The 134,893-nt window shown below is 33.9% G+C and overlaps 14 protein-coding genes and 1 long non-coding RNA gene across 16 annotated transcripts; 8 read left to right on the plus strand and 7 right to left on the minus strand.

Annotated features, from left to right (window-relative positions):
- On the plus strand, positions 3,476-8,075 carry LOC18601051 (ABC transporter I family member 11, chloroplastic). The gene is made up of 11 exons (XM_007031858.2): positions 3,476-3,758; positions 3,849-3,906; positions 4,222-4,301; positions 4,576-4,627; positions 4,710-4,843; positions 6,093-6,207; positions 6,340-6,426; positions 6,588-6,636; positions 6,897-6,981; positions 7,320-7,439; positions 7,542-8,075. Exons 1-10 carry the CDS (start codon positions 3,670-3,672, stop codon positions 7,396-7,398), a joined length of 828 nt encoding a protein of 275 aa, XP_007031920.2. The 5' UTR covers positions 3,476-3,669; the 3' UTR covers positions 7,399-7,439; positions 7,542-8,075.
- LOC18601052 lies at positions 7,580-11,296 on the minus strand. 2 transcript variants are annotated; one of them, XM_018119629.1, is made up of 5 exons: positions 11,121-11,296; positions 10,969-11,035; positions 9,598-10,376; positions 8,285-8,441; positions 7,580-7,832 (listed from the first exon to the last, which is right to left on the minus strand). In XM_018119629.1, exons 1-5 carry the CDS (start codon positions 11,124-11,126, stop codon positions 7,813-7,815), a joined length of 1,029 nt encoding a protein of 342 aa, XP_017975118.1. In that variant the 5' UTR covers positions 11,127-11,296; the 3' UTR covers positions 7,580-7,812. The 2 variants fall into 2 exon arrangements, with proteins under 2 accessions (XP_017975118.1, XP_017975117.1); XM_018119628.1 differs by having other exon boundaries at positions 8,285-8,570.
- On the plus strand, positions 46,656-51,112 carry LOC18601053 (probable metal-nicotianamine transporter YSL6). The gene is made up of 7 exons (XM_007031860.2): positions 46,656-47,085; positions 47,443-47,615; positions 48,012-48,109; positions 48,427-48,564; positions 49,083-49,272; positions 49,482-49,614; positions 49,984-51,112. Exons 1-7 carry the CDS (start codon positions 46,740-46,742, stop codon positions 50,916-50,918), a joined length of 2,013 nt encoding a protein of 670 aa, XP_007031922.2. The 5' UTR covers positions 46,656-46,739; the 3' UTR covers positions 50,919-51,112.
- On the plus strand, positions 57,743-59,714 carry LOC18601054 (transcription factor TCP20). Its single transcript, XM_007031861.2, has 2 exons — positions 57,743-59,363; positions 59,467-59,714. Exon 1 carries the CDS (start codon positions 58,202-58,204, stop codon positions 59,144-59,146), a length of 945 nt encoding a protein of 314 aa, XP_007031923.2. The 5' UTR covers positions 57,743-58,201; the 3' UTR covers positions 59,147-59,363; positions 59,467-59,714.
- Positions 69,056-72,629, plus strand: LOC18601055 (ACT domain-containing protein ACR6). Its single transcript, XM_018119617.1, has 7 exons — positions 69,056-69,322; positions 69,860-69,905; positions 70,284-70,398; positions 70,507-70,574; positions 70,835-71,440; positions 71,749-71,853; positions 71,981-72,629. Exons 1-7 carry the CDS (start codon positions 69,276-69,278, stop codon positions 72,323-72,325), a joined length of 1,332 nt encoding a protein of 443 aa, XP_017975106.1. The 5' UTR covers positions 69,056-69,275; the 3' UTR covers positions 72,326-72,629.
- LOC18601056 (pentatricopeptide repeat-containing protein At5g14080) lies at positions 72,695-75,138 on the plus strand. Its single transcript, XM_007031863.2, has 2 exons — positions 72,695-74,486; positions 74,742-75,138. The coding sequence occupies exons 1-2, from the start codon at positions 72,833-72,835 to the stop codon at positions 75,038-75,040; spliced, it is 1,953 nt and encodes a 650-aa protein (XP_007031925.2). The 5' UTR covers positions 72,695-72,832; the 3' UTR covers positions 75,041-75,138.
- Positions 75,237-78,160, minus strand: LOC18601057 (cation/H(+) antiporter 15). The gene is made up of 3 exons (XM_007031864.2): positions 77,713-78,160; positions 76,585-77,583; positions 75,237-76,498 (listed from the first exon to the last, which is right to left on the minus strand). Exons 1-3 carry the CDS (start codon positions 77,950-77,952, stop codon positions 75,374-75,376), a joined length of 2,364 nt encoding a protein of 787 aa, XP_007031926.2. The 5' UTR covers positions 77,953-78,160; the 3' UTR covers positions 75,237-75,373.
- Positions 78,719-86,100, minus strand: LOC18601058. The gene is made up of 11 exons (XM_007031865.2): positions 85,883-86,100; positions 85,066-85,128; positions 84,877-84,971; positions 83,750-84,598; positions 83,558-83,657; positions 83,315-83,452; positions 82,447-83,232; positions 80,001-82,361; positions 79,840-79,912; positions 79,313-79,461; positions 78,719-79,187 (listed from the first exon to the last, which is right to left on the minus strand). Exons 1-11 carry the CDS (start codon positions 85,956-85,958, stop codon positions 78,850-78,852), a joined length of 5,028 nt encoding a protein of 1,675 aa, XP_007031927.2. The 5' UTR covers positions 85,959-86,100; the 3' UTR covers positions 78,719-78,849.
- On the minus strand, positions 87,383-89,559 carry LOC18601059 (60S ribosomal protein L7a-1). The gene is made up of 7 exons (XM_007031868.2): positions 89,484-89,559; positions 89,287-89,337; positions 88,998-89,199; positions 88,291-88,460; positions 88,056-88,184; positions 87,876-87,968; positions 87,383-87,782 (listed from the first exon to the last, which is right to left on the minus strand). The coding sequence occupies exons 1-7, from the start codon at positions 89,484-89,486 to the stop codon at positions 87,651-87,653; spliced, it is 780 nt and encodes a 259-aa protein (XP_007031930.1). The 5' UTR covers positions 89,487-89,559; the 3' UTR covers positions 87,383-87,650.
- Positions 89,819-94,203, plus strand: LOC18601060 (actin-related protein 2). Its single transcript, XM_007031869.2, has 15 exons — positions 89,819-89,932; positions 90,019-90,129; positions 90,227-90,361; positions 90,468-90,539; positions 90,637-90,715; positions 90,947-90,996; positions 91,124-91,227; positions 91,325-91,393; positions 91,477-91,540; positions 91,834-91,902; positions 92,212-92,295; positions 92,928-92,986; positions 93,152-93,218; positions 93,418-93,501; positions 93,676-94,203. The coding sequence occupies exons 1-15, from the start codon at positions 89,891-89,893 to the stop codon at positions 93,754-93,756; spliced, it is 1,170 nt and encodes a 389-aa protein (XP_007031931.2). The 5' UTR covers positions 89,819-89,890; the 3' UTR covers positions 93,757-94,203.
- On the plus strand, positions 95,565-97,820 carry LOC18601062 (omega-hydroxypalmitate O-feruloyl transferase). The gene is made up of 3 exons (XM_018119618.1): positions 95,565-95,716; positions 95,836-96,306; positions 96,617-97,820. Exons 1-3 carry the CDS (start codon positions 95,714-95,716, stop codon positions 97,472-97,474), a joined length of 1,332 nt encoding a protein of 443 aa, XP_017975107.1. The 5' UTR covers positions 95,565-95,713; the 3' UTR covers positions 97,475-97,820.
- LOC108661763 (major pollen allergen Ole e 1) lies at positions 100,285-102,542 on the minus strand. The gene is made up of 2 exons (XM_018119667.1): positions 101,214-102,542; positions 100,285-101,096 (listed from the first exon to the last, which is right to left on the minus strand). The coding sequence occupies exons 1-2, from the start codon at positions 101,413-101,415 to the stop codon at positions 100,762-100,764; spliced, it is 537 nt and encodes a 178-aa protein (XP_017975156.1). The 5' UTR covers positions 101,416-102,542; the 3' UTR covers positions 100,285-100,761.
- Positions 107,392-110,294, plus strand: LOC18601063 (scarecrow-like protein 23). Its single transcript, XM_018118962.1, has 3 exons — positions 107,392-107,439; positions 107,751-108,686; positions 108,893-110,294. The coding sequence occupies exons 1-3, from the start codon at positions 107,392-107,394 to the stop codon at positions 110,015-110,017; spliced, it is 2,109 nt and encodes a 702-aa protein (XP_017974451.1). The 3' UTR covers positions 110,018-110,294.
- On the minus strand, positions 110,514-111,451 carry LOC18601064. Its single transcript, XR_001927557.1, has 2 exons — positions 111,082-111,451; positions 110,514-110,957 (listed from the first exon to the last, which is right to left on the minus strand). It is a non-coding gene; the product is annotated as an uncharacterized LOC18601064 (long non-coding RNA).
- On the minus strand, positions 116,180-116,989 carry LOC18601065 (glutaredoxin-C5). Its single transcript, XM_007031874.2, has one exon. The coding sequence runs from the start codon at positions 116,885-116,887 to the stop codon at positions 116,510-116,512; it is 378 nt and encodes a 125-aa protein (XP_007031936.1). The 5' UTR covers positions 116,888-116,989; the 3' UTR covers positions 116,180-116,509.

The raw sequence follows: 134,893 nt of genomic DNA on the forward strand, positions 1-134,893 counted from the left end.
AAGCACTTGTGGTGTTTGTAGCATCAAGGTTGAAGGATCAATATAAGCTAATCATTGAAAGTGATTCTTGTAATGCTGTGAAGTGGGTTCAACATCCTGATACGGCACCTTGGAGACTACGAAAGTGGCTGCTGCATATTGAAAGGTTAAAAGAAAAGCTTAATGACTGAAAAATTCAACATGTCTTTAGGGAGGCAAATCAGAGGGCTAATGCACTAGCAAAAGATGGTGTTGATCGGCAGTCAGATTCTTTGCGTGTTTTCCTATAAGTGCTAGGTGTTAAAGTCCTTGTTTCTGTTGGGGTTGGCTTTCTGGGCGGATGCTGGGTTGATGATGTGAGTTAGTGAGACAGGGCCCGCTGGATTGCTGTGTTTTTTAATTGCTGGGAAGAGGGTGTGAGTGGTTGTTTGGTGGGATGACATCTGTTGTTTAGTTCTAGAAGGATCCTTGATGTATAAGGATAATGTTGGTTTCAAGAAATAGGTATTGGGTTTTTGGTTGCTGTAAATGATAGGTTAAGTGCTTTTGGCTCATTGCAAATAGGTGTAGAGCTGAATGGTGGAAAAGAGTTTTTGTTTCTGAGTTTTTGGGTCCTTGATGGGTTTGGCACCTTGTTTTTTGTGGTGCTTGAGTACAGATTTTCTGGGAAGGTCTGAGCTTTTTTTTACCTTCAGGGCCATGTTTTTGTGTCTAAGGGCCATGTTTTTGTATCTAAGGGCTGTCCATGCCCTCTGATTTAATGAAGCTTACTGCATTTCAAAAAAAAAAATATAAACATGAACTATCAAAATACGGTGGATCATATTATCAAAATCAAATTAATTATAAAACTGTAACTTTTATTTAAATTTACATATTATACCGTATATTTGCAAAGTAAGTCACTTTTTTTATTATAATTATAACTTTGATTTTTTCGATATTTTTTCATAATATAATCGAAGGGAGATTAGGACCTTAGTGAGGGCAATTGTTCCTGTTGCTATCAACCTGGATCCTTCCCTTGTAGAAATAACTAATGGAGAGTAACGCATTTGGGTCCTTGCTTCTAACCTGTAAATTATAATTATAATAATTATAAATTATAAATTTCAATTAAACAGTGTACCAAATTTATGAATATTATAAAAAGTTTCATACATCGACAATATAATTAATTTATTATTAGATTTGATTATTTTTAAAGTTTTAACAATTTGTTTGGTGTTGTACGTAGTTTTTTTTTCAAATATTCATTTATTATTTGTATTGGATATTTATATAACTCTTTCATTCAATGATCAATATTTTTTTCAAAAAATACATTATTTTTTGGATTCAAGCCTTACAATTTGTAAATATTTAACTTATTTCGTATATAGTGATCGTTTGTTTAGAATCAATTTATAAGTCCGACCCTTCAGTTTAGACAAGTTGGTAAGTGTCTAGAATTGTAAACCATCCAAAAAAAATTGGTTTTAAAAATTTTAGATCATAGATCACTCGTTAAGTTACATGATTAGTAACTACATTACAAGACTAACTTAAAATTGGTCAAAATCTATTAAGCTTCCAATCTCACGATATGAATTTATGAGGATCCGTTATGGTTAGAGGTGACAATTAAATGAGTTGGATCGAATTTGAGACGGGTCACTTTAGGTTTAGATGATTTTAAATTTAAATTATTAAATTTTTTCAAAATTAAATCAATTTGAATTTGAATGGATCATTTCGATTAAAATCATTTCTAGTCGTTCAGATTAAAATCATTTCAAATTAAGATTATTTTAAAGTCAAATTATTTTAACTTGAGGTTGTTTTCAGATCAAGACTTAAGTTCGATTTATTGACGTTCTCTAATCAAATTGACGTGAGTGAAGTTCAGATCCAAACGGAAATAGGTGGATGTATACAGTTGATAATAAAGCACTCACCAATCCAAAGTGTAGAGCTAAATTTTTCAGGTGGCTTGGGCCGTGGTCCCTGTGTAACTTTGATTGTCTTGAAGTTATGGTAGCCGTATGCCCGTATTTAGATTTTAGACCTACTGATAGCTATCTATATTTAGAACATCTGCCATTAGCTTAATGATCACCATCCGTTAAAAGCATTAATCATTTAATTGAGCCATAAAGAGGCTTAGGATCAACATTCATCCGTCACCATGTACCTTTGCATTACTCTCACGTGAAAACAAGAGGTGTAAAATGAGGAAAATTATCCTCAAACAGGATTTAGACGTCATTGATCTCATATCAATAAGAATTGGAGAGAGTCTTGATTTATAAATAAAATTTTCTTCTATCTAACATGTATGTTTTTTGGATTGAAAATGTAATCCTGTGACATGTGATAGTAGAATAAATTCAAATCTTTATTGATGTGGGACTCCATAAGAAATATCAAGGTTGATTGTCGAAGTAGACTTGAATCAAAGTGCAGTCTCTTTCCTCTATAAGGAAAAAAGCTACTGTAACAAGGGTGTTGTACCATTATATGGATTAAAATGTCACAAACTCCACGTCAATAGAAGATGAATGGGTCATGAGGTTATAAATAAAGATCACTCTCTACCTAACATACATGTGTTTTGGTTGAAAATATGACCCAATAACACCAGACATGTCTTTGATGCTATCCCTAAATTAGTTCTCAACTTATATGGAAAAACTTTTTTGACATTTCAATCAAGTTATTTTTAGAAATTATTAAATTTTAAGTTGTGATTTATTTAAAATTATTAAATTAATGGTCCCCTATGTTGAATGTCAAATCTAATCAAGAAGTTGAAAGGTAACAATTTTTTATTTTTGTATTGCTATCATCTTCAAATATTGTCCATGACACTTTGTTGAAAATGAGTTTATATTTATTTTTTTCATTGGAATTATTACTTAACTTTCGAGAGATCTTCATGTCCATGACAATTAATAAAGTATATATTATATAGTTTTATTAAATAATGTGTTAAAAGATAAGTTTGAATATTCAACTCAAATGGTAGATGCATATATGAAGTCTCTTTTTATTTAAAAAGTAAAAATCGAATATTTTTTAGGTAATTCAAAGTGACAAGTGTTGACAAGAAAAATCTTTGCATTATGAATTTTTTTTAAATAATGGAGGAAAATAAAATTTTTCCAAAAAGAGAAAATAAAAAATAAATAATTTGATTTTTTTAATCTAAATAAATTTAATATCTAAACAACTTTAAAGAATGAATTTGCACTCAAAGATTTAGCTCATTGATTAGTGTATGATCTCTTTGTTTTAAAAAGTAGAGTTCAAATCTCTTTTCTCCCAATTATTAAAAAAAAAACCTTAAAAGAATGAATTTTTTTAATTTAAAAAAATATTATAAATTTTCTTTTAGTCATGGATAAGAAATTACTATTGTTTTTTCTTTCCATTTATTTTCCGACTTGCCCTACAATGGGTTTTGGGCTTGCTACGGTGACCCAGGCCCAATTAACACCGGACTAAATCCACTAAAAATAATAAACAAACAGAAAGAAAAAATGAAAAAAAAAAAAAACCTCATCCTCTTCCCCTCCCGCCACCGCCTGTACGGCCACCAACCACTGTATTCCCCCTCTTTCTCCTCCGCGTCATCCTCCACCTCTCTCATTTCTATGATGTTGATATTGACTTTTAGCCTTAATTAGTCAAACCTCTCCACACCTAAACATGGCGGCTTCTGCTTTCTCAGCTTCCTCTTTGTTCGGTTCGAGAATTAACGAACCACTAACCTTAATCTCCTCGAAATCACGCTATAAGTAAGCTTCTTAATCAGCTTAATGAGACAAATCCCTTTTTTTTAAAAAAAGAAAAACAAAAGAATTTGATTGAAGTTCGATTTTTTGCAGGTTGAACTCCAAGAGAACTCCACCTGTTAAAATCTCATGTGATTACTCTTGCTTGGAAGTACGGGGTTTTTTATTCTTATTTTTAATTTATATTTATATTCAAATTATGATTTTGAGGAATTTACTTTTTTTTTTTGCTGTTTTAATTTGTCAGTTTTTATTAGAATAATATTGCTAATTACAGCTGTAGCTTACACATGTTTGGGGAATGAATTTAGTGAATACGACGATTAAATTTCTATTTATAGCTGTTGTAGTTTAGCAGATGGATGCATTTTTGTGTTATTATCAGTGGGATTCTGTGTTTTGATTGAATGGTGATATCGAAAGAGTGATGGAATTTGCTGAAACAGTACAATCTTGTCATTTCAAGGTTAAGGATGTTTATTATAGACCTCCAGGGACGCAGATTAACCTTTTGAATGGAGTTAGCTTTTCACTTCCTGAGAAAAGGTACATGCTTTAATTGTAAATAATGGAAAATTGACCATTTTTGTTGTTTGGGTTTTCCTCCAAATTAGTTTTGCATGGTTATTACTCTTAGGATTGCAAGCTCTGAAGAATCATATGAGAATAGAACATGAGACATTGAATATCTTGTCACACTTTCTAAGCGTATTTTACTAATTATACTGTGAGGAAGCAGGTGTAAAGTCTTGTCATTGATTGTTTGTGCATGCTTCAAAGCCGACTTTGAGGACTAAATGGTTTTTGTGCATTGCTGCAGTTTTGGCTTAATTTTTGGACAGAGTGGAAGTGGGAAAACTACTCTCTTGCAGGTCTACCATATATTGTGTTTTGGTGATATCTGTTTGTTATCATATACCTTGTACATCTACTTATTTTTCCTTCTCCTTTCAGCTTCTTGCAGGGCTTAGCAAACCAACATCAGGTTCTATTTATATCCAGAGATATACAAATGAAGGCAACCCAAATCAGTCTCCAAAATTATTAGTTCCAGAAAGAGTTGGTATTGTCTTCCAGTTCCCAGAGAGGTACCTGATATCAAATGAACAATTTTTCTTGTCTTTGTTTGCTTGATGGGATTTTCGATCTCTTGATAGCTGCATTCTTGTTACAATGTCACTTTCCTTTAGGCTCTCTAGGTCTGCTTTTGCATGTTTTTTCTGGACCTTTTAAGTATTATGAAGTCCTACATCGATATCTCACATGCATATATGTTTTTTTCTGGTTTTCTATCATGTTGATGGAAACACTTGCTTTTGTTATTATTGCAATTTTTTACTGCCAGTTAAGCAACATGGCTCTTTTTAGCCCTTTATATTTGCTTAGAGCCTGTTTGGCCAAGCTTTTTTTTTTTTTTTTTTAGCTTAAAAGCTATTATGAAGCTATTAAAATTAAGCTAAAGCTGTTTGGCAAGTTGTTTGGCAAAATAAATAATATAAGCTCTAATTTTGGTTAAAATTATCATAAAGAGTATTTATGCCATCTTCAATCACTTAATAAACCAAAGTGGAACAAGTCTGCTTCGAGTTTATATACGATTTCAAATGTTATAATCAAATAAATCCACAAAGCATTGAAACAATTCTCAAACTTGTATAGTAGTAATAGTATTATATTTTTTTGTGAAGAAGAGAGAAAACCTTTAAATAGTACCTGAATGTAGTTTTGAATTCTGGGTTTTCTTTTCTCTTAATTTTTGTAAGAAAAAAAAATTCTTAGATTTTGTTATTCTGTTGTTGGGTTTTTTATTTTTTTATTTATTTTTTAATAGTCTTTGTAGAGAGAGAGGGATATTGTGATTTTGTGTTGGAAAAGGATGATTTGCAAAGGGAGGGAGAGGAGAGGGAGAATGATTGAGAGAAAGGAGTATTTACTTCAAAGGTTAGTGTATTGTTAAAAGAAAAGAAGAGAAAGCTCCTTTTTGGAGCTTTTCTTTAAGGCTTTTTTTTTTTTTTTTAAATTTTGTTCTTTAAAAAGAACTGTTTTTTTTTAAAGAACTTCTCAAAAATCTTGTTTGGGTTGGCTTTTGCTTTAAGAGATAGATAAGGTAAAAAAAAGCCAACCCAAACAAGCACTTAGGCTTTAACTTGTTTAAGACCAAGTAGAATTTTGGATTCATCTATTTATATATCATGCAACTTGAATATAGCAAGTTGAGTTCTGTTGTAAGTCTAATTCTTGTGGTCTCTTGTTTGCATAACTCTAGTTTGGTTTGTGCTCATTTCGGTTAAAATCTGTTAAGTTCAAAACAATATTTTATGTTATGTTGCTGGCTAGGTATTTCGTGGCAGACAATGTGCTTGATGAAGTTACATTTGGCTGGCCAAGGCAAAGGAGTGGGCTTCAAGTGAAGGAGCATCTTGCATTAAATCTCCAAAGAGCTTTTAATTGGGTATGCATGATCAAAGCTTTTTTTATCTACTTGTGGCCCTTATATTTTCCCTCTTACCTATTGTGGGTATTGGTTCTAAAAGTATTCATCTCTGTGAATCCTTAGACAATTTCTTTAAATTGATGATCTTAGGTTGGATTGAATGGGATTTCCCTGGATAAAGATCCTCATTCATTGAGTGGTGGCTACAAACGCCGACTTGCTCTGGCAATTCAATTGGTTAGGACCTACACAGTAATTCGCAATCTGCAATATAATTTTTAAAAAAGATGATTTATGATGTCAATTCTTGTGTGATTATTTATATTATGACATGATTTTTTGCCCACTTAATGTTTCTTTTTTTCCCTTTGTTCTTTTTCATTGTGTGATGGCTGTAGGCACAAGTTCCTGACTTATTGATATTGGATGAGCCTCTCGCTGGTCTTGGTATGACATTGCTTTTCCTACTCTGTTTTTCTTACATTTCTGATTATCTTGTCTTTTACATTATAGTTTAGAAACTAGAGTTCCTAAATAGAGCTTGACTGATCGAGTGCTTTGAAATACATTTTGCTGTTGATAGCCAATAAGTATGAGTTGAAAGCAACTTTTGCTACTTGAGTTGGCTTTGACATGATTTGAATAGCTAATTTTCAGATATATTTACCTTCTAAATGTTATTATTGCTAATGCTACTGTAAAATCAGATTGGAAGGCGCGTGTTGATGTTGTGAAGCTTTTGCAGCATCTGAAGAAAGAATTAACTATACTTGTTGTCAGTCATGATCTCAAGTAAGTCTTATCTTTTCTTTTTTATTTCCATTAGGATGTTACATTCACTGTAAAATGTACAGGTTATGTTATCTTAATTGGGTAAAAAAGAATCAGGTAAACCTTCATGGCCTCGTTTTTCAATGTTGTCTTCTAACAGTTCTTTCATAATGATGGGTAGTGCGATGGCTTATACAACTCAGCCAAACCAAACTGATCTATGTTGAACCTAAACCCTTTCATGATCTCATTGATGAGATTTAAGACCCAATAAATTGAACTTTGTTGTTTCAAATTCTCCTTTGATTGCATGTGCTAATACTTTCCAGCTTATGGAAGCATTTTGGTTTGTCTTTCAGAGAGCTAGAAGATTTAGTTGATCGATCTTGGAGGATGGAAATGGGTGGAGTTTTAAGGGAAGAGCGCCTAATGGTTTAGTTTAGGACAATGCCTGCTTTGTCAACATTTCTTTCTTTGAGGTTTGATAATCCTTCTCTCGCTTTCCCAAGTCTTTATAGTGGATTCAGGTATTGTTGTAGCTCAATTCTGGACTTTTTTGAAGTGCTTTTCTTGTGGACCAGAATACTCTCAAGAACTCAAATGAGACGAGACTTACAAGTGATCATAAACAGATGTTCAGATTAGGAAGACTACAAGACAACTAGTGCACAACTTTATTATCACACGCAGGAGGATAAGATGGATTCCTCCTAATAGTCTTCTTTTTCTATTGAGTTCATCACCACTTACTAGCAAACACATTACAACACAGTTGATATTATGAAGCCACAAGATTGGAGTCTTACTGCGAAGGACAAAAGCTATTAATAAGCATTTCTTGCAGTTTCTTCACTACAGCTCCAACACCAAGTCTACAACCCAACAGCAGCAGCAAAAGAAGGTGGTCAGACATTTATACATTAGAAAAACTAATCACTGAACTAAATGATCGCAAAGCTCAATGCAGTTTGTATTGGTTTAGGAATATATTTCTGATTATGTCAAAATATCAAGTATTCATTTGCTAATTGTGAACGTCAATTCTGATGGTGTATCCAAGTTTAGCTGTATCATATTCAAGAAAAATACTTGTCCTGCATCATTTTTTATGATAATTCACTTAGTTTCTTTTACATTTCCTACGTAACATCATTACTATTTTTGGTTTAACTATTCATTGATTTTACGTTGGAATTGATAATTCAAACAATGCATGGTAACTAAATGCGAAGATAAGTATGTTGGGTGTTACTCATTTGAATGGACATGATGGTTGGAATTTATACCGAAAGTCTATCATTTTCAGGGGGTGCATATTACTTACAGTCTGCATCTGTCTTAATCCAGTGCTCCCCATTTGCACCTGCAGTAAAGCCAGTGAGTCCGTATTGAGGCAGTTTTGAGATAGTCTTGTAATTTTGTGTTCCTTCCTTTGACCATGATCCCTGAGGAAACCTCCTGTTGCCTTTACCTTGGTGCGTCTGCTGTACATCAGTATACTCACCATCATCATAAGGAGCATTATTCATCTTATCTGTATGTAAATTTTTAGACTCTCTTTCAGCTATAGAGCTTTCAGGATGGATTTTTCTGTGGAATAGTTTTATGACCTGCAAGCGACAGTGGTTGAAAATTAGAGCGCCTGTTTTCCTGCAGAAAACTTGTTACCCCATGCATTAGAATAATTAATATGAAGGGCCATGCAGTTTGATGTGCTAACTCACTATCTAAGAACGTTTATAAAGGTTTGCAAAAAGCTTAATGACCATCTAAAAATTCTAGATCTGCTGTCATCTAGGATACAAATGGAGAGATGGATGGAGACTTTGGAGAATCTAATAGAAAACCCTTTTTTTTGTTTGTTGGGTGCATTAATAAAGAGACCCTTGAAATCAAACAAAATAAAAAGAAAATGAAAACGGGCAAAGGAGAAACAGACTTATTTCTTGACCATGTTGATTACCATGAAAGAGATGAAGTGCTTAGAATGTTGAAATTATATAATAAGTAGTTTGAGTGGAATATATACCAAAATAAACGAATTTCGATATGTCATGTTAGTGTGGTTAATTTCTGTTTTTCAGTTTATTAAACTAGTTCAGTTTACATTTCCTTGGTGGTGTTTCTTATTTGATATTTATAGAAGTTTGAGATGTTGAATATTTTGGTCTTCTTTTATTTATTTATAGTGGAAGCTTACTGTATACAGAATGTGTTATTTAAAAAGGCAAAATCTAAATGTTCCCTGCCTGGTATATTATTGACAGTTTTGGTAAGAAATTTCATCTGATAGAGACTATCCTAGAAAACGTAATGACACCTGATCGTGTTGTTGACTTCTAGCCTGTAGGACTCGAAAGATCTGACTTGGCAATGTTTGACTCTTTGTTCAGTGAATGGTTTATAATCTCAGGCTTGAGAATGATGGCATAGATGATTTGCTCCTGGCACCCCTTTTAATTATTGTTGACTTTTTTGGACCAAATTCTATGCCAGAAATATTTGTGTTTTTCAGAAGGTGGGATACCACCATTAGATTCTGCATTTTTTAGCTCCTTATTCTTAAACAGGGAAAGGTATAAGATAGGCTGCACATACTTAAAAATTGTTAGAAAAATCTGGCCCCAGGAGACGCACCTTGTGGAGTTTTTTCTTGGTTGAAATAGAATTGGTTTCTTTAGGAGAAGAGGTAGGAGTAGAACTCCCTGAAGAAGCATGAAGCTTTTTCAGAATTTTCTTGATGAGATGTTTGACAGGTTTATTTGCTTGCTTGGTCTGCATCTCCTCTTTCCCACATTTTTCCGTAGGACTCTCTTCTGCTATTTTTGTCCTGTAGAACAGTTCTGCAAGTGATGCCTTTTCCTTCTTCACCTCAAATCTTGCTTCTGGAAGTTCAATTGAAGACCCAAACAGATATCCTTGGAGAGGACATACAATTGTTTTCCCATATTCTTTAGCATTGGCTTCCTGCATTGGTTTACCACTAAGTGTAATCGTGCTAACCTGACTGTTCCTTCCTGATGACTCATTGGACCCATGTTCTTCAGCTTCTGCCTCAAGGAACTTCTCCAGTTCATCATTGATGATCTTCAAATCATTTTCTGTGACCTCTGCCTTGTCCTCAGAATTCTCCAAAGACATGGCGAATGTTGGCGTTACGGGTTCGCTGATAATCAGTTCGGAGCCCAGAGTTCCAATGGTAAGAAAGCCATGGAATAGCCCCGAGATGACAGTAGATGCTTCATCTCCAAAGTTTTCTTCTACTCCCTTGGCTTCAAATTCTGTGAAGGAGTTCTCACTTTCCTGTTGGGACAGGGTTGAAAATCTGGATCCATGTCCGTGGCCAGAGGCTGATTTTGGATTGGAGTCTTGATCATTGAGGGATGAGTGAGCCGAAAGACAAGAACAGTAGTTCCCTGCAATCAGAGTTTAAAGATTACGACATCAGACACAGTTGCAAAGAAAGGACTTCATGTTGTGCTTAAGCAGTACGTATCAGTAAGCACTTCAAGGGTAATGTGGACCTAGCCAGCAGTTGCCTTCCCCTTAGTGGTGAACATGGTTGCATTGAGAGTGACTGATTCCCGTAGTAATTTTGATATAATTAGTTTAACTGTTGTGCTATGAAGAGAGATCAGATATTCCTGAGACCGTGAAGATGGGAGGCCCCAGCTCATAAGGTGGCTGCTGTATTAGAAAATATGAAAAGGCAAGATGATTCTGACCCTCAGCTACATGGCTGTGACCACATAGACCTAGTTTTGATAGTCTAAAGAACCTGAATTTTTAACCTCTGTTTAGGTTTATAATCTCCCTGTTCTGAACTTTAAATAACTCTGACGAGTTGAGTGCAATGTATTCTAATGGCTAATGCTTTATTTTGTGCTGAGCAGGTGAGTTGATTATGGTATTCAGCTGTGCTGATCCCATCTAATGGTGATTTTCCTGTGACTTATGACCTGGGGATTGTTTGTAGAAATTATTTGTGAATAAGAGAGGTTGGAATACCAATTGTGAAATCCTTGAAAGGTTCAATATTACTTTGCCGTAACTTATGCTGCATCCATCCTAGTAACTGCAATAACAACAGTAAGAGGTGAGCTTTAGCAGGATTCGAAACATTTATGCTATTGTAAGAATCTAATGGAGTAGAGACTTACCTTCATTTTGTTCTCGCTTTGAAGAGCTCGATGTCAAAATGCTTTGGTTTTCATAGGAGGAATGTATGGAGATGGATTTCGATGAACAAGGGGAATGGGACTTAAAGGATGAGATAGGATTGTTAAAGAGCAAAACATCCAGGATCTTTGCGTCATCACTACTAACAAGTAATAAGCCAGTGGTTGCTAGAAGGGTCTGTAACAGATGTAAGTAGAGAGAAACAAGTAGAAAGATACAAGATTTTGGTTGGGTATTCTCTGTCACGATCAAATCAAGTGGACAAATTGGAGAGTGGTTCATAGACCCTTGATTTCATGGTATTACCTCTGTCCTGCATTACACGCGTTGTTGGAGTAGGTGCATAGCAGCTTGAATCTGTGCAAGATTAAAGTATCCATTGATCAATGTCTGCTATTCATTGTTGAAGTGGATAAGTCTATCATATCTGTCCTAAATCTGATGATATTGTTTATTGAGAAGCATGCAAACATATTCATATGCAAATGGACACATATAATCACTCAGGCCAGACGTCTGAAGGTAATCAAATCCATGTACACGTTCACTTCTGTCTAGGTAGACTAATCCCATAGTGTACTATACATTACATGTACAATTATTTTATGAGGTATTTGGTGTGAGGGCGGTGCCACCATTACTGGCAGGACAAGAGAACATTTTGGTTGAATGCTGTCACTGTCAGGTGGAAATATACATCAAGGACTCCACGAGGACTGGATAATTTACTAAAGGTTGTGGTAGGTCATACTTCAGGTATCTACCTCGAAAAGGTCCTCATCTTTTGTACTAGTGTCACTGTGGTTTTCCCAGCTAAAATATCCAAGTAATCTACATGCTGCACATTGCAATTATTGGCTTCAGAGCTGAGTTCAGTTGTTGTACAGTGCATGACCCTCTCTATCTTTATCCGCATTTTCGGGTTTGATATACTTGTTTGCATTTTTTTTGGAGTGACCATTTCTCAGGAATGGTGTAGCATAATATATTTGTTTTCTACCAACATTCTAGTTCACCCCCCTCCCCCTTCCCCTCTTATTGCTGAGAGTCTTGCTGAAATCAGCAACACTGTTTGATCGAACTGCTAATATGTACCAGTTGTTCCTCTTTCTCTTATAAACACACCCACACATTCATATGGTCAATCATGCATTTGCAAAAATTTTGTTCATGTAAATTCTTTTAACACCATCTTCTTTCTTTTTCTTTTTTCTGCCTTCTTTCTAATTTGATACCTTCTGGATTAAAATGGAAACACAAACATCTCACACGGGACCTAGGACAGAGGCAAGTTTCTCTTTTAATTTGTATTTCCCCCTTTACTTATTGCGAATGATCCACTTAATACAGCTCTACTGCAGCTTCCATAAGTTAAAAATCTCTTCTCATAGTTGTTGTCGTACCCATGGTTGGTGATTCTTATCATGAAGTCGCACTTTATGCAGGCATGATAATGACATCCTTTTTAACAATGGAAGATTGCCTCTGAGATGCTTTCCTGCTGCATGTATGACTTTTGGATCAAGAAAGGTGCCAATCAGACAGTGTTGCTGGCCCTGATGCATCAACATACCCCACAAGCATCTTGGAAGTTAAGAGTGAGACGAGGAGGAAGATGTTATAAGCATAGAGACAAAAAAGCCACCCAAACTCCTTCAACTGGGAATCGCCCCATTTGGATGTGAAGTTCCCTTTTTTGTCATGTGTCTGCATATCATGGTCCATTGTGTTCAGCACGTAGCTTCAATCTAGTTCTGTAATTCGCTGACACTGGAAACTGCAGGGATGAAAGACTCACTTCTACATGCTTCAATCACATTCTGTACTCCCCAAACAGTGGAAACTGCAGGGATGAATAACTTACACGTATATATTGATGGCATCTAACACTGCTGCTAAGAGTCTTCAGATTCAGAAATCAAATTTGGAACACATGACATGTTGCTCTGATAGCTGGTTATGTCAGAAACTGCATTATTCCCACGGTTCTCTTTATTGATTATGGTTGCTAGTAATAATTCATTTGCATAGTTAAAACTTACATCAAGGAGGTACAGATATCAAAGTTGAGTAACGTGATCAGAATTATGTGAAAAGATGATACAGTTGGTAGACTGTTTCAACCACTTCCAGCAATTGGATGTCACATAAATGTACTCGACACTTGGTTGTTTAGTTATTGAAAATCACCCTTCATCTCCCTAAGTGCTTCTCTCTCTAGCTCCCCTCCCTTTTCTTCTGTTTCCTGGTATTCTTTCTCCTATTGTTTCTCTTTTCAACTGTGTTCTCGCCCCTGTGCTTCATCATTTCATGTTTGGAGTTTCACTTCTATCTTCTTCCTCTTTCAACCGTGTAAAACTTGCACAACTAGCTGATCTTTAACTTCCTTTGAATCATTATTACTATCTGGGGTCTTCTCTTTTTTTCTCCCATCATTTGAAAAGATTATTTTGCCACAAATTAGATTTGGGAAAGATTTCATTAGATGTGGGATTGAACATTTAAACTTGTTACTGGCAGACCAGTCAAGGACTTTGGTCCATCATTATTGAAATAATGATTGAGTGAGACAAGCCTGCCCACATTTGTCAAAACGCTACCCTGTTTAAGAGGTGAAGTAGGTTTTCGAGGGATGCTCATTTTCAGCTAACAAACAAGCAGAAAATACCACGAGTCAAGAAAAATAGGTCAGAAGAAAAACAAGCAGCTATGAACACATGTAATTGCTACTTTTGGAGGAAAGTGAGAATCAATTTGCCCCACTATGTGCAATCTCCAGTATAAACCAAGACAAGAGCAAAGCCTGCAATACACATAACTTTCTGTGGGGGATAAGCCATTAGCTGACTCTATGACTCAATGCCATGTTGCCAATTGCCATTCATCCCCCAGATTTGATGGTGGACATGTGAATCCCACCTGGAACTTTAGGATTTTGGTTTGGCTTTCCCATATCCCTTTTTCTTACAGAATCAATCCACTAGAAAGCAAAAGAAGGGGGGGTTTCATTTTCCTTCTTGTCTTGCCCCTTTTTGGCAGTAAGATTTTTAAATGAGGATGGCAAAAATGTCGATGAAGGATGATGATTATGAAGGCACATGGGCCATTAAAACACTGTTGAATTACTATGGTAGTTGATAGACAGAAAAGAAATTGTTTGTGCACATGTAGCAGTGAAGTTTGTTGGCAAAAGAAGAAAAAATAGCATCTTAAAACGTGCCAATGAATGATCATTGAATAGGCGTTGCATCCCTAGCACTATTCATAAATAGTTAAATGATCAATTTCATTCACTTTAAAATATATATATATATATATATATGATATAATATGTTATGGAGTTTTTCTTTTTTAATCAGCATATTATGAATAACATATTTTCTTAATAAGTATCGCACAAATAATATGTGTTTTCATAAAAAGTTAGGTTGTCTATCAAATTTATTTAAATACTCTTAATTCACAGTTAATGTTCACAAAATATTTTTATAAAGGTATAATATCTAAAATAGATCATTAAATTATTTTAAAAAATTAAAATAAATTTTTATACTTTTATTACGTTTAATCAAATTCTTATATTTTTATTTTTAATCAATTAAGCTCTTATACTTTTATTTTTAATCAAATAAGCCTTTATGACTAATGATTAACTTAGTTAAAATACTATTTATCATTCTATGTCACATAGTATTAACGTGGCATGTTAATATTTCATAATTGATAATGACGTGATATGCTGACATATTATAACTGATGATAATATGGTATGTTAATATGACATTATACTAATAGAAATATTAATTTTAGTAAATTCCCTGATTATCGTTCTTGATCATAGCATGACTTTAGGACTCACATGATTTTAGTATTTGTAAATACTAGCTATCCATTTTTCTATCCTTTCTTGTAGGAATTGGTCAACCCTATTGTTGTATAAATGTTACACTATCACATTAATGAAAAACAAATAAGAAAAATTTAATCTTTTCATGGTATCAGAGCAGGTTATAGTAACCAAGCAATTCAATTATCAAAATCATGGCTGGAGACAAAGACAAGACAAGTTAGAAAAATAAAGGATTGGTAACGAATATTGGTGCATCACAAAGTAAGGCAGTCAACACCAATTCTCCATGCTACTTACACCCCTCTGATCATTTAGGCCTTATTGTTATGGCTCATTTTTTGAGTGAGAATGGTGAAAATTGCTTTACATGGAGAAAAAATTTTCTGAATGCACTCCAATTCAAAAACAAAGTATGTTTTGTGGACGGATCAATCAAATGGTCGAACATCTCATCTCCAAAATTTCAATCGTGGGCTCAATGTAATGCAACAGTCCAATCATAGCTTGCAAGTGCATTGTGTAAGGAGCTTCAAAACTCTACTGCCCATGTTGGTATTGCAGAAAAATTATGGAACGATTTATAGGAATATCACATACAAGGGGTTACTCCTCGTGTACATGAGTTAAGGTGTGCAATTGCACTTCTATAATAGGACAAAAACTCTATCTATTCCTATTATGGGAAACCAAAATCAATATGGAAAGAGATCCAATCCTTTTGACTCATCCCAACTTGTAATTGTGGCTGCACTTGTGGAGCATTGAGAAAGGTGCAAGAGATGCAAAAAGAAGAGAAATTATTTGATTTCCTTATGGGATAAGGGAAAGAGTTTTCCATTGTTCATTCACAAGTTCTACGTACTGAACCATTACCAAGCATTAGGTAAGCATATGTTGTGGCGGCACAAAAGGAAAATTAAAAGCTTGTGACTACTACACAATTTGAGCACGGAGATGGCCAATTTTTTTTCGCTAATAGTGTTACAAGGATGTGTAGACACCCATTCAAAATCAATCAAAAATAAAAATAAAAAAAATAATAAATCATAAATCATAAAAAAAAAAGAAGAAAAGAAAACGGGGAGAGGATTGAGCGTGTGCTCAGCCCTCCTTTCCGGTCTATCATTACAGGGCACTTAATGCCCTTGGAAAGCAGTCAGATTTTGGGGAATAGTTACCTCCGGCATTTAGCCCCCATTTATGCTAGAGCCTTGTAAAATCATGCTCAGAAGAGCATGATTTCATTGTTGAATTATTGAAAATTTTGGACAATCCAGCTTTTAAAAGGGGGGCCTCGAACAGATTAAAAAAGGGAGAGATACAAAAAAGACAGAACCAAAAAAAAAAAACAAGACACTCAAAGAAAACCAAAAATGAAAAATGGGTTTTTTGGGTTTTGAGAGAAGGTAGGAGAAGGTGCAGTCGCTGGAGTAAAAGAGGAAGAGAAAGGAAGGAAAGAGAGAAGCGATGCCAGTAGAGAAAGAAAGAGGGAGACAGCACCGACAGTGGGGAGTGCTGTGGTTGGGAGAGAGAGGAAGAAGGAGAAGGAGAAAGAAAGAAAGAGTGAAGAAGAAGGGGGAGCGGCTGGGAGAGAGAAGAAGAAAGAAAAAAGAAAAAAGAAATAAAAAAAGAAAAAAAGAAAAGAAAAAGAGAAAAAAAAGAAACGAAAAAGGATTTGGGTCAAGGGTCCGGTGGGCTTGCAAAACAAGCTTGGTGTGGCAAGCTTGGGTCTTCTACGGGCTTGTGGAAACTGGGCCAACCTAGCCCAGCGAGGTAAAACTCTGTCCTTTTGTTTGTGGGCCTTTTAAGTTGGTTTTGGGTCTAGCTCATTTTGTGTAGATAAAATGTATTGTTGATTTAATGTTAATTATTTTAAGAAAAGTTATAAAAAAGTTTTAAAAATTTTATGTTGATTTTAGTGTTAGAAAATAAAAAATGAAAAGTAAAAATAAAAATAATAATAAATAAATAAATAAATGATAATATTAAAAAATCATAATACAAATATAAAAATTATAAAAAGTAAAAATAAATTATGAAGAAGAATAAAGAAATAAAAAATAAGAAAAAATATAATAATAAAAAGAAGTAGAAGTAATAAATAAATAATAAATATACATTTTTGAGTAATTTCACTTAAAAGGGGCAAAGAGTTGCCACTTTTAAGTGGGTCACTTAAATTTAGAGATCAAAATGAATTTTCATCGAAGCGTCGGGATAAATTTGAACTCTATACTCTAACACCCATTAATTCAAATAATTATTTAAAAAAATATAAAATGAAATAATAAATAAAAATAATATATAATAAATAACAAAATAACAAAATAACAAAAAAAATAAAAAAGGAAAATATTATGCATTAAAGAAAAAATTTTAATAATAAACACGTAAACAAGGTAATAAATTACTTTAAACTATTAAACACATAATTGGATGTATTATGAACCACCTAAATCTACAAACGCGTGCATGTAGATATCATCATTTTCTTCTATCATAGCATGCCACATTTATTGTGTAAATGGGGTAGGAATTCCGATGACGGGATTCCCTTAAAGAGCTTGTAGAGACGAGTTCTTTCGGAGATATCTCTAGGTGAGAAAAATTTCGAGACTTCACCAAAGCGTTGGGATGGTCTTCAAATAATTTTCCAATAGAAGATTGCCGACCCCATTATTTAAAATAAACAAGTCATGACATCATTTTACGCTTGCATCATGTGCATACGTAAAACCGAATAAAAGACTCAGTCAGCCAATTTAATAAAAAATTAGTTAATAAGCATGGATTAAATCAAAAGTAGGCTATAATAGGATAACTTAAGATTAAATGGTACCGTTCGTGGAACAGGCGCCACGGAGGTGTTAACTCTTCTTCGTGCGTAACCACACTCCCGAACCCATCTCTAAAAAATGTGGATTAGTTCTCGTTCTCTCGACGGACCTAAAATTAATTTAGGACTTCGTCGATTAGAATCGGGTTAATATGTGACCAATCACACCTAAATAAAAAAGATTGGTGGCGACTACCAAATAGTTTATTTTCGCCCGCGTCTAGCGATCGGGTTTTCAAACCTGGCACATTACGACAGATTGGCGACTCCATTGGGGACAATAGAGAGTCAAGCCATTAATTAATCATAAGTTATCCTAGGTCTTAAATAATTTAATGTTTTTCTTAACCTCGAACATTTACCTTTATTTGTTGCATTTGTTGTTTTGCTATTGTTGTTGCCATTTAATAATTGCGGGGAATTTAGGATAGAGGGATGTGAGATTATTGGTCCAAAATCGATATATTCCTTCACACACACGACACTTTTGCATTCATGCATAAGCTTTCTACCCGAGCTTTGTCCTTAATTAGGAAGGGGTTAAGTAGCTACGCTCTCGTGAGGTGATAACCTCCGCATGGGCTAATGAAAACTCCCACTCAAATCGAACCTAGTCCGTTTGAAGCTTGTAATGGGTGAGGACCGAGATGCCTTACTAATCCATATGGACGATAGTGAGGAACGATTTGAGAACCTTTAGCTCCCTTTTCGACCCAAATCCAGCATATAAAATGCCTTGAGTAGCCTTTACCTATGTAGAGCTTCACCCGTGAGAGAATACCCTTTGATTAGGCACACATGAAGGAATTTTCATAGTCCCCTTTATCCTAAATTCTTATCTGCAAAGTAATAAAGGTATCATGCTACTAATTATTTTCATCTTTTTAATCAAAATTACTTTTGGGATTTCTAATTACTGTACTAACTTGAACTTGCTATCCTTTTCATTTTGCATATGCATGTTTGCATCACAATTTTGCATATAGGAAAAGTATTTGTCACCTAACAGCCATTGACGGAGTAGATGTAAAAGATGACTCCTGAATTGCAACAAGAAACAATATGTAAAGCCCGACCTCATAAAATATTTGTCATGATATACATGTGATGGATAGCATGTTTATATACTAGGAGAGTCTCGAAAAATCGACAAAAGTCAATATTGTACCTAAAGGTACAATAAAGTTGATCTAAGCCTCGAACTATGTCAACTAGGGATTTTAAGGTGAAATTCAAAATTTTACAGTCAAGGAATGACTTAAAATGGTGATTCGAAGTTCGAGGATTAATTTGGAGTCAAATTGAAATTTTCACTATCTAGGGGTAAAATGGTAATTTTGCCACCTGAGGATAAAATTGGAATATTGGAAGAAGTTTTTGATCAAGATTGATCACATTTGACTCATTGGAGTATAATTTGAGGTTGATAAGTGAAAAAGTTGTAATTTCGATATTTTTAGAGTATAGGGGCAAAATGGTAATTTTGCCACCCTAGGGGCAAAATAGTAATTTTGCCACCCTAGGGGCAAAATAGTAATTTTTCACCACTAGGACACTTGTTCAGTAAATGGTCTTCCCTTATCCTCATTTTGACCTTTGACTAATCATGTGGTGGAGAATGGAAGCATAATTATTAAAGTATAAAAAAAAAATAGATTAATAAGCATGTGACAAGTGTCAAGCAAGGATATTTTATTATTTTCTATAAAAATCAGCCCATATTTATCTCATGCTTCTTCTCCATATTCGGTCAAGACAAAGGAAAGAAAGGAAAAACTAGAACAAACCTTAGATAAGAGAATTTCAAGAAAAATTATGAAAATTTCAAGGAATCAAGTAAGATAAGGTATGATTTTTCAATTTTTGCTTGAGATCTAGCATACCCATGCTTTATTTTCTTATTTCCATGGCTGAAAATTGAGTTGGCATGATGAAACCCATGAAGGCCGAATTCTAGAGAGAGAGAGTTTGGTGATGGTTTGGTTGGATTTTAAGTTATATGGATGTTTTCAATGATTTATGGTGTTTAGTGTAAGAATCAAGCTTGAAAATCACCCATTCCTTATGTGTTCTTCATTGGCCGAATTTTCTAGGGAGGATATTGTGGCTGAAATTGATGATATTTCATGATATTTTGGTGATATTTGATGTTTGGTGAGGCTAGAAATTAAATGGAAAATTTTGGTATGAAAATCTAAATTTTTTTGCTCAACGTATAGACATGTGTGATTATTGACCCGAGATTGATAAATTGAATCTCATTCACAGTCACTGAGGTAATTTAGGTATAATTGGAGTGTAGAAAGTGAGAAGAATTGATTTGGAGTTAAATTGGAGATTTTAGCCGATTAGATAGAGTATAGTATGACTTACGTCGAATATCACATTTAAGCGATTAATCGAATATTTTGCATCCCATGCATGCATTCATTTAGATTTAGAGAGCCTGAAATAGTTTATGACAAATTGACACAAATTATTGAATTTTGTGTCATGTGTGATGTATAGGTGGTGAGATATTTGATAAGGATAAAGAGATTACACCAAAGACCGGGACTATGAGTATTTTTACTCTTGATACTGTGAGTAACTTTAATATCGTCTTAATTATCTAGAGTGGTTTTTATTCGATTTTGTGGATTTTATGGAAAATGAGTTAAATGGTAAATCCTTGTGATTTGTAATTAAAATGTGATTTAATAAAATGATTTTGTAAATTGTCTTGAAATGAAATGACGGTTTGAAAATAGAGTAATTGTATACTGTTTTCATATGTTATTCATGGTTTGAATTGAATGGCTTATGACAATATTGGCATGAATGGCTGAATTGGTATTAGTGTTGAAATGTATAAACTGTTGTTTGCCTTGATAGGCTGGATAATGATAAAATTGACATATCATGTTATTGAATTTTATTGATTGGTGGGATAATGATAGCTTACTGCAGTGGGTGGGTTTTCGTGGACCAGCCTATTAGAGGGGTACGGTAAACCCCGTTATATCTTACCTCAGTATGAGAGGCGCGGGTGGATAACTCCTGAGGCTAACACTTTTAAAGTTCACTTCACGCCAAACCACCACGTAAGGGTGAACTCAGCCAATGCCAATGAACGGCTATGTTTTCAAAATAAAAACATAATTTATGCGTACATGACTTTTTAACAACCTTGGCGGACTCGGTTGGGATAGCCCTCGATCAAGGCATCCCTGATAACTAAGTATGAGAATGATTTTTGGCACGAGCCAAGCTTTTCAAGAAATCATAAGCCTAGTTGTTTATTTGGTTGAAATGAGTTGTAAGGTAATGAAATTATAGTATGATGACTTATTTTAATTGTCTCTATTTACTCGACTTTAGATGGTTTATATGGTATCTGTTTACTCACTAGGATTTTATAATCTCACCACCCTCAATTCCTCACATTTCAGGCTCGAGATAACTGGTAGATAGTCGATTACATCAAGGACTTCAGTTAGCCTTACATTGACAAAATTGTAGGTTCACAGACTCACACCTTATTGGTTAGTTGGGGGCCCACGTGTTACTGTAAAAAAAAATTTATACTTCAGTTATCTGCTTTAAAGTATGTATGAATATACTTAGCTTTTACACTACTGAAATTATTTACGGATTTCTCTATAAATATTTTTTTTAGAAAATATAATATTTTATTAAATATTATTATTTTATTCAAACAATTATAATTTCATTTTAAATAATTATTTTAGACATCTAAATTTACTTTTAATTATGAAACATGTGTTTTTCACCCACACACCATATTTTTGGCGGGTTTCGGTATTTTCGAAGAAAAATGACGAAAATGTCCATGTGAGTTAGAAAGTAATATTATATTGTTTTGATTTGGGAATGACTTGTGATTTCTTAAAATGCAAGATTTAATAATTGTCGCTCACCAGGGAGATGCGGAAGCTGATGCTAAGCCTTGTGGGGTTTTGATCGGCATTCTGGGTAATGAGTGCCTATCGGGACGTTGCGACGGTTGTCATGGGCCCGATGAGAGTTCCGGGTCGTGACACAATATCTTATGCACAGAATTACTTTGCTGATGGGTGTTATGTGACAAGTACTTTTAGTACATGATCATTCATTTATACATGCATAAACCCTCATTTCATGATAATAAGTGTTTTTGCCTATAAATAAAGATAATGAGTGCATTTTTTTCATCTTATTCATGCACTAAAAATGCATCTAATTCATGTTTATGATTTAAAAATAAGGATTCCAAGATAGACCGACAAGCTAAAATCATTGACCAACATGTTCATAATACGCGTCGACAAGTAAGAATCATGGAAGAAGAATAAAGAGAGCGAATGGATAGAATGGAAAAAGCTCAAGAAGAAATGAGAGAGCAATTAGCAAATATGATGGAATTGATGGTGGGCTTGAGTAAAGGAAAAAGAGTAGTAGAAGAGTCAGCTCCGCCAGAAAACCCACCGACACAAGACATTGAAAACTCAAGGGATGATCCACCTTATCCCCCGTGGTTCACTCCACCCCATGCCCAGACTTTTCCAAGAGTCCACCCTCAAGTGACGTCATCTGGTTATTACAATATGCTACCCTCGATGAGCCATCAACCAACTCATGGGCAATTTGGATTGAATTATGGGACAAATCCTACTAAACCAATACACGTCCCAGATTTAGACGATCCAAAAAAGCAAGAGAAATTAAGAAGGATTCATCACAAGTAGGAGAAAATGAAAAAGTGCGAAAAAAGTACGATCTATTGGAAGAGCGCCTTTGCGCTGTGGAAAGAGTGGATAAGTTAGGAACCATGGATGCAGTGGAGTTATGCTTGGTTCCCGATGTGGCAATCCCTCCCAAATTTAAGGTGCCAGAGTTTGAAAAATACAATTGGATAAAATGCCCAATGGTGCAAATTACCTTGTACTGTCGAAAGATGGCTGCACACTCACATGATGATAAGTTGTTAATTCATTTTTTCCAAGATAGCCTAACTGGATCGACAACTAAATGGTATGTGCAACTTGATCAGAGTCACATCAAAACTTGAAAGGATTTGGCTAGAGCCTTCATGGCACAATATAAACATGTTGCTGAATTAGCCCATGATCGCTTATCACTTTAGACCATGGAAAAGAAGGCTGGTGAGAGCCTCAAAGAATACGCCCAAAGATGGAGAGATGTAGTGGCACAAGTACAACTACCCTTGACATATAAGGAGATGACTGTATTATTTATAAATATGCTTAAAGCTCCTTTCTATGAACGGTTGATTGGCAACGCCACCAAAAATTTTACAGATCTAGTCCTCTCAAGGGAAATAATTGAATGGGCAATCAAGAATGGAAAAATAAAAGGGGACAAAACCGCTAGCTCCAAGAGAGGGACCACATTCAAGAAAAAGGAAGCAGACGTACAAGCAGTTGCTTATACCGACCCACAAACCCATAATTTCAACCCTTACCATCCATATCCTCCATATCCACATTTCTATCTAAGTATAAGCAACGTTGCCCAGAATCCCTATATCTATTAGCTTGCTCCACAACCAGTCTTTCAAACCAATGCCCTCCAACAAACACTAGCATCGAAACCCACATCTTCGACCGACAACTCTAGTAACACTCAAAAGGGATCCAAAACCACTCAATGAAAAACTCAGTTTGATCCCATCCCAATTTCTTACACTGCTCTATTACCGCAGTTGATTGAAAATCGACTCCTTGCCCGCACCCCTATAGAACCACTTAAACCTCCTTTTCCAAAGTGGTACGACCAGAATGCATAATGTGATTATCATTTTGGGGTTCAAGAGCACTCTACAGAAAATTGCATTGCCTTAAAACATAAAGTCCAAGCACTCATTAGGGCAGGACTTTTAAATTTTATTAAAAAAGACAGTTCAAATGTCGACGGGAATCCCTTGCCTAACCATGAAAGGCCGACAGTGAACACCACACATGAAGGGATGAATTGAAGGGTGAAAATGAGCGTCGATGAGATTCAAACACCAATGAATAGAGTGTTTGAGGCGTTGTTCAAAATAAATGCCATCATTCTAGAACCAGTAGACACAAAGGAATTGGGACATGACCTCACTCACTTTTGCAAGTTCCAAATAGGGGCTGTTGGACATTCCATTCAAAATTGTGACGACTTTCACCCCAAGGTGCAAAAGTTAATGGATTTGTCAGTAATTGAGTTTTATGTAGAAGGCGGAGAAGAACTTGAGAAAAAGACAATTCCATACTTGTGTGAGACTTTTCACTTCGCAGGTTATATTCATCTTGAATCACCGACAAAGGTCAATTAGTTTCTCTAGATGTTTGATGAGTTGTCAATCCATATGATTAAGGATGAGGAACCTAACGGGAAGGTCCCTGTGGTATATCCAATACTGTCAGGAGAAGAGCTAACCAATTGGACAGCCACGGAGTTGCCTGTCATTTTTAAGTCTTCGAAAATGTAATAAACAATTTTACCTAAATGTTTATGCGCAAGGGCATTAGGAGTAATCTTTTGCTTAAGTAGGGCTTTCCATTACCTTAATCATTTAAATAAGTGATAATGCATGATGTGTTTCATAGTTCATCAACCTTTTTGCATATTTCCTTTTCATTTATTCTTTTAGCCAATAAATACTTGCCCATACAGTGTCCAATTTTACCTATTTGCAGGTCTTTGAATGATGAACACGAAGACAATCTACACAACAATTTGAATTTTGATTTCGAGATAGTTCCAAACATTGATGAATTAAAAAATGAAGAAGAAATGGATGACTATGACTTACCCCCTGATTTGTCAAGATTTTTAGAACAAGAGGAAAGGGAGATTTTATCTCATCAAGAACTCACAGAAACGATTAACCTAGGAAATGGGGAAGAGAGGAAAGAAGTTAAGATTGGTACCTCGTTATCATCTAGTGAATGGCAGAAGTTAGAAGAATTACTTCGTGAGTATGTGGATGTGTTTGCTTGGTCATATCAAGACATGACGGGTCTTAATACTAACATTGTTGTACACAAGTTACCTTTGGAATCGGATTGCAAGCCGATTAAACAGAAATTAAGACGGATGAAGCCAAATATGTTACTGAAGATTAAAGAAGAAGTGAAAAAGCAATTTGATGTTGGGTTCTTGGAGGTGGCTAAATATCCTGAATGGGTAGCTAATATAGTCCCAATTCCCTAAGAAGGGTGGAAAAGTTTGAATGTGTGTTGATTACAGGGACTTAAATAGAGCGAGTTCGAAGGATAGCTTCTTTTGCCACATATCGATACTCTAGTCGACAATACAGCAAAACATGATTTATTCTCATTTATGGATGGTTTTTCTAGATACAATCATATTAATATGGCACTCGAAGACATGAAAAAAACAACGTTCATAACCATGTGGGGAACGTTTTGTTACAAAGTAATGCCATTTGGACTGAAGAATGTAAGTGCCACCTACCAAAGGGTAATGGTAACTTTGTTCCATGACATGATGCATAAGGAGATAGAGGTGTATGTGGATGACATGATTGTAAAATCTTGTACGGAAATAGATCATATTGCTAATCTCAAGAAATTGTTCGAGAGATTGCGAAAATTTCAGCTTAAGTTGAATCTTGCAAAATGTACTTTTGGTGCTACTTTTGGGAAATTGTTAGGATTTATAGTAAGTGAAAAAGGAATTGAAGTAGACCCGAATAAAATACGAGTTATTCAAGAGTTGCGAACTCCTAAAACTTAAAAAGAAGTGAGAGGATTTTTAGGGAGGTTAAACTACATTACTCAATTCATATCCCAACTCACCTTCAATTGTGATCCAATCTTCAAGCTGCTTCGAAAACAAGACCCAGAAGAATGGAATGAAGAATGTCAGATAGCCTTTGATAAAATCAAAGAGTGTCTTACAAATCCACTGGTGTTGGTATCACAAACGGCAGGAAAACCTCTTATTTTGTATCTGACTGTGAACAAGAATTCCATGGGATGTGTACTGGGGCAACATGATGAAACTGGAAAGAAAGAACAGGCCATATACTGCATGAGCAAGAAATTCACAAAGTATGAGTCCAAATACTCTACGCTCGAAAAGATGTGTTGTGCGCTAGCGTGGACCACCCAAAGGCTCCGGCAATATATGTTGTATCATACAACATGGTTGGTGGCAAAATTGGATCCCATCAAGTATATTTTTGAAAACCCTTTCTGTCTGGAAAAATTGCACGATGGGAAGTTCTACTGTTTGAATATGATGTTGTGTATGTGTCCCAGAAGTCAATCAAAGGGAGCGTCATTGCTGATTTCCTTGCAGATCGAGCTGCTGAGGATTATGAACCTGTAAGTTTTGATTTTTCATATGAAGATTTGATGGCCATCTTGCACATAGAAAAAGAGGGTCCCGATGAACTTAATTTTTGGAAAATATATTTTAATTGGGCATCCAATGTTTTGGGGCACGAAATTGGAGCAGTGTTGATTTCTCCAAATCAAATTGTTTTCTCTGAATGGTCCGATTGTTCATTACTTAAAAAGATCTAATGTTTGCTCTGTAAATTCTTTATTCCTTGAATTATTTAAACTCTCATATATGAAACTCTCCATTTCTTCTTTATTTCAACCTTGTTCTTTACCATCCCATAATTTCACATGATGGTTATCATAAAAATGAATGATGACTGGTAAAAGAAGGAAACTAATTAAGCAAGAAATTACATTCATTGTTCAACAAAAGACTTAATGATGAGAAAAAGGAATGGCAGAGCTTTAAACCTGAGCAAAAAGTCAAATGTCAAAAAGAAAGGGTGCTTAGGAAAAATCCGGAGTTACCTAAAGTAACCAAAAGGAAAGTAAACAGGCAAAGATGATGGAAAGCTGCAGTGAAAAATTGGATGAAGCAAGAGAAGGGTCTTGAAACCTTAATGAATCATAAACATGAAAGCATTCTATTTTTTCAATCATGCATACATGCCTAGCCATGCACATGGTCATTTTCAAAACAAGAAACCAAAATTAATGTCTCAAGCTTCGGAAGTAGGAATCCACCTGATCTAAAATGTTGAGGTCGTAAAACTTTGATAGAAGGATTTGAATTTTTCATTGTGAAGTTAATTCAATTAAGTTGAACCTATTTTAAGATAGGTCGAACCTAGATCAAGTCTAGGAATTTCAATATTTGAATTGAACCTGTTTTGAAATAGGTTGAACCTAGATTACGTATAGGAATTTCAATTTTTGAATCGAACCTGTTTTAAGATAGGTCGAGCCTAGATCAAATCTAGAAATATCAATTTTTTAAATCGAACTTATTTTAAGATAGGTCGAACCTATATTAAGTCTAGGAATTTTAATTTTTGAATCGAATATGTTTTAAGATAGGTTGAGCCTAGATCAAGTCTAGGAATGTCAATTTTGAAATCGAACTTGTCTCGAGATAGATCGTACTTAGAAATTTCATTTTTTTCGAACCCAAGTCAAGCCTAGGGATATCATTATCAAACATGTTTCAAAATAGGTCAAGCCTAGATTGAATTGCTTAAATCAAACTTGCCTCAAGATAAGTTGAATGCGGTGTCTACGTCTTTGTACTATTCTTGATTTTCAAGAATGTGCAAAAAGGGGCAACTGTAGACACCCATTCAAAATCCATCAAAAATAAAAATAAAAAAATAATAAATCATAAAAAAAGGAAATAAAAGAAAACAGGGAGAGGACTGAGCGTATGCTCAGCCCTCTTCTCCGGTTTATCATTACAAGGCACTTAATGCCCCTAGAAAGTAGTCAAATTTTGGGGAATAGTTACCTCCGGCAATTAGCCCCCATTTATGCCAGAGCCTTGTGAAATCATGCTCAGAAGAGCATGATTTCATTGTTGGATTGTCTAAATTTTTGGACAATTCAGCTCTTAAAAAGGAGGCCTCAGACAGATTTAAAAGGGAGAGATACAAAAAAGACAAAACAAAAAAAAAAGAAACCAAAACACTAAAAGAAAACCAAAAATGAAAAATAAGTTTTTTGGGTTTTGAGAGAGGGTAAGTGAAGGTGCAGTCGCCGGAGTAAAAGAGGAAGAGAGAGGAAAGAAAGAGAAAAGCGGCGTCGATAGAAAGAGAAAAAGAGAGACAGGTGTCGGCTGTGAAAAGTGCTGCGGTTAGGAGAGAGAGGAAGAAAGAGAAAGAGAAAGAAAGAGAAAGTGAAGAAGAATGGGGAGTGGCTAAGAGAGAGACGAAGAAAGAAAAAAGAAGAAAGAAAAAGCAAAAGAAAGAAAGAAAAGAAAAAAGGAAAAAAAAAAAGAAAAAGAAAAAGATTTGGGTCAAGGGTCCGGTGGGCTTGCAAAACAGGCTTGGTGTGGCAAGCTTGGGCTTTCTGCGGGCTTGTGGAAACTGGGCCAACCTAACCTAGCGAGGTAAAACTTTTTCGTTTTGTTTGTGGGCCTTTTAGGTTGGTCTTGGGTCTAGCCCATTTTGTGTAGATAAAATGTATTGTTGATTTAATGTTAATTATTTTAGGAAAAGTTATAAAAAAATTTTAAAAGTTTTATGTTGATTTTAGTGTTAGAAAATAAAAAAATGGAAAGTAAAAATAAAAAAATATAAATAAATAAATGATAATATTAAAAAATCATAATACAAATATAAAAATTATAAAAAAAAAAATTATGAAAAAGAATAAAGAAATAAAAAATAAGAAAAAATATAATAATAAAGAGAAGTAGAAGTAATAAATAAATAATAAATATACATTTTTTGAGTAATTTCACTTAAAAGGGGCAAAGAGTTGCCACTTTTATGTGGGTCACTTAAATTCGAACTCTATACTCTAATACACATTAATTCAAATAATTATTTTAAAAAATATAAAATGAAATAATAAATAAAAATAATATATAATAATATATAATAAAAAATAACAAAAAAATAAAAAAAGCAAATACCATGCATTAAAGAAAAAATTTTAATAATAAACACGTAAACAAGGTAATAAATTACCTTAAACTATTAAACACATAATTGGATATATTATAAACCACCTAAATCTACAAACGCGTGCATGTAGATATCATCATTTTCTTCTGTCATAGCATACCACATTTATCGTGTAAATGGGGCAGGAATTTCGATGACAAGATTCCCTTAAAGAGCTTGTAGAGACGAGTTCTTCCAAGGATATCTCTAGGTGAGCAAAATTTTGAGATTTCACCAAAGCATTGGGATGGTCTTCGAATGATTTTTCAATAGAAGATTGTCGACCCCATTATGTAAAATAAACAAGTCATGACATCATTTTACGCTTGCAACATGTGCATACGTAAAACCGAATAAAAGACTTAGTCAGCCAATTTAATAAAAAAATTAGTTAATAAGAATGGATTAAATCAAAAGTAAGCTATAATAGGATAACTTAAGATTAAATGGTACCGTTCGTGGAACGAGCGCCACGGAGGTGTTAACCCTTCTTTGTGCGTAACCGCACTCCCGAACCCATCTTTAAAAAATGTGGATCAGTTCTCGTTCTCTCGAAGGACCTACAATTAATTTAGGACTTCGTCGATTAGAATCAAGTTAATAGGTGACCAATCACACCTAAATAAAAAAGATTGGTGGTGACTCCCAAATAGTTTATTTTCACCCGCATTTAGCGATCGGGTTCCCTAACTCGGCAAGTTATGACAGGATGCAACTTGTAGTAAACGCAGTGGTCGAAAGCCAAGGAGGAAGCCACAGTAGACAAAAAGGCATGGATAATCATCTTGGGCAATCCGATAAGGGACAAAGTTCTCATTGCGACAAAATAAGCCACACCAAAGAAAAATGTAGGGAAATTATTACGTACCCAACGGACTGGCAACCACACCAACGTGAAAACTAGTCCAATCAGTTGCTATCGGACACACACAGCAGTGTGCAAAACGATTGATAGCTACGATAGTCATGAATGGAAATAGTTGCTTAACAACATTAAATCCATTATAGCAACAAGTTGTGGCACTTCTCGACAGCATGACAACAATAAACAGTGGATAGGAAACAATTGAAAGCTCATCCAATCCAATTACAAACCTAATGGCAAACTTTTGTGGTAAGGATCGTGCTTTGAATTTGGACCCGTGGATCATAGATACGGGCACAATGAATCATATTGCAATAAACTGGGCCTTTTGGACACCAAGCCCAACATTACCCCAGTCCAAATACCCAATGGTGAATCACTACCTTATTGAGTCCATATGTTTTTTATTATAATAAAACATTCTTATTCTTTAATGTCTAACCATTTCACTTAAGTGTGCAGGACTGCATTTAAAACCTTTAATATATTTGTTGTTTGGAAGCAAGTCAAGAAGCTTGCTTAATTACAAGACAAATTAATCGATTAAAAAAGTAAAAAAAAAAAGAACTAAATGAAGACAGAACAATGTTAACTGATTAAGGCTTCATGTTAATCAAGTAAGGCTATATATGGCACTATATCAAAGGAAGGAAGAAAAGCCTTAATCAGTTAGCACAAGACATAACTAATTAAAAATATATTGAGTGTAAAACATAAGCTTTTAATTAGTTAATTAAAGGAATTAATTGGTTAAAGGTCAAACTTGAAGTAGCAAGAAGTACCAAATCCAAATTCAAATGTTGACCTTCCAAAGGTGCCAAACCAAGAGATCTAGAGTTGTAAATTCTTAATTAGTTGGAGCCTATTTTAATTAGTTAAGGATGAAAGGAGAGAGGCCTTAATCAATTCGTATGAGCTTTAATCAATTGAAGAATGATTGATGAAAAATAGTGTTTAAAGGTGTTTGAAAACAAAAATTTATTAATTAGTAAACCTGTCGTTAACTAGTTAACATAGAAAAATAATGTGCAAGTTAGAAAAGGTTTAATCGGTTAAAACCTATTTTTAATCGATTAATGAAGCATTGTTTACACATTTGAATTTAAGCACAAAAGGACAAAATAAAGGCCAAAAACTGTTTGTAATGACTAGTTTCTGTCTCCAATGGTCAAAACTAATTTTTCAAGTATTTAAAGCATCTCCAACAATCAAAAATCAATGAGGGAAGCTCCAAAGAGTTTAAGTGAGCCAAAAAGATCAAAAACCTTCTCTTGTACACTTGTATTACACTCCTATCTTTGTAAAAGTGTTTAAGCAGAAGCTTGTACAACTTAGATCAGTTAGGTGATCATTTGTACTTCTTTTTATCTTTTATTTTTTGTTTACTTAGAGTGTGTGAGATATTCTAAGGGGTAGTCGAAGCTAGGTAAGCTTAAGACTTGTTGTAAAAAGGTTAGAGCTTGAGTTAGAAGCTCACTTTGTAAAAACTTAGTTAAAGCTATTAATTCTACTAGTTCTAGTGAAGTTGGGTTGAAAATTCTTGATTAGAAAGATCAAAGTAGTGAATATAGGTCAGGTGGACTGAACCCTTATATATATTGTGTTTTGTCCACTTCTCTTAACATCTCTTTACTTGGTATTTGCTAACCTTAATAAGTTTTCAAATCATCCATTTTAAATCTTCTAAATAGATTTTAAATTTATAGACCTACCCTTAAAAATATTTTCAATGCTATTCACCCCTTTCTAGCACTCCTTTTGGGACCAACAAATGGTATCAAGACCCAACCTTTGATTTTAAGGCTTAACATCCTAAGGGGAAAATTCAATGGCTATTCAAAATTCTAATGATGCTGAGGGTCAATCCACAAATAAGCCTCCTCTATTTGATGGAATTAATTATCAATTTTGGCGTACTAAGATGTCCATTTATGTTAAAGCTTATGACTATAAAATGTGGGATGTCATTACCGATTGTCTTTTCATCCCTATGAATACCAATTCTATAAATGGTGAGAAAACTCTCAAAGATAGAAGTAAGTGGACAAAAGCTGAAATGAGGAGAATACAAATAAACTCCATGACTATGCACACTCTCATTTGTGCATTGATTATAGAGAATACAATAGAGTGTTCATGTACAAAAGTGCCAAAAAAACTTGAGAAAAATTAAAAGAGTTATATGGAGAAATAAATAAGAAAAAAGAATTAAAAGACAAGCCTTGTGAGAATCAATGCTCAACAAGTAACAAGGCAAATGCAAATAAGGAATCAAGTAAAAATCAATCCTCAAATCAAATTCAATTATGCCTTATGGCACTTGGAGAACTAAAGGTAACCTCTTCATCTTGTGAACTTAATTCATATACATTGGATGAATTGCATGATGCTATTGAGGATTTAGCATTTGAGTTTAAAAAAACTGAATTTGAAGCACAAGAAAATCATTTCCATACTTAATGTTGAAAATGAATTTTTGGTGAAAACAAAAATTGATTTGGAAAAAAAATGAAAATTTGAAAAAAGATTTTAAAGCTTGCCAAAGGAAAATTGAAATTTTGGAAAAAGAAAATTTTTATATGAAAAAGAAATTTGAAGATTTGTTAAATCAAAAACAAAAGGTTTTCATGAATTCTTCATTTTCCAAAATGATGAAATGCAATTGTTGCACATTTTATAGTTACTGTTCATACACTTGTCAAATTAGAAAATTTTTACCTTATAAATTTAGGTAAGCGTGAGTTCCAAAAGTAACTTTGTATGACAAAAGTAACTTTCAAAGATCCAAAGCAATTTGGATACCAAAGATCAAATGAATAATGTCTCTTGTAGGTATACTAGAGCAAGAAGAAAAAAGTCTTGAAGAATGAATGCTTTCCAGTTACATATAAAGGAAAATGGATAATCTCTATGCTAAAAGCCTTTTGTTTGTTTAAATGAGAATTTTTATTGCTTATTTTTTGAATGCTTTGTTGATTAAGCTTGGCTTCTAAAATTGTTTTCTCTTTTTAATTGAAAATTTGGGTTGCTTATTCTTGCTTGAATATTAGGTGTATAATTCTATAATTACTCTTCCGTAAGCCTTATTGATAAATCTTGATTATGCAAAATTGATTTAATATGATACATGTTATAAATTGCACAATCTTGAAGGTCTAAAATTGATAAGTATGTGCTTCTACATGAATTTGAATATTTCTCTATGATCTCTTGCCAAAAGTTAGTCATTCTTTTGATTGAAAAATTTGCTTGGATAGTCATATTTGTTTGGACTAATTTTGCCTAGTTATATAAAATGATTTGTTATAATACTTGGGTATATATTGCATAATTTTTCCTCATGTTTTGTGAAATTGGCTCATACTATTTTTTTTAGGAAAAATTATTTTTAAGCCTAACCTTGAGCACAAGAGCTTGATGATTGAAGATATGCGTGAAATGGCTAATATGTGCTTATTAGATTGATTTATATAATTGCCTATAAATAAGGAAAACTGAGTTTGATGAGTTGACCTTTTTGATTTTTGTGTGATTAAAATAATTTGACTACTTGAACAACTTTTCTTTTAAGATTTTTTTTAATGTTTCAAGTTGGTTAAAATTGAGCATGATAGGCATTGACTACTTGAATTGGTCTTTTTAAAGCAAAATGAGCTTATATGATAAAAATGTTTGCTATCCTTAAATTTATAATGATTTATGAATTAGACAAGTTTGTTTCATGATAAAAGTACTTATTAACTTGTTTTTATTGGATGTGCATGCTTGCTCGTAAGCTTCAATGGTCATAAGGGCATTATTGGCATATGATAGTGAGATATATGAAAATGACCCTTGACATGCATAAACATGATTCATTATGCTCACTGCATATTTCATAAACCATTTAGATCATAGTTAAACAAAAATAAGTGACATTAAGCTCATTATTTTACATAAAACATGTCTAACTCAAATCTTATCTGTCTTAAGTGCAAAAATTTTGAAAAGAGAGATTAAAGTTTATCAATTGATTTTCTCACACAACCTTTTCTTTTTTGTTCTCTTTGATTGAAATTGATTTATTATTTTTGATGATATAACATGGTTGAGCAAACTTGATTTGATACATGAATTGCATAAATCTCACTTTACTTGATATTTCTCTCATGATTTATGAAATAGATTTAAAGAGTTTTCTTAAGCATAATCATGAGATGATAATTTGAAATTAATGACATTTTAAGCAAGTGAATAAATCTTCTTGTAACGCTTGAGGCTACAATGATTTCAATGATATACAACTTGAACAAGTGTACGTTATGTTGAAAATGTTATTATAACTTGTCCTTGTTGCAACTGAATGTTTGAATGACCTCAAGGACATTTTTATCTATATGCTAGAAAAAGTTAAAAATATTAAATTTGATACTTATTATGCTTAATCGTTGCTTGAAATGCTTGTTGTACATTTTATAAGTCATATTCTTACGTTATGATGAAAATTGAGCATGTTTGAGCATATTAAAGACATGATTTTTTAAATAAGTATTTCAACTTTTTAGCACTTGTGAACAAATAAGTAATAAAAGCTAAAATTTGAGTTCACATGTTTTTCTTGAAGAATCTTTGATCATACATGTCCAAAATGATGTTCCAAACATGGTTGAAATGAAATTCGGAATTGTTCTCACACAAATCTATGTTTGAAGATCATGTGTTTATTGAACATCTTTATGCTTATTTTTCTTGAACTTCATAAATGTTATGCCCACAGTTCACTTATAAATATAAATATACAAGTGAAATTCTTATTGATGATTTTTTTTTTATGAATTAATACTTGAATGTGTTTAATGGCTATATTTCTTAATGACTTGGTCGAGGATATTAAGTGCATATATATAATGATTTGGTGGCTTTATGGTTAGATATTCAAGGTCTCAATGCATATATCTTGATGGTTTTTGCTAACCATTATTTCTTGAGCTTAAGTGTTTAATGCTCACACTTCTTATCCTTTTTGATATAACAAAAAATGGGAAAAAGTTTATGAGCAAATTTAATTTTATGCATATGTTGAAGGGAAGATTTTAAAATCATTACAAATGCAAATTATGCTCATAGTTTTGTTATATCAAAAAGAGGGAGATTGTTAGCTTTAAAATTATTATAGTTTTAATTATGACAAAATGATCAAATTTGCTTGAACATTATTTAAGTGATTATTGACAATTTCTTGAAATGATTTAACTTTCATACATTTGTCTTTACATAGTTGCAAGCTAGACTTTTGAAGTTATTAAACTATATCTATAAGCTTGTATAACTTAGTTGTATGAATGCTTATGATTCCTCATTCATTAAAGTATAATTTAAAAATTAAAGAAAAATCTTGAAATTATTTTGTTTTTTGTGCACATATTAAGGGAAAGTTTTGAATATCTCTTTTAATGATGACAAAAAGGGAGAGAATATAGAAAAAGAAATAGGATGCAATGTAATGTGTTTATTTGTTGTCATTTATATTGTTATGTGTTTGTTTTTGAACAATTACTAGATTGGTCATGTTATATTTATTATTGATGATTGTTTATAAATCTTTGCACATATGTGGTTAATGTTATATTTTAGTTGAGAAATCTTGATTTTTTTTTTATGTACATATTAAGGGGGAGTATAGATTAAGAAGGAGTAATCCCTTAATTGCACATACATAAAAAGAATGCATAGACATTACACGCTTAATCTAAGAGTGTTTTTTCATCATAAAAAATGAGAGAGAATGTTAACTCCATATGTTTTTTATGATAATAAAACATTCCTCATTCTTTAATGTCTAACCACTTCACTTACATGTGCAAGACTAAGCTTAAAACCTTTAATATATTTGCTACTTGGAAGCAAGTCAAGAAGCTTGCTTAATAACAAGACAAGTTAATCAATTAAAGAAGCAAAGACAAAAGAACCAAATGAAGACAAACAATGTTAACTAATTAACACGAAGCCTTAATCAATTAAAGCTATATAAGGCGCTACATTAAAGGAATGAAGAAAAACCTTAATCAGTTAGTACAAGGCATAACTAATTAAGAATATATTGAATGCAAAATAGAAGCTTTTTAGTCAGCTAACTAAAGGAATTAATTGGATAAAGGTCAAGCTTGAAGAATCAAGAAACGTTAGATCCAAATTCAAAATGTTGACCATCCAAAGGAGCCAAACCAAGAGATCCAAAGTTAAAGAATTCTTAATTGGTTGGAGCCCATTTTAATCAATAAAAAATGAAAGGAGAAAGGCCTCAATTAGTTAGTAGGAGCTCTAATCAGTTGAAAAATGATTGATGAAAAATAGTGTTTGAAAGTGCTTGAAAACAAAAAGTTATTAATCAGTTAAAATTATCATTATTTGGTTAACACAGAGAAGTAGTGTGCTAGACATAGAAGACTTAATCAATTAAAGCCTAGATTTAATCGATTAATGAAGCACTGTCTGCACATTTTGAATTTAAACACAAAAGGACAAAATAACAACTAGAAACAATTAGTAACGGCTAGTTTCTGTCTTCAATGGTCAGAATTAATTTTTCAAATATTTTAAGCATCTCCAATGGTCAAAAATCAATGAAGAAAGTTCCAAAGATTTTGAGAGAGATAAAAAGATCGAAAACCATCTCATGTACACTTGTATTCCACTCTTAGCTTTGTGAAAGAGTTTGAGTTAAAACTTGTACAACTTAGATTAGGTAGATGATCATTTGCACTTCTTTTTATCTTTTATTTCTTATTTACTTAGAGTGTGTGACACTCTAAGGGTAAGTCTCAGCTTTGATTAGCTTAGGACTTGTTTTAAAAGGGTTAGAACTCGAGTTAGAAACTCACCTTGTAAAAGCTTGGTGGAAGTTGTTAATTTCACTAGTTCTGATGAAGTTAGGTTGATAGTCCTTGATTAGAAGATCAAGGTTGAAGATGTAGGTCAGGTAGACCGAACCACTATAAATGTTGTGTATTGTCCACTTCTTTTAACATCTTTTTACTTGAAGTTTGCTAACCTCAACAAGTTTTCAAACCATCCATTTTAAATCTTCTAAATGGATTTTAAATTTTAAGAGTTACCCTTAAAAATATTTTTAGTGCTATTCATCCCTTCTCTAGCACTCTTTTTGGGACCAATATATAAGTGCATGCAATAAGACGTGTTTAATTGAATGATAAATTAACATTGAAAGGAGTTTTTGGTGTGCCAAAATTTTGTTGTAATCTACGTTCTGTTAGTAAATTGATAAAAAATTTGAATTGTGCACTCCCGTTTTTATCTTATTTTTGTGTGATACAAGACCTACCTTTGATGAAGCCTATTGGAATAGGTAGAGTGTGAAACAAGCTATATTATTTGGAGCCAATGAAAGAAAGGAAAGCTTTAATGGCAAAGAAAAGAAATGTAGATATTTTGGCATGCAGATTGGGACATTTACTGATGAGCTAAATGTTTTTGGTTTATGGTTTATCTTTTTATATTAAGAACAATTGGTTTTGTGATGCTTGTTGTAGGGCAAAGCAAACGCGCTTATCTTTCCCAATTAGTCGAAATAAATCAAGACGACTTTTTGAATTAATTCATGTTGATATTTAGGGGCATTATCATCATCCGTCTTTATCTGGTGCACACTACTTTTTAACCATTGTTGATGACCACAATAAAGCTACGTGGGTGTACCTTATGAAGTATAAATTTGAAATGCGAGTTTGTTTGTTGCATTTTTTCATATGGGTTCAAACATAATATGTTTTGTAGCTGAAAATTGTGAGATCAACTAATGGGTTGGAGTTTCGACATAGTGACTTACTTTAATATTGTTAGGCTAATGGAGTTGAAATTCAGAAGAGTTGCATTGACACTTCACAGTAAAATGGGAAAGTGGAGCGAAAACATAGGCACATATTAGAAGTTAATAGGGCACTAAGATTCCAAGCTAAGTTTACTTATCAAATTCTAGGGTGAATGTGTTTTAACAACAGTTTACTTGATTAACCAGATGCCATTATCAATCTTGCAGAATAAATCGCCTTATGAAGTATTATTTAATAAAGTCCCATCTTATGAGCACTTATGGACTTTTGATTGCCTGTGCTATGGTCATGTGCATAGTAAGCCTCGTGATAAATTTACACCATGCTCCAGACCAGGGATTTTTTAAATATACCCACATGGTTAGAAAGGGTATTACATTTTTTATGTAGAATATGAAACCATAGACATATTAAGGTATGTTTATTTTTGTGAAGAAAATTTTTCATTTGGCATCTTACATGGAACTCACAGTTCAAAACCAGCAAGTGTTCAAACTTGGACTTTTTATGACTAAATTGCACCTCACGAAGAATTTATGGGCCTCAAGCTTATCGTGGATCATTCAGTTCAATCAATGGAAATGCACCTATGTGATCTGATCCATCTACGCGAGTTGGGCCCTAACCAATCATGCCTATGTTACTAGATCCATCAATAGGGGCATCCATGTAGCTTAATCCATCAATGTTTAGGCCAAAACCAACTCATAAGGCTGCCATTGATGTAGAATAGTCAACATAGAGTAAAATTCATGTGCCAACAAAACTAGCAGCACCTAATATAAGGATAAGTATAAGAGTAAGACAAAACTTATAACAACTGATTAGTTATGAACTAGACTTGCCTCCCTTTCTCAAGCCTTCATCTTCATCTTCACACTTACTTGAACCATTGACCAACTCAATGGTACATCCTCTTTCACACTTTTTTCTTATTCAAGGCTCTCTAGTGCTCACAAAGGTTTCCTAACGGCCATCAGCTCCTTAGATGAGCCTGCTTCATTTTCTTAGGTCGTTAAACATGAACATTGGCAGAAAGTAATGGTAAAAGATATTCAAGAACTAAAAGAAAATAATACAAGGGTCTTGCAGCCACTTCCCTCAAGAAAATGGGCAATACACAAATTACGAAGGGTTATACACAAATTGAAGACGTGGACTATCATGAAACCTTTGCACTTATGGTGAAGTTAGTCACAATTTGGTGTTTGTTGAGCATAGCTTCAATTTGGAATTGGCCATTGCATTAATTGGACATGAACAATGCTTTTCTACGTAGAGACCTTAAGGAAGAAGTATATATGAAAATTCCTCAAGGGTTTACCCAAAAAGGGGAACAGCAAGTTTGCAAGTTGCAGAAATCATTGTATATGCTCAAATAAGCGTTTAGGAATTGGTATTAGAAATTCACATTACTTTTTACTCTCTCTCATTTAGGACCATTCCTTGTTTACTTATAATGATAGTCATAGGAATTGATCCAATTCACATCGCCTCTTTAAAGAAATTTTTAGATGACAAATTCAAAATAAAAAATCTTGGGAAGTAAAAGTATTTTCTTAGGATAAAAGTAGCCTGGTCTCTAGCAGACTGGTACTTAGCCAGCGCAAGTATACTCTAGACATACTAACAAAATGTGGGCTTTTGGGTTGTAAGCCACAATCTCACCGATGGATCAACAACATAAGTTATCTTCGGAAGTTAAGCTTGTATGTTTAAATCCTAGAGCCTATCGACAATTGGTGGGTCATATCTTGTATCTCATTATTACTCGGCCAGATATCAACTATGTCGTTCATGTCTTCAGTCAGTTTATGCAATATCCACGACAATCACACGTTGAGGCAACTGTTAGAGTACTCAGCTATCTCAAAAGTTCGCCAAGTTAGGGTCTCTTATTTCCTGGTACAAGCCCACTAACATTACGGACTTATTGTAATGTATATTGGGCAGGCTACCCTACTACTTGCATTTTTGCTATTGGTTACATTATTGTTCTTGGATCCTTTCCTATTTCACGGAGATCTAAGAAGCAGATGATTATATCTTGTTCTTTACCAAAAACAGAGCATCAAGTTATGGCTACCACCACTGGAGAGATCATTTGGTTGATTTGTCTTTTACAAGAACTACAAGTAACCTATGACATTCCAGTACCTTTTTTCTGTGATGATCAGGTAACACTTCACATTGCAACCAACCCTATTTTCCATGAGCGGACAAAACACATTGAAATAGACTATCACTTCATTCATCAGTTTATTCAATCTTGTGTTTTGGTGCTTTAGTCCATTTCCACACAATTTTCAGCTGGCAAACATTTTCACTAATGCTTTTGGTTGGGACCGCTTGCATGAGTTGCTTGGCAAGTTGGGCATTTTGATGCTCTATGTACCAACTTAAGGGGGAGTAATGGAAATATTAATTTTAGGAAATTCCTTGATTGTCGTTCTTAACCATAGCATGACTTTATGACTCACAAGATTTCAGGATCTGCAAATAACAACTTTCCATTCTATTCTTTCTTGTAGGAACTGGTCAACTCATTATTGTCTAAATGTTGCACGAATACATTAATGAAAAACATATAAGAGACATTTAATCTCTTCAGATATTATGGCCATGTGGTATTTTTCACCCTCCACATCAACTCCATGTGGATATAAAATGACAAATGGCATTTTGACTAATGGCAATTAATCAATTATTAGTTATAAGGGCTTATTTGAGTCAAAATAAATGTATAGGGATTTGATTGAATCTAATAAAAGGATAAAAATTTATTTGAATTTTCTTAAATAGTTTAGGAGCTTATTTAAGAGTTATACCTTTTATAAATTTTTCAAGATAAAATTCACAATGTCATCTCATGTGGCCATAAAACTTATTCACATAATATTAATTAAAAAATTACAAAATATCATATTGAAAAAGTTGAAATTATAATGGGTATTGATGAAATTAACAAAATATTGCGGGGGCAACATCTACTATTTGAGGAAAGATTCAAGTGAAAATACTAATCAATTGGGTTCAATTAAAGATAATTTTAGGGGTTAAAGTTCACTCCATTACTAAAAAAAATATCTGGTTGTCTTTTTATTACTATAACAAAGGCAGTGGAGATTGAACTTTGCTCAAAACAGTACTTACAGGTTTGTGTTCTTCTATGTCTTCGGCCCATTTCTATTAGGAGTAAAATGGGCCCTAAATCCTTTAAGCCCATGTAGAATTCTATACATGGATTAAAAAGATCTAATTTAATTAAATAAGATTAAAAATATTTTACATTCAAATAAAATTTGATTAGAAGTCTTAAAATATCTACTACCCTTAATATTAACTTTTTGTTACGAAATAAATCTTAAGAGAACAATTATACAAGAAATATATGAGAAAGTATTTAGAGAGAGTAAAAAAATCTTATTCAAGTACGTTTACAAAAAAAGTAAAGAGGCCTATTTATAGGTTAATAACCCTTTATTTAGATTGAATTTACAGGATGAGAAAATAATAAGAGATTAGCTGGCTGGATTAAATCATAATCTTCATCCAATCTAATTTATATCTAAATCTAGATATACATAGTATAAATGGATATTCACAAAAATATTTATAAAACTTCCTCTTGAATATCCATTGTATCAAGAATACGCCTCGTTAAAACCTTACAAGGAAAAAACCTTAAGGAAAAAATTTGAGTGAAGGAAAAAGAGTATATAATTCTTTTCAAGAATACCTTTTGAAATACTACTTCATTAAAAACCTTATCAAGAAAAACCCAGTGAAAAAAATCTTAATGAAGGAAAAAAGTACAATATGTATTTTACTCCCCTTTATAACTGCATTATAGAAATCTTTAAAATGATGGATTCTAATCTTTTGTACCAACTTTTCGAGTGTTGTAATAGGAATGACTTTGGTGAACAAATTTGCTAGATTGTCACTTAACTGAATTTGTTAAACACTAATAACACCATTTTCTTAGAGATCATGAGTAAAAAAGAATTTTGGCAAACTATGTATTGTCTTATCGTCTTTAATGTATCCTCCCTTTAACTATATCATGCAAGCAATATTATTCTCATATAACGTTGTTGGAATTTCCTTCTTGATTGATAAGCTACACATTTCTTAAATATGTTGAGTTACAAATTTTTACAAGGTTAGAAGAAGTAATAACTATAGTTTGTTTTATAGAATACCATGAAATAGTCGTATCTCCATATGTGAATAAGTAACTTATCTAGGATCGAGCTTTATGTGAATTAGATAAATATCCTGCATTTGCATAACTAATTAAATCTGATCTTAATGCGTTTGAATAATATAAGCCCATACCCATTGTTCTTCAGAGATGTCGAAGTATATGTTTAATTCTAGTTCAATATCTTTGACTTGGAAAAGAACTTATCTTACTAATAAATTTATAGCAAACGATATATCAAGTTATGTATTGCTATCAAGATACATTAATACTCCAATTACAACAAGATATGGTACTTTAGGATCAAGAAGTTCTTCATTATCCTCACGAGGTTGGAAAGGGTCTTTTTTCACATCTAGTGACAATATAACCCATTGGTGAACTCAATGGATGTGTTTTATCCATATAAAATTGTTTTAGCACTTTTGCTATATAATTAAATTAATAGATAAAAATTTCATTTGTCAAGTATTCAATCTAAAGACTCAAATAAAATTTCATCTCAAATTCTTTTTTTAAGTAATCTACAGCTTTTGATAACTCTTCAAGACTTCCAATAATGTTTAAGTTATCAATAATTATGATAAATTCATGTCTAAATCTTTTTATAAAATGCATAGGCATATAGGATTATTTTTATAGCCTTCTTTCAATAAATTTTCACTAAAGCGATTATACCACATGTGTCTAGATTGCTTTAATCCATAACATATTTATTTAATTTAATCGAATAAATTTTTCATAAATTCAAATTTGTACTTTAGGCAACTTAAATCCTTCAAGGATTTTAATATAGATATTTTTATTAAGTGAGTCAAATAAATAGGTTGTAACTACATTCATTAGACGCATTTTAATCTTTTCATTTATTGTCAGACTAATTAATACAAAATTGTAATTGCACCCACCATAAGAGAATATGTCTTTAAAATATCAAGTATTTGAGTAAAACCTTGTGCAACAAGTCGTGCTTTGTCTCATAATCTCAATTTTTTCATTTCATTTTTGCACAAAAACCCATTTATATCTCATTCGTTTTACACAATTTGGTGTGCAGACTACATGTCCAAAAACTTTGTGCGTCTTTCTTCATTGGCCAATCATTTCTATGTCTACATTCTTCAATAAATATAAGTTCAAGACCTTCATTTTTCTTTCACAATATTGAGCGCTATATTATATATAAAAATATCATCAACGTTTATTCATTTGGGTTCCATTTTTTCTTGTCATGACATAATTGATTAAAATCTCTTCATTTTAAATAATTTCAAGAACTTGAATTTCTTTTGGAATTTTATGAATTATGTCAAGAGTTTCTTTTATAATTTCTACTTCCTCTTTCTAACCATCTTGAATATTTGTTCCTCTTCTTTTTGGAGGGTTTTATCTTTAGAACCGATTAGTCTCCATGATTCTAACGTGCCTTGTCCTATAGGGACATTGATGCTAATAGAAGCATTGGTAGCTGGTATATAAGATTTAGTTATTCTCTTTAAGTCAACAAATATGTCTAGCAATTGATTTACTATATTTTGTAAAAGAATTATCTTTTGAACTTCAAGTTCATATTGAGTTATGTGAAGATCAAATCTAGATAATGATAATTCATTCTAAGAAATTTTCTTTTTCAGCTGCTTATTTTCTCCCCCTAATGTTGGAAAATTTGATTCATCAAAATGATAATAAATAAACTTTGCCATGAATAAATCTCTTATTGATAATTCTAAATATTTAATTACAAATGGATATTCGTATCCAACATATATTCCTAACCTCCTTTGAGGACTCATCTATGTGCGTTATGGTTGAGCAATTGAAACATACACCACACATCCAAAAATTCTTAGATGAGAAATATTTGGTTTTTGATCATAAACTAATTGTACAAGGGTGAATTTATAATAACTTATTTGGCCTGATACATATAAGTGTTGCTACATCCAAAATGTCCAAGCCCCCAAATAGAAATTAAAAGTTTAAATTTCATAACGAAGAGCCTTGCAATCAATTGGAAGTGTTTAATAAACAATTTTCTAGGTCGTTTTGTGTATGAATATAAGTAACAGGTTCTTCACCAGTTATTCCAACTAAAATTAAAGGCTTCATATGTAAATTCACCAGTATTGTCAAGACAAATTATCTTGATTACATAATCAGAAAAACATGCTTCCAAACAAATGATTTGGGCAATTAATCTTGAAAATATCAAATTGCAAGTTGATAATAATTACACATTGATCATTTAGTTGATGCATCAATTTAAACCATAAAATATCTAATGGTTCACACGGTGGATGTATGAATCTACATATAACTCTGAATATGTGTAAAAAGCATAGGGGATTTAGTCTCAACTTTAACTAGTGATGGCCTTATAGTTAATTTTCCTTTAGAGTAAGCATCATATGAAAATTCATTAGCTTGAAAAACCTTGCAGCTTTTCAATGGATGATCATATTAATTTTCAATTTTTTTTTACATCATTATTGATCCAAGATTATCCAATCGGTCATGTCAAATATTAAAATAATTAGTAAACTTTTGATTTACTATGAGTTTCAATTATTCTACTATTTATGTAGTTTAATCCAAAGAATAAAACGAGTAAATTTTTTTTCAACACACACTTCTTACTTGAGATAATAGATGTAATATAAAGGTATTAACTATCTCTTTTATTCGTTGTCTCAACATGATATCTATTCAGACAAATATTTTTAAAACTTAATAAACTTCTTTGAGACTTAATAATACATCATCTTTTATAAACTTTATTCCTTAAAGTAGTAAAATATTAGTTCTTCTGGGGCCTTTAATTAACTTTGTATTACCAAATATTGTATTGATATTGGTTTTTTTCTGTTGTCAAGTTGAATATATATATCTTATCTTTAAATATAGTGTGCGTTGTAGTAATGTCTGCTACACATATATTTACATCATAGATCTTGGATCTAACAATATTTGCAAACTAACATAAAAGAACATTAAATATAGAATTAAAATACATAATAAGAATATATCATTTAAATATAATAAGAACATATAAAAGCGTCTTTATAATGGAGTTATACTAGAATATACTAACAAATTATTTAAAAAAATTTATTCTTTATATTTTCATTACCAATCAAATGATTAATTCCTTTTTCAGAACAAGAAAATCAACAATGGATATTTTCATTACCAATTATATAATCAATTCCTTTTTTAGGTGGATAAACATCTTGATGTGCTTTATGAACTTGACCATGATTAAGATTAAAATCATCACAAGATATTTTAGTTTTCAATAATGCTTGATAAAATTCAAAACATACAATAGGTACGTGACCAATGGTTTTTCATGCCTTATTAATGACAATACGTTTTCTATTTTTCTTTTATTCTTTCAGTTTTTATCTTTTTATTATTTATCCACTTCTGGTTGATTAAAAGTATTCATCCATTTTTTGTGTGTTACAAGTATTCATCCATTTCTTGATAGATTATTCACTTCTGGTGGGTTAGTAGATTAAAGTATCCATCCACTTCTGGTGGTAAATTTATCTATCTACTTCTTGTAGTAAAATTATTCATACACTTCTAATGGTAAAATTATCTATTCACTTCTAATGGTAAAATTATTTTGAATTAAAATAGTGATGATGTAAATTCTTATGATAACCTATTCCATATTAATAATCATAATTATTAAATGATGTTGCATTTATTTCAAGAAATAGATGAATTTATAATTTTTTATTAGTAACTCGTTTGTCACATTCACTTCTGGGAATAGACATTCATAATATTTCATTAATAGCTATATAATAGTAAATTCACTTTCTAATCAATAGACAAAATATAATCTAGACTATATGATAGTAAAATTCATATTAAGGTTGATTTTATGGGAATGAAAATACCAAAGAGATATTAAGTTACTTACTTGATTTTTTAATATTAGAAATAATAAAAAACCTTTGTGAGAGGATGAAAACAAAATAATATTAACACTTACCTGATTTTTTAAAATTATAAATCAAAACCCAATTATTAAAATTCTATTGAAGTTTGAAAATGATAAAAACAAAATAAATAAAATAATTTCAAACTTGAGAGATATGAAAATCGTGTTGATAAAGTGTTATGAAAGAAATCTTAAGAGAACAATTATAAGAGAAATATAAAAGAAAGTTTTTACAGAAAAAGAAAATATTTAGAGGGAGTAAAAAGATCTTATTCAAGTGTGTTTACAAATAAAGTAAATGGACCTATTTATAAATTAATAACTCTTTATTAAGATTAAATTTATAAGATAAAAATAATATTAAGAGATTAGATGGATAGATTAAATTATGATTTGTATTATCTAATTTACATTTAAATCTAGATATACATAATATAAATAGATATCCACAAAAATATTCATAATACTTTTAATTATATATATATATATATTATTTTTTGTTATAAGTTTTTTATAATTAACATAATAAATTAATTGTTATTAATAATTGATTTTAAATTTATTTTAATGAGGTATTAATAAGTTTGGATTTTTAATCAATATTATTTAGGATATTCGAGTAAAAGCTTAAATAATAATTTTTAATTGAGTATTTATTTAAATTTTAATAATTTATTACAATTATTTTATAAGAATTAAATATAGTTTTATACAGACAAGTAAATGTATTTTCTATTAAATCTCGTGACTGGCTTTGTGTTTTACCATTTAATTATTTCGTATGAGAAAATAGTGAACAATAAAGCAGAATTTTTTTTTCACGTGATTTTGGCGGGAATATCAACGTAAACTCTGACACGTCATGGTTTGTAATAATTACTCAGAATAAAACAAAAACGGCTTCGAAACTAATTTTTAATTTTAGCCACGTGTCACTCCCACACTCGATTACCGATTCTCCAACGCTTCCCATTGGTTGGATTTCACATCAAGCTTTCCACTCATTTCTATTTTACCAAATTCTCTGTCTCACATACAGCTCCCTCTCGCCCCGCACCTAATCCAAACCCCTCCTTTCGTGGAATCCGACCAGATCCGAAGATCATGGGAACCGAGATATCGGAGCCGTTGATTGTCGACAAGAAAGACATCGACGGCGGCGGAGTCGAGTTGGAGCGGATTCCGGAATGGAAAGAGCAGATAACGATCAGAGGACTCGCCGTGAGCGCCTTGTTAGGGGCTCTCTTTTGCATCATCACACACAAGCTGAATCTAACAGTGGGGATTATTCCGTCGTTGAACGTCGGCGCTGGATTGCTCGGATTCTTCTTCGTGAAATCGTGGACCGGTTTTTTGACTAAGTTAGGGTTTCAAGTTTCGCCTTTTACCAAACAAGAAAACACCGTCATTCAAACTTGCGTCGTCGCTTGTTACGGCCTCGCGTTTAGCGGTAAAAAGCTGAAAATGTTTTTAAATTTTACCAAATTTGATCCATTTTTGGCTTTTTTTTCGTGATTACAATTTCTGATATGATTATGAAGTAATTAGCTAGCTTCCTCTCTTTTAGCGGTGAAAAGCCTCTGAATTTACCAAATTTAATCAATTTTCAGCTGCAATTGCAAATGATTAAGAAGTAATTATTGGCATGGTTATTAAGTTAATTTTTGGCTTGTAAAGAATTTGATATTGGTGACTTAATTTAAAAGTATTGTGGAAACTTAATTTTTAGTGTTAAATTAAGTAATTAAACTCAATCTTAGGTTGAGCAGCTTCGAGGCTGACCCGTAACATCTGGTTGTTTTGATAGGGGGATTTGGAACTTATATGATTGCAATGGATGAGAGAACATATCAACTTATCGGTGCTGATTACCCTGGAAACCGAGCGGAAGATATTAAGAATCCGGGGTTAGGCTGGATGACTGGTTTTCTCTTTGTTGTCAGCTTTCTTGGACTGTTTAGTCTTGTTCCACTACGTAAGGTATAGCTTATTATCATAATTATTATTATGTACTCCTTTTTAGAGATCAGTTTAGAGTTTAGTTAAAGTTGCATTTTTTGGTCGTGACTATGGTGTTCGCCATACTTATTCTATTCAGTAAAGTATTTGTGGCTGTAATTTTGGTTTTGATATTGGTTTTTTAATTGCTTATCATCAAGTTCATTGTTTTCTAAATCAAATTTAGATGCGATAAGTTTTTAATTATCACTAATTTTTTTATTCCAATAAAAACCCATGTTATGAGATGTAATCAATATTTTGTTTATTGTCCTGACTAACTTTTTGCTAGTGTGAGTGAGCTGTCACAAGTTTTCCTCGTGGTATGTGATTGTAGTTTTGTCATTTAGTCTAGTTCTCATCTCTGTATTTCATCAGGTCATGGTCATGGATTACAAACTTACATATCCGAGTGGGACAGCCACGGCAATGTTGATAAATAGTTTTCACACCAACACTGGAGCTGAGCTTGCAGGGTACTTATTAGATACATTATGCTTATTATTTTTTCACAGATCTTCATACAGTTTCCATTGATGTAGCACATAAGGAGAAAGCTTACTTGAAAAGAAAATAATTTTAGTGATCATGTTATCAAACTAGATAAAGAAAAGTGAATGAAGAACAGAGGGTATATCCCGGTCTAACAATCATGCATTTAGAAAATCAATGAAACAGCTACTGTTAAACCATAAAAGTTGCTTTATGAATAACTAGAGAGAATGGGTTTATCTCTAACAACTAGATTGCTTTCTTTCTGATTATATATACAATTTTTATGAGTTTGTTGCAGGAAGCAAGTCAAGTGTCTTGGAAAATATCTGAGCATAAGTTTAGTTTGGAGCTGCTTCAAGTGGTTTTTCAGTGGCATTGGAGATTCTTGTGGTTTTGATAATTTTCCCAGCTTTGGGTTAACACTGTTCAAAAACACGTGAGTTTCTCTCAGATTTAGCTTCCCATGTGAACTCTCTCTCTCTCTCTCTCTCTCTTTATGCCGAATGAATGCCCATATATGTTTATGTTTATGAGAAAGCTCAATATTTCATCTTTGAATTTGATACAAGTGTAATACAACCTGTATTGCCATTAATCGGAGGGCACAGATTAGGGCAATCAAATATTTATACTATATTATTATGTGTAACATGAATTGGTCCTCCATAGGCCATAGTGATTATTATGTTACCTGTTGAGCTATAAGAAGTAACAGAAAAGAGAAATAGAATGACTTCAAACTTGATTAGCATATATTTGAAAACTTTCTCTATATGTCTATGGCTCTGGTGCATGTGAAACGCCATTTTGCTTGATTTATGTCTGCGAGTATCTTGGCATGTAATCTGACTAATGATAATTTGGCTTTGGGTAAAATATCATGAACATGATTGCTGAATTTACTAATAAATGTTTTACTTGTATTGTTAATGTTATACATGGCTCCGTATGCAGGTTCTATTTTGATTTTAGTCCAACCTATGTTGGTTGTGGTCTTATTTGCCCTCACATAGTAAACTGCTCAGTTCTTCTCGGGGCTATCATATCGTGGGGTTTTCTGTGGCCCTTCATTTCTGCACATGCTGGGGACTGGTACCCTTCTGGCCTGGAGAGCAATGATTTTAAAGGTCTGTACGGGTATAAGGTACAAAGAAAGAATTTACTTCCTTGAGTGCCCAACTTCAATGTTATTAATTCTGCTACATAGGTGTAGAAGATTTTTTTTTTTTTTGTTTTTGCGCCTTCCATCTTCTGGTTTATTCTCAGTCCCTTGCTTACTCCGACCTTATTGAAATACTTTCTTCTCATAACTCTAGTCTAATAAATTTTTCTGGGCCATCATGTTGTTCACAGGTCTTCATAGCTATTGCTCTTATCCTTGGGGATGGTCTTTACAACCTGATTAAGATAGTATACATAACTGTGAAGGAAATATACAACAAAAGCACCAAACAAAGCAAACTTCCCATTGTTAATGAGGTTATAGGTGAGAATTCCCTGGTTAGGCTCTGCTTGCATGATTGGTTTTGTTGTGTGTCTGTCTGTAGTGTTGCAATGGTTTTCTTTCAGTAGAATTTTGTTTGAATAACATTTGAAGTACTGAAGTCATAAAGCCGTTGCAGAATGCTCCCACTGATATGACTTAACTTGTCTAAAATTGTAGTTCTTGGTGAAAAAGTCATTAAATAGGGGCACGCTGTGGTGCCTTTATTTGAATATTTAATTTCACCTTGTCAAAACTTCTTAAAATGTTTAGATTTTCTAGGTGGAATGTGTATGCAGGTATCTGTTTTCTTGTTTTAAATCATATTGTTTTCCACTGAGGGTTCATTGAAATATTGTTTTGTTTTCACAGATGGTGAGAGTTCTAAAGGACTAGCAGAGCAGAGAAAAAGAGATGAGGTATTTCTTAAAGACAGGATACCTACTTGGTTTGCTGCTTCTGGATATGTGGCCTTGGCTGCTATATCAACAGCTACTATTCCTATCATCTTTCCACCCCTGAAGTGGTATCTGGTTCTCATTTCATACATTATTGCTCCCGCCCTTGCCTTCTGCAACTCTTATGGAGCTGGACTTACGGACTGGAGCCTGACATCCACTTATGGGAAGATTGGTCTTTTCATTATAGCATCATTAGTTGGAAACAATGGTGGAGTCATAGCCGGTTTGGCAGCCTGTGGGGTTATGATGTCCATTGTCTCCACTGCAGCTGATCTAATGCAAGATTTAAAGACTGGTTACCTCACTCTATCATCAGCCAAGTCTATGTTTGTGAGCCAGATAGTGGGAACAGCCATGGGCTGTGTCATTGCTCCACTCACATTCTGGTTGTTTTGGACTGCTTTTGACATTGGGTCACCTGATGGTCCATACAAAGCACCTTATGCTGTGATATTCAGGGAAATGGCCATTCTTGGTATTGAGGGCTTCTCAGAGCTGCCCAAGCATTGTCTAGCTTTATGTTGTGGATTCTTTGTGGGTGCCTTGGTCGTAAACCTCTTAAGGGATGTGACTCCCAAGAAAGTTTCGCAGTTTATTCCTATTCCAATGGCTATGGCAATTCCATTCTATATTGGAGCTTACTTTGCTGTTGACATGTTTGTTGGAACAGTAATATTGTATATATGGGAACGAATTAACCGGAGGGATGCAGACGATTATGCAGGGGCAGTTGCTTCAGGTTTAATTTGCGGTGATGGTATATGGACCATACCGTCAGCCATTCTCTCCATCTTCAGGATCGATCCACCTATCTGCATGTACTTTGGGCCTTCTCTGAGTAGTTGATCTGGAAAGCCAGTGGTTGTGTTGTAACTGTATGAAGTGTATTGTAACTGTAAGGTTTATTGGATTCTGTATATATGTATGTTATTACAAATTCCAAACATGGATTTTAAGACAACAATCTCCGTCAGTTAATTGTTCTGAAATATTTCTTTTATAAATCTAAAAGCTGTGTCTCAAGAGAAATCTCTCTCTCATGTGCCATTGATTTGTGCTATCCTGCTTTCCTTATCAGGAGAACTGATATTTACATGGTGAAGATTGCGCGTTATAAATTTTTGCAGGTGGCAGAAAACAACATATAGCTATCTAGAATTCTGAAGAAAAAATGAAAGTGGTTATTGTTCCTGCTCTGTAGCAAGCTGCAAGAATAAGGGAGGCAGAGGTCAATGGATTCTGCTACCAATTTGAGTTGGTTCTACCAATTTTGCTAGTTTCGAGTGGCTGATTGACCAAAATAAAAGTTAATGGTGATGGTTCAATCTCATTGAAATTTATGGGTTCTGCCAGGCTTCAGAATGGTAAATTCTACAGGGAAGATGATTGAATTTTGTAGGTGCTGGCCGTTTGGTGTCCTTACCAAACAGCCAGCACCTAATTTCCAAGAATAATTGTATCCTATGTTGAGAACAATGCAGGAGCTGTTTCTTTGTAACAAATGAACTTTTTCTTGTTAGACAGCTGCCAGGCTTTCTTGCCAAAGCAGTCATTCAGCCTTGACATCTAACACAAACTTTGTTGTCTTCAAATCTGGTAAGTGCCAACAACCCATCATGGGTTATAGCTGGAAACCCCAAAAAGGCTTCAAAACTTAAAGCATGGAAATGTCTGGATTTACTTACTGCTTTTGTAAAGCTTCTCCAAGAATTTTAGGATGCTTGTGTTTTCTGCTTTATCATGAATCATCATTAAACATGAGAACACCTCCCCTCTTTTTGATTGAATTTAATCACTTTTTTTTCTTTCTGAAATTGACTAATCATGATCATAGATGCTGCTAGCACTTATCTAATTTATTTAGCTTTGTTGTTAAGATTTCTGGGGAGGGTTCCAGAGCAGTAGCTTTAGGTTAGAGTTTTCAACATGCAAATGCAATGACAAAGTAGAGAGAAGTCATGAATTGACAAAGGTTTAGATCTTGAAAATGTCTTTGAACTATGGCCATTTATTCAACTGAGCTCCTCACTTTTTATTGCATTTAAATGAATTCTTAAGTTTTTATTTAAATTCAAATAAACCTTTAATTTTAATAGAAATTTCATCGTTATTAGATTCAATGTCTACTCATTTCTTTTATCCCCGTAACATATGACTTGACTAGTTGATACGACCATATGCATTGAATTTTTTGATCACATCAACTCACTACTACTAAGTATGCTATGCGAGTAAAAAGGATTGGTTGGAATTGGATGTAATAGGTTAAATTCCTGTTAGGGTTAAGGGAGTGTTTGGATCTAAATTAAAATTTAAAGATTCTTTTGAATGTAATAGAAGGAGATCGATTTAGTTGAATAAATGATCACACTATTGTAACTCTTTTTAGGGTTTATATGTATTGAAAAGCAGAAATGAAATTTTGTTTTTTCAAATAATTGAGACTTAAGTTCTTCCAACTACTTCAAAATCTTTAGATTCTCCATGTGAAAAAGAGAAACCAAATTCTTTCAAGCTGACCCTTGGAGCACCACACAAAAAAATGAAAAATTGCAATAAAAATTTGCACATGGTAGAGATTGTGACCTCTTGCATCATATGTAGGGCCAATAATCATCAAAATCTTGTCTAATGGAAATTATGATAAAGTGGTAAAATTTAAACCACTCATTTTGGTTTCTTTGTTTTGCTTATCTGTTTATACATGACCAACATTCTTTCTTATAAGTGAACATCAAGGAAACTAGTCACATGTGCTACCTTCTATGATCATAGCTAAATCGGTAATTAACTCCAATCAATTTAAAATATCATAACTAACACTCGAAACTTTTACTTAATTAACTCGATAATTTGATATTAAAATTTTAAAATTAAAATTTATAAAATGAGAAAAAATTATTTTTCGTTTCGTGACTTTAACTATATAAGCGATTTACGTGTTTTGCTATAATTAGTACAGGTTTTACTCCAATTTTCTCACTGAATTCTCTCTTCACCCATCTGATCTTTGAGAGATTGTTTATGATTATTGATGAGCAAATAAAAGTAGCAGTAAACAAAAAAAAATTTGAACTCAGAAGAAAAGCAGAGGAAAGGGATAGCTCATGGCTCATAGCTCATACGTCTAGATGTGACATCTAAGGATAATGGTGGTGAGGTCCATCTTATCAAAAGGAGTCATTCGGTTAGAGATTCTGGCTTTTTTGGAGCTCATCAATTGGTGGGTGTGGCTCCTATTTAATGTGGTGGAACCACCTTTGCTTCTTTCTTTCCTTCTCTCCCATTTCCATTCTTCCTAATCTTAATAGTGAGTCCGTCATCAATAAATATCACTGTAACGTGGACAGAATGGGACAGAGAGTAGATCTACTTCAAGTACAATCTAACCTTTCCTCTTTACTTTCCTGTCAAAAACTTTACATTATATATATGATGTATTTTTTTCGTCTCAATGTCAAATTACTGATATATATATATATAACCATTTCTCAATTTTTAACCATTGAACTCAATTGTTTGTACTTAATTTGTAGTATCTTGATAGGTCATTTCATTGTCTCGATCCTGAACAATTCAAACATACAGGCACATGCCCATCTATCTGTAAGGATTGTGATGCCTGAATTGAGCCTGACCTATCAGCTTGAGTGGTGATGGAAGAAAGGGTACAAGGCTAAAAGTTAATGCAGTGTACCAAGAGCAAAATTCAATGAAGAAGCGACTGCCCTGGAGACCTGTGAAAATTTTTTTGTGCCCATTAACACATTTATTGCTGATTGAAGTACACAGCTCGGATTGAATGCATCAGCAAAGGGCTGATTCAGAAAACAGATAATTTTCTTACAAAGAAGTTTGCATGAGGACATGTTTAATTATTAAAGAAGCTCCAAGTTTTTTTTTGTTTTAAAGCTGAAAACTGCTAAATCACAAGCATACAATAACTTTTGGCTTGAACTTTGCTAATTTGGGACTTCCCATTTTTCATCAGGCTTTGCTCAAATAAAAGAAAAGAAGAGATTTACACCATGTAATGCCAAGATTGCTCCAAGGTCCAAAGTGCAGTTTGCTAAATCTTATTAGCAAAGAATTTGTTGCCGACTCAAAGGGACCCAACCCAAAGCCTAGAGGAAAAGGAAAAATTGAAAACAACTTGGAAGTAACATATTTATTTTGCTTTCAGAAAAGCCCCTTGGGATTGATGGGGAATCAGAAGAACACTTTGTTGGGTTTTGTTAACTAGATGGTGCTTACCCTCCCTTTGGCATTCAAAAATGGGGGCAAAAACAAAAACTTTTGAAAAGGATGGGAGTAGGAATGGCAAATGATTAAAAACAAAATAAAAAGATCCAAGCTTATCTCTTAGGGGAAAATAAGGTCTTGAAATTAAACCCCTTAAAGAAAAGCAAAGATCTTTTCCCATTCAATCTTTGAATTGCATGTTAGATTGGTTTTGATATTTCAACAGCTAGCTTTCAAAGAGGGGCCTCCCTTGTCTCCATGATGGGAAGCACATGTGACAAGCAATGCAATCACCAACACACACATACCCACTCCAACCACAATTATCATCACAACACAAAGGAATTGGTCTTCTCCCCATCAAAGCAAAGCTACAAGTTTTTAAAAAGAGAAAGACAGTGAAGAACAACAACAACAAGAATAATAAATTAAAAAAATAAACCAATCAAGCCATGCTCTCATTTCTTCTATGATTCATACCAAAACCCTCTTAAAGTTGCTTAGTAATCAAGTTTAAGGGAATGATTGAAGAAAAGGAGAAAACTAAAGGAGATGTGTGTATGCAAGGATGGATCCCCACTATTGTGACCAAGAATTGCATGGATTATTCATGCAATAAAAAGTCAAAAGACATAGCATATTCTTTTTTAAAGACCATTATTTGCAAGTTTTCCTTTACTCGGTGATATTGATACCATGTAAAATGTATGTCATTATCATGGAGTAATGCTGTCAAAGATACAAGTTGATCCCATCATCAGTTTTTAATCTCTTTCTTCTGAATGAATTGTTCTTGTTTCAATAGGAAAAAAGGGTCTCAATAATCATGCCAACCTGCCAACTTTTGAATTCCCAAAGTAAAAGTGATGACTTTGGACCAATTACTCCCACAATAATTCACATTTCCATTTGTTATGTCTAGCATTTCATCCATATACATACCCCATGCAATGAAAAATAAAATGAAATTCGAATTATATAAAAAAAAACATGTATAATCATTATCAAGTCGATGTCACATGTTCTTATTAACATATAAAAACTCGTAAAAGATGATAAAGAGAAAAGAATTTAATTTTTTCCCCGTAAGAAGCAAATTAAAGTGGTTAGATTTTGTTGACCCAAAAAAGGAAATGTAGTTGCTAGATTTGAGGAGATGAATTGAATGATGACTGCATGATTTTGAATAAACTTGACAAATACTTATGAGAAAAAGCTGAAAGAGATGTAAATTTTGAGCAAGCAGTGCACGAAATTGATTATAAGAAACATGAAAGTGAAGCAATCACACAGCAAATAAAACTATCAAGACAATTATTTTCAGCAGTTAAAAGCCATGTTTCTAACAGGAAACGTTCAAAAATTTCCAAACATTAATGAAATGATTTGATGATCTTCTTTTTATTTTGCAACTCAAGCAGAAATTGAGTGAAAAAGACACATATAGAACATTATGATGTAATATGAATAATTATAAGGTTTAAATAATAAACCCAAATGAGTTTTTAAATTTTTAGCTCTAATGGAAAATTAGTTACCATTAAACCCAATACCAATTGACATTTTATATTCAAATAATTACAACTTGACAAGTTAATATGGTTACAAAGTAACTAACGTAATCAGGTGACAATAAAATGTCAATTACTAATATCATAGGTCACATAAAAAAAATGCCAACAGGTATTGCGTTTGACAGTCATTAATTTAGGGCTAAAATGATGTTTAAGCACAAATCAAAAATTAAGAACTCAATTCGGTACAGAAAAAGATTATGGACACATCTGAAGAAATAACCATGGTTGAAGGATTTTTTGTTTTTGGTATTTAAACCTATCGATTTTAAGAAGAATTAAAGATAAGATATAGTGATCCTCTATGTTCTTACACCTGAATTTCCTGCTTCAATACATACACGCAAAAATATTCTAATAAATAAAAATTAATTGGGCTTTAAATTCACCATCATAAAACCAATATAGACCGGCCATTGACTTAACTTTGTATGTGTTGGTTGGTACAGTAGCCAAGAAAATGCTAATGGCAATGTCGGTGGCCAAACGTCTAACTATTGATTTGTATCCCTTCAATTACGCATATCTTATCAATGGAAAAGCAAGTAATTTCTTCAAATCAAACTCGTGCAAACATCAGCAATTAATTTGGTATCCTTGTTTGATTTAGCTACGACTATATAGTATTTTTATCCGGTTTATGTTTTATACTCTGTCAGAGTATATTATCGAATTGAATTGTTTTTAATTTTGATCTTTATATATTTAGGAAGTATCATTTTGCGATTAAGTGATAATATATGAGTATTATACAGTGATTATGTGCGTCGGGAATCACTATATAACTGTATAATAAATTGGAGATAAGATATAAGAAATCGCTTTCAAAATAAGAATTGAAAAATGTTACCCTTCTTTGAGAAATTGGACATCTTTGTCATAGGAGAAATTCATGGGAGTCCCTGTCTTTTTCTCAAGCTGTTATTGGCATCCACTCAATCTAAAGGGGTTTAATTACTTTGACAAGTGTACCTTTTGTGACCATTTCTAGTAGCATAAACATAGAATGAGCTAAGCAGCACCGTGTTCTCATCTCTCTCTCTCTCTCTCTCTCTCTCTCACACACACACACACACACACACATACATAATTTCTTTATTGAAAACAATATTCTTCTACATGACCTCTTCAAAAACTTCACTAAATTAAGAATATTTCTCAAATAATTCTATTTAAATTTAGATAATTCTCTTTATTTTTCTCTCTTCCTCACTCTCTTTTCTGAATCCCAAGTTAAGGACAAATATGTGTGAAAATGAAGAAAAGAGAGTAAATCATTGTCCTTGAACACAGATGTGAACAAGCTTGTCTTCAAGTGTCAACTTCTAGAGAAGTATTATATGATCTGGGATCACTCCATGTTTGATGTTAAGATTACAAAAGCAAGCCAGGCAAGCCTAAACACTGATATTATAAAGGGATTTTGTTTTTGAAGATGGCCCCATGAACTGTCAGAACTGAGGAACACTTGGGGGGTTTAGGACTTTGGGGTCCACTTAAATGGTGGAGTATCTCCAAATTGAACAAATGGAAGTAGCATCAACTCCTTCAATTGTAACTGCATCTAAATTTCTTTTCTTTTTGGCAGATTACGTGATTATGTAACTGAAACTAAAGAACAGAGTCTCCAGGCTTTCACTTTTGAGCGTGGTGATCCCATGATTAATTTCCTCAAAAAAATTTTAATTAATGTATAAAGAAGGATGGGCCTAAGAGTGGGTTAGAAGCAAGCAACGCCATTATCTAGACCCAGGTGGCCAGTTGTCAAGAAATCATTCATCCACGTGGACAATTGAGTCCCTTACAAGAGATGGCACCAGCATATCGCTGCTGCAATAATATAGTAGGAGGATGTAATGAAGAGAGAGGGAGGAATCCATCAATCTATGGAACATGGCCAAATTGGGGATGGTGCTTTTATGTGTTTTGAGTTAGTATCTGGAGGTGAAATTGGCAGTTAAAGTTGCTATCATATCAGAAATGTTAGTCAAAACCCCTCTACTACAGTGAAAGAGAGGACAGACAAAAGCATATGAGAGAGAGAGAGAGATATAGAGGGAGAAGGGGAGGGGGGGGAAATGACATATTGTAAAACCCAGAGTAAAAATTTGACATTTGGGGTGTGCTTTGGGATTTCAATATTATAATAATAGTTTGTCTTCACATTCCTTGCCAAAAACAGTGAAAACTCATGCAAGTCTAGGACTTTTCAGGTCTCCTTCTTCAATCAAAGAGGACTCCTTTTTTTTTTTTGTTTTTTGTTTTTAGCCTTTCTTTTACTTTGCCCCCACCCCAGCACCCTTTTACCTGTTCATGGATCCCAAGGGCTCCAAGCAGCCTCCACAGGAAGTACCAAACTTCTTGAGCCTGCCGCCACAACCCCAACAACACCACCAACATCCACAACCCCAACAACAGCAGCAACAGCCTCAAAACATGGGTGAGAACAAACCAGCTGAAATCAAGGATTTCCAGATTGTTATTGCAGATAAAGAAGAAGGGAAGAAACAACAGCTGGCCCCAAAAAGAAGTTCTAACAAAGACAGGCATACCAAAGTTGAAGGAAGAGGTAGAAGGATAAGGATGCCTGCTTTATGTGCAGCTAGAATCTTTCAGTTGACCAGGGAATTGGGTCACAAATCTGATGGGGAAACAATACAGTGGCTGTTACAACAAGCTGAACCATCAATAATAGCCGCCACAGGAAGTGGAACAATACCAGCGTCAGCTTTGGCAGCAGCTGGAGGCTCAGTTTCACAGCAAGGAGCCTCTCTATCGGCCGGGTTGCACCAAAAGATGGAAGATTTAGGGGGGTCCAGTATAGGGTCAGGGAGCAGTAGGACCAGTTGGGCAATGGTTGGTGGCAATTTGGGGAGACCCCATCATGTGGCAACAGGGTTATGGCCCCCAGTCAGTGGTTATGGGTTTCAGTCATCATCTGGTCCATCTACAACAAATTTAGGCAGTGAAAGTTCTAATTATCTGCAAAAGATTGGGTTTCCTGGTTTTGACTTGCCAGCTACTAACATGGGTCAGATGAGTTTCACCTCAATCTTGGGTGGGGCTAGCCAGCAGCTCCCTGGTTTGGAACTTGGCTTGTCTCAAGATGGTCATATTGGGCTTCTAAATCCTCAAGCTTTGAGCCAGATTTATCAGCAGATGGGGCAGGCTAGGGTGCACCAGCAACAGCAGCAGCACCAGCAGCAGCACCAGCAACAACCCCCTGCTAAGGATGATTCCCAAGGATCAGGCCAGTAAAATTATAAACTTTGGCAGCAAGACTAAAAAAAAGTAGCATTCATGGGAGAGGATGGCTTTTTTCTTGTTATGGTTTCGGTATTGTATAATTGGGAAAACAAAAAAAAAAGTGAGAAAAATGGATACTTTGCCTCTCAGAATTCTATAGGGACTGGATGGATTTTATTGTGCCCCCTTCTTCTTTCTGCACTGCATCACCCGAGTCTCCATTACAAAGGTGCTTTTTGTTGATTCCTGCCTTCTGTTGAACTCGCATCCTCCAAAGTCTTCAGAGAAGTATTAATTGTTTTGTGTCTTATTAATTTTGATGTGGATTGCAGGTGGAGCTTTGCACAGCCTAGTAGCTTGGGAACTTCTTGTTTGATTCAGAGGTGTGTTGATTATGATGTAAGGCAAATTTAATTGTTTTCTTCTTCTCTAGGTCTGGATGGAGTGGCAATCGGTTTGTTTGTGAAATTAAACATAGAATTTTACAGTCATACATGTCCAGTTTCTTGTTAGATCAAGTAAGAATTCTTATTTCTCTAAAAGAATATATTTGTGCACATACAGGGCCAATTATTGATAACTTCTGGCTGCCATGTTTCCTGCTATAGCATGTCTGCTAACATATAGGAACCTAGTTCTCTTGTCATCACTTCAAAAGTTCTTCCTTTGTGCTGATCTCACCTTGCTTGGAAAACTCTTTCAGCTTATTTCCATCATAATCCTTTTGTTAAACCCCATATATTTTTCTCTCCATATTATTCCCAAATTTTCATCTCAATGGATTAATGTTATTCATGGAATTTGTATCCACTCACTGCTTCACATATAAGGGGACTCCAATTAGTATGTCTATGACATTGGATGTGTTATTAACTGTTTATCTCTTCTCTGTTTGCTGTTGAGCAAGATTATGTACGTGAGGTTGTCTCAAATTTGTGCAAAATACTCTTGGAAAATTCAAATTTCTTTCGGCCATCATACTTCATATTATTTAGAAATCATTTTATGTTTATACAAGGATTTATAATTGGCAAAGATCAGTGCCCTCTTAAAATGATTCAGTTTCAGGCAGTCTTTACTATCCAAACTGTCATAATTTACTTTTTCTAACCCTGAAACTATTCTTAATCCTTGATGAAGGGCTTGGCCCCAACATAGAAGTGTCAGTGATAGCCAAATAGCCGTGCTTTTGCCTTCTTTGAACTGCAGTTTCTAACCTTGAGGCAAACAAGAATCTGTTAAGCTACAGTATCCAACTTCCAAGTTGGTTCTCATCAATTTATGGCACCAAATGGCCCAAGTAACTTTTCCAAGCTGCCCTGTTAACTGTTGCTCCAGGGTACCATGTTTTAAAGAAGCAATCTAGTGGTATGGCAATCCTTGACTCAAAGCTGTTAAAGAACCACTTTTTACGAAGCCTGTGAGCTTTCTCTTTGCCATTGAATTTTTAATCAACTATAAATGAGAATATTGTGGAATGATATTGAATTAAATAGAAGAAGTCGGCGTTCAAGTGCACAGTATCTAATGTACCTGCACTGAGGTATGCTTAGAAATGATCATGCGAATGTCTTTCATATGTCACGTTGACTTGGATTATTCGGTGGAAGTTGATTCTACACATTTAGGACTGGGAAATTTGGAGCATTCATGTCTGAGGTCTTCTTGTGTTGATAAAATCCTTGCATTCATTTATGTTCAGTTTTTTTTATCTTTTTTTAATTTTGTTTCTTCATAAACTAGTGTTTAATTAGTATAGCACTATGGCTTCTCTTTTCTTGTTGCCTTCCCAATGGATATAAGATCTTTCTTGAGTTAGCTGTATCTATCCTAATTGAAGTAGGTTGAAGATGACTTCTCTCTGTTGGAAGGTAATAGTTGATTTGTGGTTCAGCATCCTCATGTGAACTCTATGGCTGTTTTAATATTCTTCCTATTTTTAGTTTTCTGGCATGAAGATATGCTGTAAATTTTCTAATACCAAGACTTTCTTTTTCCTTTTTGTGACAATTCATGGACTAGAGCACAAATGCAAAGTTGACAAATTAGATGAATTTTTACTTGAATGGAACTTTTACCAAATAAATACTGTAAGATTAAGAATTTAATACAGAAAGCATAAGGAGACAGTGCAAGAATGGCATTTTCCTAGCATGTTACTTAAAGAAATCAATGACTATATCCATGAGGTAAAAAAATTACTGGAGTTGTTTACATTTTTGGACCTTGGAGGTTTTGTGTGTACTGAAATTGACAGGTCCGGTTAATTTTGTCCACCATTTTCTGTGATAGGCACTGAAGTTTTGTCCTCATTTGCTGGTTTTCATTAGAGTATCTTTCTGTTGTATTTTCCTCAGTCCATTTATTGTTACTTACTCCAAGTGGCAGCCTTTCAGGTTGACAATTGTGACACATATTTTCTCGTGGTGCATTGGAATCTTAATCTAACATTTGGTTGTAGTATTTTTTTTTTTTCCCACCTTCATCGTTTCAGTCTCCTAAAGTCCAAAAGTCTAGGTGCAATTAGCCTGCCTAAGAATGAAATTTGACTTAAAATAGCATGGCTTGAGGAAAAACCCAGATTGGTTTTTCCTGGAGTCACCTTACTTTGGTTCTCATCCTGTTATGAAATCTCAATCTTCTCAGCTCCCACCCCCTTAAGCCATTGAGCATCCCATCCTGCTTTAGTTGTTTCACTTGATGTTGCTTTAAGGTGTCAATTTCAGTTTACAAAAATCAGCAACAACAAAATTACATGATGTTTTCATGATGCTAAGGTGTGAAAGAAGTAATCTAACAAATTTGAGTAGATTTTTTTGCTTCCGTTCAAACTGCACACAAATTTGGGTGCTCTTCGTTCTGACAACAAAAGGTCTGCACTCTGCTGCCAATATCACATTGCCCAAAGGGGTTTGAAAGAGGTTTATTATCACATTAGACACCTGTTTGCCATGCTCAGGCTTAAATTTTTGCTGTTTCACAGCACGGACATGGCCTAGAACTACATTCTTGGTTGCAAATTCGTTCAGATTTTGTTCTCCCTGACTCTTACCTGGGACCCTGTTAACATTTGCACTCTACTGTGGTTGCATATGGTTAAATTGACAAAGCTTGCTCAAAACCATTCATGGTGTTATGTTTTAGCTGAGCACCTTGGATGTATGACATCCACCTGCTGAAGTTAAGGGTCCATTGAGGATATGACACGACAGCCACTTGCTTTGTATTTTAAAAAGAATTGCTTAGTTCATTTCTAAGAAGATATTGTTTTTTATTCCCAGTCATTTTCCCTTTGTATTTTCATTTGGATAGAAAGGAGGAAGAAAAACGAGGAAGATTTGGGCATTCAATTAAAATTGAAAGGAGTACATAAACATAACGTGAAAGATGAGTGCTTGCCTCCATTTATTGCCATTCACAGAAGGGGAAGTGTCTCTGTTTATTGAAGCATAGAGCTGCAGACAGAGCAGTCAATGCTTTACCCTCCATTTATTGCCATTCAGCATTGTGGAAATGTTCATTAAAATGGGCATTGCAATCTTACTTAAATACTTGTGGGGAGTGAAGACATCACAGCCCCAAAAAAGTTCAGGGATATCATCAAGTACAAGAGCCCAAAATAAATGCTCTCTTTCCACTGCCTATGGAAATGGAAGTACTTATCTACGGTGGTATGGTGGAAGAGGGCCAAAAAAAAAAAGATAAAAAATAATAATTTCACCTGCAGCTCTTATAATTCAACAGTTTTCATACAATATTGTTTGATTTTTATTGAGAAAAAAATATAAAATATCATGTAAGAAAAATTGAAACCAAACACAGACAATTGCTTATCCATAAAGCTTTTGACAGAGTAAAGAGTTAAAAATGATAGTGTCAAAACTATGCCTCACAATGAAGCTTTAGCCTTTGCCATTGCTCTTTGTTTCTCTCTTAGTTTATGGTTTCTTTAGTCATTGCCAACACTTGTGCAATGGGCGTTGGGGGCAATCAGAATAGCGTTAGACCAAGAAATGGGTAAAGAAAATCCAGATCATTTAAAGGGAACCATGCGTACAAGCCCAAGCTTGGGTGTGGAAGTGGAACAACATCCATTCCAGCCCATTGTCCGCATCAGAAAGGGCTCTTGCATTATGGTTGAAGAAGCTCAAACCCAAAACCACACATTCGAAAATGAGAAGATAAGTTCGCTTCAACTTTGAAAAAAAGTGCATTCTTGTTCTTCAATTAAAAAAAAACTTTATAAAAATGTATTGTGCAATAGTCATTCATTGAATTAAAGATGTCCTTAATTATATTAAAAATTTAATTATCATTGGACCTAATATCAATCAATTTTTTTTGTCACGTGGTAACTGATATAATCACATTACATGCCTAATGCATTAGATTTTTTGAATCTCGTTGACTTATCAAATTGCATGTCACATGAAAAACAAAATCAATTGATATTAAATTTCACGATAGTTAAATTTTTGTTAATATTAAAAAGCTAAACTTCACTCCATCCATGAACATCTCTGTCTACCACTCACACAAGGAATCAAGGACATGATCATACAATCAAACGTTGGACTATTCAAATTAAGGGGCCCACCATAGATGAAGTTATCACAGAAAATGCATTGGTTAGGCTCCAACTTTCTACAGCTGGTGGGCATCAGCTCATTGATTCGATAAATTTATGCTCGGATAGAGTAGCAAACCTTCAGTTAATCAATCCTATATATTACATGTTCATCTTTCAATTTTGTCCCGGACCTCATCGTCTACATGCTGCTCTCAAATCCAATACATATACCAGTTGATTTGTTCAATGTTCTAGCGTTGGTGCATGCCTAGTTTGACAAGGTTGGACTTGGAACAGGAAAAATACTCGTCCAAGGTATAACATCATGATCAAAATCGACTCAGATATTCCATGGCTGCAGCTAGAGCTAAGTTGTTTTCTTCTGCTGCTGCCATACCTATGGAACTGTAACCACAACTTCTTCGAACTTGGAGAGTTAAAAAAGACAGCAGGAGACTGTAGGTGAAACCTTTATTTCCTCCAATCATTGCGTAAAAACCCATGGTGCTTTGCGTGTTAGAATTCCCACAAACGCAGTCTCCATAAAACAATTTTCGGATTCTACGTCCGATAAATCATCAACAAAATCTTTTCGTGCAATTCGACATTTTGATTAATGGACAATGATAATTCCTCCCCACCAAGACAAGTGTGTTAATTCCTCCCCACCAGGACAAGTTCGTCATCCGAGAAAGTTGTCGTTAAGATAAAACCTTTTAATAAAAATCTTGTCACCCTTTTTTTTTTTGTAATTTTACATCACGGGTTTGTTTAATTGTATATTATCAATTAAAATATTTTAATAAATAAATAGTAAAAATGAATAGAAACATGTGATGTGGTTAATATAAAAAGTTTTCTAAACCCGTAATAAAAAGTATTAAGATAAAATACTTCAATTTTTAAGTTTTAATTAAAATTTTACATGAATCTATTAAGTTTTGAAATGGACATTTCGTTTCAAAAATTTTTTTCTTAAATACATAAGTTTATCTATTAGTAAATTATTAGTATTTTTATTAATTTGATGATGTGATAATATTAAAAAATTAATTTTATTTTTTTTTAATTTTAAAAATTATTATTATATAATTTTTATTAATTTAATAATTTTTAAAATTAATAAAAAAGATATTTTAATTTTTTATATTTTATTAACTATATTTACATTTTTGAAAAGATTTTTTATTTCAAAAATTAATAAACTCAAGTAAATTATGATTAAAAATTAAAGAAACGAGAATTTTACCTCAATTTTACACAAGATAATAAACTTACAAAAGATTTTTGTAGGAAAATTTTACTTGTTAAAAATATCAAGGAACAAAAAGTGCGGTGTCAGCATCAGATTTGCTATAAAATTCAGAGCTCCCCCTGTCAACGTGGACTTCTACATTCTTCCAACATCAAGGCATGGGGACCCACAATTTGTTCCATTTTGCTTTGTAACGTAAACTATTTGCACATATCTATCTTCTCTTCTCTTCTCCTCCGTGGGGTCCCCTTGGACGGCTCTTCTCTCTTCCTTCTTCTCAATCCATTCTTCCATCTGCCTTCCTGGTTCCCAGTGTCCCAAAAAGCCCCACTTTATTCCCACCAAATGCCCCAACTGCCTACAAAATCAAATATACTACATTTGCTAAGGGGCACAAGACAGCTGGATGATACCCTTTTTTTTAAAAAATAATATTTTAATTATCTCTGACTAATGTCTATTAACACCCGATTACTTCATAAACACCTACTAATCGACCTTGAATTTTAAATTTTAATGGGGGTTTAGAGTTTTATAATCTTGTGAAACATGGGTTTAACTCTTAATTAATTTGGGTACTTATATTAATAACAAGGGGACATTGATTCTTGGGCTATTATATATTTTGCTAGGGAGGATTTTTGCTCTATATGTGGGAATGCATTGACATGTATGGAAATTTTTCTTACCTAACTCCAAACTAGATGTCCACTTGGCAAATAAATCTATGCAAATTGATGTCAAAATATTGCCTCTTGGCTGCTTGGAATGACTAAAATATTAATATTTGTTGGTTGGACCTATCCTCATTATTATTGTGTGACATCATCCCATAAAATATCTTAGTTAAGATGACTTGTCAAAACACACTCTGTCACCCCAATTACTTCACATACCTTATGGAAACATTTAAAACAAAAACAAAAAGCCAATTAGAAGATGCAAATAAATGAAAAGATATTGAGGTTTCCCTTTAGGGTTAGGCAATTGGGGGCTGTAGACATTTTTCTAAAGCTTTAAATAGAAACTCTCACAAATTCAATGGATGGTACACCGAAAATAATTTTAAAAATTGGTTCCCCACCTTCAACTTGCATTAAATTAAACACTAAAATATTTGTTAAGGTGTTCTTTATAATAATAATAATAAGAAGAAGAAGAAGAAGTTTTTTTATTTGTAACCATTTGAATTTCATAAATCCTTTGCTTAAAAAATTAGGGTTTGAATTCTTTTTTTTTTTTCTAAATGAAGAAAAATAAGAGTTCAAAAACAAAAGCGATTAATTGTTGAATTTTTTTTAAAACCAAAGTCCAACCCAAAATTAATTAATTAATAATAAGAGAAGATTGAAGTAATGACAAAAAAACTTTGGCATTAATTAAATTAAAAATATTTTAAAAATAAAAATATAATAAGAATCTCTTCATTTATTAAGGATTGATCTTCGATTAGATATTTATTTTATAAAATTCAACAAACCTGGTAAAATTATTAAGGTAAGCAATTAAGAAAAGGTGACTTGATTGTGGTGGCATCAAGTAGAAATTGATGTTTGAGGTTTGTAGCAACCGTAGAGACAAGCAAATGAAGATGAGAGCAAGTCTCCATCTTCAGTGCAAATATGTTGTAGCGCAGGGAACTCCACGTTTGCTGCTTGTTCATCACTCTTGCAATTCTTTGTATTCCGATAAGATACATAAAACACTGTGGATTGAATTTTCTAGTTGCAGTGTCTACACTCTGGCCCACTTATGTTATTGTCAAGTCATTTCCAATTTATTTGTAATTTTTAAATAAATTTAAATTACAAATATATGGATTTTTTTTTATATCTACAAATAAAAATATTTTAATTTTCCATTAAATGGAAAAAATCGAGAATTTGGGATGTGCATGTTATACGATGAAATTAATCGATTTCTTTTTTATTGTTCATAAATCTCTTTAAACCAAATATCAAATTTATGAAAAAAAATATGATCTCTTAACTTAAAGTTTTAGCCTTTTTTTTTTCTTTTGATGTTGTATAATCTAATTGATGGACTAATTAGAAAAATAAAGATTTTTGCTATGGAAAAAAAATGGGTTATTACTAATTTTGGGAAAAAAAATCTTTCCAAAATTGAAAATACCCAACTATTATACTGTCTCCAATTTATCGCTTTTCTCAAATAATTAAAAAAATTTTAAAAGTACCTTTAAACAATTTTGTTTTATGGTGTTTTAAGTGTATTTTTTTATTGTTATATTAGATAATATTTTTTTCTCAAAAATATTACTCCAATCTTGTTGTTTTTTTATCTATCTTTTTTTATCAAGATATCTCAAAATGAAAATTAAAATTTAAACCTAATCTCGCGCAGCCTTAAACTCTAAAAATAGAAATTAAGTAAGCTTATAAATCATAAATCCACATTTTCAACTCAAAAATTTTTTTCAAAATATCTTAAAATGAATATTAAAATTTAAGCCTAACCTCGTCCGGGTTTAAATTCTAAAAATAGAGCTTAAATAAACTTATAAATAAAATAAAACTTAAATAAACTTATAAATAAAATAAAACTTAAATAAACTTATAAATTACGAATCCACGTTCTCAACTTAAAAGATATGTTTGATAGATGGTGAAAGATTTATGTTGTTCTCAACTCAAAAGATATGTTTGATAGATGGTGAAAGATCTATGTTATTCTCAACTCAAAAGATATGTTTGATAGATGGTAAAAGATCTATGTTTATTCTCAACTCAAAAGATATGTTTGATAGATGGTAAAAGATCTATGTTTATATACCCAAGACCCACTTCACCTCTCACTGATGTAGGATCGGTGAAATTCTATCTCACTCAATTGTGTAACGTTTTTATATATTAGCTTTTTATCAGTAGAGGAGAGGATTATATACCCAAGATCCATCTCATTTCTTATTGATGTGGGATCCGTGACATTTTACCCCACTTAATTACGTAACATCCTTATACACTAGCTCTTTACTCATAGAAGAGAGAGACTTTTACACTAATTTTTTTACTGATGTAAAATCCGTGACATTTTATTCCATTTAATTATGCAACGCCCTTATTGCATTGGTTAAGAGACTCTTACACTAGTCTTCTTATTGATTTGAGATCTGTTACATTTTACTCCACTTAATTTTACAACATTATTATTTCATTAGCTCTTTACCCGTAGAGAAGAAGTCATTATTGCACTGACTCCTTACCCATAGAGGAGAAAAACTCTTATACTAGTTCAAATCGATCTGGAGCTTAAATCTAACCTCATGTAGCTTTAAATTCTGAAATAGAATTTGAATTAATTTATAAATCACGAGTTAATGTTCTCAATCCAAATAATATGTTTGATAGGTGATACAAGACTCATATTTATATACCAAAAACCTACATCATATCTTATTAATATGAAATTTGTGGCATAATACTATCAATTTTTTTATTATTATAAATTCAATTTTAATAATTTTTTATTTTTTCATTAAACATATACACTATAATTTTTTTTAAAATTTAATATAAAATAAATTAAAATTAATTTTTGTAAAAATAAAAAAACTATAAATGATATTCTAACTAACTTCAACAGTAATAGAAACCTTTCCTTCAACCAAGAAAAAAAAATCGTTGGTAATTCTAAATGAATGAAAGGGGCAATTTGGGGAAAATACAGGAAAAATAGAAGACGGTTAGTCATTAAAACGACCTGGGATAGGATTGCCGCCAAAAACACCGGCGAAATCTCCGACCAAGCTGTATTGACACGTGCACATTTGCCACGTCATTTTCCCTATAGTCCCCTCACGTGCTGCCATAAATGCCCGGGCGCCGTAATAATCACCACAGTTAAAAAAACAAAAGCACAAAAGTAAATCCAAAAAAAAAAAGCGGGTCAAAGTACAACACCCCGTCAGCACGCACGGGGCCTGACCACGGGCACCAAATAACCGCTCTTCCAACCAACCATTTCTCTCCACGTCACCAAAATATTACGTTTTGGTGTTTTCAACTTTCGATTAATTGTGTCGTGTCACTTCAGTGTTAAACGGCCAAGGCCCTACTTTACTTTTTATAGTACCCTTTTTTTTTTTAATTTCTTTCGTGTTTTCCTTGAATATTGGAAGAGCCATTCTTTCAATTTTGTACAGTATCCTAGAAGAATAAAAAAGGTCCCCCCGTTGGGAAATTCTGAGTTCTGGGGTTTGTGAGCTAATCGATTATTCCTTGGAAAATTTTGTTTTGTTTTTTTTTCTGTTTGGGTGGTTTTTAGTTTGTAGAAAGTTGGGTTTTTTGTTTGGAGAAATGGATGATGAATATGCTAAGCTTATCAGGAGGGTGAACCAACCCAGGTAATGTTTTAGAAGGAATTTGTTTTCTGGGTTTTTTATGGGAATAGTGAAATTTTTGTTTGAATTTCTTGAAGGGTCTGTAAAAGTTTTTGTTTTTGGTTCAAGTTTTTCACAGAATAATGTTTGCATTTTTTGCAAGTAATCCTTTTTATTGTTACTGTCGATGGTTTTGTTTCTTTTGTTTGTTTAATTTTCTGATTTTTTTTACTGTTTCTTCTCTTTTTGGCTGATGAGAAGAACTGATCAAAATTTCTGGAATAATTTAACTTATTGAAGCAAAGTTTTCTTTTCTACTTCTTAAATTAGCTATTTCTTTTTTTTCTTTTTCCTTAGTTTTCATGGCAAATTAAAGTTCTAGTTTTCCGTTTTAAATTCAAAATCAAGTGAGCCATTTGGACTTTCCTTGCAAAAGTGAAGCATATTTGACAAGTTTTCTTGATGGCTCTTAATTTTACTTTTATTATTTTATTAGTATTGAATTTTTTTGGGATTGGGAAAAAGTAGAGTAATTTAACATGTATGGTTTCGTTGTTGCAGAGTTGTGATTGACAATAATTCTAGTGAGGATGCCACTGTTATCCAGGTAAGGTTTATGGCTTGCTGCTTAGGCTCTGGCTTCACTGTAATTAGGTTATATCATCATATGTCGCTAATTAGTTCCTTGAATTCTCTGTTTTCCTCAAGTTAATCATATGCATTTAGGATGTTATATTTGGAATTTGCACCTCTGAGAAGGTGTTTGAGCTAGCATATGAACTGGAAAGAAGAAAAAAAAACAGGAAGGGGGGGGGGGGGGGCAGCGTGGATGGGCAAGGGTGGGGATTGTTCAAGTCAATAGGAATGTGTTATAACGGTCATTATTAATGAGGTCCTTTCAGTTGGTTGAATGGGTGCTTTCATGTCTTTCATGTGTTTATTTGTTTAAGATATATTATGATTTAAATTTGAATTTCCTGCTCAGGTTGACAGTGTCAACAGACATGGAATTCTCCTGGAAGTTGTCCAAGTGCTTACTGATATGAATCTTGTAATAACAAAAGCATACATATCATCTGATGGAGGATGGTTTATGGATGGTAGGTTTTTTTTTTTATAAAAAAAAATAAACTGCTCAAATTGTATATTACATCCAAAGCTAACCATTTACCTATCTTAATTTCTTTGAATATGCTGCCATATTTCAGTCTTTAATGTTGTTGACAATGATGGCAACAAAATCGGAGATAAGGAAGTTATCGACTATATTCAAAGGGTAAGAAACTAACTCATACTGCTCTTTTAACCTCCCCACAGATTTTAATTTTCTTTAGTTTTTGTTGAATTGCAATATAATAGACTAAAACTCTTGACCTTGCATATTTCATGGTTTGTGAAAGGAAAATTCTTCCTCATTGTTCAATGAATTCAACTAGTGCCCTTTCTTCTGTCATTTATTGTTTGTTTCTTCATGAGCCTTAAATGTTTGACAAAGTTTTTATTTGACTATTTTCATCTTACTCATTAATTTTGCAGAGAATTGAAACTAGTGCTGGCTTTGTACCTTCACGAAGAGGCTCTGTAGGGGTAATGCCTTCAGAAGAGCATACATCAATTGAACTTGCTGGCACTGATAGGCCTGGTCTATTATCTGAAGTATGTGCAGTTCTTGCAGACCTCCATTGCAATGTTGTAAATGCTGAGATATGGACCCATAATGCTAGGGCTGCAGCTGTAGTTCATGTGACAGATGATTCAACAGGCTGTGCAATTAATGATCCAAAACGTCTCTCAACAATAAAGGAATTACTTTATAATGTTCTCAAAGGAAGTGATGAATTGAAAACAGCAAAAACAATGCTTTCAGCTCCAGGTGTTATGCATAGGGAGAGAAGGTTGCATCAAATCATGTTCGCAGATAGGGACTATGAAAGGGTTGAGAGGGCAGGAGTAAGGGCAGTAGAGGATGGGAGCTCAAGACCACAAGTTAGTCTGTTGAATATTGAGAAAGATTACACCGTTATTACCATGAGGTCAAAAGATCGGCCAAAGCTATTGTTTGATATAGTCTGCACTCTTACAGATATGCAATATGTTGTTTTTCATGGAATGGTCAACACAGGAAGGATGGAAGCTTATCAGGTGAGATAGTTTTAGTAAAGTAGCTGATGAAATGGCTAGTGAACCCATTTTGACAAAACCAGAACAACTTTTATGAAATAGCAGTCCTATTAGCCAGTGATATAATATTGATCAACTTTAAGAATTTGACAAGTCGATGCTAGTGAAACCACTAGTGTAGGTTGATGCTGATGATGTAATCCATTTTGTGTTGGAATTCTACTCAGTTGAGCACAAGTTAATATGCTTAGATTTGCTGACTCAACTGAGTTAATGACATTGACTCTTTTTCTCTTTCCCATTAAACAGAAAAATTCTGTTTGTTGTAGGAATTTTATATTCGACATGTGGATGGGCTCCCCATTAGCTCGGAAGCTGAGCGTGTTCGTGTTATACAATGTCTTGAAGCAGCCATTGAGAGGAGGGCATCTGAGGTACAGAAACCACCCCTCTCACTCAACCCCCTACACGCGCACATGAAAAAACAAAAAATAAGAAACTTGATTATGGTAACCATGCTTACACTCGTGATATAATACTTTGCAACATTTTGTGGTATAGGGGCTGATGCTAGAATTGTGCACTGAAGACCGACTTGGACTCCTGTCTGACATCACTCGGATATTCCGGGAAAACAGCTTGTGTATCAAGAGAGCATTAATTTCAACAAAAGGTGGCAAGGCCAAGGACACCTTCTATGTCACAGATGTGACAGGAAACCCGGTTGATCCCAAGATCATCGATTCTATTCGTCGACAGATCGGACAGAGCGCGCTACAGGTGAAACATAACTCAAACCTCACACCTAAACCACCTCATCAGGAGACAACAATGGGTTATTTCTTCGGAAACCTATTTAAAGCACGAACTTTTCAGAATTTCAAGTTAGTCAGATCATACTCTTGATTTCTCTCCCTGTATAGTCCCCCTTTGAAGCAGATATTTGTACAGGAATATCAGATATCAACTCAAACGATATACATGGGGAGCAAGAAAAAGAAAACTCTGTAAATCACTTTCTCCCTTGCTTAGTTCTAATGTCCTGATACTGCAAAGGAAAACAGAAAAAGACTTAGCCAGTCACTACACTGTAAAAGTTACTGCTGTTATTTGTATATCTTTCATTGTATCTCTTGTAAGTAATCTCTGTACAGTGTAATATTTTGCAAACTTTACATGGATTGTACAAAGCTAGAAGTTTGTATAGAAAGTAGCCTCAATGAAGAAGAAAAAAGAAAGAAATAAATATGTTGTGAATATAAAATTATTATGTATATGAAGCATTCCTTTCTTTTCTTTCTTTAGAAGTTTACAATTTGTGGAACGGTACGCTGCTTTGGGATTCGATAGAGAGATAGGCCGAGTATCATCTTTCTTCTCTAGTTTGTTTCGTAACTAGTTCGTGACTCAGTCATGAGACGGGTGACTGACTTAGCAAATAGAATAGGCCGAGCATTGATCTCCGCATCCAACCATGCAATCCCAACTCGGACATGGACTGCATCTCTCGAGCAGACTCTTCACCGACTCGGTTGTCGTGACTCACTCAGTCCGTCATTGGTCGCCCGAGTCATCGACTCGTTCCTCTCCACTCACCACTGCCTAGCCCTCGGCTTCTTCAACTGGGCTTCTCAGCAACCTGGATATTGCCACGATTCAATCTCATATCAATCAATTCTCAAATCTCTCTCGTTTTCCCGCCAATTCAATGCCGTTGAAACCCTTTTGAAGCAAGTCAAGGCCCAGAAACTATCTCTAGATTCCTCGGTTTATCGCTTTATTATTAGTTCTTTGATCAAAGGAAAGAAAACCCAGAACGCGGTTTGGGTTTTTAATGAAGTTAACTCGCCGAGTGCAGAACTTGGAGCTGAGTTATGTAACTCGCTTTTGGCTGCTTTAGTTTCTGATGGGTACTTTGCTCATTCCCAGAAAGTGTTTGATGAAATGTTTCAAAAAGGTGTTGTTTTTAATACAATTGGGTTTGGATTATTTATTTGGAGCTTTTGTAAGAATGGTGAATTGAATAAAGTTTTAAGTTTGTTGGATGAAGCAAAAAAGGGGAGTTCTTGGGAGGTTAATGGATCAATTATCGCGGTTTTGGTAGTTCATGGACTTTGTTTTTCATCAAGAGAATCGGAGGCTTTGTGGGTATTGGATGAGTTGAGAAGTAGAGGTTGCAAACCTGATTTTATAGCTTACAGGATTGTAGCTGAAGCGTTCAGAAAGAGTAGCAGTGTGGTTGAGAGGGAGTTGGTTTTGAAGAAGAAGAGAAAGCTAGGGGTGGCTCCAAGGAGTAATGATTATCGAGAGTTTATCTTAGGGCTGATTTCGGAGAGACGGATATGTGAAGCGAGGGATTTAGGTGAAGTGATTGTGAGCGGGAATTTTCCTGTTGAAGATGATGTTTTGGATGCGTTGATAGGATCGGTTTCGAGTATTGATCCTGGCTCAGCAATTATGTTTTTGAATTTTATGGTTGGGAAAGGAAAATTACCGACTTTGATAACTTTGAGTAATTTGAGTAGGAATCTATGCAAGCATGGCAAGGTTGATGAATTGTTGGAGGTTTATCAGGTTTTGTCTTTTCATGATTATTTCTTGGATATGGAGAGTTACAATGTGATGGTTTCATTCTTGTGCACGGCTGGGAAAGTAAGAGAGGCTTATGAGGTACTTCAGGAGATGAAGAAGAAGGGGTTAGGCCCAAATGTCTTCTTTTACAATTCCCTAATGGAAGCATGTTGTAGAGAAGACTTAGTGCGTCCTGCCAAAAGATTATGGGATGAGATGTTTGCAAGTGGGTGCGCAGGAAACTTGAACACTTACAATATCCTCATTGGAAAGCTCTCACAGATAGGGGAAGTTGAAGAGGCTCTGTGCCTCTTTCAGCATATGGCAGAGAAAGGGGTAGCACCTGATGGGACAACTTACACAAACCTTCTTGAAGGGCTTTGTCAAGAATCAAAATTTGAATCTGCTTTTGAAATCTTCAATAAATCTGTTGAACAGGATATGATGCTTGCACAAAGCATATTGCGCACATTTGTTATACATCTCTGCAGAAAAGGTATATGTTCCTTGCCTTACTAGTTATCATACAGCTCACTCATATTCATTCGAAACTTAGAACACGTAACACGGGTTTATATTAATATTTGCCCTTTCTTGATATTGCTTTGAAATATTCATTTCAGAACTCGATTCTGTGTGGATTTTGTCGATATTTGTATCATATTTTGGCTCATTTTCCAATGTAATGTTTCAACTAAAAGTTAGATGGTTTAATAGATTGTCTATTACAAATCTGGTATGCTTATTTCAGGTCAGTTTCTTGTTGCTTCTAAGTTGCTCTGTGGTCTCAGTTCTGATATAATACATTCAGATTCCCATGTTGTTATGCTGAAATGTTTAGCTGATGCCAAAGAGATTCAGTTTGCAATTCAACACATACAATGGATTCAAGAAACCTCACCTTCAATGTTGCAAACTATATTCACAAAACTTGCAGCATCTCTTTCTTCTACTTCGAGACCTGATTCGATTGAGCAGTTGCTTCAAGCAATACAGGAAAAATGTCTACTAGATTCCAACATGTATTCCTGGAAGGATACGGGATGTTAGAAAGCTTTTGTTTATCAAACTTCTAGTATTGTTTTCTTCAAAAACCAGAATCAAATTGTACAGTTGATTCAAGCAATACAGGAAATCTTTTTTGTCTAGACTGCAACCACGATGTGCTTCATCCCGCAAATAATTATCACAAAAATAGTAACAAGAAAAGAATGGTCTGAATCTCATATGGTAATAACCATCAGAAGAAGTTGAAACTAAAGCTAGGGAGTCTCACAGGTGCAATTCTCACTTCTTGAAGACCTTGCAGGGTTCTCTGTGAAACAGCCTCTCTCAGCTTCTTCATCTATGGAAACTTGGGTTCAAAATACTTTCTATTTGATTTCAATCACCGTGACTACTATCGATGTGTTGTTGAACCACCAAGATTGAGGTGTTGCCCAAGAAATCTGAAGAAGCCAACAGATCACCGATTACACCCAACTCCTTGTTTTCAATCCATTCTGTTAACCCTGACAAAAGAGGTGGTAGACCATCATTACGCCTGCCTACCACTACAAGTTCGTACTGATTCTCTAGAGTGCGAAGGACAGCAGCAGTCCCTGCCCCCTCCATCACTACTTCTTCTCTGTACATGGCGGAATACTTCCCTGAGATATCGGTTTTAAACTCGTTAATAATTTCATTGTCAAGTCTACTCTCCTCCATGTAATTTTTGGGAAAGTTTCCATCATAAAGGATTCGTATCAGTGACAAATTGATATTTGGTTGGCCAGCCATCCTAGCTCCCAAAGCTAATGCCTCCCGATCATCAGCTCCACCCAAGAAGATGACAGCAACTTTGTAGGAAGACCAGGATGTCCAGAGAGCTCTCTGGGTTTTGGGGGGGCCACGATCAACAAGTATTGAAACTGAGCAAGGTGCCTTAGTGAGGACATTCTGGGTGGCGATCTTGATGGCCTGTTTAGACGATTGTGAAGCACCATTGACATGAAATCTCTTGTAGAAGGGAATTATAACAAGCGAAGTCCCTTTGTCAAGTGCAATTGCACACACATCATCATGCATCGTTTGAGGAAGAGATATTGAAGTGAAGGGGATAACTGAGACGGTACCTCCTTGGATTTCCTGGAAGTGTTTGAAGGCATTGATAACAGGTCCTGAGCCACTTGACCTAGAAGAGAAACTTTTGGTTATCTTATGGGGAATGAGAAGGGGGGTTGCACTTCCGGTAAGCTCAATCAGGTGAAGCAAGTGAACAGCAATAGGACTTTGCTTGCTGGGATTCAAGGCCCCCAGGAGGTTAATGGCAGATGGAACATTTTCTTGGTCATGAATACAGACTAGTAATTTCAGTTCAGAGTTGGGTCTTGAGTGCATCACAGTTCTACCATGGTAAACCCTGTATTTTTCTGAAGGATCACAGTAGTGTCGCACCATTGGTGTAATAACTCCCATTATAAACAATGATGCCGTGCACATGGCCGTGAAGGACTCGGCATCTATTATCTGCAATCAGCAGCATCCACCTGACAGCATTAAGATGAAATGCAACTATGGAAACATGTACCTTTGAAAAGTCTTTGGAAACATACCTTTGCATTCTTCATTAACTTGAACATCCCTATCTCGAGAATGCCTTGGAAGTTCATCACAAAGCCAAGCGAGACAGCATCCCTAAGTGGCATCTGGCAGCTGAGTGCAGACAGAGAGGCTCCCAAGAACTTTCCACATGCACCCAACAGGGCAATGAAAAACACTGTGGAGTAAGTTTTGAGACTGATTGCAAAGATGTCTATCGCCAGGCCAAATTTCACAAAATACAGCGGCAACCATATCCAATAGGTTACGAGATCAAGCTTCTCTACTAGCGCTGACCCAAGCGGCGGCCCCGACGGTATCATTAATCCGAACAAAAAGGGACCAAAGTAAATGTGTAAACCAAAATAATGACCCCAAAACCCTGCCATAACCACAGCTAAAAACAGCACAATCAAGTTACTCTGTTTCAAAGGTTGTCCCGCCGTATTCCGCTTCATCTGCCATAGAAGTAAAGGGCCAAGAAAGAAGAAGATGAGAGCTGCAAAGCCCAAAGCGCAACTAATTGTTTTAAAGACGAGGAACATGTCCTTCCCTGATTGACGAAATAGAACATTGAACGTAATCACGCAAAAACTGCAAAGCCAACTAACTATGGAAGAGCACAATGCCACCTTGCCAAAGTCTGAGTTTATAACCCTAAGCTCAGAAAGATAGTATGCTATCGCCGGAAAAGAGAGCACCGATTCTGCTTGTGCTATCGGGACAAGTGCATCCATCTCATTCCCGTCAGCATCAACAAAATGCGCCCAGATAACGGAGCTGCCTATGGTTAATATCATTGGCACTGCCACGGTGAAAAACCCGATAGCAAAGTTCTGTCTGTTTATTCTCTTAAGTATCCATACATCTATCTGTACACCAATCAGGAAGAAGTAAAACATGAAACCTATAGCAGATACTACATCCATCACTACAAAACTTCTCATGGGAAATAAGGAATCCAAAAGCCCTGGAATCCGGCACAGAAATGATGGCCCTACTATTATACCAGCCTGATGAACCACAAACAAATGAATCAAAGTTAAAAAACAAAAAAAAAAAAGGATATTGAGAATTCTTGTCAATTTGTGTTCATTTGCTTTCTTGGGTTGTGAAAGAGGAAATGAGGAGAGAGAGCTTACAAGGATTTGAGCGACCATGATGGGCTGACCAAGAGGCCTGAGGAGATGAAAGGTAACGAGAATGGCAGCAGAGGCAAGGGACATTTGGATCAACAAAACAGGGAGCATGAAATTGAGAGGATTGTTAAAGTAAAATATACCGATAGATTGTACCGTGGAGAAGGTGGAGCAAACATGAGTGAAATTTGGTGAGGTGAAATTTGGCATGCTTTTCAGGATAACAATGTCATCAGGTTCCATTGTTGAACCCACGGTTGGAGGAGAGATCACGGCAGGCCTTCACAGACCGCAGTGCTTTCAATGTTGGATGGTAATTGAGAAGGAAACCATGCAGGGAGAGGCAGAGACAGAGGTTGTTAGGATCAAGAGCGACATATGGGGTCAAGGTTTCAGGTTGACAGTTGTTCGCATGGGAAAACCACATTCTAACCATCCATTCTTATACTTCTTTTTTTTTTTTCTTTACAACCTTTTTTCCACTTTGATTTTATTATTTTAAAATATTTCATTACATTATTTAATATATACATATATACATAATTTTTAAACAATACTTTTTATGTTAATCAATAAAAATTTAAAATAAACAGGATTTAAAGTTGAAAAAGAAAAAATTGATCCAAAAAGTCGGTCTTTCCAATTTTCTTCTACCTCTTTGTTGTACCCCTTAACCATGAATAGAATGAATAGAGAGAATTGTTGTGCTCTGAATCGACACAGGAATTGTTAGGATGAGTCAGTCATAACAATAATAATTTTTATCGTATTCTATTATATGAAAAAAATCAAGTAATAATCATTTTATTTTGTTTCTTTCTTATTCTATTCTTATAAAATAATTATTTTTTTCATTCCATGACATAATAATCATTATGCATTTTTCAAGAATTATTAAATTAATTAATTAAATTACTCTTATTCCAATGACCGGAAACCACATTCATTTCCAGGAAAATGAACATACAAGTTTCTTCTTAAAGCCAAAACCTTTTATTTATTTTTTTTAGAAAAAATGAATTAATCAACTGTGCATCTAAAATAAACTGTACAAAAATTATCTAGAGCAAAAATGGGGGAAACAAAAAGAATTTACAGGAGATGTACAGCATCATAGAGTGTACATGTGGTTGTTTGTGGTTAATCGTCGAGGCGTTGGATCTCACCCATCATTATGCGGTTGCTTGTGACCTTGAAACCCAGAAGGGCAGGATCAATCTGCCTTCCTCTCTTCCCTTTCTTCTTGCCACTTCGTCCAGCTTGAGAAACCCCATCAGATGGTTCCAAAGCAGCGCCATTCGTTGCTGCCTCGGTCCCGTGAAGAACCGGCTTCTTAAGAACGTCTATGAATGATGCCTCTGACACCGCAGCATCGCTGCAAGATGAGGTCCTTCTAAAACGGACATCTTTCTTCACAGATGCCTGAGTTTCTGCAATCCTCACTGCACCTGTATTCCCCACAGCTTCCTGTCTTCCTTCTGAACATGGTAAATAGAACACAAGATTAGGTGACCAATATACGCAAGGAAAGGTATATAGTTTTTCTAATTTTTTCTTTGTTCATCCTTTCTATAATAAATGAAAGAGAAAAATAAAATCATACCATCAGAAGTTGCAAGGCTTGTAGAATTTTTCTGCTTGACAAATGCCACTGAGCTTTGATCAGAAAAAACATCCTGGGATGATGAAACCCGTGACACAGGTGGGCATTTCTGTGAAACTTTGTCAAGCCCTTTTGGCAGCGATAGCAACCTATTAATAACAGAAGAATGTTCAGTTTTGCAAGTTGAAGTTCAATAGTTAAAACTAAGTTAACAATCAAAAAGCCACATGCACAAAGCAGAGACACAGTCAAATGCCAATAGGGGAGAAGAGAGGGTATTATCTAGTGTCAGTAATATCCAAAAAAGACAGCTCAGAATTACAAGGTGAGTGCCATAGCTGCGTAAATCATCAAACTAAAAATTAACCACACAAAAGCTCCAAAAGTGACACATTTGTACCAGCTGCCACTACACAGAAGCACCACCTGAGCTTTTGTCAGGTAGTTATGGACAGTTACAAGTTTAGGCATGGTAATGGGAATTAGGTATTAATCTCTTATTTAAACCATATAAAAAGGAACCTCACCTATCATTAGAAGCATCTTCTCCAACTGATGTATCTAATCCAATTTCATAACTATACAACCTGCCATTCCCACCTGCACCATTTCAATGACTCTTAGATTTAACTCGAACTGAATAATAATTGGCATTTACAGGAAAAAGGAAAAGGTTTTGACAGATTACCAGTACTAAGAGAATCATGCCGACTTTGGATACCACTTTGTAAGTCACCACAGTCCAAAGTCTCTACTTGCTCTGCCATGTTGTCCTCAGACCCTGACACAGAGCCACTCCTTGCTATCATGCCTTTCAATCCTTTTTTCCTCTCCTTCTTTCCCTCCAGCACTGCTAACTCTTTATTTGCAGCTGATTTTCCCATCAAGCTGGCATCTGCATAACTACTACGAGAAGGATCTTCAATGCCCAACAAGAATGACTGTTCTTCTGCAAACGAGCCAGAACCGGCTTTAAGAGCCAATCTTTCAGAGTTACCCATATGGTTGACACAATCACTCACAGCAACTCCAAACAAATGATCTTGCAACAAGGCACTTGAATTGGAATTTCGAGAACCTTCCATAAACGAATCGTTCACATGAACTTCCTGCTTTGGAAAATGATTAAAAGGAAAATTGGAAGTTTGTGGCTCAGAAACAGGCCAAAAGGTTTCCCGACCTCTGGAAGATGAAATGGGATGTTGATAATCTACTTCTGATGACTGTACAGATTGAATACCCAGTTTTTGGTGAAGAATGTCCATTAAAGCTTTCTTAGAGTTTTCATGAACTCCTCCAGCTGATGCCCAAGCACTTGAATCAACTTCAGACTCCCTTCTTTGCAGCTCCGCTTCAAGCTGTAATTGTTGTCTCTGTTTTTCAGTCCAACTATTTTCTAGCTGCCCATTTTTCCTAGAGTGCAAGCTCTCTATTGCATCTGGATGTGAAGCATATACATCACCCGAAATTTGTTGACTAAGAGAGATACCAGAAGAAAAAGGACCCAGCTGGTTGTTCGAGCGCATAAAGAGATGCTCAGCTAGATCAAGAGAATTTACATTGTCTACTTTCATTCCAGGGGCTACTGCAGGAAGAGTCAACCTGTCAAATGCTGCATGGTTGGGGTCAAAAATCCCTCGCTGCTGTTGCTCCTGCAAAGAATGATTCCGTCTAAGATTGCTGAATTGCTCTTCAAGAGATGAATGCCTCTGCTGGTAAATATCTGAAGCATTCAAACCCACTGACTGAGCCTGGTGATGACTGATATTCCTGACAAACTGACCAGCTTCATCTACAGACCATGACCCAGCACTTCGTCTTTCCCCCTCCATTCCTAATTGTTGCCTCAGTGCCATAGATAATTGCTGCACTTGCAACTGTTCTTGTTGAAGACGAAGCTGATGCTCTGAAGGGAGCATATTGCCATACTTTGTTTGTGACATGAAATCCAAAAAGTCAGCCTGTTGCCCTTGGAGAGCACTCAGGTTAATCTTTGCTTGGATGATCTGCTCCAGTGATGGATCCAGGTGCCTTGAAGCATGAGAATTCTGCTGCAATTCATTCAGGAGATGCATTTGTAAATGAACCTGATCAAGTACGTTGTCCCTAGCAGCATCAAATTTGGGCTGACCATAACCAGGATCAGACATCTGATGCTGCAGCAATTGATCAAGAAGCAACTGCTGAGCTTGGGAATGCTGCTGTTGTAATTGTTGTTGTTGTTGCTGCTGCTGCAACAATTTCATTTGCTGGTGACGAAGCTGCTGCTGTCGCTGAAGTTCCAACTGCTGCTGCTGCTGCTGTCGCTGAATTTCCAACTGCTGCTGCTGCTGCTGCTGTCGCTGAATTTCCAACTGCTGCTGCTGCTGCTGCCGCTGAAGTTCCAACTGCTGCTGCTGTTGATACTGAAGTTCCAAAAGATGTTCTATGTGTGGAGCTGAATGATGGATTGACTGCTGGAGATTAAGATTCTTACTCTGCATAAGATCAAAATTTTGAATTTGCTCTACACCAAATCCAGCTGAATGTGAAAAGGTATGAGGAGAGAATCGATTTTGCTCTTGAAGTGGTTCATTGGGCAACTTTTGTGACATTAGGTGCTGTACCAGGTCAAAACCATTGTATTCTTGCTCCCGTTGAGATGACAGCCGAGCACCAGTAGTGCCTAGATGAATGTTGGAGTTAGACAAAGCATTTCTTCTATAATCATCAGACCAAGCCTCTGGAAAAGAAGTTTGTTCAGCCACTGTACCAACAACACTCTGACCAGAAAAAGTGGCCTCTATATCAAGCGAAGGATCTAAAAACTGCCCTTTATCACCTATGCTTGAAGCCATATTAGATGATTGAGAATGCTTCGAATGAGTGCCTTTCAACTCAGACATCAACAATCCAAAAGGATGCAACTCATCATCACGATGAGAAGGTACATTGGCTTTTGAAAATTCATTTGCAATCGACAAATGGCTGGCAGGATTGCCTAAAGTACCTTGCATGTCGCCAGAAACTTTCAAACGGTCACCATTAGCACTTCCGGGAAAAATAATTTCTGTATCACACAGGAGGAAAAGCAGGCATCATGAAGAGACACAATTAAAAACAAAATCAACAGTAGGTCCAACCATTACACTTACCCTCTTCTTGAGCAGCAAATTTATGGAAGCTTTGATCTTCAGAAAACCAATGCTCAGAATGACAACTTCGATTAGGTCCACTAAACTGAAAATTAGTATCAGAAGTCTCAAAAGCAGACAAAATTTGGTGCTTATTTCCCATCGCAGACCCCTTCAAATCAGGAGCAGAAGCAGAAGAGGATATGGTCTCTTCCAAGTTGCATTCAACAGAATCAGGTATTTGCATTCTTGTAACTGCATTCACACTGGAGGCAGAACCTGAATTCATTCTTAGGTGTGGCATGATATCACCAAGTTCTTGGAAAGGTGAACCATCTGGAGCATCTGCCAATCGAACAGGTAAGTCTGTACTGAAATAACCTTGCTCAAACCATGTAATAATGTCAATCCCCAGATATGGTCCCTGAATTACCCCTTGAGGATCAAGATAGCACAAACTCAAATCCTCAGGAAGGGTAACACTTTCCAGTGATTGTCCCTCATTATTGCCCCTAAGATTTATCTGCTTACTGCCTGGAGTAGGCTGTAGTGATGGAAAATCAAATAGAGAACTTGAGTCTTCAGGAAGCTCATTACCCACTTCAAATTGCATGGATGATTCATTATCCTCCCACTTAGGGTGCTTTTGCACTTTCAAATCTGCCGCTTGTTGGCAATCAAATGATTTTATTTCATACACGTCATTTCTGGACCCACCAATCTCCCCATCTGACATTAAAGCATTGGTTACATCTATATCAGATGATGTCAGACATCTCTGTTCACCTTCTTTTGAACTATTCCTTTCTGTAATGACAAACAGAACAAATCATGAATATATTCTCAATTAACTGCTAATACTCAACAACTAAAAATGAAAGTTGCCTACCCTTGGTAATAATCATCTGTGAATCTGACACATCAAATGTCTCAGCATGATTCCCTTGATAATAGTTGTTTACAGCAGCCTTCTCACCAGATTCAACACTATCCTCCCTATTAACCGAGGAACTTTGTTTCCCTTCACCTGAAGTTAAATCAGTAAAAACTGGATTAGGACAAAAAAAAAATTCAGCAAATAAATGATATCTGATTGTTTACTGGGTAAGTTACAACATAAATGAAACACTACCAGCAATGCTGTCGTTTGATCCCCTACTAGTGTCTCTAAATGAGTTGTAGAACACACCACTGCTAGTGGTTTTTCCTTTCCATATATCTCCAAGGACAACCTGTAAGAATCACGCAAGCCAATTTGAAGCAATGAAAGAAGGATAAAGATGAGTAAGTTTTTCTCCTATAAATCAGAATAGAAGTTTCATACCTCTTCCTCTGCATCAGGTGGAACAAAAGCCAAAGGCTCAACAGTTTCTTTTTGTGTTATTGGTGATAAATGATCCATCTCATCAGGTAGGATGTCAAAATTTGGACCAGTCTTTTGCTTGCGGTAAATGTCAAGGAGTTTTCCCCTTGGGTAGCAATATGCATTAGAAGTCTTGTGTCTGTCGACAGGAAGAGATCCAATTACAGAAGCAGACGCTGGCCTTCCAATTTGTAGGCTTCCATTAGCATTTGACCTTCCTCGTCCTGCTGCAAACCGCACATTTGATCCCTCCACTCGTCCCCTCTCTGGACCAAATCCTGGAGCACTGCGGTAAGAAGCTGACCCACCTGCATGAACTTCCAAACGATGTCGTGGCCTCCATTTATCACGAGAATCATTCTCGCGCTCCGACGCTATGCGGCACCCGCTGACAAAAGCTTGTTTGTCATTAGGGGCGTCTTCCTTCTCAGCATCTGTCCTCTTCTCAGTTCGGGAATCCTTTTCTTTGTCTTCAGGACCCCATCTCGAAGACCACTTGCTGTCTCTACGAGATTCATGCCCAGAACTACGACTGCTACCATCATGCCATCGCTCTGAAGACGACAAGGTCCTATTTTCAGGAACATCCCTCGTTGAAGTAACATCAGCACGGCGATCTTCTTTTCTACGATCTCTTCGGCCTAGTAAGCTTGTTTCTCTCTCCTCTTCGCGCCAACGGCGACTGCTTTCAAGATCAGGTGCAGGCCTCCTCCAGTCTTTCTTGTCTTGGGACCCGTCTAATCGCCAACTATCTTTCAGATTGGGATCACCCGAGGTTCCATGGGGCAACGAATTTGGCACTCGTATATCCTGTTAGGGTAAAAAAATTATAACACATAAACAATAGACACACCAAAATGAAGAAAATATTTATTGCAACCTGAACATTCCTCAAGTCATCAGCTAAATGCCAAATATAAATTCATTATGAGGATTAAGTAATGAAAATTATACCAATTTATTCAAATTCAGTCTAACTGATTTTTTATGTGATGCACTATTTACCCATACTTCAATTAGTAAGGGTATATAAAAATACAAGCAAACACCTCAACCCCTCATACGGGCAATGAAATTAGGTATCATACCCCAGAAGCTCCAGCAGTTAACATTTTAGCATCAGCAGGTTTAGCGTAAAGCCATTGTGGAGACAGAGGTATGCTGCTCTCTGAATTTGCTTGATCTATTGGCAACAAAACAAAGTAGTAAAATTTACAATAAAAAAGCTGCTTAGGTGTTTAACAATTCACAATTCAACATAAGGAAAATATTAGTACCTTTGATGTCATCAACTAACCCCGTGAGTCCCTTCTCCTCCAAGTTCCCATCCCAAGCTTCACCTAACGACAACAGAAACCAAGTAAATAACACATAAGTGAATTAGGTAGAAATCACCTTTAAAACCTCATAGCTTTCAGGTTGTTTTTATTGAGTCCCTAAAAATATATCAAATTGCTTTGAATTTGAACTTCCAATTTTCCTAATTGAAACAAGTGAACCTTTCATTGAATTGAATCTTTCCAATAATTAGAAGGGAAAAAAACACTGTATTATTACACCAACTTCATCGTTGACGATTAAAATATCCCAATAATTATTTGAAGCAACTAAAGGAATTTTCTTTTTTTATAAAAAAAAAAAGTTAAAATTTGTTCTATAATCACTGATACATTTGAAAGGAAGGTTGGAGCTAAAACGATTCAACATATAAACAACCTGCATTTCTTTTCGTTTTGTTTTCTTTTAAGGCGAAAACTTCAAAATTAAATTACTAAGCAGTAAAAAGAACTAAAATTTATTTCTAAAAAATTAATCGAGATCTAAAGGGAAAAATATATAAATCATTGACAAAATATGAAATTTAGACTAGATAATTAAATTGAACTATTAAAAAAAGTCGAACAAACCATCAGAGGAAAAAATTTTAATAAAAAGAAATAAATTTTATTAAAAAAAAAACTGTAAAGATTGAGATCGATATGGCGAAATTGTACAATAGGCATGCCAAAAAATTTGGAGGAAAAATGAGAGAAGGAAAATTGAAAAAGAGATGTGAATAAATTGGTAAAAAAAAAAAAGGGAAATGTAGAAAACCTTTGAGGGAGGAGTGATCAGAGGCAGTTTTGGAGGCGAGGAGATCATCAGGCAGCTCGAATTTCCCGTCAGCCATCGAGAAAATGAAAATTGCAAGAATCTGAAGGCGGAGATCGGAGCAAACAATCGGCGGCGTTCAAGGTTCTGAAAAGGGCGACGCAGAGAGAGAGCGAGAGAGAGAGAGAGAGAGCGATCAAATGGTTCGATCGATAAAAAGAAAGAGAGAAAGAAAGGTATCAGGAAATGATGATTTTGCAGAGAGCGAGCGAGAGAGAGAGGAATTGCTAGGGTTTCTCAAATTGGAGGTTTGGGTTTGATTTTGATCAGAAGTCAGAACAAACAAAAACTGTGATTTTTTTTTTAATTTTACAGAGAGAGAACTTTTTTTTTTAAAAAAAAAGAGGAATTAAATATCTATCAGATAAATTGTGCGTTTTTCCTTTCGAGGATTAAAAATTTGAAAAAACAGATAAAGTAAAAAAAATTACTACTACTACTTAATAGTAATACTACTAATTTTACATTTCCTTTGACTATTACTTAATTCTTTTTATAGCTATCAACCCTGAATTTATTAGAAGTTAAGGTATACATCACACATTTTATCTCTAATTTTCAAATTAAATTTTTAATTATTAATTTTTAACAATTAAGTTCTAGTTTTTATTCTTCCCACTATTTTTCAAAAATTAGATTATTTTATTTTTTTGAATAAATTAAAAAAATTTTGAAATTAAAAAAAATAAGGAAACAGTAATAAATGACAACAAAAGGATGGGTGCAGTTAAAACTGAACAAAATTTGATTGAAATAATATCGAACAAATGGATTATTAATAATAATTTTTTAAATATATTATACATATATTGTAATATACTTAATAATGATATCTTTTGAGATTAGATTTATCTAAATTAAAATTTGGAAACGAATAATCCTATTTTATTTTATATTTCTTGACAATTATTGAAAAAAATGATAAAAAAAAAAGTCTCGAACCAATCTACATAGTCCCACAAGTTCTGCATACCCCAAAGTGGAGTGGCCCATCATGTTAAGGAAAAAACCCAATGGAATAATTTTAAGGTGAAATATGATTGATTTTGCTTGCCTGCTTCTTTACTCTTCAACTACAATGTCCAAAGGACAGAAAAGGCAGACAAGAAAACTCAAAATCAAAAATCAACATTGCCCAACTCGATTCCAAATATGACTTTCAACAATGTCCACAGTAACCACATCAGCTCTTCACCTGGCCTTGATTCCCAGGTCTAAAATAAGTGGATTAAAGTAATATTCTAAGGTGGGGAAACCCATTAGTGTGAAACCATGAGCAAAGTAAGAAACAGAGGTGACACAAGAATCTCAATCACAACATAGTTCTTCCATTTCAAGTCTAAGCTGTTGGTTTATCATGGTACTAAGCAGAAAACCATCGAAAGATTCAGATGAGGTAGGGCCATGTGAAAAGAATACAAAATTTATATTAGGACACCATGATTGAGCTGTAATAAAATGATTAAAATGATGGGCCAATTGCATTGAGTCTAACGCTAACAATTCATGAATAAAGGAGGCAGCTTCGAGTATGGAAAAAACCAGTCACCGTCAAACAGCATTACCAGAAAATTCGATTATAACCTGCCTTTAAAGAAAAGAAACACTATGCTTTTATCATGAACTACTTTAAAATAACCAAAAATGAAAGATGCCGATGGCCTCCAAACATAATGTCCTAACTAACAGGAAATGAACTCTATATTAGCTCTTAGGTCATCCTCTGGGCAGCTTCCTTGGCAAGTAACTTCTCTTTGGCTTTGGTTCTTGCCTGGGATTTGGTACCCATGATACCGCCACCCCATTTCTTCCTATACTCATCATACTTGTCATTGAAGTTGGCCTGTATCAAGAAAAAAAAAATCACGAAATGAATCAGACCATCCAACAATTTTAAAGGAGAACAAATGTACAGCACATTGAAACTTCACACCACCTTGATAGCTTCCAAGATCCTGCTGAATTCCAACTTATCTTCATTCTTGACAGTAGTCAAGCACAAAACTGATGCAGATTTCTTATGAACAATCTATCAAACATGGAGGTACAAACATTTAGTTTGGCATTCATAACTCTGCTTCAAAAGTGCTGAGAAAACAAGATAACAGGCTATTACCGCTCCCAAGCGTGCTTTTCCCTTGACAATGCAGTATGGGATCTCCATCTTCCTGCACAATGCTGGCAGCCAGACAACCAACTCTATGGGATCCACATCATGAGCAATAATTACAAGCTGTGCCTTATTCTGCAAGGAAAATTTCCTTTGAGACAATAGAAAAGGGCCCACCATAGATACAAGTAGCGACGGAAACACAATTCTCTAGCAAAAAAAATATCAGATGAGGGAATACCTGCTCAATAAGATAGGTGACATGGTTAAGACCATACTTCACAACAATGGGCTTCTTAGCCTCAGCAGGCTTTCCTTCAGCCTCTGATTGAGCCTTTTTCAAGAGTCGCTCCTTCTTTGCAGCCTTGTCCTCAGGCCGGTACTTGAGAAGCATCTTGAACAGGTTTGATGCTGCAGCAACATAAAAGAGGAACAATTGAAAACTTGTTACATCAACCAAGACAAAACAATAGAAAGTACCCTAAGGTCACAAAACAATGAGAATATACCTTTTACTGACTTCCATCAAGTAGCACATAAATTAAAATTGGCAGAAATGCATTCCTATTGAATTAGGAAATCCTTAAATCGATGTTACATACTTAAGTACAATGGATTTTCCAAAAATTACAAAAACTGATTGCATACAATCTGCTACAGGCTTCCTCAAACTTCTTTTAAAACCTAGTAATCATGCTATAAAATCCCGATAGTAAACAGAACCACAGATTTATCATGTAAATGAACCAATGTAATACTTACTATCATTTTGACATCTGCAAAACTTAAATTGAAGCAAAAGCAAGGAGAGAATCAAACCTCTTTTAAAACCCAGAAAAAGGAACCAAAGATTTATCATGAAAATGAACCAATGAAATGATTACTATCATTTGACATAAACAAATAACTTAAATTAAAACGAAACAAAGGTGCGAATGGGATTCGTACCTAGATTCTTATCCAGTGTCTTGGTGAACTGATTCAAAGCAGGTGGGACCTTAAGCCTCTGCTTGAGGATCCTCTTCTGCCTCTGAATCCTAACGGTTTTGGGGAACTTAACGAACCGGGTGAGATCCTTCTTGGGTGGCAAATCCCCTCCAATCCCAAACTGCTTCGGCCTCTTTTCGAACAACGGATTGACCACCTTGTCCTAAAACCCCAAACAAAGATTTAAAATCAAAGGAAAAATGGGAATCTTTAAACCCATGAAATAATGCAATGAACAAAGTAAAAGTACCGTTTTCTTCTTAGCTGCAACCACCGGGGCTTTCACACCTCGTTTTGGAGCCTACAGTTTCAAAAAAGCACACATTTTAGCTTAGATTGATTCGACCAAGCCAAAAAATGAAGCAAAAAAGAGATAATAAACAAAAGAAGATAATTTCGTTTTTCTTTTAAGACGAAGAAAATGAGAGAGGAAGAAAGCTGCTTCACCATTTCTGCAGCTTCGGTTCTTCGGCTCCTTCAGCTGTTCAGCTCTATCTGTCGACAACGAACATCTAAGGGAAAAAACCCTAGTTTGGTATAAGCTTATAAACAGCAGGCTGTTATGAACGACGTCGTTGCATATGGGTAATAGTTCGGGCTTGGGTTAAGCTTTTTAGACCCGAACCAACAGGCCCCAATAAATTGGGCTTCAATAAAAGCCTTTTGGATGCACAACCCAACCGAAAGGTCCAAAACCCTACCACACACACACACACACAATATTTCCTGAGACGATGTTCGTTTTTTATAATTTTTAAAACTATTCGAAATGGCAACCGGGGAACCAAACACCCGGATTCTTTCCTGCAATTTGACTCCCCTCTGCTTCAAGCAACTGATACACTTCACCTCCTATGGACAACCGGAACGTCGTCGTTTGCGACAACGGCACCGGCGTAATTCATTTTCTCCTTTCTTTTTTCCTCTTTGGTTTCATTTCTTTGAGTTTGCTTCACTAGATCTGTTTAATATTCGATTGCAGTACGTAAAATGTGGTTTCGCCGGAGAAAATTTTCCGACATCGGTGTTCCCATGCGTGGTCGGGAGACCTATGTTACGGTACGAGGAATCTCTCATGGAACAAGAGTTGAAGGTCAAAAAACTCAAACTCTCATAACTTTACTTATTTCTTTGTCTTCAGAGGTCATGTTAATGAGGTTTTTTTTTTGTTTAATTTGAAATTTGGTTAGGATATTGTTGTTGGAGAAACGTGTGCTGATTTGAGGCATCAGTTGGATATATCGTATCCGGTTAACAATGGAATTGTTCAGAATTGGGATGATATGTGTCATGTTTGGGATCATGCGTTTTACAATGAACTAAAAGTACGTCTTTCCTTCTTCTAGTTTATGTTGTTTAGCTCTAATTCATGTTTTTTGTTTTTGTTTTTGTGATATTAGTCTGATAAAATTCTATGCTGTTTGTAAACAGATTAATCCAACGGAATGTAAGATATTACTCACCGACCCGCCTCTCAATCCCTCAAAAAACCGTGAAAAAATGGTTTGTAATCCCAATTCATTGGTATGGTGAGTGATTGAAGTTTTCGAGAACATTATTGTTGGGATCTGATGAGTTGGGTTTTGATTTGAGATTGCAGGTCGAGACCATGTTTGAAAAATACAACTTTTCTGGTGTCTTCATTCAAATTCAGGCTGTTTTAACTTTGTATGCTCAAGGTGCCTACGGAAATAATTAAAGGTTTAATTTTGTTATATACAATATGTGTTTGTAGAACATTCACAACTTGGGCATGTAGTTCTGCTACTGCCCTTTGAAGACAACGGTAGCTATTATAGCATGTTACCAAGAATGTTGTAGCCTCATGAAGAATCTTTTGTTTAAAACTATTATTGTTCAATTTTTGTACTTTCTCCCTCATTTTTGAGCATTACCTTGAATCATCACAGGTCTGCTGACTGGATTAGTTATCGACTCTGGTGATGGTGTCACTCATGTGGTAAACTGTTTGACAACCCATTTACCATTATTTTTAGTAGAAGTTGCATTATACGGTATAAGGTGTGCATTTGTGGGAGCACTGCACATGAAGTCTTGAGAATAATTACTTTGGTCTTTCTTCCCAGGTTCCTGTTGTTGATGGCTATTCATTTCCTCACCTTACTAAGCGAATGAATGTAGCTGGTCGGCACATAACATCCTATCTTGTTGATTTACTCTCCCGGAGAGGGTGAGGACCAATTCTTTGTGAGATAAACTTGTAAGATTAATTAGATTGATAATGCTTTTGATCATTAAGTGATCTGCTTTTGGGTGCATTTCTTTAGGTATGCAATGAATAGAACTGCTGATTTTGAGACTGTCAGGGAAATCAAAGAAAAACTCTGCTATATAAGGTGAACAAGCATTTTATGCTGTCCTCAGATTTTATGAAACTAATTATAGAATTGAGTGTAACATGACTTGTATTTTCATGCAGTTATGATTACAAAAGGGAATATCAACTGGGACTTGAGACCACCATCCTTGTTAAGAATTACACTGTAATTTCGTTCTCTCAGTACCTTCTGTAAATGTTCCATTCCCTCGTCCTCTGTAAATACGTAATTTGTAACTCTTAGGCATGGGTTTGATTAAAGAAACTTAATTAGGAATCTAGACAGGTACTTTTTGCCCTTTATTTGGCTTGTTGTTATGTTATTGTGTGGTTTTACTTGTTGAATTTGATGCATGCTTATGGATTTGGTCTGACATTTTAATTTCTCTATGTTTAGAATGGCAAAACGCTAATCAAGAGTCTTGTATCTAGTTTACTGACAAATTTTCTTTTGACCAGCTGCCAGATGGAAGGGTCATTAAAGTAGGCACTGAAAGGTTCCAGGCCCCTGAGGCTCTTTTCACTCCTGTAAGACTGCAGTTCTCTTTATTGTTACTGATTCCATATATTAAAATTTCTCTGTGCTACCTGTTATCTGGGATTGTCAGAATGAGTTAGGATGTTTCAAAGTCCATTGCTATCAAAATAAAATTGCACTCCATATATTAATATCAATCTGTTGAGAACTTTTGAGACACATTGATTGTCTGACTAACATTGCGCTCTTCAGGCCACTTTTTGAGTTCTTATGAATTATTGTTGTAAAACTGATTTTATTTAGTCACAAAGATATATCGATAGACCATAGATTGTGAAAAGTAAGGAACCCTTTTGCAGGAACTTATTGATGTTGAAGGTGATGGCATGGCTGACATGGTTTTCCGCTGCATTCAAGAGATGGATATTGACAACCGCATGATGGTACTAAAATTATTTCAAGGAATATAGTTTTTATTATCTAAAATTACTCCAACAAATTGCTGATGCTTTAGGCTGTTAATTTGTTAGAATTTCTGGATTTTCATGAAGCCTCTCATCATCCTCTTTCTTTGAAGCCATTCTGCAGCCTTTTCTTCATGTGTCTGTGTGCCTTTTTCTCTTATTTTAGTTCTAAGTTTCTTCAAGAAATCTGTTGTTCATTTATTGTCTTCTTTGTATAATTAAATTGCACGTCTCATGGTGGATACAATCTCCCAAAGCAGTATTCCCATGCATTGGATTTAAAACAAATCTGTCAGTGCACTTTTCACTCATCAATGAAGTGAATAACTAGTGCTTCTGATAGTTTATATGTCCATATTTTCCTCTTCCATTCCCATTTAAGATGATATCCCTTTCATCTGCTTTAGCATTTTTATATTTAGTAATCACAAAGTCTCAAATTCAGAGCAGGCTTCGGATATAAGTAACCAGTATGATTTTATGACCCAATAGGTCAGGAGAGTGATTTATGGGCTCGAAAATGATCATCAGATAAATTAACTGTTAATTCTTTGTGGTGCTGGGATTATATCCACGTAAATCTGACTTTTTATTGGCTTTATATTTTTCAGCTCTATCAGCATATAGTTTTAAGTGGAGGGAGCACCATGTACCCAGGATTACCTAGTCGGTAATATATTTCACTTATATAAAGAGACATGTTTAAGATACTTCTGAAATTTGTATGTGGTTAATTGCATTATCTGCTTTGGTCCTGGCTTCAACCATTCCCCTTGGTCGCATTCTCCAGTATGGTTGTGCCTTTCATATGATAGAGATTTTACTTTTGATTCAGGCTGGAGAAGGAAATACTAGATCGATATCTTGAAGTGGTTCTAAAGGGAAATAAGGATGGGTTAAAGGTAAGCTCTGTTGCTATTAAAATATAGAACAGAAGCTACTCCATCTTCTGTTTTTGTATTATCTCTTTTTGAGTTTTATTTCATGCCAATGATTGAGCAAGTCAGTTGATCTTTTGAGCTGGACACAGAAAACAAGTAAATGACTATGAAAACCTGTGATGCTTATCTTTTTAAATTATCTTCTCATGCTTCTGAATAGAAACTGCGACTGCGGATTGAGGACCCACCGCGGAGAAAGCATATGGTGTATCTTGGAGGTGCAGTTCTTGCCGGGATTATGAAGGTCTAAATCTCTGTGATGCTTATAGTGCACATGTAAACTCATTCTCATGCATGCTCATGCACACAGCAAAAACAGCAAGCTCCAAAGCTCAATTTTCTGCATGAGTTAGCATATTTCTGATGACAGTTTAGAAGTAATTGAAGAATATTTGAATGTTGATGTTATCATGTGCAGGATGCGCCTGAGTTTTGGATCAGCAGGGAAGATTATTTGGAAGACGGAATTGCCTGTCTAAGCAAGTGTGGCCAGGCTTGACTTTTTGACAACAGTTCGCAATTCTTGTTCATTGTTTATTGTTATCTCACCGTGATTGCATTGTCCACAAGCAAAACCAGGAGCCGAGAAAACATATGAAAGGGTGTCCAAGCTACCTATAAGGACTCATGTCAGTTGACTCGGTTATATCACATCCTGCCATCTATTGTCCAATCGGACAGAGGCATCCCATTGGGTGATGTCTCTATGATGTTATTCCCAGCAGAAAAAAGCTTCCTTGTGCTGTATACTTTTACCAAGCAAAATGTAATGCTAAAATTTTGGTTTTGGTGTGTATTCTCATAGAAGTTGTTATGCTCATGTTTGTTTTACTTTCTTAAAGGTTTGAAGCTCTGAGCTGTATCTGCAACTACCTATTTGAAAATGAATGAACTTGTGAATATTGACAGGATATGCCTATATACTTTACATAACATTTTCTATGCATATGATTTTGGGGTTATATTAACCTTTTCGATGCTCTGATTTGTATCTCTTCCATCTAACTTTTCCGATGATGCTCTGATAACCTTATACAAAATCCCCGATGAGCCTCTACCCCGGTGGATGAACTTTATATAACAACTATAATAATGGAGGAAATATTCTAAGAAAAGGTTTGTTTGGTGTCTCTTCTGTTATAATTTTATGTCACGTGTCTAGTTTAGCAAGAATCAAATAAGACAGAAAAACTCTATTCCCTGAAATCTGTATATTGATTTGTTCTCAGCTTTGAAGCACCTCCTCACCATTTTTCTTCCCAACAATTGAAGTCAACTTTTGGTTCAGTGCCCGTAAATGGCAAGAAAAAGGCAGGTATTCAAAGTTTAGGATTTCTTGTTGATCTAATGATAATTCACCCGGGATTGATTGCAACATCCCCAACGAATTTGGTGTCCAAAAAACACAATGCTCTACTTTTTCGTTTCGCTTACTTGACCCGTTTCCATCAAACAAAGACTTGATTAAACTAACAAGCTAACATCGATCTATTAAAGTATTGCTTGTCCAAGAAAATCTTGTTCCTAAATTGACCATCTTTCATTTGGAAGATTCTATTGAAGTAGTTAAGCTATAACTAATCCATCAAAATAATGCATAAACAAACATTTTGAACACCTAAGATTTGAGATGACTTTTTGGAAGACTGATTTAAGAATGTATGCAGCCATTGAAGAATCTCATCACGATACAATGCCATGATGTTTTCCACCCAGGATTCCCCATTGTCGCCAACAAAATTATGAATACTTATCACAGAAAGTGGATGTCTATCAGATAACTCCCATGCCTTGCCGGTTTACCCCATATCTGCAAATGATTAAAAGTTTTCTGCAAAAAGAAGTTAGTCATGACAGATAGACAGACAGACACTAAGACATAATAATGGCTCCATCAGCAATGAATAAGCAGGCAACCTAATACTTCTAATGAAAATCAGAAATTAAGTTTCATCAGAAAAAAGAACAAGATCCGAGTGGAGAAATTAAGGATACAAAAAATAAGATACAAATTGGGATGCCAACCCCCACCAACCAAAGCCCAGTCAGGCTCTCCTTGCACACGCCAGACTCCTTCGGCTGGTGCGTTAGGTCCCATGACCAGTGGCCTACCCCAACCCATATGGACCAAAACCAAATCTTCATTCCAAGAAACAAAAAACTTTGACACTTCTTCATTTCTCCATATTATTCATATTTTTAGCATGTGCCGACTCCAATGGAGCATTGCCACTTGTCCTTTCATGTCATTTTCATTTATTTATAGAAGGGAGTCGGGGGTCTATAACTTTCCTTATATATCAACCAGGTTCTATCAGACCATTACAAATTTGTGACAGGCATCGAGCTAGCTAGTGCCATCATTGTTTTCATAGTTATCAACTTTTGGTCACTGCAATTCCCTGCCTTCAGACCTTACCAGAAAACTTTCCCATATCTCTTTTTCAGTATTTCACATGGTTCGTGTTTTCGGAATCAATAAATTCTGCATTTATACGCATTAGATATGTACCAACTTTTTTTTTTTTAGTTTTGTTTCTCAGGTTATATATCATCTCATTTCTTATTTATGATTCAGGTTGCAGAAGTTATTGAAGGTTCTGCTATAATGGAAAAGTCCAATGGAAACGTGTCTCAGCTTAGTGTGAAGCAAGGAGGGCCAACCCTGGTTTGTCCTGCCGAAGAGACAGAAAAGGGTCTATACTTTCTCTCTAATCTTGATCAGAATATTGCTGTGATCGTTCGCACCATATATTGCTTTAAGTCAGATGAGAAAGGGAATGAAAATGCTGGTGAAGTGGTCAAAGATGCATTGAGAAAGGTTCTTGTTCATTACTATCCCCTTGCTGGGCGGCTTACAATCAGCTCAGAGGGTAAACTAATTGTGGATTGCAACGGGGAAGGGGCTGTGTTTGTTGAAGCTGAAGCAAACTGTAAGATGGAGGAGATTGGAGACATAACAAAGCCGGATCCTGAGACTCTTGGGAAGCTGGTTTATGACATTCCTGGTGCAAAAAACATACTAGAGATTCCACCTCTAGTGGCTCAGGTATTTCAAACTTCTACAGAAACATTTTATTCTTTTTTCTTTTTTTTTTTTTTTGTAGTAAGTGTGCTGAAGTATTAGTATTGCTATCCTAGGTATATAGATTAGAAGTTTAATCTATTTCGCTTTACAGTCAACATTGAATATTTTCTCTGTGAAAATTTACTTCTTTGCATGATAACCATCAAGCTTTTATCAACCAGAATATCATGAAAAATAATGATCTAGACAGGTAATGTTCATGAATATCATGAAGCAGTGTTGGACAGATCTAATTTATTTGTATATCTGAATGATACAATTTATTTTCCAGGTGACTAAATTCCAATGTGGAGGATTTGTCCTTGGCCTGTGCATGAACCATTGCATGTTTGATGGCATTGGTGCTATGGAATTTGTCAACTCATGGGGTGAAACAGCCCGAGGCTTGCCGCTGACTATCCCTCCATTCTCGGATAGAGCCATTCTGAAAGCCCGAAGCCCACCTAAGATAGAATACCTGCATCAGGAATTTGCTGAGATAGAGGACAGGTCCAGAACTGGTGATCTCTACAAAGATGAAATGCTCTATAGATCTTTCTGTTTTGAGCCTGAGAAGCTTGAAAGCCTAAAGAGAAAAGCTATGGAAGATGGGGTTCTTGAAAAATGTACTACTTTTGAAGCTCTTTCAGCATTCGTCTGGAGGGCTCGGACCAAGGCACTTAATATGCTGTCTGACCAACAAACAAAGCTTCTCTTCGCTGTTGACGGCAGGCCTAAGTTCAATCCGCCTCTACCAAATGGTTACTTCGGCAATGGCATTGTGTTGACAAATTCCATATGCCAAGCAGGTGAGCTATTGGACAAGCCATTTTCACATGCCGTGGGCCTGATTCAGGATGCAATTAAGATGGTTACAGATGGTTACATGAGATCAGCCATAGATTACTTCGAGGTCACTAGAGCTAGGCCTTCTTTGTCATCCACTCTGCTGATCACTACATGGTCTAGGCTATCTTTCCACACTACAGATTTCGGATGGGGAGAGCCTGTTCTATCAGGGCCAGTTGCATTGCCAGAGAAGGAAGTGATCTTGTTCCTGTCTCATGGCAAAGAGAGGAAAAGCATAAATGTTCTTTTAGGATTGCCAGCTTCTTCCATGAAGGTCTTCCAAGAACAGATGCAGATTTAGATAACAAGAAATTATATGTGGGATGCTGTTATACTCTGTCTTCTATTTCACTGTTCTAGTTCAATTCTCTTTGTGGTATGCTACGTTCTTCCGTAGACATCTGATCAGAAAAAGATAGATTATGCCATGACCAAGTACCAAGTAAAGTTGGTACAGGGTAAAAGGAATATCAAAGGTGAAAATTTCTGCTGTGTGGGGTGGTTATTCGTTTTTCGTTTTTCTTTTAATTTATCTATAAATGGGGATTTTTATAAAGCTGGAGGCACATCAATTCGAACTTGTATTGCCCAGAAATTATGTATCTTTGATTTAAAATCTAATGTTATGTCTTACATTTCATTCTTTATTCAAAACAAAAGTCTTTGTTTGCATATACATCCTGAATAACCTGCAGAAGAAGGACAGAAGGACATTGCAGATTAAGTGGTTGAGAATGGAAAAAGTTTTCCATCCTTTATTATACAAAAGCAAAGCCACAGCATGTAGACAGAAACAAATACATGACACAGAAGCAGAAGTTTGTTCACCTAAAAAGGAGAAAGGATGTTTCATTTGCCTCCTAAAAGCATTGTTGTTTATTGCCTTTTGTTATGCAATAAAGTAAGAACCCAATTTTCGCATCAGCTCGGAAGCACCTCCAAAAGGACAAAATGGGGTCCAGGAGAGTCCATCAAGAAATATTGGTTGGACTATTTCCATCATGTCAGCTACAAGGAACAGCCTATCCTAGTGGAAACATATAGGTACTAACCACTGATAACTACTTAGTCTAGGTTATCTTTTTGCAGTGGTACAGCTCTGGATGGGGAGATAGAAACCAAAAATATATCAACAGCTCTTACATTCATAGAGTAGCATTAGGGGTTTGCCTATCTTCTGGCACAAAAAATTTAGATTCATTTTGCTTTCGAGGTATACAAACATAATTACTTCTAGTATGGAAGTACCAACAAAAATAATAATTCTACTTGTATGGCAAATTCCTCTCTCTCACAACCAAAATTCAGTATTGATTTCTTCTGTTTTTTTTCTTTCTTTAGCAAAAAGTCAATTTTTAGTCCCAGTAATAAGATTTGATTTCAATTTTAACATAGGAATTGATGCCTAGGAGTTACAGAGTTAGCAAGTTTGTCCTAAGCATGATCTGATCTAAATCAGTGTTTCTTTGGTAGTATTTTACATTTGGAGATGCTAAAAGGGCATTAGATTAAGGCCTGCTAGTTGCTAGGAACAATGCACTTGTGGAAACCAGATTTTTTGACCATTTGTTCTGAACTGGGCTTGATAGTTTTGGAAGGGCATTGATTTATCTGTTTCAGTTAGTTTGCATTAAAGCTTCAATTCCATACTCTGCTCAAATATTTTGTTGTGAAATATAAGTTTCCATCTCGTCCCAAATGCGTAATAAGATGCAGAAATTGAATGGATAAGTGAGAAAGTGAAAGTAACCTGAAAATGCTAGGAGTAGTTGCACAAGAAGAGGTTACTGGTGCTAATAGAAATTCTCCAACCCGCTCAGTATCTTTGTCTATAATTTTACACGTCCAAAAACTTTTATCTTAGTATGAAAAGTTTATGGGATGTGTAACATTAAATTATGAAAAGGACACCAAAGAAGACACCAAATAGAGACAAAAGAATTTCTATTCGAGCTTTTGCCTTTTGCAGCAGTCTAAATTGTGATCTTGTCTATGATAAAGCATCTGGAATTTCATCGGTCCTCCACCTTAAGAATGGCAATGGACGATCGCTGTCTGTAGGAGGAGTCAGATGACGTTCACATGGCATGTGCAGTGCTCATATGCTTTCTTCTGCTGTGGCAAAGAACTGGTGGTCCACAAGATGGAGATATGTTGTTGCTTTACACTGATAACTTACACTCAAAACATGTGGGATTTAGAGATATTTCTTTGATGAAATATTTCGGTGTCTTTTTCTTTGGACTTGCATGCATCCTAGGGGATTTTGCATAAAGGCACTGACTGGGATTATCCAATAACCTTAAATCTGATATGTAGAGTATGGCCACTGCTGGGCTCTTATTTGGCTATCAAGAGGTTATGACTTTTTCAGTCCTTAGCGTCATCGACTCCAACACCAGTGAAATTAGGCATATTTTAGAGAGTATGTTCCAATGATTTATTAGGACTACAACTCTGATCTTTTGATGGAATCATAACGGTGGAATTAAGAGGCAGCAAAAATTTTGGAGAATAACAACTCATGCCCGCAGATTTCTCAGTTTTTTCCCTTTTTCTTTCTTTCTTTCTCCAGACATCTTCTTAATGCTCCAAGTAAACAAACAACTATAAGCATCTGAGTTAGATGGTACTGTAGAAGTGTTTCAGGGGGAACTGGGAGCTGGATTGTGATTGGCCAACACTTCAGTGGAATATTGCTATCTTCTGCTTGAAAGGACCTTACGATGATTTCATAAGGAACATTGACATGACAATTGAGGGTATTGGGGTAAAAGTAGGAGAAGTTTGTGATTTTAAGAGCATCTTCATATTTTGAGCTTAATCATGCTGCAGTTCATGCCATTGTCAAGCAGAATCAGAATTTTTTTTTTTTTTTGGCATGTTGGCTTTGTATCTATAGACCAATCTTAAATTGAAGCTGCCCTAAATTTCTGGCCTCTGCCACCTCTTTGCAAGTTGGAAGCTATCTGTAACTGTGCAATAAAAAGTTTTCCTCTCTTATGATCTCATTGATCCTTCCTCACTTTCTCATCTTTTTGTGATAATAAAAAGAATTACATGGTTGGGTTGGAGTGATGCAGTCTGGGCAAATTTGTTTAGCTTTTCAGATTTCAAAAGGCTGTTGATGTCTTTAATCACTTCATTCACACATTTCATACATTGTAACTAAAGACCAATCAGGATAAAATATGGTAAATCATGTATGTCCACATGCTTGAGCTGGACCCCATATGCACAAAAGTCTCTTGGGCACAATTGAATGTGCTGATACAAACAATAAAAAAGAAATGCAAGGATGGAAAATACTTAGTAGAACGTGGCCCTTTGTTCTTCTTTACGGAGCACCAAGTAAGGCTGGAAGGCCATAGGCAAAAGGATGTTTAAGGGTTCCTCATTTCTTGTATTATGTGCAGACTGAGAAATGGAAAGAACCTTCGTAGGATAGATGAGGATGGGGAGATTGGGATCTATCTTCAATAACTGGGATTAGTGTGTTAAGGAAAAGAGATAATTGGAAAAGTAGCAAAAAGGAAATCATATAGATGCTTTAAGGTGGTAAATAAGTATAACTAGTGAAGTCTTGCTTTAATTCCCACACAAGGAAGCATCTCTTTTTGATGGTCTGAAATTCAATGGATTTAGGCTGTAGATGCAGAGATTGGGGTGTCTGGATTTGATTGCTATCTGATCCGTTGTGCTTCCGTAACCAGGAATGTTGCATGAAGTAGATGAGCTCCCAACTAAGCTTGCTTGGCAGGATGATGCAATGGCTGCCTCCGCACATGCGATCCCATCAACTGATGGTATTTCCAACCTGTAAACTCCATGTTTGTCAGTAGTTCTGTTGACTGAGAATGATATCTGTTCTCTTGTTCTGGGAACAAATGCCCTGAAGTTGCAGTCTATTTGAACCTCTGCACCTGGTTAGGCAATATTGAACAATGAGAAACAGTACTTTCATTTTAATTTGTTATGAAACATCCAGACAGTAATACAACAAAACTTGGAATAAGAATAGGTTGTTTGAGATACTTTACCTGGTAAGAAGTAGCTGTGCCTGGAGAAGCTGTTTGTGGAGCAAATGTCACAATAAACAAGCCCCATCACAGTGATCTGGGCATTATTTTTTGCTGGCTCAGGTTTCAAAGATAATGCCTTGATCAACAGAGAAGAAAGAACAAAGAGAATTATTGGGTTCATGGCAGCAAAATTTGGGAGATGACAGACAAACTTTCTCATAACTTTCACTATGAATGGTTGGTTTAAATGAGTAGCATACAAAGCATTATCATGTGTTTGATGATGAGTTTTGTAGCGTGGATAGAGGGTGGTAAGAGTTGGTGGAGATCCAACTGTATGCAAAAGTGGAGGAAAATTTATCCCTTTTCACAAGAAAACACAGACATGTGAATGTATTTTGGCAACATGTGGACTTGATGGGTAGGAGAGAGAAGGGGAGTAGCTTCTTTACGAGGGTTAGTGGCTTCATTTGTCACATTCATGTGGGGCTTGATTTGAAGGCCTGAGTTTGCAATAAGCTTAAATCACTAGCTCAAAATTAGCATGTACTTAAAGCCCCTAGTTGGCAGATTGGAACATTCCCCTAATTCAGGAAATTTTGGTTGCTGTTTGAATCTATGCAATAACACAATGTATTTTTGCAACTCCTGCAGTGTAACCTGAGACATTACTTAAAACATAAGCAGACTCTCTTTCATGCTTAACAGATTGGGGAGGGCAAAGGATGCATTTGCTGCTAAGCTTCAACAAAAACTCAATAGATTAAGCCATTAACTCTGAATTTATTGCTTACTACTCATGCATGCAGTCTTGGTTGTCTAGATGAATCAGCCATTTAAGAAAAGCTTTAAAGGTAATGCAATAAAGTTATTCACGTGCTCTTCTGAAGAACTGGTGAGGATAAAGTTCCATCAAAGTTACTTGGAAAAAAAACACACCCCACTACTTGCAATATCATGAATCTGTTGAACTTGGAAACTGAATACATACCAAAGAAAGGTTTTTTTTTTTTTTTGAGGTAATTGTCAGCTAACCTTCCACCTTTTTTCTCTGTTTCTCTTTCCTGGTTGAAGCTGGAATTCTTCTGTTGACTTGTTGCCTGTTTTAGTGAAGTAGTAACCCCCATTATTGGGGCAGGTAATTCAGCTTAGGCTCTATATAGAATTATGGAAACCAAAAGAAGCTGCCGGGTAATTTTTCAGGTGCAATTATTGGCTAACTCGGGTTTCCTTCTTGGCCTTGCCAATTGCCTGATGGAAGGCACTGGATACCCGTGAACGAGGTAAATGAGCTGGTGCCTGGTGACATTTGGCTCATGCTCAAGCTGTGAGAGAGTGCAATGCTATCACATGGCAATGGACTGCGTATTTATAGTTGCTAGAGTGCTATAGGTATCGGCATGGCAGATGAGATGATGATGGGAAATGTTTTTTTTTTTTTTTGGGTTTTGGAGACCAAGACAGAAATGGGATCATTGTATTTATGAATTTTCACCTTTCAACTCAAAAAGTTCCTCGGAATTGCAACTAAATTTGTGCTAAATCAAGAGAGTTGGTGTCTTGGCGGCTAGTGTTCAAAGTTCAAACTAATCGACTTGGCGAACCCTTGGTACTTACACAGATTATATAGTATGTCTTGTAGCAACATGTGAACCAACAGCCTGTCCGTTAAAGGGACTTCCACATTTTTAGATCCTCACGAATTTCACCTAATGGACGATTATTTTATGATATTGAGTACAAAAAAATAAAAAGTAAAAAACCTCCACTTTTAAGATTTAATCAAAATTTTAAATAAATTCATTAATTTTTAAAATAGACATTCCTATCCTAAAAAAAATCTTTCGTTTGATACATAAGTCTAACGGTTAGTCAACCGTTAATACTTTCGTTAATTTGATGAAATGATAATATTGAAATAATAATTTTATCTTTTATTAATTTTAAAAACTATTCATATATAATTTTTATTAATTTAGAAAAATAAATGAGCACCGATCGATGCTCCCCTTCCCTGGGTAGCATAGATATATATTTTTTTATTTTTTTCACAAAAAATAAAATAATAATTTTTTAATGAATAAAGAAAAAAAATATTTTAGTCTTTTCATAATCTCAGTTAATGATGTTTACCTTTTTGAGACGGAATATTTATTTCGAAAACTAATAAACTCATTTGAAATTTCGATAAAACTTAAGGGTGTGGGATATTTTACCCAAAAATAAATGTAAACATCTTCATATGGAAAATTGAGATCAAATTTGTCTTCGGAATATTTCAAAGATTTTATCTATGAAAACCGTAGTTTAGTTGGACCAATTTCTTCTGATTTTAAACAAACTCAATTATAATTAAAGCTCGTCGGATCTGTTAAAATTAGGGAAAGTAACATTATATTTAATTTAAAATCAATTGATAATAAATGAAAAGATCATATGTGAGATGGGAACTCATTTGCAGACATGCTTGCTAAACATGGTTTTAATTGGGAGTCTATGTTCAAAGCATGATGGTAGCTCTCACTAGCAATTTTCTTTATGAATACTTTTAGGTCACAATGTTTTAATATTGTAAAGCTTAGCTTAGAATTGAATGGTGGTACTCTTCGTACCAGATATGTTTTGTTAGGTGGTGTCATGTATGTGCACCAGATAGATATACTCTAGTTGTAGTAGGAACAATTTACTGTACCCTTGCTTTCTTGGGCAGATTATTAATGAAAATACCTTAGTAGCTGAGAAAAAAGTATATAACTTATGTGAGTTTCTTTTATTATCATTTTGAGGAACCTTACTATGGGCCTGTGGCTGTCGATTTCATCCTAATTTCCTTTGATGAATAGTTGAATACCAACTAAATAATATAGTACCCATGGGCCTGTGAGTTTATCATTTGAGCCTTAAACTTATCGCCTTAAACTTATTGTCTTAAACTTAACCAGCATTAAATTACATTGGGATAAATTTTTTTAGTCTTCAAAAATAAAGGTGCTTTCGAGAATAACTCCTTTTTTTTTTAATTTTAACTATTTTTAATCAAAGAGAAAAAATTTTGAACAAAATTACCCTTAATGAAATCTTTTTATATTCAAGCACATATGTTGAAAAAATATTATTACACGCCATGTTAAAAAAATGTTATTACATGCAAAAATGTAAAAAAACATATTATTACAAGTCATACCAAGGCATGTTTTACCAGAGTTGAATCACTGAAAAACTCAACACCAATAAACTCAAGAATATATTATTACTCGCTATACCATACTTTTTGATCTATAGATCGATGATAATATGGCGAAATGATGAGAGATAGACAAAGAGAAGGTTTTGTGAATGTAAATCAATAAACCCAAAAACATGTTTTTACTTGCCATATCATGTTTTTTAGTCTGTAGATTGATGATGATATAGCGAGATGGCAAGAGATAAGCAGAACAGAGATCACAGTAAACAAGAGAAAAATTTGAAACATTTAATTTGTTTAAAAAGATTTTAAGAGTATTTTTATCAAATCATGACAAAAATTGAATAAAAATAATTAACTTTATATTGAATGTTATTTTTATCAAGTTAACTATTTTTCATAATTCTATCTTATAGGATGAGTGAATTTCATTTAAATCTACTCGAAGCAAAAGGTGAAATCATGAGGTTAAACAAACATGACAGACTCAAATAGACTATAAGAAACGGCATATTAATTAGATTGGAGGGGCGTGAGCCAAATGTTGAATGAACATTTGTTGACTTTGTGATATATCATTGTCTATCAAGATATGGAGAGATTTTGAGATTGGATTTAATTTATACTAATATGCCGAACAAAAGTTTTAAAGCAGTGCTTTGACCTGGCCATAATCCTTTCTTCAGCTTACAGATAGTCCATGGAGACTAGTTTGCCTTTTGGCTTTTGCTTCTACCGTTTCGTTGGAAAACTTTGTTTGCTCTAGGGATTATGCCCTTACGTTAGTAGAGCCAATGGCTTTGTTTTAGCAGGTCGAAACAAGCGATAAAACAAGTTTCATTGTCATCTCTGTGAGGTTTAATTAATTACTTTGCAACACACAAATTTACCATCACCTCTTTCCAGCCATTAAAAAGGAATTAAGACTTGGTCTTGAAACAAAATTATGGTGTGATATGCTCAACAAAATGAATTAATCTGCGGTTGTTAACTTAATTATTATAATTGTACAGTTTATAAACTAAATTAGTATGATTATTTTTTAAATTATAATATACACTTGTTGTTATGATAAGAGAAATCTTGTATTTTGAATTGTGTGAATTATACAAAGATGAATGAGATATATTTTGTACAAAACTAATAGTATCATAATCTAATTGTATCACCGATAATATTTTAATTTTATTGTATCACTCACAATATCGTAATCTAATAAAATAATACTGATTTAATGTCTAATATGTACAATTACTATAATTAATTAACAGCTACTTTCGATTAATTAAGACCTAAATTATAAAAGCAATAATAATGTTACGGTTGCGAGAGGGTTGTTTGAATAACGTTAAGAAATTATATAGACTTTTATCATCAGTAATCTTTTTAAATTTAGATAGATCAGCTGTATATGTTAGCAGTTAGCTGATCAGAGGGAGGTTTTAAGTTAATAAAGTTTTGCCTCCCAAAGGGTTAAATTAATTAATGCTTCATTTAGGCATATGCCAGATGATATATAAAAACATTGTTGACCATGATTTCGTGGTCAGGAAAAGAAGAGAAAAAATGGGAAGTTTATGTTTTTGCTTCAACATTGTTAACCTACGATTTGGACGATGATGAAACGATGGTTTTAATGGAAAAGAAGATGGAATTTCCATGGCAAGACCAATTTAGGCAGGAGATGACAAATGCAAAAGAAAAGAGGAGAAGAAATTAGTTTAGATGATTCTGATTGGACAGACTCACAAAGTAGAAATGTTTCCATGTCAAGAGGCAAACATTTTTAGGGGCATGAAAATGGTACGTAAGGACAAGCATGTTGGGCTTTGTATTTGTTTATATGAAAATGAAAGAGAGAGAGAGAGACAGAGAGAGGTGCCGCCTAAGAAAGAAGATGGTTTGGGACAAGCGCTTCATTCCTTTGGCAAGTCCAACGAGTAGGCGGCGCCACCGACGCCACATCCGACGACCTTGCCTATGTCTCCTTACTTGTCCTTTCTCCCCCTCTTCACTATCCCACCTCCTCACTCCACTCCATCTATTTTTCCCTTCGAATTTGCTTATTATTACCAACAATGTCACTAAGTTTAGGACTCAAACTTTGTCTAAATTACACTAATGATCACTAAACTTTCACAAAATTTTCGTTTTAGTCATTGAATTTTAATTTATCTCAATTAAGTTCTTGAAATTTATAAAATATATCAAATCCGATAATCATAAGAAATTTCATACAAATAATCGACCAAAACTTAACATAGTTACCACTTGAACTAATATGTCAACAAAAATTCGCCTCATTGTGCCCTTTTCTTTCCTCAAAGAAATCTTGTGAAAGTTTAATGGCCATGGATGTAATTTACTCTTAAAACTTTTTCATTTCCTACAATACTCTTCACCTACCCTTAGACCATGGCTAGTTAAAACTTTTTCTTTATAAAAATATATGGCTAAAGGTATTGTTATTGTAGCAATGAGTGATCGCTGAACCTCAAATTGTCAACACCTAAAGCAAAAATCATTAAACCAATGTTTTACTGTTATCATCGTAACATTTTTTATTGATTTTTGGTTGAAGATGCAATGTAACTTTTTCATTGTTTGACAAAAGAGATCAACATCATTTCACTATTACAATGGATGAAAGCAGCTAAGTGGCATCGGCAATGACATCCTCGATCGTGTTAAAATAACAATTTTTGGCTCATCACAATGCAAGAGCATCATGATCCCTTTGTCATGTATTCAATTCTTTTCAAGTCCTTTTCCCAAGATTATGCATTGTTCCAAGTCCTTTTCACATAATTTGTCATGTTTCCAGAGGCCCCATTTCTCTGCTTCAAAACTATTCTTCTTTCTTCTTCTTCAGTTTCTCCCCTTCTCTTCTGTCCAGTCTCCACCCCCCGCCCCTCTTATCATTCCCTATGTATTCAAATCCTAGTGATAATCTACTAAACATTTCACACCAAGAAAGGGTCTAATTATTGTTTAATAAACTTTTCTGAGATGGGTCCGCCCAAGGGAAAAGTGGATCCCAATCACTGCCAACTAAGAGTTTGTCTTGTAATCTTCCAAGGAGAATCCCCAAAGGACAAATTAAACCCCTAGAAAAATCCAGCTAAAGTTTAGACTTAGTAGAGGAGATTACTAATCAAAACCCTCCAATCACATGAATCCAGCTTAAAAATTTGTCTCTAATCCCATTCTCTTTCCAAGACAATAAGACAAATCCCTTTTGAAATAAGAAGAGAGGAAAACTCTCTCTAGCTTCTTTCTCATTAACATTAACAGACTCTATCAAGCTATTAGTTGAACAACAACTTATGAGAGAGCAGGTTTGGAAAACTAGCTACTTCTTTTGAGAGGGCTTGGTTCTTGAAAACAAACACAGACCCCCTTTTTGTTTTTTGGGGGGTTTTTGGGTGTTTGGAAAAAGTATTGCTGATCAAAGTAAAGTAAACATGATGAATTCTCTTTGTGGCAGCATGGGTTCCATCAAGAGTGAGAATTCATACGAGTCAATTGCTGAGTCTAAGAAAACTGCTCCATCTTCCGTTTTGGAGCAAAATAACCTAACCCCACCCAGTCTCAATTTCCCAGTAGTCAAGTTTGAGTTGGATGATGTTGAGGTGCAGTCCCCGGACAGTTCTGCGTGGGAAACTTTTTTCTCTGATTATTTTGATTCTGATGCTATGATCTTATCTCCAGTGAGGAACTTACCATCTCCACAAATATCAAGCTATAGTTTTGGTAATGTTCAGGCAATGCAAGGGCAGAGCCTGTCAGGGTGTTCTCCACCTCGATTTTCATCTCAGCTTGGGTCATTTAGCAGCACCCACAAAGGGAAAGGGCAAAGCCCGCTCCACAAAGTCTTTAACTCACCTAACAATCAGTTTATGCAGGTTGAGAGCCTTTCATTGCCTGCTATAGAAGAATTTCTAGATGATTATCAGAAAGATGGTTATGGAGAGTACCCAACAACAAGAATTTCAGGTATGGGAACTTCAAATAACATGTTTGAAATGCCAAGCACGGCTCCTGCAATGCTAGACTGCATACCAATCCCAAATTCTTCAAGGTTTTGTGGGTCTGCGAGTGAAACGTCATCGTCAGCGGGATGCTCGCAATTGACCCAAGAGCAACACTATCCGGTAAACTCTGTCTCAAGACCACCGTTATCTCAACAACTACAGCAAGAGAAACAACTAGAGAAACAACAACCAGCACCAACACAACAGCAACAGCAACACCAGAACCTTGGCCATACCTTCATGGTTCCTATTCCTATTAGCCCTGAGCAGGTATTCTGATCTCTTGCCCTGGTTTCCTTTTTCCATTCATTGATTATTCAAGAGGATTCCCTTTTGCACTTTTATAAAGAAAAAGACCATCCACAAAATAGAAAGGGAAGAAAAAGAGATGATGCATGAAAGTTTTCACATATAATTAAACAAATTCTCTTTAGTTTTGCTAGAAATTTTAATTCTAATCTAATTTGCCTTTACAGGAGCAAGATAGTGGGCTTCAATTGGTGCATCTCCTCCTTGCATGTGCTGAAGTAGTGGCCAAAGAAGATTACCTGTTAGCAAGAAAATATATACACCATCTGAATCGAGTGGTAACTCCTCTTGGTGATTCCATGCAAAGAGTTGCCTCTTGCTTCACCGAAGCCCTTAGTGCAAGGCTTGCCGCAACCATAACCACAAATCCTGGCACTTCCAATGCTCCAAAACCATTTGCTCCTTTCCCATCAAACTCCTTAGAAGTCCTCAAGATTTACCAAATTGTTTACCAAGCTTGTCCATACATAAAATTTGCACATTTCACTGCTAATCAAGCCATTTTTGAGGCCTTTGAAGCTGAAGAACGTGTTCATGTCATTGACTTAGATATCCTTCAAGGCTATCAATGGCCAGCTTTCATGCAAGCTCTAGCTGCCCGACCTAATGGAGCTCCTTTTCTTAGAATAACAGGAGTTGGACCCTCTCTAGAATACATCAAAGAGACAGGCAGATGCTTAACAGAACTAGCTCACTCTCTCCACATCCCATTTGAATTCCACCCAATTGGCGAGCAACTTGAAGATATAAAACCTCATATGTTCAACAGGAGAGTTGGTGAGGCTCTAGCCGTTAATGCTGTTAATAGGCTCCACCGAGTCCCTGGTAATTGCCTTGGAAACCTATTGGCAATGATACGTGATCAAGCTCCTAACATTGTAACCCTTGTTGAACAAGAAGCAAGCCATAATGGCCCTTACTTCTTAGGCCGTTTCCTCGAGGCATTGCACTACTATTCAGCAATATTTGACTCATTGGATGCCACTTTTTCTCCAGATTCTGCTCAAAGAGCAAAAGTTGAGCAGTACATATTTGCACCAGAGATAAGAAACATAGTGGCTTGTGAAGGGAGTGAGAGGACAGCCAGGCATGAGAGGCTGGAGAAATGGAGGAAATTAATGGAAGGAAAAGGGTTTAAAGGGGTGCCCTTAAGTGCAAATGCAGTGACCCAATCAAAGATTTTGCTCGGTTTATATTCCTGTGATGGTTACCGATTAACTGAAGATAAAGGTTGCTTGCTTTTGGGGTGGCAAGATAGAGCAATTCTTGCTGCTTCTGCATGGCGATGCTGATTAATCATCTTTTTTCTTCCTATTTGACATGTATGTTTTTTTTTCCCCTCTTTCCAAGCTTTCCTTATCATTCCAATCTTGGATATTGCTTTTCTTTTACGTGATGCCATGCAAGAAAGGGAACAAAAAGTCAAGATAAATGCCAAGAAAAGTGTGAGTTAGGATAAGGTCAATACTAAAATTTGATTCATTGTATAATAATATATTTTCTCTTGAATAATGGGAAGAAAAACTATTGTTTTCTTGGGCATAGGGTCAAGAAAACATTGCTGATTTCTGTCCTATATGTCGTAACCACTAGATCGTGAGGTTTGCTCAAGGTCGATGGTGGTGAGCTAAGGTATTTGAGATAAACAAGTTCATCAAATTTTTCCTTGCAAAGCTAAACGACTTGGTGAATGGTGAGACCCACTCTCGAAAACGAGGCTTTCGGCTTATTAGGTCCCAAACACTAAAGCATCATTCAATGATACCCTAACTAAGGTAAGAGGAATAATGAAACCAATTTATGCATCCCTAGAACCAACAAAAAGGCAAACAGCAAATCTTAGTCATGAGAAACTGGCCATGAGACATTGCCTAAAGTGGAACGAAAACGCAAACTTAGAGATAATTCTACAATTACAATGCCATATGCAATAGAAACCAAATTCAATGGAAACAAACAACTTGAATTTTTATTTTTTTTTTTGTATGGAGAAAGTGGAAGCATTGACCTTTAGACCACTCAGCAACCAGTCTTTCCTTGAGCATAGCAACAGTTGAGGTAGGTGAGTGTCAAAATGGACCGATATCCGATCCATCATACAATCGGAGCTTAAGTTCTACCAAGTCTTCCTCCAGCATTTGAATTCTCCAAACTTTTCCACCAAATTCAAACAAATAAAAAACAATCCAAACCACTCTCAAATTCACCACTAAATACAGTCTTTCCCTCTTCCTGCAACCACAAAACCCAACAAAAAAATAAAATCAATCAATACCCAGTTTCGGTTACCAAGAAGAAAGCAAGAAAAATTTGAATAGAGAAACTCAAACAAACAAAACCATCCCCTTTGGTTCACCTGGAAAATGCAAGAAAAAGTAACAAATTCTAAAAGCACACCTCACTCCACTCCAGCACTCAAACTTTTTTAAATTAAATAAATAAATAAAGAGATTCAAAATTCAGGACAAAAAAACCCCAAAACAAAAACCCAATTCACAACAAAATAAAAAAATTAAAATGCCTTTAAAAAAATAGATGAAAATGAATCGCGAGCTCTTTTATCTTCAGGGTTTTACATTAGCAACACTTTACAGATTCAAAGATTTTATTATATTTTCCAAAAGAACCCCGAATTAGACCCCGATCTTCAAACTTTCCTTTTTTCCCTTTTTCTAAAAGTAATTTTGTTAGCTTTATTTTCTTGTTTCCCTTTTTTTTCTTTTTTATTTTTAACAAAAAAAAAACTTTTTTGGTTTTTGTTTTGTTGCCGAGTCGAGAAAACAAAAGTGACATTTCGAGCCGAATCTGTCAGTAAATAGTCAGTTTAGGACATTGTAAGAAGATCGAGTTTTGATCTTCCGTTCCAATATTTTCTTCACTCCACTACACTTCTCCAATGGTCCTGCAAACGTTTAGGATCCAAAGAATTTGTCATTTACGTGGCGGGTTGTTACTTGTTAGTGAGGGAGAGCATGGAAAGTTGGATAGTAGGGGATTTGATGCTTTCCAATCACACTTTGACCAAAATTTAAGGCGGGGAAATTGAACGCGTTGGTGACAAGCCCATAAGGTTAGAAAAGCGGAAGTACATGACACGGAAAGAAACTGCACGTGGGCTTCCGTTTAGTAATTTCAGAAAAAGTTTCCTATTTAATAGAGTAGTAAGATTAAGGGTGCTGTGTGCAGGTAATTATTAGAACAATGGACAATAAATTGTTGGAAAATCCCTAATTCTATTTTTCTTTACTATTGAAAAATCTTTATTTTTATTTCTAATTCCTACCGTTATTATGTCGTGAATGATTCCTAAAATGGAATAGAATTGAAAAATAATCATTTTTCGAAAATTATCATTTTAGGAATCAAACATGATTTAAAAAAGTAATAATAATAAGGAGAATGGAACCAAACATGTCATTAATTTTTTAAGAAAAAAATTTTATTTTCCCAAAATCACTGAATTATATAAAAAATTAAAAATTAAAATTTATAAAACCCAATATGATACTGCAGTTGTAATCAACGATTAGGATTAAAATTTGTGTTCTAGGGCAAAATTCATCACAATTGAAATTTTGTGCATTATTTTTTTTTTTTTGTACATAAAAACCAGAAAAGGCTTGGTTTAAGAGCTTAGAGCAGGAGAGTCTAACATATCCTAAATAAGTAATTGACACAAATTTATCGAAGGATTATTCAAGGAAGTCTTTCCCAACGGACAGTATTGAATCAAAATTAGCAAAAAAATTAACACACATGATACTTTCCCTAAAGATATGACTTTACACTTATTATCAAACACAATTTAATAGTGATGCCAACAAATTCTAAATTAAGAGACGACTTGATAAATAAATAGACAATGTAAATGAAAATTCAAGTAATTTGAAAGCATTTTTGTATCCCTAATTCTTGCTCTTAATTCCAACTACTACTACTTTTTGAAGAAAAATAATTTTGCAATTCCAAATTAAATCATTGAATTAAATTAGAAAATCAAAAATTAAAATTTATAAAACTCAATTTGAATTTGCAATTGAGATAAGAGGTTACAATTAAAAAATAGCAATTGAGAGCAAGATTTACCACAATCGTAATTTTTAATTGAAATTTTGTGCATTGTTTGACATCATGCTCGTTATCAAACACAGTTCAACGTAATGCTAAACAAATTTTAAATTGAGAAGGCAAATAGACAGTATAAAGGAAAATTCAAGTAATTTGAAGCATTTTTAATGCTCCTATTATATTTCACCAGTACTTTAATGAAATATATAGAATCATGGCAATAATTTAGTAAAAATATTATTTTGAATCAATTTTTATATACTATAATAGTTATTTATCTAATTAGATTTTTAATAAAAAATATGAATTTCATATAAGAAATCCACTCAAATGTTGCATAAAACTCATTTTGTTAAAATGAAAAAGCTTTGTGAAACCTTAAAGATTTGAACAATTATTATTATTATTATTATTATTATTATGCTCAAAGAAGTTCTTAAACTATTTAAGAAAATTTGAATAAGTTTTTATTCTTTTATTGCATTCAATTAAGCTCTTATATTTTTATTTTAGATCAAATAAATTTTTATAATTAATTATTAACTAATTGTTATTAATCAAAATACCACTTATCATTTTATATTCATATAATATTGACATGACATTGATGTAGAGGGTAAAAAATATTATATGATTATATTATTATATTAAATTAATATGTCACGTTATCATTAATTATAATATTTTAATATATCACATCATCATCAATTATGATATATTAACATGTCACATCAACGCCACGCAACGTAAAATAATAAATGATAATTTAAGTAAGTTAATCACTAATTATAAGAACTTATTTAACTCAAGATAAATATATAAGGACTTATTTATATTAAAATAAAAATATAATAATTTTATTAAACATAATAAAAATATAAAGGCTTATTTAAATTTTTTTAAATAATTTAAAAATTATTTTAGATATATTTTTTTTTTAAAGACTTGAATTGGTATCTAATTTGCATCCATTTGGGTCAATCTTTCCCAACAAAACATGTTGAAAGCCCATTTTCTTGAGGTTTGGGCGAAACGATGACATGTTCCCTTCTTTTTTTTCTTTTGATTTTTTTTTTTTTTGGGTTGGAATGATAAAACTTTGGGAAACCTTGAATTGATATCCGATCCATGTCTATTTGGGTCAATCATTCCCACTAAAACAGGTTGAAAGCCCATTGGATTGAGTTTTGGGCCAAACAATGCTTTCCTAAAAATCATGGTGACAAATTCCCTTTTTTCATTATTTTTTCTATTTTTCATTTAATTGGGTTAGAAAGTTGTCTTATCATTTCAGTACATTTATCTTAACCCTTTCTGTTTTATGGATAGATGGAATCTAAAGTGATTCCCCCAATATTGGCCCATTTGTTTGCTGGCAAATTCCATGCAAAGGGTGATGATACCTGCATGCATGCATGCATTAGCTCAATGTCAAACAAATGGTGGTGTATTGATGCATTAGCTCCATGTCAAACAAAAGGTGGTGTATTGATGGGGCTAACATAACATTCCACCCTGCCATTTCCCTCAACTTCTTTCAAAGTTTCCTTATATCCTTAGTTTATATTTAATTATTACTTTATATTCTATGCCTAATTAACACTATATAATATTATACACTATCAATTGCGACTAATTAACAATATCTCATAAACGTATAAAGTTAAAAATGTAAAAATTCTTTCAAAATAAAATTTTTTAAAATTATAAGTATTTTTTATTAACAAAGTGATAATATTTGATTTATTGATAATATAGATAGTGTGCTCATAATGTATTAAATATAACATTTTTATTTATTTTATTATTATTATAATGTCAGCATAATAAGGTCATTCCCTTTGTCTTTTGGAAGTTCTAAAGGTGAGCTAGTCTAAATGTGGGCCAACTCAATCTAAAGTTGGGAATCATCACATTATCAAAGCCGAAATCAAAATGACTGTTCCCTAACTTATTTTACATCATAAGAAGGGAATAAGGGAATGTGGGAAGCATTCATATCTCAAAACTCTAGGTCCAAAATACCATTCCCTTTTGCTATTAGTCCACAGTTTTGATTTTGTGAGAATGGAACCATTGCTAAGTTTAGGGTTTACTTTCGCATCTTTATAGAATTTTATGTCAAATAAAGGAATAAATAAGAGAAGGGTTTTAAGCTTATAAGTGTAGATGCTGTACACTTTAATAATTTAATTTTTTAGAAAGAAGATAATGGTTTCATGATAAAATGATATCCGAATTTACTCAAACTCTATTCCAATATCACACCAAACATTTCGATGAATGGAGTAGACAAAATGACTTGAGTCGCAACTGGCGCGTTACAGGGTGAAAAAGAATGTTATGAAATCTCAAATGGGATGGATAAGATAGGAGCCCTAAGTTTATAAATACTGCCGCAACACACTCTAATAAATATATAATGATTCTGCAACACTGTCACTCTAAGTCAGTGTTTGAAAGTTCTTTGAAATTTCAATTTGGAGCATGCCAAGTTAATCACTCTCACATATGATTAAAGAGGGTTAAAGAAGAAAGAATGATGGACTAGAACAATGGTTTGCATTGTTAAGAAGTATTTGGGACCAATAAAGACAAGTAAATGAAGCTCAAAGTATGGGATGAAGATTTATGGGGACGTGGATGTTATCAGCTGCATCAGTGAGACAGGATGAGAAGTGTTGTTTTTCCATCAACAACTACTAGTGTTATGGCAAAAAGAATCAAGGAATCTCACGCCAAAGGTAAAACCCAAAAGAACAAGCCTTTTTTAGAGGAGTCCCATGGGAGGTGCCTCCCCCAAAGCACCACCGCACCGACCTCCTCAAAAGTTCCAAAAGGTTCTGCCCTTTGGTCAACTCCCAACACCGCAGGGGCTGGGAACTCACCCTCCCCTGCACGTCATACCACACGTCCGCACGTGTTAAAAGGGAGAGGAAAAGATTGTACGGACATGAACCTCAATCTGTATGGTTAAAAAAGTCCTTTCCTTTATCTACTCATAGGCCAGTGGCCATGGAGAGGGTGGGGGGCTGCATTAATGAAAGACTCGGGTCCTTCTGACCGTGAGCAAAGAATTTGTGGTAGTGTTTTAAGTTTGAAGTTAAACCTGGCGAATTTTCAGGAAAAACTCCTCAACTTGTGTTTCTTTCTTTACTGTTTTTGAGGCTGTAAAAACCGGGTTTCTTGTTGTCTAATCCCCACACTTTCATTGTTTGGTCAAAAAAGGACAGTACTTGTCTTTTACTCATGGGGTCCCTATGGGTAAAATTAGCAAGTTAGGCTTTCACTTGAGGAATCTGCCATTCATTACAGAGGAAAGCATTTAAGATCAACAGAAAGAAAAACAAAATTGAAGATAACAATGAGAAAATTCAGTAGAAATCACTATTTTTTTTTTTTTTTGCCTTTCATTTGTACAGAGGAGGGAGCCATTACATTTCTCTCTTGAGAACAAGAACACAGAGCAAACCAACAAAGACCCACTAGTAGAAACATCAACAAGAAGAAGAAAAAGAAGAAAGAAAAGTAGAATCTAAGCCATATCAGTCATTGCTGTAACCAAAATGGAGGAGACTCCCAAACCACCACTCCTCTTCCTCTGCCTTCCTTTTCTATACCAGTAATTTTTTTTCTCTTTCTTGTTTTTTTTTTTTGGGTTTTCTTTAAACAGTCATGAGAGAGAGAGAGAGAGAGAGAGAGAGAGAGAGAGATAATCAGAGCCAGAGAGCTCCAGCTTCTTTGAGAAGAGGAACAAGAGTGCCATTGATATGGGAAGCCATGACTCTATCCATAGCACCCACAAGTTTCCCACCAATAAACACAACAGGAACAGCAGAAGAGCTTCTGAGAAGCCTCATCAAAGCCCTCTCCATGTCTTTCCCTCTGGGATCTTCATCGAGCTCGTACACAGTCGGGTTGACTCCCATGCCGCAGAACAGCCTCTTGATGGCATGGCACATGCAGCAGGTGCTTATACTGAAGATAACCACCGCATTCTCTGAAGCCAACCTCTCTATCCTCTCCAGCGGGTCCCCAACGCTCCTGGTGGACGTTGGCACGTAAGATCCCCATGACCCTGTCTGGCAATGCATTTTCCAAGTAAAACCGCAAGAAACAAAGAAGAAAATGTATCGGGATTTTGGGTTAGGTGAGTGTGGGAGAAATATATGCTTTAAGCTTGCTGGTGAGAAATGATGGGAGGTTTGGGCTGGTATTTATAGAGAGAAGAGAATCCAAAACATGGGCATGTTTTTGAGGGGAATCATGTTTTTTCTTTTCTATTTTCAAACGTGAAGGGGGTAGTTCTATAATAATAAAATAAAGTTGGTCCCTTCGGTCTTCACCATTGCAATCGTCTCTCGTCAGCGCAATAACGTCTGACGGTTAGAGGATTAGTGTAAAAAGGTAGAGTTTTTAGGATTATGAATCTTTCAAATCAAATTTCTCGGATTTATATTCCAAATATCAAATGCATAATCTCACTTCATAAATATGTCAAAATTAACAATTTAGAAATCTTAAATAAANAAATGTAAAATATATAAACTTAAAATTTTGATATATTTTATATTAAAATTTTAAAAAATAAAATAAAAATTAGGGGAAGAGAATATAAAAAAAAAGGAATCCATAAATTATGTTTTAATCTCGTTAATTACACTTTTACATTATTATATAATCATATGAAAAAAATCTACAGTAATTAAGAGGGAAAGATATTTTGTCAAGTTGTTTTTACTCATCGGCATGAAATTAATTAAGATTTTTTTTGGACATTCTCACGTGATACTTTCTATTTTTTTTATTAATATCTTATGGATATATTTTATTTTAATTAATATTCGTGGATAACACAAAGAGTTAAACTGTTAATTTTATCTAATGAAATTAAAAAGAATACACTTAAATATGATTAAACAAATTAATTTTGAACTAAAAATATTTTAATAATTTTACCAGATAAAATTACCACTCTAACTGCATGTGAAAACAAAAGTCATTCATAAGGTATTAATTAAAAAAAATCACCTGATGTGAAAAAAAAATTAAAATCATGAGAGATGTAGATGGAATTTATCCGATAAAAAATCCATACCGTGAATGGTAAAATCAAAATATTTATTATTAGCAAGTAGGAGTATGTATTTACAACTTTCACTGTCATGATTTAAAATTGTATTAGTAAAGTACTAAGCTTATATATATAGAAAGATTTTTTTTTAATGGTTAAAAAGGGAAAGAAATAAATGAAGAAGTAGTACTACCTTGATTATGCAATGAGCAGGGTTGGCGACCGTCACCCTTCAGTTTTTATTTTTTTTAATTATTATATGTATAAAATAGTACATGTATAACTTTTTTACTTTAAAATAAATTAATTATATGATTTAAAAAAACAAATTAATTATATTTGTTTGAAATAGTAGTAAATTTTTTTAATTAAATTTTAAAGGGCTTAGGTTCAATCCCTTATAAGCTCAAATTTTAGAATTATTTTTCTTTTCTTTTTTACCTTTTTTGGAATTATTTTTTTCTTTTTTTCTTGGGGTTTAAAACTTGTTTTCCTTTTTTTCTTTTTTTTCTAAAATTATTTGAGAAAAAGATTATTAACACCATTGACATGGATTTAGTTTTTTTAGATTAAAACTTATATTTAAATTATTAATAAAATTTTATATTATAATTTAATTTTTTTATAAAAATAATTAATTTTTTATTTCGAATCGAATCATTAACCCGATTTATGACACGTCAAGACATGAAAGCGGAGGCTTGAGGAGAGGAAGGAGTTGCTGGTTAGTAGATGGCTGAGTCCATCCTTGCTCTTGGCGCTGCGCCATGATCGTGTACAAAGGAGAGGAACGTGGCCATCACAAACACTTGTTCCCTTTTATTTGACGTGGACCTTCGTGGGCATTTTCAGCTTAATTCTTCTCTTCAAATCTTTTACCCTAACCTACTTACTATATGTATATGTATATAGATATAGCTCATTTAACACAAGCCCTAAATCCCCCATTAATCTCACTCTGTTTACTCTCGTTTTAGGATAGGAATTCCAATGTATTAGACCCTTGTCTCGAAATCTCATTATATATAAATTTTTTTTTGTTAAAATATAAGAATTCTCATCTATTTCGAGCATATTTTTAAAGAAACACTAATTTCTTAATAAAATGGGGTATTGTTAAAACATGGATCAATCGCATTAGAAACTAGTTTTTAATAATAAATTACCGTTTCTTTTCTAAAAAATTAGCAAAAAACGATTAACTTAGGAAAAGCTAGAGGCATGATAAAAATTAGTGCAATAGATAGGCTTTTTCCCTTATTAATTAATATGATTAAGTGGTGGAGATATATATTGATGAGCTCGAATGTGAATATTCTCGAGGGCTCTGATTCTATAGATGCTGTACGTTTATCTTGGATTTGGGCGGTTTCTTTCATTTTTCTTTTCTTTTCTAGAGAAAATGTTAAAGAAAGGAAAAGAAAGAAGGAATATGGTCGACAAAGGTAGAATTATATTGTAATTGGTTTGCTACATGTGAGACTCATATTCAAAGTTATCTGTTTAGCATCTTTTAAGATAGCTGAACTAAGGAAGAATTGATCTTTATTCATTTTAGACTAATTAATTCCCTATATATTCACCTAGGAGATACCGATGCCCTAATATCTACAAATATTCATCATAAAGCTTGATATTGTGTATATCTATCCTTCTCATGAAAAGTTTACTTTCGAGTCTTCGAGATATTTAATTTCAAATTCAAATACAAGACTTTCAACTTCAAATTTTTCAAATCATTTCGCTTTATCCTTAGAATTTTACCTATAAAAAATACTTTATATGATTTGGGTTTTGTTTAGATTTTATCCTTCCCACTTATTTGATGAATTTCCACAAGTGAGCACATGTAATGGTGCTCCCATGACTCACACAGTCTATGCAGTCTTATCCGATATGCAACAATGCCTTTCTAGTGCTTTTTTTTTTTTGTTTTTGCCGCAATCAAAATCAATCAAATAAAACACAAAATTAGAGACTCATCTGATATTAGAGACTCATCTGAAATACAAACTATCGAAACAAATACACAATTCTTAAAAAAAAATGATATCATTGAGCATAAAACATTTTCACCTTTTTAATATTTACTAATAATTAAGAAGTTAAAATCGGAATGGGGGAATGGGTAAACCAGTGAAAAAGTTAAAAAGAAAGCACAAATTTTGTAGGTTAAAGAAAAGAGAAGGATGTCCGTACACATGATGTTGACTGAAAAGACAAAGTTAATAATGGTTTGGGTGTGTGGGTGGGGGGCCAATGGGTTGGAAGATGAAAAGAGAATAGGGACGAGGGCAAAGAGGCAAGGGGTATGTCATGGGTGAAGCGGCAAAAAGAAAACGATATTATCCGATTGTGCTCGTTGGCTTCTTTTTTGCTATCTATCTATTCTCAGTATCACTCTCTTGAATATTTTTGTGATTTCTTCATCAAATTGAGATAACATTGCTTCTTTTGTTGTTTTTTTTTTTTGTCAAAATTGATCAATGTCGTTAAAGAAATTGAATTAATTGAGTGATGAAAATTTATATTTTTTTTATAAATAAGAAAAAAAAAATTAAAATCTTACATTTTAGATGAAGATCATACATTAATTAATAAACTAAATATTTAAGTATCGATGAAAACTTATACCTTTAAACAGGATTTTAATTTTTAATTTTAATTCACTATAACAAAATTAGATTTTAATAATACATATTCAAATTGTGTTGTCTTAAATTAAATTTATTATATATTATTTGATATTATTTGAAAAAACAAAAAAAAAACACTAAAGCTTTGTACCAAATCTAAATACACTAAAAGCAAAGTGAAAAAAAAGGATGGCGGTGACTCAAAAACTACTGGTGTACTACCATGAAAGACGTGATTTGATGATTCAACTTTCAAGCTTTTGGGATGGAAAAATGCTTTGGACTTCGAGGTAAGTGGTTGCAGTTGGGGCAGTGCCTGGACTGTGACACACACTGGATGATAATATGGCATGTCCTAGCTAGCTCGTAGCTACCACTCTTTCTTTTGGCCTTTTCAAAAGATTGGTAGTTGAAATGCCATGACATTCAAGTACCTTCAACCCTAGGCAACCTTTTTTTCTTATTAGAGATCAAAATGGTCAAACGTAATCAGAGTTTGGAAGGATCATAGCCGTTTGATAGGTGGACAAAAGTTGATCAGATGGTGACGGTTCTGAGAAAATGTACTACTACTAGCAAGGTTTGCTTGTTATTTGAGTTCAAAAAAATAAGAACAAAGAATGTACTTGACTTAGCCTAGCTGCTGCAATGCTGCAGCATTGCAGAAGCTTTGCTGATGTAAAATATGGGGCGTGATCGCATTGCTCAGCTTTTTCTTTCTATTATTGTATTAAATTCAACGTTTATCCCTTTGCTTTTCCCTTTTTTTTTCTTTTATAGTGAAACAATGCTGAAAGAGAGATTTCAAGAGTGGAAAAGCAATAAAAGTAATTTAGGAGCAACCATTTCCAAAGCTTCACCTCATCACTTATTCTCCTAAAAAGTATTTGGTCAATATTTTTTTTGGATTTCAAACATTGATTATGACATGATTAACACAAAGTTGACTCAAATGATAAGTTTGTTCTTCTCAATTTATATGATTATGGGTTTCAATTTTATGGATGAGCCCTTTATTGATGCTAATTTTGAATGCGAAATCTTTGTAACATACTACATATCTTATCCAAACTTAAATAATTGAGCGATCTTTTTGTTTTGATGTTAATTTTGAATGTAAAATTTTTATAAAAGTGATGTTAATTTTTAGTTATAATTTCATTTCTTACTATACGATCAACAAAAAATTAGTTCAATTGATAAATTTATTTGTTTCATCAAAAGTGACTTTGAATTCCAATTCATATAAAATTCTTATGAAATTCACGCTAATTTCCAATTATAATCTCAATTGTTACAACATGATCATAAATGGATTAGTTGAATTGGTAAAATTCATTTATTTTAACAAAAGTGATTTTGCGTTTGAATCTGTTGACGTTACTTTTGAATATAAGACCTGTGTGGGATACAACATATCCTACCAAACTCAAAAGATCGAGTAACTCATTTATCTTGAAAATAATTTTATAAGAAGAGTACATTAATATATTACATGGATGAATGTGAGTGTTGGGAATGAAATGGTAAACTAAAGGCAAGAAAGGGAAGGGAAGTTGAAGGGAGTGATAATGGTGTTGGAGAAGGAAAACATGTCGTAGCGAAAAGCCGGTGACTTTGTTGTGGTATGCTCACGACAATCGTTAAAAAAAAAAAAAAAAAAAGAATTCCCCCAATGCATTGGATTGTAGGCTGTTAATTTGTTTATTGCTTACTTTGGACTTTGAATTTGCTCAAACATTGCCATGAGATTTGTGTTAAAATGAAACATGAGAGCACATGTTTTGTTTCTCTTTCTTTTTTAACTGTGACCTGATTTAGTTATTCTTGTTCGGCAATTAATGGCAGACACTTTGCTCTTTGAGGAGGAGACCAAAGTCTTTTCGACATTCACATTGGGTTTCACCAATTATAATAATTGTTTTCCCATTTTTTTTAATAAGGTCGGTGTTTTATGATGTTAGCCAACTTAATTTAAAAAATAAAATTCCATTATACATGGTAGTAACAATTAATACAAATGAAATAAGCTATATATCAAGATTGGATATGTAATGCATGAGTAGCTCTTCGGTCCCCTTATTTGTAAGAATTATTTAGTTTAGTTCGATTAAAATTGAAATCGATTTATCTAAATTATAATTTTTAGTTAATTGGTTTTTATGATTAGAGAGATTAGGAAAGTAAGGGTGGAGTAGCCATCTTTTGATCTTAGAGATGGTGATGGATATTTAATCTTTGTATATTTGGACTACTCGACTTGATTACATAAAGTTTGAGTATCCTACATTCAAGTTTGAGATGAGTTCCAGTAAAAGATTTATTACCTTTCTTAGGTTCGAACAGGGTACGAAGATCATCCTTTGGATACTTAATAATCAAATCCGATTATGTTTTTATTTAAGTACTAGCGAGTACTCATATACTTAATTAACTAGATATTTAAGTTGGGATTTATATTTGATACAGTAACATTATATAGTTTTTATACACTGTTAGTAAATCAAATGATGCCACCACACTATGAAATAAAGTTAAACTTTTAAATGATTTAAAAATAAATATTATTATTTTTAAAAGAGAAAATAAAAACAATTTTCTTTCTCCCTCTCCTACTCCATCTCGTATTCTTCTTACTTTACCAACAAAAAATCCAAAACCCTAAATTTTTAATTTTGATTCTTGAAAATAATATTTATTTCACTCTTTTCTTAGTTCACCTTTTTTTTTTTTAAAATTCACAATATCTTATTTGATAAACAAAAGAGGATATTTAATATTTTTGAGACTGGGTCTAGACTTGACACCATGTGTAAGCTTAGTTTAAGATATTCAACAAGTCTCTTATCACAAAGTTTGCTTGGGCAATGGATATGCACCTCGATTTCAAATTTTGATCAAACCAAAATGAACCCTGGTTACAATACAAAAAATCAATCCCTCTTCTTCAATTATCATCCATTTTTCCGTCAAAGTTATTTACAATTGTTTCTTTTATTTTTGGATCTATTGTTGTTAATAAGAGCTTGTTTGGTCTGATTTGTTTTTAACTTAAAAGCTATTATGAAACTCTTATAAAAATAATAACTTTTAAAATTAAACTAAATCTGTTTGATAAATTTTTTTATAAATTTTTTTATAAGTTATAATTTTTGTTAAAATTATCATAGAAAGTATCTTTTTGAGAAGGTAATATTATAATTATTTTTAACAACTGAGGATATTTTTGAAATAAAAATAAATTTTTGTTTGTATTTTTAAAAGAAGAGAAGAAAAAGCTCTTCTTTAGAGTTTTTTTTAAACATTTTTTTTAAAAATTTTGTTCTTAAAACAAAGCTGTTTTTTTAAAGAGTTTCTCAAAAGATCATATTTGGCCTCATTTTTGCTTTTAAGAGGTAGATAAGTTGAAAAAAAATTAGGCCAAACATGCATTAAGAAAATAAGAGAAGGAGATTGACTAAGAGAGAGTTGGAGAAAAAAACTTATCTTTTTTTTAAATTAATAATATTTATTTTTAAGTCAAGCTTATTTGTTAATAAAGTGACATCATATGGTGCTCTAGTAATATATAAAAACTATACATTGTCAATGCATCAAGTATAAATTCTTTTATGTTGTTGGTTATTGTATTTTAAAATTTGTTTATCATTAATTACAAGTGAACTTGAATATCAATTTTAATATTTGTTTGATTTTATATCTTTAATTTTTATTAAACTACATATCTTAGATGTGAAATAATTTTTTTTATTTATCGGATTCGAGTTCGGATCAATGAATAACTACCCACGAACTAAAGAAATTTGAAAAATTAGGTAATAATATTTAAATATTAATCGAGTATTTATAAGACAAATAATAAGATTTGCAAATAAGAATCTAAAAAAACAAGAAAGACCCACCCATTATCATTCCTATTCAGTCTCCCCCTTTGGACCCCTTGTTTAACTTTTGTCAGGCCATGCTGCCCTCAAATTTGGTTACCAATAAATAACCCACCAAGTGAAGCAGTGGTAGTAGTACAGTGTTTTAGCAAACATGATGATTTATTTATATTTTATTTGTTTTTTTCTTCATCACAAAGAAAAGCCTGACGCAAACACACCTTTTCAAAATGAGAGCAATGCCTACTGTCCTTTGAGCCGTTAAAGCAACACGACATGACCGCTTTTTCTCAGCTTTTGTCCCTCACATTGGTGTCTCAACTTCAACCGGCTGACGTTTGCCCAACGTTGCCTGCTTTCCTTTTTCTATTTCTATCTTTTATTTTTTTTAGAGTTTTGCAAAGCTCTGATTGATGTATCGGTGTTGCGATCTGACGGTGCTTCTGTCTTTCACTCTTGTCTTTGCGTTTCCACAGGCTTTGTCATTAGGGGAATGTCTGCTTTCTTGTTGGACTTGAGTCATTTTCTTTTTCTCAGTGTCTTTTTGGGTTTATTTTTTTTCCGGTTTATCCAACTCTTAAAATGTAGAAATTAGATCAAATAAAAATTTTTTACAAACAAAATTTTAAAAAAAATTTAAAGAAAAATTTAATAAAAGAGCTTTCTCTTCTTCTTTTTTTAAAATATGTCAATTTTTCAAGAAATATCACACTCTTTATAAATCATTATTCTGCAATGTAAAATTGTGATCTCCCCCTCTTTTAAGTATTATTTAAAATTTTTTTCTCTTTTTTACCAAAAAATCTAATAGGATTACTACTATATAAATTTAAGAATTATTTTGTTTCTTTATCAATTTTTTTAATTTTAACATCTAAAATCATATATAAATTCGAAACAGACTTGTTTTACTTTGATTTATTAGATATTAAAGATGATATGAATACCCTTTATCGTAATTTTAACAGAAAATAGAGTTTATATAATTTATCTTACTAAACAACTAACTAAACAGTTTTAGCTTAACTTTAAAAATTATTATTTTTATAAAAACTTCATAATAGCTTTTAAGTTAAAAAAAAAACTAGACCAAATAGGCTCTTAGTATAAAAAAAGATAAGGAATACACAAGTGTTTAATAAAGAGCACTTCTTCTTTTTCTCAATCGAAAAAGATTTATTAGTAATCATATAATTATATGTGATTTGAAATCTTCAAATGAAAAATCTAAAATTTATCTTATAACAAGAAAAATAATAAGCAGAATACTTACAAAATTTTTTTTGAATTATTTAAAAAATTTCAAATAAATTTTTATTAATTTTATTACGGTAAGTCAAGTTTGTGCATTTTCATTTTGAACAAAACGACTAAAGGTTGATTAACGAAAATTAGTTAAAACATCATGATGTCATTTTATATCACGTAGTGTTGACGTAACATGATGATATTTCATAATAAATGATTATGTGACATGTTAATATGATATGATAACATGATCATGTCGCAGGGTCGGCCCTTGGGTGAAGCCACCCAAGTAAAAGCTTTAGGCCCCCAATTTGGGGAGGCCCCAATTTTAAAAAAAATTTATAATTTTATAATAATTATAATATAATTAATTATATTAAAAATATATAAAAATTAAAAATAATTAATAAAATTATTTGTTTTTTCACTTTTTTAATTATGTGCCTAATAAATCTCAATTTTCTATTACTTCCTTATTTATAGAATGCTATTAATTCTTAATTATATTCTTTTATTTCCAATAAACTAATAGTCATATGTATTTAATTATCTCCAATAGTTTTTTTTCCTCACTTATTTCTCTTATTTTCAATTAACGCATTTAATGATTTCCAACAGCTATTTTTTTTCCTATATATAAAACCATTTTTTTTTTGCAATGTATAATATCTATTTTTGAAAACTTCCTTTCACATTTGGTCTTTTATCCTTTAACTTTAATTTTTCTCCAAAGAATACACAAGAAGTCTGTTCTTTTATTATCTTTATAAAGCTGTGAGCCTAATTTGCAGTTTGCAATAAGCATTCAATAATTAAATACTATTGTTCTAATCTTTATAGATTTTTTTACTTTAATTTAGAGTTTATATTATATTGTTATATTATTTTTATTTTATGTGATAGTTGATTTATTTGAATTAAAAATTTTGATTGTTGATTTTATATTAGCCATTTAAAAAATATAAGATATAATAGTTAAATATTTTTGTACCTCATGTCAAATCGAAAATATGAATCTGGTTATTCAAGTAATTTTTTCACTTCAAAGTAGATTTGAACAATTTAAGATATATGAAAATATTTTTAATTTTTTATTTAGCGGTAAAAAATTGAAGTCATTAGATGATAATAGTTTGAAAAAATATTACCTTAATTTTGAATGTTCCTTAAAATATAACAACTATTCTGATATTAATGATTTAGATTTATTTTTAGAGTTAAAAATTTTTTTAAAAATTATACAGGAAGAAAACAGTCCAATTGACATACTTAATCTGAAATACCCCATACTTTGATATGGTGATAAATAAAGTTGATCGAATGCAAATTGAGGTCAATTAAAATGTTTAAAAGTGATAAAAGACGAAAGGAGTAGTTTAGGATAAAATATTCCGAAAGTGAGAAAATAAAAATAAAATAATAATAATTTTATCGAAGGAGAATTTGTGAGATAAAAGGTAATTCAGAAGTCAAGTGAGTCATAATAAGGTATTTTGGGTATCAAGGAGACAAGATAAAATTTTTAGAATAAAATAATATTAAAATATTAATATTTAGCCGGATGTCGAAATCAGTCATCAAGAAGGATCATATGGTTGATCCAAGTGGGGGAGAAGGTGACAAGCCCGACTCTATAAAAATATTTATCATGACATACATGTGATGGATAGCATGTTTGCATGCTAGGAGAGTCTCGAAGAATTTATAAAAGTCGGTATTGTACCTAGAGGTACAACAAAGTTGATTTAAGCCTCGAACTAGATCAAATAGAGAATTTACGATGAAATTAAGAATTTTAAAGTCCCAGAATGGTTTAATATGGTAATTCGGAGTTCGAAGATCAATTTGAAGATAAACCAAAATTTTCGCTGTCTAGGGGCAAAATGGTCATTTGCCACTTGGGACAAAATGAGAATTTTAGAAAAAATTCTTTTGGCCCCATTTGAATTATTGGAGTATAATTTGACTTATTGGAGCAAGATTTGAGGTTTAGAAGTGAAAATTTTTAATTCCGGTATAATTTAGAGTATATGGGGTAAAATGGTAATTTTACCACCCCATGGGCAAAACAGTAATTTTCCACCACCAGGATATTTTTTCAGCACATGGTCATCTCTTATCCTCATTTTGACCATTGACTAATTGTGTGGTGGAGATAAAAAGGATTAAAATTTTAAAGTTTTAAAAACGAGCCAATGACATGATGCCACGTGTTATGCCTTTATTAATTTATTATTTTTCTTTTTAAAAGGCACAAAAATCAGCTCATCTTCCACCCCATGGCTGGCCAAACCAGCAAGAAGAGAGAGAAAATAAAAATAAAACCCTAGAGAGAGAAAATCGAAGAAAAAGTGTGAATTTTCAAGGAAATTAAGTGAAAAAGGTATGATTTTTCAAGCTTAGCTTAAGATTTATCATTTCCATGCATTTTCCATCATTTTTCATGGTTGAATCATGTGATTTGAGGATGAATTCAATTCTGAAAAAAATGGGTTAGGAGAGAGAAACTTGTTAGATTAATTTGATTCTAAGTTATGTTAGTGTTTTAAGTTAGTTTAGCATATTTAGGAACAAAACAATAAGAAAAGAATTTATTTTCCTCCACTACCATTATTGGCTGAATTTTTTAGGGGAATATTGACTGCTGATCTTGATGTTTATTTGAGAAATTATGATGAATAATGATAAATTATGAGCCTAAAAAAATAATGGGAATTTTCGGAGCAAAAATATGAATTTTTACCCACTAGGGGTATTTTTGTAATTTTCTATCGAGACTGATAATTTGCACCACACTGAGGAACATTAAGTCAATTTAGGTGCAATTGAGGTATAGAACTGAAAAAAAATTAATTTGAGATTAAATTGGACGCGTTAGTAATTTAATCGGGTAATAAGCCGAATTAGGTCAGCACCGCATTTAAGCGGTAGTCGGATAAGTTGCATGTCATATCATGCATATATACCGAGCCTGAATTGATTTTATAATGGTCAAGCATTGATGTTGTGAATTATGTATTATACATTGTGGATAGGTGGTGAGCAAATTACACTAGTAAAAGTACAAAAATTGTGCTTGAAGACTGGGATTAGGAGTACATCGACTCCTAGAACAGTGAGTGGACAATTTATCGTCTTAAATATCTAGAGTAATTATACTTGTTTGATGCTTTTATTGAATGGTGAGCTTAAATTATAAAATATTATGTTTTCCAATTCAAATGTTTTTTTTTTAATAAAAATGAGATTTATACTGGTTTTGAAATCAAATATTGTTTTGGGAAAATTGAGTATATGGAGACTGTGTTGAAATTTATGATTTTATATGTTATTGAAATTGTGGCTTATGACACTATGGTAGCATGATGGCTAAATTTTTGGGGTTGGCATGAAATATATGAACAGTTTTGGATTGGTCTCGGTAGACTGGATTACATTTTATTCGCCATATTATGCTACTGGAATTTTTATGGGTCTGGTGGTATATTAAACGGTCACTGCAGTGGTGGGGGTTTCCGTGGACTGCCTATGAGAGGGGCACGGTAACTCAATTATATACTTACCTCCGGGGGGAGATGTTGGGTGAAGTATCTCCTGAGGTATGATTTGAGTGCACCTCACGTTCGGGCCACCACGTGAGAGTGAGACTCAGCCAACGCCAAGGAACGGCTGTGTGTCAGATGTGAAAACATGTTTATGGGTATGGGTCATTGAACAGCCTTGGCGGTCTCAGTGGGATACCTTGACGAAGGTACCCGCGAGAATGATATTGGCAGGGGCCAAGTTTAAAAAAATTCATAAGTCGGGGAAATTTTGATGAAAAGAAATTATTTGGTATAGATTGAAACGAATTTTGTGTTATGAACATTATTGAGATATAACGTTTTTATATTGTCTCCATCTACTCGGCTTTAGATGCTTTTGATGGTAATTGTTTACTCACTGGGATTATTTAATCTCACCCCTCTTCCTATCCATTTTTCAGGCTCAGGACAGTTTGTTGATAGTTGATTAAGACGAGAATTAATCTCGGAGTTGCATCATAGGAAGTAAGGGTTCGTAGCTCTACACCTTCTTGGTTAGTTGGGGGCCCACGTGTCACTGTAAACGAAATTTCATACTTTAATTATCTTTATTACTATATGAATAAATTTATTTTACTCTTACGCTACAAAAGTTATTTTAGGAAGACTTTGAAAATATTGTGTTTTAAGAAAATAGAATATTTTATTTAATGTTTTTATTATATTCAAATAGCTATAATTTTACTTTAAACGAATGTTTTAGACTTCAAAATTTAATTTAAATCATGAAATATGTGTTTCCACTTACATATTATATTTTTACGGATTTCAAAATTTTCAAAAGAAAGAAAAAGACGAAAATACCCCTGTGAGCTAGAAAATAATATTTTATTGTTTTGAGTTGAAAACAACTTATAATTTCTTGAAATGCGAGATTTAATAACTGTCGCTCACCGGGGAGATGCGGAAGTTGATGCTAAGTCTTACGGGATTTCGATCGGCATTCGGGGTAATGAGTGCTTATCGGGACGTCGCTGCGATTGTCACGAGCCCGATGGTAGTTTCGGGTCGTGACATAATCATATAAGAATACTCGATTCTTTTCCAAATATATATATTGCTTTTAAAATAATGTTGACAATTTCGATAAGTATTACTTCAGGAGAAAGAAGTTTTTCAAAACTAAAATTAGTAAAATCTTATTTAAGATCAACAATGTCTCAAGAAAGATTAAATGGATTGGCTATATTATCAATTGAAAAAGAAATATTAGAAGAATTTGATTATAAAAGTTTAATTAAAAATTTTGCACGTCAAAAAGCTAGAAGAATAAAATTTTAATAATTTTTTTAATTTTAATAAAAAAAGCCTTATTTGAATATTTTACTTTAGGCTTTTGAACTTATTGGGCCGCCCCTGTCACGTCGTATTCAAATTAATGATACTTAGCATCATGTAAATATAAAATGAAAAATGGTATTCAAATTAATAACAATTAGTCAACTGTTAATTATAAATTAATATCTATTTAATCTAAAATAAAAATATAAAATTTAATTCAATATAACAAAAGAATTTTATTACAAGAAAATTAAAATCTTGAAATTTTAAAAGAATAATCCCGATTACCATTTTACACACTAAACCGTTAAGTACATACCTCTACCGTTTATTGTTATGGTAAAACTCCTTAAACGTACTCTATAGTTACTGCACCTACCTCTTTATATCAAATATCCACACCCCATTCCTCGATACTCCTGCATATAGTTTTTTCATGCACTAGCTTTCGTTTATACTAAAATAAGTGAGTGTTCTTGTCACCCTCTCTAATCCATGTAATATGTGTTTTTCGTCAGGCCAACATTTATATGTTAATAATTATTTATTCATGCAATTAAAGTACTAGTTTTTAATCTAAGTTATGTATCCGAACATTTAATTAATTGATTGGTGTATAATCTTTTATCTAAAGAGTAAATTTCGAATCATTTTTTCATTAATTAAAAAAAACTTAAATTATGTAATTCGAATTCCTTTTTCGTTAATTAAAAAAAACTTAAATTATGTAATTACATAAAAAAAAAAAGAAAGAAAGAATTCATATGAATTGGTGATTTATATACAAATGAAAAATAAAGAATGGCACTTAATGGTCCCAAGATCTTTTCTTTTGCCACTGAAGCTACTCTCGTTGGTCTCCGTTCTAAACTTATCATCCTTTTTTTTTATCCAATGTTTTAGAATGTCCTAAAATAATTTTTTTAAATGTTTAATATTTTTATTTTTATAATATTTTTACTTTTTCATATTAAAAAACATTGACCCTTTATATTATAATTTTTTAAAACATTATAATATAAAATACATCAAAATTTTTATTTGAATTTCGTGAAAATCAAGAGAAACAAAAAAAAAAAACGAAAATTAAGAGTAGTTTAGCTAAATATCCAAATAAGCCCTTGAACTATATCAAGAAAGTCAATTTAGCCTCTATCTTTGTATTACGTTCAAATAAGCCCCAAAACTTTTATTTTGGATCAAATAAGTCTCTCACATTAACTGTTGACTAATTTCTATTAGTCAATGATACAGTCAGTAATTTTTGATACCACATTATCTGCCATGTGATATGTTAATGTGTTATCTTAATGACATCAGTGTCATATGACAGATGACGTGATATAAAAATTACTAACTCAAGATAGGGTTTTTTCCTTTCTAAATGTGCAGAAATTATTAGTTAGGGATTTGAAACAAAAAATTTTAGAAAAAAACTAATTGTTTGAAACTGATTATCATGTTTTTTAACTAATTACCATCTTCTTAGTTGAAGCCATCCTTCCTAACAAAAAAACCCTAATAACTTTTCTAGTTTGATTGAAGTTATTGTTGCTTGATTGAAAGTTGGTGTAGAAAAATATGAAAATGCTAAAAAACAATTTTGAGAAGAGGAATAGTAAAGGTAAGACGCACAGCTTTTATAATACCGAAACTAGTAAAGACAGACAATGTTGTTCCATAATAAAAGAAAGTCAAATTCTTTTCTTCTCTTATCTAGAATTTGTAAGGAAAATCTAGTGCTCTTCTTTTCCTTAGAATTTGTAACGAAAAACCGATGTTCTTCTCTTCACTAAAATCTGTAAGGAAAATTTGATGGTATTGAATTTTATTTACTAACAATAATAGATTCTCTCCTCACATCTTTCATAGAATTTTGAAAATTCAAAACTACTTAAAGAATGATTTTTAGAAGAGGAATGAGAATTTGCAAATAATGAGAGGACATTCTGACTATAAGGTATGTTACGTTTAGTAAATGCTAAAGAAAGTGAAGGTTTTTTTTGTTAGGGATGATGACTTTAATTAAGAAGATGGTAATCATTTAAGAAACGATAGTAATCAGTTTGAAGCACTTAGTTTTTTTTTTAATTTTTTTTTCAAATCCCTAGCCAATAACTTTTGGACATTTAAATGGGTAAAAAAAAAAACTCAATTCTTAGTCAATAATTTTTGATGTCCCATTATCTTACACGTGATATGTTGACATATTAATTAACTTTTGTTAGTTAACAATTAGCGTGAGAGGTTGTTTAACTCAAAATAAAAGTTTAGCGATTTATTTAAATGTAATAAAAAAGATGGGGGTTAAATTGACTTTATTGGTATAATTCAGTGACTTATTTACGTATTTAGTCGAGTAGTTTATATCAAGTTATAATAATAATGGAGAACACATGGGAGGTAACAAATATAATTTTGAACTAAAAAAACTATATATATAGTAATAAAAAGGATAGGTCAAATTATAAAAAATAGATAACACATGCATATGCATGAAAGGGCAACTCTTTCCCAAATCCTAACAATTTGTTTCCTCAACATAGAACTGAGTAGAGAATCTCCAGTCAAATCAACCTTAAATGAGAAAGAGAGATTTGGGTTCTGTTTATGGGAAGACCATGTGTGAAGACAAAAGGGTTAAAGCAACTCCTAAGTTTCCAACAAGGGTTTATGGGGTCTGTCGTGTTTGTAACTCAAAAACTACTTTTGTTTTGTCCCCAAGCAGACCATGGCTTTTAGTTTTAAGTATTTCACACCCATTGAATTTTCCTCAATATCCCAAAATCTTGGGGAACTGATCCGATCAGACCAAGACTCTTGTAGATTCATTTTTTGCCTGCGAAAGAGAGAGCTTCCACGGGTCAAAGTGTTAATGATGGGGGTTCGCGCCGCCTGCTGCTGCCCAGGTTTGAGTGTTAGACAAATGCTGTGAGCTCTCTTCTCTTCTTTTTCCTCGTTCTTTTATCTCACATAACCTGTCTGTCCCAAGAGCCAGACATGTTACATGGTTCTTGTTTATAACCCTACGTAACACGTCATCCTCACGTGATGTTTTCATCACCACCATCCTCTCTTCTTCTTCTTCTTCCATTTTCCCTTAGGACAATGACGTACCAACATGGCTACTTTACTTTATATGTTCGTGTTTGTATGTGTTTGCAAATTGCAATACATGTTCCGCAAAAGATTTTTTTATTTTTAATAATTAGGGAAGAAAGGATTCGAACTATGCTCTTAAGGCAGGAGAATTATATACCAACCAATGAGTTAAATCCGTAATAGGTTATGGATAAGCCTTTCTCTCAGTAGGCCGTAATAGGTTATGGATAAATTTTTCTCTCATTAGACAAGAATATTAAGATTCGAAAGAATAATACTATAAAAAAACATGCATGTTACATTAAATAAAAGTGAGCAAAGGACCACTCACGAATTAATGAGTTTGAATCTATTTTAGAGTGATCTTGTGATTTGACCAATATTTTTTTTATGAATGATTAATAATTTAAAATTTTTAAAACTAATAATTTTAAGATTTGAGTGATTTTTAAGTTTTTTTAATGACTTTTCTCTCATTTTCTCATTGTCCAAACAAATTGATTGAGTATTTTATACAGAATATTATTAAGCATCCAAATTTCATAAAAAATTCGGAAGAATTAAGCATAATATATATATATTTGTACAAATGTCACAAATCTCACATCAAGAAAAAATAAAAAAAATTAATATATAAAATAAACTTTCTTTCACCTAATAAATATATTTTTTGGTGAACTTATGATAGAAATATCATGTTAATTTTAGGTGACGTTTGGTATTTTACAATGTAATGTGATTATAGGTAATGTGATTGCAAGTAATGTAATTACAAGCAATGTGATTGCAGGAAAAATAACATTATAGTGTTTAGTATACAAACAAAATAATGATTAAAATGCAAGGAAGATAACATTACAGTGTTTGGTTTATAAGTAGTTTGCTGGGAATGTAATATTAATTTTCAAAATTACCCCTATTTATTAAAATGTAAGTTTAATATACTTATATTTTTATTATTAATTTTTATATAATATCATCTCTTAAATATACTTTTTAATGTCATATATTTTATTTTTATTTCTTATTATAATCTTATTTTTTTATTTTTAATATATTTTTTATATTATATATTTTATTTTAATTTCTTTTACCTATATTATATAAATTTTAATTTCTTATATTTTATTTTAATTTTATTTTTCTTGATTTTATTTTATTTCGTGGGAGGATTTTTTGTATAAAATCTTTCGATTTGTGAAAGGATTTTAGGGATTCCGTTGATCTTTTTCCTTTTTTAATTAATCTTTTTTCTTTTAATTTTCTCTTCTTTTTTGTTGTTTTTTTTTTT

Source organism: Theobroma cacao, chromosome 4 (assembly GCF_000208745.1).
Source record: "Theobroma cacao cultivar B97-61/B2 chromosome 4, Criollo_cocoa_genome_V2, whole genome shotgun sequence".
Classification (NCBI taxonomy): Eukaryota; Viridiplantae; Streptophyta; class Magnoliopsida; order Malvales; family Malvaceae; genus Theobroma; species Theobroma cacao.

Excerpts from the sequence above, each read along its gene's own strand:
- LOC18601051 (XM_007031858.2), top strand. The coding sequence starts at position 3,670 with ATGGCGGCTTCTGCTTTCTCAGCTTCCTCTTTGTTCGGTTCGAGAATT. Across the intron at positions 3,907-4,221 it reads GTGATTACTCTTGCTTGGAA|GTTAAGGATGTTTATTATAG; the intron begins GTACGGGGTTTT and ends TGTCATTTCAAG. Across the intron at positions 4,628-4,709 it reads GGAAAACTACTCTCTTGCAG|CTTCTTGCAGGGCTTAGCAA; the intron begins GTCTACCATATA and ends TTCTCCTTTCAG.
- LOC18601052 (XM_018119628.1), bottom strand. Across the intron at positions 8,571-9,597 it reads CCAAGAAAAAACTCCACAAG|GTCATAAAACTATTCCACAG; the intron begins GTGCGTCTCCTG and ends TGTCGCTTGCAG. Across the intron at positions 7,833-8,284 it reads GATTAAGACAGATGCAGACT|ACTTGGTGTTGGAGCTGTAG; the intron begins GTAAGTAATATG and ends GTTGGGTTGTAG.
- LOC18601053 (XM_007031860.2), top strand. The coding sequence starts at position 46,740 with ATGGGAACCGAGATATCGGAGCCGTTGATTGTCGACAAGAAAGACATC. Across the intron at positions 48,110-48,426 it reads ACTGGAGCTGAGCTTGCAGG|GAAGCAAGTCAAGTGTCTTG; the intron begins GTACTTATTAGA and ends AGTTTGTTGCAG. Across the intron at positions 49,273-49,481 it reads AAGGTCTGTACGGGTATAAG|GTCTTCATAGCTATTGCTCT; the intron begins GTACAAAGAAAG and ends TGTTGTTCACAG.
- LOC18601054 (XM_007031861.2), top strand. The coding sequence starts at position 58,202 with ATGGATCCCAAGGGCTCCAAGCAGCCTCCACAGGAAGTACCAAACTTC.
- LOC18601055 (XM_018119617.1), top strand. The coding sequence starts at position 69,276 with ATGGATGATGAATATGCTAAGCTTATCAGGAGGGTGAACCAACCCAG. Across the intron at positions 69,323-69,859 it reads AGGAGGGTGAACCAACCCAG|AGTTGTGATTGACAATAATT; the intron begins GTAATGTTTTAG and ends TCGTTGTTGCAG. Across the intron at positions 71,854-71,980 it reads TTGAGAGGAGGGCATCTGAG|GGGCTGATGCTAGAATTGTG; the intron begins GTACAGAAACCA and ends TTTGTGGTATAG.
- LOC18601056 (XM_007031863.2), top strand. The coding sequence starts at position 72,833 with ATGAGACGGGTGACTGACTTAGCAAATAGAATAGGCCGAGCATTGATC. Across the intron at positions 74,487-74,741 it reads TATACATCTCTGCAGAAAAG|GTCAGTTTCTTGTTGCTTCT; the intron begins GTATATGTTCCT and ends TGCTTATTTCAG.
- LOC18601057 (XM_007031864.2), bottom strand. The coding sequence starts at position 77,952 with ATGGAACCTGATGACATTGTTATCCTGAAAAGCATGCCAAATTTCACC. Across the intron at positions 77,584-77,712 it reads TCATGGTCGCTCAAATCCTT|GCTGGTATAATAGTAGGGCC; the intron begins GTAAGCTCTCTC and ends GTGGTTCATCAG. Across the intron at positions 76,499-76,584 it reads AGTTAATGAAGAATGCAAAG|ATAATAGATGCCGAGTCCTT; the intron begins GTATGTTTCCAA and ends TGCTGATTGCAG.
- LOC18601058 (XM_007031865.2), bottom strand. The coding sequence starts at position 85,958 with ATGGCTGACGGGAAATTCGAGCTGCCTGATGATCTCCTCGCCTCCAAA. Across the intron at positions 85,129-85,882 it reads TGATCACTCCTCCCTCAAAG|GTGAAGCTTGGGATGGGAAC; the intron begins GTTTTCTACATT and ends TGTTGTCGTTAG. Across the intron at positions 79,462-79,839 it reads GAAGATGCTTCTAATGATAG|GTTGCTATCGCTGCCAAAAG; the intron begins GTGAGGTTCCTT and ends TGTTATTAATAG.
- LOC18601059 (XM_007031868.2), bottom strand. Across the intron at positions 88,461-88,997 it reads GACACTGGATAAGAATCTAG|CATCAAACCTGTTCAAGATG; the intron begins GTACGAATCCCA and ends ATGTTGCTGCAG. Across the intron at positions 88,185-88,290 it reads TCACCTATCTTATTGAGCAG|AATAAGGCACAGCTTGTAAT; the intron begins GTATTCCCTCAT and ends TTTTCCTTGCAG.
- LOC18601060 (XM_007031869.2), top strand. The coding sequence starts at position 89,891 with ATGGACAACCGGAACGTCGTCGTTTGCGACAACGGCACCGGC. Across the intron at positions 90,716-90,946 it reads TTTAACTTTGTATGCTCAAG|GTCTGCTGACTGGATTAGTT; the intron begins GTGCCTACGGAA and ends GAATCATCACAG. Across the intron at positions 92,987-93,151 it reads TACCCAGGATTACCTAGTCG|GCTGGAGAAGGAAATACTAG; the intron begins GTAATATATTTC and ends CTTTTGATTCAG.
- LOC18601062 (XM_018119618.1), top strand. Across the intron at positions 96,307-96,616 it reads TTCCACCTCTAGTGGCTCAG|GTGACTAAATTCCAATGTGG; the intron begins GTATTTCAAACT and ends TTTATTTTCCAG.
- LOC108661763 (XM_018119667.1), bottom strand. The coding sequence starts at position 101,415 with ATGAGAAAGTTTGTCTGTCATCTCCCAAATTTTGCTGCCATGAACCCA. Across the intron at positions 101,097-101,213 it reads GCACAGCTACTTCTTACCAG|GTGCAGAGGTTCAAATAGAC; the intron begins GTAAAGTATCTC and ends TTGCCTAACCAG.
- LOC18601063 (XM_018118962.1), top strand. The coding sequence starts at position 107,392 with ATGGGTCCGCCCAAGGGAAAAGTGGATCCCAATCACTGCCAACTAAGA. Across the intron at positions 107,440-107,750 it reads CCAATCACTGCCAACTAAGA|GGCTTGGTTCTTGAAAACAA; the intron begins GTTTGTCTTGTA and ends TTCTTTTGAGAG. Across the intron at positions 108,687-108,892 it reads TTCCTATTAGCCCTGAGCAG|GAGCAAGATAGTGGGCTTCA; the intron begins GTATTCTGATCT and ends TTGCCTTTACAG.
- LOC18601065 (XM_007031874.2), bottom strand. The coding sequence starts at position 116,887 with ATGCATTGCCAGACAGGGTCATGGGGATCTTACGTGCCAACGTCCACC.